The sequence below is a fragment of the Mauremys reevesii genome, linkage group 3 (assembly GCF_016161935.1).
Source record: "Mauremys reevesii isolate NIE-2019 linkage group 3, ASM1616193v1, whole genome shotgun sequence".
NCBI lineage: Eukaryota > Metazoa > Chordata > Testudines > Geoemydidae > Mauremys > Mauremys reevesii.
In genome coordinates, this window is record NC_052625.1 from 131,504,110 (window position 1) to 131,648,288 (window position 144,179).

Genomic DNA, 144,179 nt, shown 5'->3' on the forward strand with positions numbered 1-144,179 from the left:
TTTTAGCGAGAGAAAGCAGTTATTGCAAAGCATGTATTATGCAAACACCTAAGCAACACAAATGGCGTTACAAGCACTCTTGAGATGAATAAAAAGAAAGCAGCATTTATAATGGCTTTTAATTTATTGGAGCAGTAGAGTTAGAGTTAAACCAAAAATATTCTTGGAAATAAACCTCATCACTTTGCTTTTCTGTGGCTTAGGATGCCTTTGGATTGCTGCATCTCCTAACATCATCCTAATAACATCACCAGAAAGCTCCATGACATATCCATAGTCTTGGTTTATTAAAGTGTGCCCCCATCCCTAGAGAGGTCCATTATACAAGAGTGACAAGAAGATTGCCCTTCTTCAGGACTGACACCATAGGCATAATAGTTTGGTCCAAGACATGGTTCTATTTGAACAAAGGAGATGCTGTCACACTCCTAATGCTATACAAGATACTGGAGGAAGGGCTGATGGAGGCAAGAGGAGTGTCTTGCTCTGCTTGCCTCCTACTTTACTCGGATCTTAAGCGGCAGCGTAGACCAGGATAGGTCAAACCATCTGGGTGACAACACAGGCTAGTAATTCCTTGTTGTTTGTTTGATCTGTTGTTAGCCTCAATCTAACCTCATTCTAAAGTATCTCAATTTTAGTCGCAGTCAGTATGTCTGTATACAACTGCAGCATTGAACCCTGGTTTTCTGTCCAACTAATGTTTTCTCTCTCTTGTTTCCAAATGGATATGTTTGGGTCTGACTCCAGGGGCAGGGACTGACCTACCAACTGAATAACATTCCCACTCCCTCCAATCACTTACACAGTGTCATTACAGTTTTACTCAGAGGTGGAGTAGGGGTTGGGCTGGAGATGAATTGTAAGAAGTAGAATATCTAGTTTAATTATATTCCTCATGTATTGGGTGTTTCTCTGATTCTTTATATTTCAGATCTTCATTGCCACATGCCTCATTCTGAGGCAGATCCCTGACCAAAAACATTTAAGTTTTGCTCTGCTTGTCCTTTTTCTCCTTTTCTGGTTTCTCACTATAGCTCTTTTTAAGTTATTTGTTGTCCTCTCCTCATCCCCTATAACTTCTCACAGGGAATCAGGTTTGTATCACTTGTGTATTTGTGACTTGCTTTTCTAGCAAATGGACTCTGGTAACTTGTGACCTATAAATCCTGGTGTCCAGACATGGTCAGGCTGAGCAGCATCTCTGGAACCAGTGGGCATTTTCAGGTATGTCTACACTTAAGCTGGAGATGAGCTTCCCAGCCTGGGTAGAAAGACTTGAACTAGTGGGGCTTGAGCTAGCATGATAAAATAGCAATGTGGACATTCCAACTCTGACAGAGTCTTGGTATAGCCACCTGAGCTCAGGCACAGGGGATCTGGTGGGCTTGAGAACCCAGGCTGTCCCTCAAGCTGCAACTATTTTTAGTATGCTAGCTTGAACCCAGCTAACTCAAGTCTGTCTACCCAGCTGGGAGGCTCATTCCGAGCTGCACTGTAGAAATGTCCATCTTGTCCCTGTCTGACCTTAGCCTAAAGTTGGACTCTATGTCATGAGCATGCATGTTGCTTCTGCAGTGCTAAGCAGACAAAACTGCTGCTAGGAAAATATCTTTGTCTTTGGATGCCACGTGATCTAAAGGGCAATGTAGGACAGCTTGTAGTGTAGTATCCAGTGATGCAACCTTTAGGACTGAGAGTAGAGAATTCAGCAAGGGACAGAAAGACAAAAGGACAGTGTGCCATCTCCCTGGAGCAAAAATACAAGATGTAACTGCAAGATTGGACAGGATTATGTCTGGCAGGTCTCCACTAGGGATGATACACATGACACAGAATCACGTGGAACTATACAGATTATAGAAGAATTTAGGGATCTTAGAAGGGAGTTGAAGAAGAAAGTCCAACTGATATTCTTGGAGATCCTTCTGGTCTTATGAGTGAGAGAAGGGAGAAAATAGAGGTGAACTCATGGCTGTGCAACTGGTGTAAAGATGACAGTCTTGGTTTTGTGGAACATTCGGCCACATTCCAGGGGTCAGGGGTCTGTATGAATAGAATGGCTTGCATCTCACAGGTGGGGAAGGGAGGACTAATTGTCTCAGTTGGAGACCCACTGGAGCAATCAGGAGGGTATTAAACTAACAATAGTGTTAGAGGCAAATGCAGTACAAACTCAAACTAGATAGGTTCAGTTTATTTGCAACCCATGTGAGTGACAAGAAGAAGAGAAGAAAATTTTCAATTGATTATATCCCAGTGCTAGGAGACTGGGTAACTGATGAACTACTTTACAGTCCATCAGTAACTAATAAGTAAACAATATCTACTAGTGATAAATATTTTTAAACCAGCAGGCCTGAACAACTTGCACCCAAGAATCTGGAAAGAGTTGGCTGAGGAGCAATCTTGCCAGCTGATAATTTTTTACCTTTGAATACTGAGGGAAATGCCAGAAGACAGGAACAGGACCAATGTTGTGCCAATATTCAAAAAGGACAAGCAGGATGCTCTGGGTAGCTATAGACCAGTTAGTCTGATATCAATTCTGAGCAAAATAATGGAAAAACTGAGATGAGAATCAACTGATAAAGAATTAAAGTATAGGAATATAATTAATGCCAATCAACACATTTTTATGGAAAATAAATCTTTTAAAACAAACCTGATTTCAATCTTTGATGAGGTTACAAGTTTGGTTGAAAAGAGTATTTGCATACATGTTGTTAGACTTTTGTAAGGCATTTGACTTCGTAACACACAACATTCTGATTAAAAAGTTAGCACTATACAATACCAATAAAGCACATGTCAAATGGATAGATCTCAAAAAGTAGTTTTGAATGGGAATCACCATCCTATAAGGATACATCAGCAGCAATTGATACTAGGTACAATGTTGTTCAACATTTTTATCAGTGATTTGGAAGTAAATACAAAATCACTCCTGATAAAAATGTGTTTTAATGGAGCTAAATGCAAAGTTATAGATCTAGGAAAAAGGAATGCATGCCAGGCCTACCAATTGAGGGGCTGTATCCTGGAAAGCAGAGACTCTGAAAAGGATTTGGACACCCAACTCAACAAGAACTCCCAATGGGAGGTCATGGCAAAAATGGGTAATGTGATCCTTGTATCATGACCAGGACAAGGGATGGTAGACCTAGTGGTTGGAGCAGGAGCTGGGAGTCAGGCCGAGTCAGGTCAGAGTCTGAGATAGGCCAGAGGGCAGACCGAGGTTTAAGTGTCAGGAGGCTGGCAGGGTCAGGTTACTGGGAGGACAGAGTCTGAGACAAGTCAGCAGGCAAGCCATGAGTCAGGTGTCAGGAGGCAGCCAGAATCAAGTTACTGGGAGGTCAGAGTCTGAGACAGACCAGTGGGCAAACTGTGAGTCAAGTACCAGGAGGCAGGCAAGGTCAGGTTACCAGGAGATTGGGATCAGATGCCAGGTTACAGACAGCAATCAAAGAGCAAAGTTGAGGCCAGACCTGGGTTGGAAGTCCTAGTCTGGTGTCTATCACAAGAAGGGCCTGGAGCAGAGGCAGGCAGGCAGTCTGTGTTGTTGCTCAGACAGCTCCCCTTCATGGCTTCCTGGTTTAAGTACTAGTAACGGCCAATCAGTGGGCTATGAGGGGCTGCTACCCAGGTCCTACTAGGCGGTCCTTCCTGCCAAGCCCAACCTTACAGGGTCCTCCTGTGGGAGCCTAATCTAAGCCTCTAGTGGTGATGTGGAGGTGTCAGCAGCTCAGAACCATCATGTTTCCAGGCTCCAGACCTGAAGTTTCTTACACTTTGGTTGTATAACCAGTGGAGTAGGGAATAAAAGTGTCTATGTTTGTGTGTGGGGGGGCGTAATTTTACTTCTGTATATGGCATTAGTGAAACCAATACTGGAATACTGTACACCGTTGTGGTGCTCACATTTTAGAAAGGATATCAACAAATTGAACAGGTTGCTGAAGAGAACCATGAAAATTATTTGAAGGTTGGAGAAATGTCTTACAGTGAGTGACTTAAAAAGCTCAATCTCTTTAGTTTACCAAAAAGAAGATTGAGAGATGACTTGAATACAGTGTATAAGTATCTTTGTGGGGAGAAAATACCATTAAAAGCTCAGTAAGAAAGGCTTAACAAAACCCAAAGCTGAAAGTTGTTGTCAGATAAATTCAAATTAGAAATTAGGCACAAAATTTTAACAGGGAGCGTGATTAATCTTTGGAAGAAACTACCAATGGCACTGGTGGAGTTTCAATCTCTTGATCTCTTTCAATCAAGACTGGTGGATACCTTTCTGGAAGACAAGCTTTAGCCAAAACACAAGTAATCCTTTGGTCAAACACAAGTTACTGGGCTCAGTACAGAGGTAACTGGATGACATTTAATGGCCTGTGATCTACAGGAGGTAAGACTAGACTGATTGCTCCTTTCTGGCCTTAAACCCTATGAATCTATGAATGAATGTATGAAGCCAGGTGCATCACTCTGGAACATCCTTTCCAGGGTTCAATTCCAGCTACTCCCCCTAAATACTCCGTACAAGCAGACACAATTCACTTGAGTTCTATTTTCAATCTCCTTTGAAAATGAGAACAAATTTCACTTGTGCTTATTAATGTTTATTCAATGTCTATACTAAATTATTCTTTGAGGCAGGGACCACTTCTAAAGTTTTATTCAGTACTGCATGTTGCTGATGGTAAATAAACAATATTAAAATAAAATTTAAAGGACAACTCATGTCATTATATACTTGGTGAAATCAGAGACTAGCTGTGGGCACTAGTTATCCAAATTTGTATCCCAATTGGCCAGTCGAGCTTTTTAGAATGATGTTGCACCAGTGTGAACCAATTCCAGTTGATATCTAGTGACTTCTATTGGGAGTAGGCAAAGCCATGTTTCAAGAAGGAAAATATTTTATTTTCATGGTTAAAATTACTTTGATTTTTTATTATTTGTATAGCAGGATCATGTAGGAGTCCTGGTCATGGACCTAAACCCCATTGTGCTAGGTGCTGTACAAACACAGAACAAAAGGGTGGTTTCTACCCCAAGACACATGCATTCTAAATAAAACTTTGTAATCTAAATTAGAGCTGGTCAAAGTTTTTCTCATTGAAATGATTGTCTGACAAAATATGCTCCCCTCCTTTCTGGCAAATGCCCCCTTTTTTTTTCATTGCTGCCCATCTGGAAAGCTGTTGTCAGTTTCACTTTATGCCTATGAAATTGACACAAGCTGCCTCAGCAGCCCTTTAGGAAAGAGAACCCCAAGGTTCTGCCTCCCCACCAGTTCTGGGAGTCTGAAAGGCAGAGAGCCAGGGCACTCTGCCTTCACTGCAACTCTGGGAGATGGAGAGGCACAGGCAGCCCCATCTTGCAGGCTGCCCTGAAGTCAGGGACCTAGGGCTTCCAGCATCTTTGTCATGGAGCTGGGAGTATGAAAGTTCTGTGAGCCCTGACTCCAACCAAGGCTTGGCTCCTGGCTTTACCGTAGGGAGCCTGGAAGCCCAGAGAACCCCCGCTTGAGCTGAGGCACTCAGAGCTTCCAAGCTGGGAGTCTAGAATTCCTAGGATGTACTCCCAGGGTCAGCAGCTGCCAGGCAGCCCCATCATGAGAACTACACCAAGCCAGCACCCCAGAGCTTCCAAGCTTCTGGGCATTCTACCTCCCCACCTCCCCTATAGCTCTGTTGACAAGAATGTCAATTTCAGTCAACAGCCATCAGGGTCCCAGGGAGCAGATTTCATTTCAGAAAGACCAAGTCTTGTAGATGGGGGGAAACAGTAGATATGGTATATCTTGACTTTAGTAAGGCTTTTGATACTGTCTTGCATGACCTCATAAACAAACTAGGGCAATATAGCTTCGATGGAGCTACTACAAGGTAGGCGCATAACTGGTTGGAGAACTGTACCCAGAGAGCAGTTATCAGTGATTCACAGTCAAGCTGGAAGGACATATTGAGTGGGGACTCACAGGAATCGGTCCTGGATCCATTTCTGTTCAATATCTTCATGAATGATTTAGATAATGGCACAGAAAGTATACTTAGAAAGTTTTCAGACAATACCAAGCTGGGAGTGGTTGCAAGCCCTGTGGAAGACAGGATTAAAATTCAAAATAACCTGGACAAACTGGAGAAGTGGTCTGAAATAAACAGGATGGAATTCAATAAGGACAAATGCAAAGTACTTCACTTAGGAAGAAACGATCAATTGCACACATACAAAATGGGAAATGACTGTCTAGGAAGGAATATTGTGGAAAGAGATCTGGGGGTTATAGTTGATCACAAGCTAAATATGAGTCAACAGCAAACATCATTCTGGGATGTTTTAGTAGAAGCGTGGACACGAGAAGTATTTCTTCCATTCTACTTCATACTGATGAGGCTGAAGTATTGTGTCCAGTCCTGGGCGTCACATTTCAGAAAAGATGTAGACAAATTGGAGAAAGTCCAGAGGAGAGCAACAAAAATGATTAAAGGTCTAGCAAACGTGACCTATGAAGAAATATTGAAAAAAATTGTGTTTGTTTTCTTTGGTAAGAGAAGACTGAGGGGGGACATAACAATTTTCAAGTACATAAAAGGTTGTTAAAAGGAGTGTGAAAAAAAAATTCTTATTAACCTTTGACAACAGGACAAGAAACAATGGGCTTAAATTGCAGTAGGGAGGTTTAGGTTGGACATTAGGATAAACTTCCTAACTGTCGAGGTAGTTAAACACTGGAATAAATTGCTTAGGGAGGTTGTGGAATCTCTGTCATTGGACATTTTTAAGAACAGGTTAGACAAACACTGTCAGGAATTGTCTAGTTATTGTGTAGTCCTGCCTTCAGTGCAGGGGACTGAATTAGATGACCTTTTGAGGTCCCTTCCAGTCCTACACTTCTTTTGATTCTATGTATTTTGGAATGAACATTTTTCAGAGTTTCTGATTCATGGGAAATTTGAAAAAAATATGGATTCATTTTAGTTTGGAACAAAACCAAATTTTCAAAATGTGATATTTCTCAGGAACCAGAAATCTTACCTATGGCCAGCTCTAATCTAAGTAAGACTCTCTGCATAAATCTGGTGAAATCATTGTAAATATAACACTTTCTATTGTGTATCTCATCCTCTTAGCTCAGTCACACATAATAGCATATTTCCTTACCAGACATTTTCATAACTCAGTGGGGGCATTCAAACAGGTTGAAATTAAATGGTAAAAGATCATGAGATTTACTATTCTTCTGTCCTCATCTGCCTTCATTCCTGAAGCAGGAATTAAAATAAAAAGTTTACAACTACGTGTTGCTAGACATCGTGTAGGAAAGATTGCATTCACAGTAATTATTTTTGTGGTGGATCTACCTCTTCCACTAGAACACTTCTGTTTTTATTAGCTGAGAATTGTATTAAATACTCAGTGTTTTGACTTGTTTTTCCTTTTAAAATAAGTAAAACATTTGGCAAGCTTACTGAACTGTTAATACAGCATGCCTTGAGGGAACAGGAGGCAGTTGTCAATGGTTGACTGAGCTGAAATGCTCAAAAATAATGACAGATAACGTATACAGTTATGGCTGAAAGTGCATGTCAGCTTAGAGTTATCTGCAGTGGCAAAGAAAACAATGTTACCAGCATCCATAGCTCTTAGTAAAGCAGAAGGGACAAAGAGCATTTTTGCCAGCCAAATCTTTAACAACAAAATCTTTCCAAAGCCATGAAGCAGATCCAATGTTTTTGCCCTGTGGGTTTCTGCTGAACTATGAAAAGTGAGGTAGGTCCTGTATTTTTTCTGTTACAAGTCTCCTGTGAGGTGGAAAGGAAGGAGAACCTGATGGTTTTTATTCTGTTACTTGGGGTTTTTCTTTTTCTTTAAAGTAGTGGCTTTCGACTTTCACCTACACTGCATGCAATGTATCTAAAATGCTATACTGGGGATTCCTACTGATTCCTAGTCCTATCCTTAATAATCACAAAATCTACTTTCCAATACTGGGCCCACTGACTTAAGCAAAAGTCTCATGGAGACTGTACTGCAGTATTGGGCCCATGGATATTAGCACATGGACCGAAGGGGAGGAGGAAAACACTCATTTATTATGATTTAGGGGAGGAATTTGGACTGTGTATAAATAAACCTTTTCCCTTTCTTTTCTAATCCCAGTCATTTTTGCTCTATTTCAGTTGAGTTGCTGACAAATAAATTCATCCTCCTCTTCTTGATGAAAGGTGCACTCAGAACGAAAAGACACAGATGATTTTCTGGACTAGATCAGACCATTGGTCTTACAAGTTCCATCCTGCCTCTTGATATCACCGACAATTTACACTTCAGAAGGTAAAGAAAAGTTCCATAAATACACTTGTGATTAGCCGTAGTAATTACCCAGAGAGGTGAGAGGGCAAATGATGATAGTGACTCTGATATTATTTGTTTATAAATATTCTTGCATGTCATCTCATAGGGTTTTTTTAAACATGCAACTAAATTGAGAATACCTTGAATATGTTTAATTTTCTTCATCTTGACCATAATATGAAGGATATCAAAAGAAAGTCTAAATTGTAGGAAATATTTAAATGGACTCAGCTTCATGCTTTGTAATCTGTCCCCAAAGGGAAAACCTGCCAATTACAAAACATCTTTAATTTCACTTTGTACCATTCCACAGTGTTTGAAGACATTTACCATATGAGCAGCTGCAAGGTCTAAAATCCTCAGAAATGCTAACTGGAAGTTAACATAAAAAAAGACTTTTAGCAACTGAGTTCTCAGGTATTTGAGCAGTGCACATCAGGTCAACACCACGTTTCAGTTGTTAAAAAAAAAAATCTATTATCCTAAACATTGTGAGTGCATTTAAAATTCCTTAAAGTAAAGAATTAGAATTAGTAACACTGGTTGGTATTGAGCATGGTGGAATAGATAGGAGATGATGTTCTTTTGAATGTACATACCTCAAACTTGGCCTGGAACACCATTGCTATTGTAGTCTTGGACTTCTCTTGCCCAGAGATAGTGTGGAGGTTCTGTGATTTTAACAATGGAGACTAAAATGAGACCAGGAAATACATTTTCTGTTATGACCCAAGACTGGATTTGAGCTATGGTGCCCAGAGGGAAAAAGTTAGTGAGCAAGCATGCTATTCTACCCTACTTCTCAATTGCTTTTTGTTTAAACATTAGCCTTAGGTGTATTTAGGAATGTGCTATATGTCGGTTGCGGCCAATTTAGATTTGAAAATAAAAACCTGTTCTAAAATGACAGCACTTGTGTAAAGAGGCTATTTTTAACATGAAAACATAAAAGTTGCATGTATTATTTTAGGTTAAGAGATGAACTGATGGTCAGAGCTATGAATCTACACTTTGGAGTAAAAGACAGCCAAAAAGTTCCAGGTTGTGTATGCACAGCTAGAAAATAAGCAGCTGAGCTGAGGATTTTAATTTCAATTTCCTAGAAACTTTTCCATTTCAATATAAATGGAGAATTTAGGGCTTTCACTGTTCCAGTCTGGCTTATTAACTTAGATGGTTAAAAGCATCATATGAATACGAAGAATAGGATGCTTAGTCATTCATGTAATCATTTTGGTAAATTAATCTGCAGCCACTTAGTCTTTAATAAGTGTTAGATGTTGATATTAAACATGCTTACCCCTAAGTTTTCAAAGCCGTGGGAGCAGGGGCTTTGGTCCATGATTCCCATTGATATGAATAGGAGATGTGTGGCTGAATCCCCAATCTGCTGCTATGAAAATGGAGCAGTACATTGCTAAATTTGTTTATTTTAAAAAACAATCAACTCTGAGCTTTACTGAACTATTACCAGACTGTCATCAGATTTTAACAAGGATGAGGGTGGAATATTTCACACATAAAAATGAATCCTATTCAGAATCTAATCTACATAATTGTTTGAAAATAAAATTGTCTACTCGGAATCATTAAAAATGTACTGTCTCTATTGACATAAATAATAGATGTGCTCTTTTTGAATTAAACCATATGCACATTGAACAGCAAATGTACCATATCATTGCTGTGTTTTTGCATTCATTGGGCAGAAAATATGCTTTGTTTAAAAATATGACTTCAATAAATGTTTTACACAAGGATTAAGAAAATAAATTTGGTAACCATGAGGGCAGTTCTATTTAAAGCAATTTACCACAACCACAAGCTTTGAAGTAATTTGAATGTGTTTTTGATGCACTTTCTTTTCTGTGTTACTTAAATACTGTTTACCCTTTCAATTCCCTAAATTTATGAGAGCATGAATAAACTGGAACTTGTGTTAAGCCTCAGACTTAAAAAAAAAAAAAAGTCACAGTCCCAAAGGAAAATAGCAGAATCTTCCTTTCAAAAAAGTATATCATGTATAGTTTTCTGCAAATTAAGATAGTCACACTGTATTTCCTGATAGATATTTACTTTATGTGCCCAGTCTTTAGAATGACAATAACACATTTTTTTAAATAAACATGTTTATGAAAGGTTTTATAGACAAACTTGAAACCATCTAGCACTAAAAAAGCAATCTCTGAGACTAATGGGGTTGAATGTACATTCTGTTTTATATGGTTCTTGACTGATGTTTCTACAGAAGGGATTTTCTTCAAAGAATTTATCATAACCATAGCCATAAGCATACACACTTACTGCACAGCTGTGTGGTGTGATCTAAGAAATTAGTTTGTACTGTAGAGTGAAATATATGAAAAAATCCCCACAGCTCTGCTGCAGTCTTACAGTCAGCATTACTTAAAAACAGTTTTGTGTGTGGGAAACAGCATAATTTAATAGTAATAGTAATTAAAAAAAAAGAAACCTGCAATCCTATTTCACTTTTATTTATGCAACCTAGAAAATAAAATTGTCTCTTGCAAAAAGGGAAGAATTGTTCAGCACCCGACTGCATCCTGTTTAGCACCTGACATAGTAAATAGAGACACATTACAGACTCCATAAAAAGAGCCTCTGGATTTATAATATGACAGTGAAGATCAGATTACATCAGCAGATCACATACAGGTATAAAACAGGCCTTTAAAAATTCTGTCATTTTACTCCAAGATGAATCTATTATGAGCTGGTACAATATGGCAATTAAATGATTATAAAACAGGTGGCATTCAACAGCACATGAAATGCCATACATCAATCATTCAGGAACAGAAGTCAGCTGAACCATTTAGTTAAAATGTAAGACTGAATATTAATGTTTTAAAGATATGATTTAGAGACCTCTTTTTTCCCCCTCTCAACTTTTTGATAACAAAAGTGGAGAAAATTGAGAGTTGCATTACAGAAGAGTTATTGTGCACAAGATGGTGTTTTATGAAAGTTATTGCAATCCTTGGATGAACCTGTCTCTTTTGGGGCTTTATACCATGATCATTACTGTCAAATTCAACTGAAGGCTTGTTTCAGATAAATAAGCAAAAGTCTGAGGGCCAAATTTGCTATTGGTGTAGTGGAGTTATATCAGCAAAGGACTGGGCCCTGAACATTGTCCAAACAATCTGAACCTCTGAGGGGCGTGAAATTGGTTGGAAAACTAAGATTATTGGTACTTCCTGCTTTTGGGTCATGGCAGAAATAACTAGGAACTCTTTTTCTCCTAGTATTTCAGCTTTTCTTTTGTTCTCAGCAGGAACCAGAAATACAACAAACAAACAAAACACATTTTTAAAAAAGAGTTTGACGGATTCTTTAAATCTCAAAAAAACCCACTACATTTGAAATCCAGGCCATGTCTACACTTACAAGCTTACAGCGGCATAGCTGTACCGATACAGCTGTGCCTCTATAAGAGCGCTTATGTAGCTGTGTTATGCCGACAGGAAAGCGCTCTCCTGTCAACATAATAAAACCAGTTCAATGAGTTGCAGTACCTATGTCTGCGGGAGACCGTCTCTCGTCAACATAGTGCTATGTGCACCAGCACTTGTGCAGGCAAAACTTATGTTGCTCCGGGGTGTGTTTTTTCACACTCCTGAATGACAAAGTTTTGCCAGCATAAGTGCCAGTATAGACATGGCCTTAGGTGAAGGTTTGTTTCAGCTCTTCCTGGTTCACCCCATTGTTAGGTGTGTCTTAGGCTTTGATTCTGCAAATTCTTACACAGATGAATAGCCCATTAAAATGAAGTGTTTCCAGGATGATGGCCTAAAGCAATAACAACTACACTATGTAGACTGTAAGTTACTACTGAAATACAAGAATCCTTCTGTAGCGGGGTGGTTACCCCGCTTCTGCTCTGAAGAGCTTAAAACAGTCCTGGGAGTGGGCTGTGGCACGGGAAAGGGAAAGGCTAGGCTGATTGGAAAGCAGCCACAGCTGTGGCTGGCTTAATAAGGGCCCAGCTGGCCCTTATAAGAGAGCTGGGGCCAGAAACCAAAGAGACTCTGTCTTTAGCTTTGAGAAGGAGGGGCCTGGCTGCAGGGAGCTGAGAGAAGGTACCTGGAGTGGAGCAGGGCTGGGGGAAGGCCAAGGGAGTTGGGGAGCTCTAGCCTGGAAACCCCCCAGGCTGCGGCCTAGTGGAAGGCCAATTAGGTACTGGAGCTGCAGGGGGCAGCCCATGGGTAGGCAGAGGCAGCAGGTCCAACCCCCCCTTTGCCTACAATGAGTGGCTTTTACACTGCAGTCTGCCCCAGTGAGCAGGGGCTAGATGGTGACTGGTAGTAGCCCACAACTGAGGCAAGGTGGGGATAGAGGGTTGGAGGTCCCCCTGGGTGGGGAGACCTGAGATTGTGGGGGTATTGCCAGGCGGCAGCACCCCAAAGTAAGGGGCATTGGGGTCTGGGAGGGACATGGGGAGGCAGTGGCAAGTGGGACACTGGCCTGCAGAGGGCACGCCGGAGGCTGGTGAGCTAATTCCCTGGATGACCAGCAGGAGGCACTGCCGGCTGAGTCTGTACACCTTTACACCTTCTTAAAGGATATATTTTTGATAGGTGTGAATCAAAACTCTGGATCTGTACACGCCAAAACCCTGAGTGAGTAATATTCAGTTTGGATATATTGTTTGGACCCCATCTCTTTTAATTCCATATTTGAGCAACCATTTAAGGGAAGTTTTGTAGTATAATTATCATTCGACATAATAACAAAAGAGCATTAGTATGGTAACAATAATGTCATTACCAAAAATTGTAATATAGTTCCTGTCACCAGCCTCTTTGCACTGCTGCAGTGAATACACTATTTCAGAAAAATAATGGAAATGGTGTGGTGTACAGGGTGTTCAGGACTTCATTTTAGGTGAAATCTGAAAATAGCATGGCTGTTAGTAGCAACCACCAATCCATTGTTATGACAAACAGTCTCAATCTATAATGTCTGACTCCTGGATACATCAGAGAGCAACTCTCTCCTTGTGTGATATTGCACTTGGTTGAGATCAGGGCTTGGTTGAGATCAGTTTTCGTCGCCCCAAGCAGCGCGCTGAATTGCCACTGCGGGCGGCGGGGGCAGTCCATGTGCCCTTAGGGCGGCAGGCGCGTTTCCGCGGCGGCGGCAATTTGGCAGCAGCTTCTATGTTTAGCTGAAGCCACCCCGGACAGTTAAACATAGAAGCTGCCGCGGAATTGCCCTCACCGCGGAAACGCGCCTGCCGCCCTAAGGGCACATGGACTGCCCCCGCCGCCCGCGGTGGCAATTCAGCACGCTGCTTGGGGTCAAAACAACAGGGACTCCCGCCCCTTGCAGAATGCCGCCCCAAGCACCAGCTTGGAATGCTGGTGCCTGGAGCCGGCCCTGGTTGAGATCAAGTCATATCCATTAGTATAAATAGGAAGAGGCTGGAGGCATGATATTCTCAGTTCCAATATAGAACTTACTATTACCTAACTTATCTTCCCCACTGGGTCCCACAAACTCTGTCTGGTGACATGCAGGATCTCAAGCAAGAACCTTTCTCCCGGTTTTCCCCCCACCCCACCCCTCAGGTGCTGAGGGAATTGGAGTGAATGGTCAGAACATCTTGGATTTATGTCTGTCTGTCTCTCTAGAGTCATTTTGACTTCTGTGTCATCTTTGGATCTTTAAGCTTGTTACATTCACTAACTGAACTACACATCACCACTTGGAAATTGGTAGGTATTGTGTCCATTTTAGAGAATATATGTCTTTTGAGGTTTTCCAATACTCTTTCACCCCATCCCCATCTTTAGAGTTGTATTTTTGTGTGTGTGCTGCATCGCTGCACACACAACATCCTATGCTGCTGCTACAAGCGCAGTTCCTCAGCTCATGCTACAGCAGTTTTCATACATCAGTAAGTCATCTCACTTCACCCAGCTGACTGAGAGCACCAACTTCATGGCACAGCAGCCAGTGGCAGCCCATGACCTTAGATTCTCTACTAGTGCTTCTTGAAATCTTCACTGGCTGACCTGCAATTAAAATAAATAAATAAATAAGGATAAACTGCTCGCTATGGCTCCTTGTTAAAGCAAAGGGGGGAAAATAGGCCCTTTAAATTATGCATTTTTTTTCCTTTTTAACTAGGAAAAATTAGCATAGCAAATGCTGTTCCGCAGGGGAACTATTCTTCTTTTTAATAAATATTCTGGGAATAGAGTTACACATTTAGCAGGCTCCAAGTTTCCTCAGTTATAAATCATCAATGTTCCATATGGCACAGACACTATTTGAACTGTGTACCCACTGGAAAAATCTTTATATTGTTTTTCTGAATGCTTTTCCCCTGTCCCCTAAATTTATAAATCACATTGTCAGTTTGGTGAGTTCTATTTATTTTCCAAATGTTCATCTCTTTGGAGTGAGAAAAAACCTGGCCTTGCCTAAAGCTGTATTATTGAAATCATTCCTAGGATTGTGGGAGGGTTGCAGTTATAAATGGCACACCTCCGATTTTGGATGGGCTGTACTGTTATCAAATGTTTCTTTTTTTAAAAATAAATGTATAAAGCATTTGTTGTTTCTACCTAAAAATAATGGCTTTTAATCTGAAGTGTAAGACTCTGATCTTGCAATTGATAGAGTGCTGGTGGATGGCTGGAATCACATGAACCCCTGCTGGGTTATATGCAGGTATGGAAATCCATCTGCTCAGTATCAGTTGCAGGATTAAAGCCTGAAGTTGCTAGGCTACCTGCCTTGTTGCATGCTGAACTGGCGTGTCTGTCACCAGTGACCAGCAATCGGCCCAGGAGGCCCGCCTCCATCGTGACTTGTTACAGTTTCAAACAAGCACCTTCATGATTTCTCCCATGCTGCCCCTCATGCTTGGGAAGTGCTCCATGTAAACATCTGCATAGCTACCACATTATCCTCCTTAAAACTCTTCTTGGCCATGAAACCTATGGAAAACTTGACAGCAGTTAGCTGTTGGTGTACTGAGACCACTCCCTATCACCTATATTGTCTCATGGTTTCCTTATGCCATACCCATCTATTGTCTCTTGTCTTATAGTTAGATTTTAAACTCCTCAGGACAGGGCCCATTTTTTTGTTCTACATTTGTACAGCATCTAGCACAATGGGGAGTCATAACTAGGGCTTCTAGACACTATGGTAACACAAATAACAGCTAATAATAATGCAGCACTCTTTCAGAAGAGGTCCTTCAGGATGGTCCATCAGCAGCGATAGGAAGCCTTTCCAAACTATTTCAGGGCAAAAGATACCTCTGCATTTATTTAGTAGTTTTTTTTTAAACTTCAGTCACTTTTTCTTTATTTAATAAAACACTCACATTGCAGACTAAGTCTTGGCACAATTATCATTTCCTCCTGCCTTGAAATGGATAAATAGATTGAAAAGGTTGATTCCCCTGTAGTTTCTGCAAGCCACTCAGTATGCTTCTCTGAAATGCTGTGCAGCTATCATGGTACAGTATTACTCATACTGGAGGAACTTGTTTATCTTACACTCTGCCGCCTGCTTTTCTTACTGCACCCTCCGCTTTCTGAATGTGTAACTTATACAACCGTATTTCACTTTATAGACTAGCTCCCTTTCTCACACCAGAAATTGGCTCATCGGCCATTCTCACACTTGTCAGCTTTCTCACCCCTTACTCCAATTCTTGGACAACTGGGTTAAAAATTCAACCTATTATCCTAGTTGGAGACTGTTTCAGGGAGGAGGCTGTCAGCTGAAAGTAATGTGGTGATAAAAATGGATGTCCTAGTATGACTATGCATTGAACCCACTGTCTACTGATTCTCTGGTGCACTTGCTCTGCTGTAATCCCCTATTAACATTCAGATCCAGTTCCACACTTCATTCTTTTTTACTGAGAGCCCAAAAAAGAGAATATAGAGAAGATAAAGTATAGAGCACAGATATGGTATACAGAAGATACCAACCCTTGCATCAAAAGAGTTTACAATCTAAGCCTCCGACTGCAAACCTCTTACTCCAGTTGGTGAGTAATTAATTGCATGAGTAGTCCACTGAAATCAATAGGACTACTTGTGTTAGTAACTGCTTACAAAGAGGAGTCAGAGGTTCACAATCTGGTGTTAAACTGACACAAGAAGGACGATGAAAACAATTTGCTCGCAATGGTGAGCAGCAAGTGCCTGATCTGTTCTGTGGTTTTAAAAAAGAAATACAACCCACTCTTCCCCATTCCTCTTGCTTCTGCTATGTGTTCTGGGGCTTTGCCTGCTCTCACAGTCCACAGCTGTAGTGACAGAAATTATTGGTCATTTCTGATTTTTGGATAGCTGAAGGATTCCTGACATTTCCCTTAGGAAATCAGGAGACCAAAGAGACTCATATGTACATGCATGGTGGTGAAACGGTCCCATTTTGATTCACAAACAGGCATCTTGGTCCCTGTAACATCAAGATGGTATCAGGAGAATTGCCATGCGGACGGACATGGCTTAGAAAATAGAAATAGATCTATAGTGCTACAAAAAAGCAGTTTGTAAATAAATTGCATCTCTTAGGGCTAGTCTACACTTACCGTCCGGGTCGACACAGTGAGTTCGACTTCTCGGAGTTCGAACTATCGCGTCTGATCTAGATGCGATAGTTCGAACTCCGGAAGCGCCGCGGTCGACTCCGGTACTCCACCACTGCAAACGGTGGTGGTGGAGTCGACGGGGGAGCCGCGGAGTTCGACCTCGTCTGGATGGGTGAGTAGTTCGAATTAGGGTACTTCGATTTCAGCTACGCTATTCACATAGCTGAATTTGCGTACCCTAATTTGAACCTCCTTTTTAGTGTAGACCAGGCCTTAGGGAAAATAACAAACTGAACTGAAACTCATACGTTGCAAAAGGTAAATAGGCCTGAAGTTGGCAAAGAGGGTATAATCTAAAAATACCATGAACCTTTTACTTTCACACTATCAGAAATTATTAAAAAAAAACTTTAAATAGATTTGTAAGTATTTTTGTTTTATTAATCCCAAAATGCATATGCTCTCCCTGCAGCTTACTAGCAAAAAGACATTGGGCCCCTAGAGCTTGTTTACACAGTGAGTTACTGGGCCAGCGAGTTACTGTGCAGTAACTCACCATGTAGATAAGCCCTCAGCCTGCAAGCTGCTTCAAATGGGAAAACCCCTGCTCTCGTGCAATGCCCCACTGATTTCAGTGGGGCTCTGTGCAGGAATGAGGTTCTACCTTGGCAGAGTTCATTGCCGGATCAATGTTTTGGGCCTCCTCTCAGAAGGAACATAAATCATGGTTCAATATACAAAAAAGAGCTAAACAACAAATTATTGGGAATTTCCCATTCATCTTGTAACCAGCCTCACCACAGGTTGTTGCTGTGCATGTTGTGCACGAATTCCCCCTATATGCTTTGTAGTATGTCCTATATACCACTAACACACACACGTTCTTCCAGAGATCCATGCACTGGGCTCTCCAAGCTTGATCATTTGCTGGGTTCCTGTAAATACCCAGGCATTTTAAGTATGACAGATGATGACTTGACTAGGGCCACCAGCAACTAAAGTGCCCAAGTATCCTTTGGCAAAATGACTTATAAATAGTAAAAAACCAACCCAATAGTTCCAAACTCAGCCAATAGAGGCAGTCTAATTCAGGGATATAAAGGTAACAAAGTCTCAACTGGTGTAGAGGGGCTCCATTCTCCTGCTGAACACTTGCAATCACCCCTATGCCATGCATGGCAGTATGTTGTACTAAGCTATGATTGACACCTTCCAAGAAATAGGTTGTTTTGCTGCCAAGCTCTCAGGCTATCTGCTACTCAGCCTTCCTTCCAGAGCAAGCTCTCAGAAATACCTGTGGCTCCTATTCGCTGGCAGCTTCTGAGTTTGTTTTCCTCTAAATTCAGGATGTTACTTCCTTTTTTTGTACTTGAGCCTAGAGTTTATGGAACCTTGAATTGGCTGGATGTTGAACTGAGTAACGCTATGCCCTCCAGCTCATTGACGGGGAAGCAGTCAGTAATGTGCTAGCAGAGTCATGACAATATCAACAGGAAGCTGCAATGCTGCATTCCTAGCACCAGCTTGTGCTGTGTGAGGAAATCAAATAGCTCTCAGATGCCCCCTCATGTGCCCTAAAATGATGTTTATTACAAAATGTTACTTTTTGTCGTCTATTTCGGAAAAAAATCCAGAATGGTAAAATGACCCTGCTCAGGTAGGAGTGCCCACTGGCTGCCCAGTCTCCTTTCAAAATATAAGGGCAAGAGGAGAAACCAGCTCTGCTATGTATGCCTGTTACTTAGATACTTCTCTCCCTTTTTTACTTGGGTTCCATACATGCTTTCAAAGAAGAATTTTAATAAAATTAGAGTTCTTAACAGTCACTGTCTTTTCTTTCCATCCCACTCCAACCCCCTCCCCCTGCTCTCTCATCTGTGCTGGCTTTCCATCACAGGCAGGGAAATGAAACTTGTGACTTGCCTGGTTGGAGGTGGGAAGGAGAATTGTGGAATAGTGGGTAAGGGTGGAACCGGTAATCAGGAGATGTGCAGTCGTTTGGTCTGACCCAGTACAGCCATTCTTATGAGTCTAATCTTGATTCTAAGGCTGAGTGATTTCTCAGACACTCAGTTTCTGGATCTGTAATATAGAGCCAACAAAATTTATCTTTCTCAAAGCAGTTACTTAAAGGTGAAAGTCTCTGTGCCCCATCATCAACCCCCCAAATGTTGTGATATGAATTTTATATACAATAGCAGTAGGATTACATTGTTTCACATAATCTGACTGATGGTGGTTTTAAAATGCTCTTCAGAGTAGTTAGCTGGCAGTGATTCACAAATAGCTAGAGAAATCATACCTACTGTACACTCTCCGCCTTATATTATAACTTTCCTTCTGAATCAGAGGATAAGCTTTCCTTTTTTAATAAATAGTTTCTCTCGTGGTTAGGAAATTGCTCTCTGCAGAATACCATCACAGCTGCTAGTCTATCTGCAGTTGGATAGAAGTCTGTTCTGTCAGATAAATGGCTAGACCTGAATAGCCCTTTTGTGTTCGGAAACTCTTCTGAGTGGAATATGGAACAGATTTTGAACAGGAAAGGAAAGCATTTCAGGCCAGATGGTTATTCTGATGGAGCCATATTCTGACTGGAGGAAAGAGTAATATTGTGTAGCTTAACAGTTACATCAGCACAAATAAAATAAAATAATAAACAACACAACAGTTATGTTAATGGAGATCATAATTATGCTGGACCCTAGGGAAATATGACAATTTCTACTAATATGTAATGGAAAATTGTTAATGTAGTATGACAAAATTTTCATGCCATTCCAGTGTTTAATTCCTTGAGTGTAGAGAATGGACTAGATTCATATTTTTTAATACAATTCTTTGTGAATCAACATATGTGTACCATGTGCATATATGTTTTTATATATGTGATCTGGGGTTGATTTAATTGGTCTATTTTGTTATGCTCCTCTGTATTTTTTTTCTTTATAAGATGTGTGGTTCTGGATATGTAGAGTCCTGGAGAAGGATTTTCCAATTAAACTGCTTGTTTACTGGTTTAAATTGGTGGTGCTAGAATGGGTTGCCCCCTTCCAACTCAGAGATGGAAATTTGCTTCAAGTCTAAGCACTGAATATTATAGTATGACTAACCTATGACCAAATCTCACCCCTAACTGCATTAGGTGAAGATTCCCAAAGAAGAACCTAAGAAATCTAAATATGTTTTATATATTCAAATTCAGTTAGTATAGAAAAAAGGAAGTAAATGTGAACATAATTACCTGAAAAGGGTCTTGTTACACCATAATCATAAGAAAAATGTGATGTAAAGGGAAATACAAATTGTGTGGTGAATGCATACATGTATTGGGTATAGGGAAGGGATTTGTTTACACATGGTGTTGCCTGATCTATTGATTATGTATGAATTCCCAGTTAATATTCTGTGGTTTGGCGGAGTTCTGCCTCATGACCAGACCCAGAAATATTAAAATTATTACAAGGACCCTGCTGTGCACAGAGACCATTCCATTTAGGAAAGATGTTCTGTCCTTGTAGTGTTTTATTGAGCACAGTTAGCAAAATTATAAACACTTCAACACAGCAAAGAAAGTAAAGATAACATAAAATGAGCGTCTGTGCATCCATATACTCACATCATCCCTTGAGTAAAAACCCAAAGTGTTAGTCATCATCCTCAACATCCTCACTCTCTCCATGGTTGTCATCCAAGCATTTCTCAGGGCATGTAGACCGGGACACAGCTTTTATAATGTTTTACACAGATGCCCACTCTGCCTAATGCATATTTGGTAGGGATTTCAGCCCCTTTTCCTTATCTATATTTCCTCACCCTACTAATGTTGGGGTGCCCTTTTCCCATAGGTTTCTAGGCCTGTAGCTCAAGTTCATTAGCATATGTGCCAATTAGTTATCATGGCATTTTTGTGGTTAGACATCAGCTAATATTCTGAATTTAAAATATCTAAAGATGTAATCAACTGGTATCTTGTAATTACCTGTCAGAAGTTTAGTCAGACTTATTTATCTCAGCATTCTATCTTCTGATAATTTAGCTGCTTATGCTAAGGCTTTTTGGTTCTCTGGGCTTGATTAGTTTAGCTAAGCTATTGTCTTGCAGGCCTTGAGGTTTGTAAGCTCATTGCAATACAGCCTTAATTTATACCTATGCCTTACCTAACAAATACCTATAACTAAAGTCTACAATGTACAGTATGTTTACAAAAGATGTATTTAATTTATCCACCTCTAAGTTAAATCTGTGATCTTGAAGGTAAAGGTGATTTGGAGAAATTCAGCAGAGAACACTAAATGGGATTTACTACTGTAGGATCCATTAAAAACTTAACCTCAGCATCTCTTGTTCCACATCTCAGAACATAAAGGCAACTTCTCATGTTCTTTTTCAGCTACTATTGTGTTTTGAAATTAATGGGAACTTGCCTGAGAAAGGGTTGGATAAAAACTGAATCTGAGGCAAAGGGATAGTAGTGTCTTTCAGTGGTGGATACCGTTTTCAGAATATATGTGTGTCAAGGTTCCTCCCCCACTCTGAACTTTAGGGTACAAATGTGGGGACCTGCATGGACACTTCTAAGCTTAATTACTAGCTTAGATCTGGTAACACTGCCACCATCCAGAAATTTCAGTGTCTGGATCACTTTTTGTCCCCCCAAAACCTTCCCCTCCCTGGGCAGCCTTGAGAGGCTTTTTCACCAAGTTCCTGGTGAACACTTATCCAACCCCTTGGATCTTAACACAAGAAGAATTTAACCAGAAGTTGCCAGAAACAGACAGGAGTGGAGGAACTTCGTCACTGCCCTAAATGCCAGTGGCGTAATGGAAACATGATGATGATGACGAAGCAAGAGAAAAGAGACAGGTATGTTACAAACAAATCAAAACATGCTTTCTGGTGGCTAAAACTTAATTTTAGCAAGTTACAATCTTTCTCTAATCAGATTACTTTCTTAATCAAGTTACCAGCATCCCCAGCCCTCCAGACTAGAGGATCCATTGTTCACAGCATTAGAGGGTGCTGTCCTCTTTGTTCCCCAAGAGATGGATAACTGATATCTTTTTGCACTCCAAAGTCCATTGCCTTTGCCTTAAGAGCCAGGACGACCTTCTTAGGTACAGATTTTGGGGTGTCCTCTGGTGGGCTAAGTTGTTTCCTTCACCACTTGTTAGCTTGATTACTTTGTTTAACTTATGTGTAAATGTTCTTTCATTGTCTATGGTTTACAAAACTTGACCCAGACATGTAAATCCACATTCCTTTGTTTAAGGCAGGCTTGCCTCCAAAACATATTTTGAGAACCTAGTTCCAGCCTAACCTAGGTTTTGAGAACCTAGACCTAACCTGAGTATGAGAGAGAGCCTGAAGGAGCAGCTTAAAGCATGTGGCTGACCCTAGAAGAAACCTGGGGAGAGGTTTTTGTGACAGGAGTGCAGGCTGAAAAGAGAATTGTTTGTGCTCGAAGCAAAAGTTGTTTCCTGCTATTTTTTTCCTTCTCCATTCAGATACACAGGACTTCATACATTCTTTGTAAATAAATTAAATTGCATTAAAGAAATACATGACTACCACCAATTTCTACTCCCAGGTGGGACCCAAACTTTGACTAGCCATTCGAGTAAAAAAGGAGCAACACTAGCATGATGATCTTTCTGCAGAATTTTAGAGCCACTCTGTGGAATTGGATTACAATTCTATCCAGGCTATGGAATTCTATAGGATGTTTTTGTTTTTAAAAAAACCAACAGAGGATATTATTCTGTATGAAATTTGGTGGGCTTTTGAGTAGTTTCTATGAAACCTTATTGCTTTAATCCCTATCGGGCAGCTCCAGGCCCCAGCACGCCAAGCGCGTGCTTGGGGCGGTATGCCACGGAGGGCGCTCTGCCGGTCGCCGGGAGGGCAGCAGGTGGCTCCGGTGGACCTCCTGCAGGCGTGCCTGTGGAGGGTCCGCTGGTCCCACACGGCTTCGGTGCAGAGCGCCCCCCCGCAGCATGCTGCCCTGCTTGGGGCGGCCAAATGTCTAGAGCCGCCCCTGATCCCTATTCAGATCTGTAAGATTTTTTCAATAGGGTTGGTATGTCCTTAATTAACTCTGGATTTGCCATTTCAAAATACAGGGAACTTCAGGATGGCATGATTTATAAAACATTAATGATATCATTAATGATTTATAGTTGATTCAATATTACTTCTAGAAAACATTCTATAAAGCCCATAACCTTGCAGCGTGATCTTCAAAATGGAAAAAAAGGCAATATATAAAATGTAATTGTCAGGAAAAAGTACATTAAGTATTGCCTGGTTTTCCTGGTAGAAGGGTTGTGGTAGTTTTTGAGCCTTCAGGAACTGGAAATAATTATGTGGTCACAATGGTTTTGAATTTGGATAAACTGTAAATTTATTATCATAAGTTAATTTATTAAACACTTTAGCAATTATTTAATGAGCTGACTGAAGAAGAGGGATGAATGCTACTTGCAGAAATTATTAATTACTCCTATGTACATAAAGGATTTGAACCACTATTGACTCTTTCCTGTTCGTGGCAAGGTTTTATATTTTCGTATGCAAATTTCTCTAACTGCACAACTGACATTACAAGCATGAGGCACAAGCATTATATAAATCACAAACAGGAACAGTACATTCCAATTTCTGCATTTAAGTGTCAGGTTTCTCTGTTGTGCTTTGGAGTTGAATGTTTTAACAGTAGTTGGAACTGGTTCATAAGCATATTGTATATGACCATGGCTATGTCTCCGAACAAAATATATTAGAAATGTTCAAAATGTACTTTGTGGGAAGTGGTAAAAATCCAGAATCCATAGTAGAAGGTTTGCTTTTGTTCATTTTGGAGGGGGAGAGACATAGGAATTGCCATTCTGGTTCAGACCAAGGACCCTCTAGCCCATTAACCTGTCTCTGACAGTGACAGGTACAAGCTGTTTCAAAGGGAAGTTGAAGAAACCCTGTAATAGCTAGTTATGAAATAATCTGCCCACAGGGAAAGTTTCTTATGAGGTTGGCTTATGTCCAGAAGCATCCCTTCCAAAACTGCATGAATATTCATTCTTGGTTATTTTTTAGTTCTTCCTGTTGTCATGCTGTGACAGGGTTAGGCTGCCCCTTAAGGATAGCAAAGCCTATGAGTTAGTCCACCCTTATCCCATAATTGTGGCCCTTTTAAGGGTTCCAGAGGTCTGATATAGGCAAGGATTTGGGAAATGGGAGATCCAGGTAGGGAGGAAGTGCTCCCAGGGCTAATTAGTACTTAAGGTAATGAAACTCATTATTTTTCCCTTAAGAGCCCAGGATTAGGAGCCCTGCAGCATAGGCAAGACAAGGCTCCTCTCTCACCCAACCAGCTGGGGAAGGGAACTGGCATCTATGTTGCTTTCTCGCTCAGGCCTTGGCTACACTGGCGCTTTACAACGCTGCAACTTTCTTGCTCAGGGGTGTGAAAAAACACCCCCCTGAGCGCAGCAAGTTACAGCGCTGTAAAGCGCCAGTGTAAACAGTGCCCCAATGCTGGGAGCGTGGCTCCCAGCACTGTAAGCTAATTCCCACGGGGAGGTGGAGTACCTGTAGCGCTGGGAGAGCTCTCTCCCAGCGTTGGCGCCGCGACCACACTCGCACTTCAAAGTGCTGCCGCGGGAGTGCTCCTGAAGCAGCGCTGTACAGCTGCAAGTGTAGCCATACCCTCAGAGTGAGTATATACAAGAATGGAAGGTCGGCCTTCTGAATTCTCCAAGCCTCACAATGAAAAGGCTGACTGGCCCTTTTCCCCCCTGCTGGAGGAGAAACTGGCTGAGGGCCTGCAGCTGGCCTGTGTGAGAACCCAGCTCTGGGATGAAGCTGGAAGAATTTCTTCCTGAAGGAGACCGAGTAACTGTTCAAGGTGCAGGCTGGTTCCAGGAGAAGGAGCTGAGGACTCCTGACCTAAGGGGAGAGAGAGAATTCCATGGAGCCCAACCCAACAGTCAGAAAGGTTGGGAGTGGATTTGAAGAAGCTCCTCAGTAGCTGGCTGAGAAGGAGCCACATAAGGCAACTGAACCATGGAGCGGGAGCAACAGTCTCTGCAGTCCAACAAGAGGTGCTGAGCAACAAGGAATGGAAGGAGGAGCCTAGGGAGGTGGCAAGAGTTCGGAAGGAGCAGTCCTTAATTGCCTAATACAGGATCCCTGGACTGGAACCCAAAGGAGAGAATGGGCCTCAGTTCCCCGACCTCCCTGCAACACCGCATGAGCATTAGGACTGAGAGATACAAATACTGACAAAATCTCCAAAGGGGACTGAGGGCTTGACATAAAGGCCAATAGCCTTTGAGACTTGTCTTGTTTGGATTTTTCTATTACCCCGAAAGGGGAATGGGTTGGGAAGGTGACCTGCTTAGAGGGTTGGGACACAGAAGCCACATACCACAATAAGACTAGAATGCCAAACAACAGGGGATGCTAAGATGGAAAAATCCCTCCAGTGCTGTGCCGTGCCCTTGCATGAGGAGTTGCTCAAGTAGTGAGTATGGACCACGACAAATTCAACATTCTTGCTTTCCATATAAATGTTTGATTCTTATTTTGAATCTTGTTATACTCCTGATGTCAATACAGTAGCAATGAGTTCCACAGTCAAATTGTATATTGTGTGAAAAAGCATTTCCTTTTATCAGTTTTAATTTGCTGCCTTTCAGTTTTATTGAATGAACCTTTTTTCTTGTGTTATGTAAAAGGATGAATAGAAGCACTCAGCCTACTGTCTCTGGACCCTTTGTCATTTTGTGTATTTTTTTAATCATGTCTGCTTTATAGGGTAAACAGTCCTAACTTTTTCAGTCACTATTCATATGGAAGCTTTTCCATACCCTTAGTCACTCACATTGCTGTCTCTGAACACATTCTTCTGCTATATTCTTCTTGAGATATGGTAACCAGGAAAAGGGATATACTAGTTATCTCTGACTCTCATTAGTGAAAAACTAGTGAATTACATGTTTTCACATGAATCAACAGACTGAAGGAGAGCTTTACCTGTGTGACAGTGTTCTGTCAGAGCTAGGATAATAAGTAGATTTCAGACTACATATCTTATCCTTCCCCAAATAAACTCTAGCAATTATGCTCTGAGTATATATTGTGCATTTACTAAGCTTAAAGGCACATCTATAAGAGAGGCAAACTGCTCGTGTGATCATATATGATTTGTGGTCCTGCAGAGTGCAAAACAGTTAAATAAAACAATGGATATAGGGTACGGCTGAACACTGCTCTTGGAACTACTGGGGAAAAATATATGCTTTTGCTGAAAATGGAATACAGTCTAATCAACCGATTAGCATTGCGTGCCAGTGTCAAATAGAATCTTAAAAGGAAGGCTTGTATTGTTGAAATGAAAACACTGTTTTTTTCTGATTTATATTTCAGTAGCTCCAAAAATGAAGTAGGTGCTTTCCAAACAGAGGAAGACAGACCCTTCTTCAAAGACAGTTCAGTGTGTGGCCCCAATCCTGCAATGACTTACACACATAACTTTGTACCCTGTGAGGAAAGGATGCTTTAAGTCAGTCTGCTTTGTTTCAGTAGACATCTGCATAAGAGTTCATTCCTTACATTTACTAATTAACTCCATGTCAGTTTCAGCACTTTTTCTTTTTTTTTTTGGTTTATGCCTATGAACCTAATTTTTCCATGGTTATAAGGTTATTGAAATATTAAGTATGAGCAGAGGAGAAGGGATACAAGGAGGTTATATTAAACTGAAATCCATTGGCCATTTAAATAATTTATGCTTTGTTGAAATATTAAAATTGTTACATAGTTACACTTGATTTAGCAGAGACCGGTAACATTTATTAAAATTTTTGAGATTATTTATATATATTTATATTTATGTGGAACACTTAGTTGAACCAGATCTAGTTGAAAACTACTATTCGTTACAATGTCAGTAATGCAGAAACAGGTTAATGACTAGTTAATACTGCTAAATGGAAATTCTGTCATAGCTAGCTTATCACTTTTTTTTTCAGGATGATCTGTCTTTATGGTAAACACGAGGCTGAAGTTTTCTATACAGAATTTTGCAAAATGTTTTGTATTTATCCAGGTTAGTTTACAGCGTGCCTGTGTGGATCATTGGCAGCAGGGATCAAACCCTGACTTCTGAATCCTTATATGTGGTTTAGCCGCTCTCTAGTTTGATGTTAGCTTGATTAGGCAATCAAGGTTAGTATGGTCAGAGCTGCTGGCAAGACAGGTTTGGTGGGGAGCCGCAGACCCAGCCCGCATGGACAAGGTTAGGAAGAAAGCAAATAGGGAGGTCACCCAGACGTTCCTGGAGACAGGAGGTTTGGGGATACAGTGCAGGGATGTGCATTACAATTTGCCTGAATTTTTCAGGGATGATGGTGTACGTTTGTCAGGTGCTGACATATGGCTATGGAATGCGAGGGTATGGATTCTGCAGGAGTTGTGACACCAGGCGGTGAAGAGTGACCAACCTGGTCGCTGGGTGCTCCCTGGAGGCAGTTTCCAATGCAGTTAAAAGGATAAAATGAATAGTTCCCAAAGATAAGACCTAGTATTTGGTGATGGGTCATGGGATCATGGGATAGGGTGAGACCTTGTGGCTTTTGCTGGTTGAGGACAGACCTTCTGTCCCTCACAGGCCAAGGTCCCCATCCTTCTGAAACTTCTGTCCTCTTTGCAGGATGAGGGTGCTGGGACTGAGAGAGAGCTGAGTCCTGGAGATAGGCTGAGGAGAGCCTACCCAGAGTGATGGCTTATGTGGTTAATGCTACGGAGGGTGAAGGCTGCTAAGTGCTGCTGTTTCTGGAGCTCTGATGTCAGCTGCACCTGTAGAGAGTGCAGCTTACTGATTCAGCAGACCTTGATGATGTTCATAAAGAAAGACCATAGGCTCGATTCTTTGGTGAAGGTGCTCGGCCAGGCCTATTGTCAGCAAGGCATGGTATTGGCGTCCTGTCCAGCAGATCACAGGGACACTAACACATGTATGCCCGTGACAAGGTAAAGGCTCAGTCAACATAACAGGATGCTGTCTCCTCGGCCAATAAAAAGATGGCCTCTCCTATGACTTCTCCTTTTGTACATTGATACAAACAAGTTACATATTACATTACAGATGTTGTTAGTCACCACCCTTTTACCTGCTAGTTCACACAAAACATTCTCATCTATTACCCTATCATTGAACTCATAACTCATATCTGGAGCTGGTCTAATATTTTTCACAAAACAATTTTTGCTTGGAATGCAGTTTCGTTGAAATAAAAAGTTTTGCAAAAACATGCTGATCTTGATTACATTTTCAATGGGAAAATGAATTGTATAGATATAAAAATGTCTAATTTCATTTTGTTTTAAATTTAATATTTTAAATTACATTTTGACATTGCTGAAATTAAACAATGTGATGGGTCCAAATAGAATTTTTACATAACTTCTGTTCTATGAAAAAAAGTGAAATTTCTTCTTTTTGTTCTAATTCATCATGAAAATGATTTTCAGAATGTTGGAATTTCCTGTGGAATGGAAATTCCATTTTCCAACCAACTCTGCACATAAGCATGCCTCACAGCCAGCATGGCCAGTTCAATTTTCTCCATCTGACAGGATAAACTTTAGCTTTTCAGTTTGATATCCCTACATTTTTTAATCATAATGCATTTCATAATAAAATGGAAAAAAATGTCTTAACTATGATAATTTGCCCCTGAGTTTATTTAGCCCAAGATATGGTTATTATCTCAAACAGAAAGCAACCCCAAGTTATCAAATATTTTTATAACAGAAGACAATAGTTTTCTAATGCACACATTCATGGTGATTGTAATTGCTTGAAGCTATTCAAATCAACAAGATGAACAATGAAATTTCTCAGTTTGCTTAGTTAGCATTTTGTGATGTCCATTCCCAGAGCCCCAAATGGATTTAGATTAGAATACAAGCAAGGGAAGCTTGCTTGCTAAGGAGAAGTTGTGGCTAAATGAAGAATTCTCTCTCCTCAGCAAGACAGTTTCATTGGCCTTTATCTACTCTATTAACTTCTTGATCCTTCTTTTTCAGGAGCTTTTAAATATATGACCTTTTTCTTTTGGGAGCTAAGTTTTTCTTTTGTTTATTGCACAAGTAATGTAACTCTTATTACTGAAAACTCACTGTTACTTTAAATTCCACATTTAGAACTCTGTTTATAGCAAACACCTGGTGTTCCATATTTTCTGCATCAAATCATGTTGGCATCTCAGCAGCCCTGGGGGTGAGCAGTTCTTACAGTGTATAAAACAGTTATAATGTGATGACACCTACATCTGAATGTTGTCTGGCATTTTTATATGGAGTCATTTGGCACATCTGTTTGACCATTGAGACCTGTATATGTATCAACAAAGAGGAACAAAAAGAAAGGTGTTAGAGCTAGAAATAATTAGCATGTACAAACAGGTGGTCTAATGTCACAGCAAGATCTCATGGTAGAGGAGATGTAAGACAATGGAATGAGAGTAGCACTAACGTGAATATGCAGCATTTTAGTACTTAAATCAGTTATACTCAGATGTCTTGGAGGCATGTGTAGACACTTCACACAATATTAGCCTTAAACCTCCAATCCATTTTCAAAATGAATTTAGGCATTTAAGGTCCAGGTATTTAAAAGTATGTTGGTGCCTAAAGATGCCAGCATTTTTGCCTAGTGGGATTTTCAAAAGTGCCTAAATTCCATTGAAATCAGTGGGACTTAAGTGCCTTTGAAAACCTCACTAGCATCCTACCTGCATCTGTGCACACCTAAATACTTTTAAATATCTGGACCTTAAATGCTTATAGGATTCTTAAGTGCTTAAATCTCACTGAAATTTAGTACAGTCTAAGCCCCAGATCCTCAAAAGTATTTAGGTGCTTAACTCCTAAATCAACCCAATTAATTTCAGTCGGAGTAAGTTGCCTAAATACCTTTGAGAATGTGGGCCTTAAGTACTACATACCTTCAACTAAGTAGCCAAAAGTTCAGCTTCTTTTTAGAAACAAATCTTACTCCTTTGGTCTAGAAATTGGATAGGAAATCTCCCTCTCAATTCTTGTATTTACTGGTTCCAGTCAAGTAAAAAATACTTTCTTCTTCTCCTTATCCCATCTATTGGGCTTCGCCTCTCTTGTTCTTTATCTGCTAGTGTTCTTGTCAAGTGTCTTCTCCACGCTGACCCCAACCTTCTTCATGTTCTCTTTAGCATCTCAAACCATCTTTTTTCTAGGTCTTCCTCATGATCTCTGTCCCATGTCTGCTAGCTCTTGTAGTCTCTGGTCAACATATTCTAAATCTTGTCATCTCACATGACCCAGATGGTTCAGTTGATACTCCCTCGGGCTTTCCATGATGGGGATTACCTGCATCATGGCTCATATTCAGAGGGGTAGCCGTGTTAGTCTGGATCTGTAAAAGTAGCAAAGAATCCTGTGGCACCTTATAGACTAACAGACGTTTTGGAGCATGAGCTTTCGTGGGTGAATACCCACTTCGTCAGATGCAAGTGACGAAGTGGGTATTCACCCACGAAAGCTCATGCTCCAAAACGTCTGTTAGTCTATAAGGTGCCACAGGATTCTTTGCTACTCTTATGGCTCATATTGTTTCATTGTATAGTCTTTCAGCTCTCCTCTTAGTTAGCATCTACCTGAGCATTCTCATTGTAACATTGTGATATAGTTGTTCATCTCTAGCTTCCACACTGGCCACCATTCCAACCCATACTCCATGGCTGGCCCAATCATGATAATATACACTTTGCTCCTTAGTTTACTTGGCATAATTCTTATGTCAACTCCTTCTACTTACACTAAGTGCTCTTTATGTGGATCCCTAACATCTGCATCCTCATTCTGATCATGGTTTAACATTGAACTGAGGTATTTAAATTGTTGCATGGACTTTAATGCAATACCATCTGTTTTTGTTGGCTTCTCATTGTCCTTAGCAATGAAGCATCACATGTATTCTGTCTTTTGTCAGGTGACTTGTAAGCCATTTACTTCTAATGCAGCCCTCCATCGTTCTAGATCCCTTTCCAATTTGTATTTATCTTTATAGAATTATAGAATTGTAGGACAGGAAGAGGCCATCTAATCCAGTCCCCTGCACTCATGCAGCAACATAATGTCATCAGCCAAAAGCATTGCTTCCAGGAGCTGCTTCCCTAGCCTTCTGCATCCAGGTGTCCATTACAGTTGTTGGGCATTTTTCCACTATGGAAAATTAAGCTGAGAAAGTTAGTTATCACCACCACTCCCTCATGATTTAATGCCTGACTCTTAGCTTCTACAACTTTGCTTTTCACCATTTTCTTTATCAGCTTGTAATCCTCATAACTTTCCACCATTCTTACTGTCTGCTTTCTCTTAAATCTTACATCCTTCCTCTTCTTTACAGTTTCTTACACATCACTGGACCACCATAACGTCTCTTTGCCATGAAACGTCCCTCCTTTTATTTGACCTCAGGCAGCTTGTGCATACCAAATACTGCAATAATGATAATTCATATCTTGCTTTTATAAAGTGCTTTAAACTGTGAGATTATTAGGGCTGTTACCAACCCCCCCATCCCCTCCACACACACATTTCCCCCCTCACACACACAAATTGCCATTACCATGTTTCTTGTGAAATGAGAGTTTAAGCTGCTGGACAGACTTGAAAATTCTTAAATGTATATGTTTCAATCAAAATAGAATTGATGTTTTACCTGGTCTTCCTTATGGCAGAGTGTTCTCACTGTCGTGTATTTCCTTTGAAGCCTCTCTTTCTGTTCACAAGTCCTCTCACTGAGTCCAGATTTCAGCACTCCTTTTCCTTATCCCAGTACTGCTGCTCATTTCAACTATGCTGACAGTTTAAAAATACAAAAAGTCTGGTCCCATTACTCAGAAAATCTGGAGCAGTTCAAATAGTTTCCTCATGCACAATTAGCAGCTGCCATTTCCAAATCTCAGTCTCATGAGGATGATTCAGTGCTATCATAGAAACATGCACACAGATTCCCCATATTCATGTACACAACTATCTTTCTTCCTGGTTATACATCTTTATCCATTTTTCTTTATCCGAGTTGAAATATTTAAACCAGTGGACAGGCTCACCAGCCAGAGAAGGTTAAAATGAAGCTCAAAGCAAAGTCCCTTTCCTGGGGCCTTGTATATTGCCAAATAAAAGATCCAAACAGAGAACAAAGCAACTCAAATACCATCTGTTGCCCTTCAGGTTCTTGTCTCAGCCTTCATCGGTCCCATATTGAGCTCAGACTACCCCTTCTATAGTTCCTAAATGTCATCACCTGGTTCCTCAGTCATGTGATTTCTGGATTTTTAGGGTATGTCTACTCTGCAAATTAAAGTACAATTGTAGTACGAGTAGGTATAATGTTTAATCTAGTTAGCAAGGATAACAATAACAGTGAAAACGTGGAGGAACCTACCTTGGTGCAGGCTAGCAACCAGAGTGTAGATCTAGGATCCTCGATGGGCTTGTACACCATGCTGAGCCTGTGCCACTATGTTCACTAATATTTTTACTTGAGAGAGCTAGATTAAAGTTAGTGCGGCTATGCCTAGCTGCATTAATTACATTTTAATTTGTTGTGTTGATGACCTTTCCGTCCTTCCTCAAGAAAACTACATTTCCCAGAATCCCTGTTCTTAAAAGGCCATAACAGGCTCACTGAGATGCTTGGACATGCCAGAAGGCCCAGGGCTCTGTTGAAAGTATTCAATCACTAAAAAGTATAGGAAACATTCTTTTAACTGGAGTGAAAAGAAACTGCATCTTCAGAACAAAAAGGTCCTTAACATTCACACCATGAGAAACATTTCATCTAGAAGTCTTGCTTCAGTTGTTTTCAAAACTGTTAAGCCTACAATAGTGTCCTTTGATAGATAGTGTCAGAAAATGACAACTAATTACTATTGTCAACCACGTAGCTTCCACTAAAGAACGCAAACACTATTGCCAACACTTTTACAATATGTCAGATAACATGTAAGGCAGAATGTATCATTTATGGGCAAACCTTCCCAGAAAGGAGACAAATCAGAAACTATATTTTTAGGTGATGCTTTTCGTTTGTCTACTTTTTCTTGCAACTGAAACTCCTCTCTTGGACTGCTGATTTTCATGAAAATATAGACCTCATCCCACTAAACTTGCTCCATAGATTACTCATACAGTATGTTTTAAAACATACAGCTATCTACAGCTATCACTGCTAGAACAACAATGTTATTCTTACTGGATATTCCAACTGTTGATTATTATCTAATTAGAAGAAAAGGTGGAAAGGAGAGAAGAGGCCAGGTTAAATGTTAAGTGCAAACATTCTTTTTGCTAATAGTGTGATCTGAAAGCAAAATAAATCTGAAGGCTTGGGTTCCAGGCTAAAATGTGGGGTATGCTATTAAACCCCTGGATCCTGATTTTTATAATCTCCTTGTAGCAGCTGCCATTCAGTCTTTCAAATCACACACATCTTTGATGTCAGACTATTGTTCCATTAAAGTGCAGCTCACTGCTTCTTTCAACTCAATCTCTTTTAATCTTGCAAATCAAATAAAGCTCAGTAATGCAGATAATATGTCAAAAATATCCTTACCTCATTGACATTCCCAGTAGTCTACTCTTGAAATCATTTCTCAGCTAAGTTCTGATATGTTCTGCAAACCATGAAAACATCATTGAGAAGTGCTTAGTGCACATCAATAAAGGGGAAAAGATAGCCAACAGGTATCATAATGATAGTTGACTGCAGGGTTTTTGTGCAGTGGAATTTAGATGTGCATAAAAATAAAATCAGATTTCATGTGCATGCTATTATTTCTAAATACCACTTCTTTATGAAAAATAATATCAGACTGTATTTCTAGTGAAGTATCAGTGAGCAGAATAATAATTGGGATAGTATAAGCAAATGGCTTCTGCAGAGTTTTATGAAATGTAGTCAGTTATGAAATTTATCTTCTGTAGTAAATATTTTCATGTCTTTGGAAGTTTGAAGATGTAAAATATGTAACCACAATGTACATTTTATGTATATTTCATGTGTGTATGCTTTTTTAATGTGTCTCTATAAAGAAATATGCAGCTAGAAGGTACATTACAGCTTCTAGCCCCATATAAACACATCTGAGTTTAATGGCCCAGGAAGACAGTGAACAATCTGAGGAACAATCCTATAATGGGGATCTTAGAAAATGCCCATACTTGTGCCACAAAATGTTCATAGCCAACCTCAACATGTATGTGAGAAGATCACAGTTCAACAGGAATATCCCTGGTTTTTTCCATCAGGGCATTCAACTGGACAAATATCTGCAAATCTTAATACTAAAACAAGTTATCTGTTAAGAATAACAACATAAGTAAGGGTGCTAGAGGTGTTGTTCCTGTTGCTCTGTTCCATACACTCAGAGCTTTTTGACTGCACAGGGCATAATATTTCTAGTATCCTCATCTAGGTCAGCACGCACCCCCTAGCATGTGGCTGTGGCTTTACACCATTACGGCCACAACCCAGCCTATTGTTTTGGCTGAGACGTAAGTGTTCTGCATTTCTGAGCTTTTTTTTAAAAAAACAAAAAAAAACAAAAAACAAAAACAAACAAAAAACAGAGTTATAGCAACTGGAGAGGGAAACAACATGATAAATCATCTACTCTATCTGTCTGCCAGCACAGGATTACTAGCTACAGTATATTCTCAAGTGTTTAGTCCTGCCTAATCTATTGTTGACTTCAACTTCTATTATTTGCTTTGGGAAACTATTCACTAGTCTTGTCTGGCTCATTGATAGAAAACTTTTCTTGATACTGTCTGGGATTTGCAAAGGCGCCTCAGGGACATAGACAATTGAACATTCTAGCCTCCCTGTAGAATCCCAACCATTAAGCCTACATTTTCTCCAAATACTTCTTAAAATATCTGTGTACACATTAATAAATCACTTTCATCAGACCTCTGTGGAATTTATTGCTTTTGAGATTACTTTGTCTTTAGCCTATTTTGGCTCCTCAGAATTATAGCGTAGTAGCAGGCTGTAACTAACCCTTGGTAACAATTCTTGTTACTGTAGGACTAAAACCTGAGAAAATAAACACACACATATAAATATAAATCTTGAAGGATGAAATCTTAACCTTTCCTAGCAAAGAAATTAGAGCAGACACAGTGTTTCTATTTCATTCAGCTACTGGTAAGTAATCTGTTTAAAATGATAAATATACACTCAGTATCCAGCTATCCATCATTTCGTGGCAGATACTGCAGTAAAATATACCTTGGAAAGTGCCACCGAAGAGCAAAAGCAGGAGTGATGGGAAGTTTAGCTCAATGGTAGTAAATCACTTGGAAATTTTCTCTGGTGGTGTTGCAGATTCTGTGGTGCACATACGCACTAAGGCTATGTCTACACTACTGCGGTAAGTCGACCTAAGCTACGCAACTCCAGCCACGTTATTCATGTAGCTGGAGTCGAGATAGCTTAGGTCGACCTACCGCAGGGTCCACACCACGCTGGGTCAATGGGAGACACTCTTCTGTTGTCGACTTACCTTACTCTTCTCGTTTGGGGTAGAGTAGCGGGATTGACTGGAGAGCGATCTGCTGTCGATTTGGCAGGTCTTCACTAGATCTGCTAAATTGACCCCAGTGCATGAATCTCTGGGGGGTAGTGTAGACATAGCCTCAATGGTTGTTTTTCCCATGCAGTAATTTTAGAAATATCATTTATTATATTTACGCTCCAGCTTATACAGGTATATTCATATTTAAAGTTCTAGTTAAATAAAAATGAATCATGCTAATATTATGAAAAGAAATATTTTGGAAACTTAACATTGTTTTCTCTTTTTAGAAATCACAGCAAGTATTTAGGTTGCTTGAAAAGATTAGGACATTAGAATTTAGCTGATTAAAGGTCAAAGGTACATACTCTGTATATCTGTATAACCAGCTTATTATCTATCTATGCTACTGAAATAGCCTACTACTGCAGTATTTGAGTACCTCACAATATTCAACGTACAGTGAAACCCCACTATAATGCGATGTTTGGGGTCCAAAAAATTCCATCACGATAAATGCGGGGTCGCGGTATTAGCAGGGTTTCAAGCTGGTCAGTTTAAGTCAGTGGTCCCCAACGTGGTGCATTGATGTGCACCGCCTAGTGCCCAGCAGAGGAGAGAAGCCGCGGCCCCGTGCCTGCCAGGGACAGAGAACTCTAGGTCTGCGGGCGCCGGTGCTCTCTGTCCCCAGCAGGCACTAAAGATTTAGTGCTGGGCACTAAAGATTAAAATTATTCAATTATTGATACAGTAAAAGAATTAAAAAAACAAATTAATTGAATAAATCTACATGATCAGTAAAGCCTAAGAAATCAGCACCTGCTGTAAGTATTCATTACAAGTTATTTATTCAGGTCTACTAATGAATTAATGTTTAAAGACTAAAAGATGGCAGTTAAATCAAGAAGCACTTTTTGGAACATATATTGTCAAATGTGGAAATATTTGGAACAAAGTGAGATGTGCCATAAGCAGGTGCAATTGCTTGATTTGCTTACATCAATGGTAAATTGGATCCATTGTTCCAATTCTCATTGATTTAGTTTAGGCTGTATTGATTAAACCTTGTGATTTGGTATAGTTGTAATTAGTTGTCTTTTTAACCCGGAATATATTTACTAATTTGCAGACATTGACTCATTCAATTAGTGGTCTACTTTGTGAAACTAATTGCTGATTAAATAAACAAGACTATTGCCTGTGCATGTTGCAAACATATAATCAAAGGTCATTGAGTCAACCTGCATCTTGCAAAATGAAGTCTTGGAAAGGGCCTGTGACAATCACAGTCTCTGTGTCCAGTGGAGCAGAAGGACTACCACACATCACCTCCAAGAGATTGGGAGGTGTGGGAGGCTTGCAGAGTGGGCGGGGTCCATCCTTAACACTGGTATAGCCTGAGCACTTCCTTTATGCAATGAGGTACCCAGAGCTACTAAAGGCTGTGCCTAATAGATACAGTTTAGCTCTAAGAATGTAATGCTACCAAATACAGTTCAAGTATTCCTGACCAATTCTTTCTTGGTTAAACATGTTAGCTGTTCTTTGCTGTGTCCACAGGCTACTTGGTATGTTAGTATTTCAGTGACGCCATACAGAGATTGCCTGTAACTGAAATACTGCAGTATTTCATTGTCATAGATTTTTAAGGCCAGAAGAGAATCTACTCTGATCTGTTGAATAACACAGGCCAGAATCTTCACTCAGCAATTCTTGCATCAAACCCAGTCCTATTGGGTTGAATTAGAGCATATATTTTGGGAAGATGTTTAATCTCAATTTAAAGATATCAAGTGACAGACCGAGCACTTTTCTTGGTAAATTGTACCAATGGTTAATTACTTCCACTATTCACAAAATGTGCACCTCATTTCCAGTTTGAATTTGCTTAAGTTCAATTTCCAGCCTTTGGAGCTTATCTTTGAGTTTAGCCACTATGACCACAAGGGACTGCTGTCCAGGATATAGTTCTCCATCATGCAAGTGTGACCTGCTTACTGTGTTGTTAGATGTGTGGCCTTGGCTTTAGCATTGAGACAAGAACAGTTTCCAGTGAGAACTGCTCCCCCCCATACACTCTTGAAATGCCCTCATTTGGTGATGATTCCCAATTAACAATTACATGTTGAGATCTAGCAGTTATCCAGTTTTAATCCGTTTAATATGGATTATGTTTGTCAATGCTAATTCTTTAATCAGATTGTCCGAATGTCTCTACACATAAAATAGAGAACACTTGTCATACCTAACTGTGACCTAGGTAGAGGAGGAACTTTGTCACATAACATACAGTACCACTTTTTGCTAGTAGTTGGTAAATGTTGACTTTTTAAATAGTAACCACAGTTACCATGTCCACGGGGGAAATGCCAGAAGAGTAATTTTTTTTCTCTTTCATTGGGTGTTAGGTGGGCAAAACAGAAGCAGTTAACTTTGGAGGCTGTGTGTGTCAGTCTGAATTGTTGGCTGTAAATTTCAAATGTCATTGTGTTTGTTTAATTGCTTTGATGAAAGCCCCAAATACTTCCCACTAAAACTGGGAGAATTCCCAAACAGTATGAAACTTATTTTTGCAGTCTAGACTAAAATTCTAAGGAATCCGACGAAGTGGGTATTCACCCATGAAAGCTCATGCTGCAAAATGTCTGTTAGTCTATAAGGTGCCACAGGATTCTTTGCTGCTTTTACAGATCCAGACTAACATGGCTACCCCTCTGATACTTAAGGAATCTTAGATAGCTCTGGTTTTCTTTTTTGTTTTGAACCCAAATTACAGTGGATATGCAAATACATTGTGTCTGTAACTAATCAAATTTATTGTAGTAATAGAAAATGGTTTGGGAATTTATGGTAATCAATGTCAATATGTGTGTGTGTCTCAGCAAGTGGAACAGTTATCAAGTGCATTTCATGGTTCAAACCACCTGTGTGGAGTGTATGCAAGTAGGCACTACAGGTGATGGTTTGCCCATAGTATTCCCTTTTATTTAGATGGGAAATAGCTGTACTGCAGAGGGTCGCCTCTCTATAATCTCTGGATTACAGAGATTTCAAGCATTTGTCAATGTGGGATTGCAGCTAAGTACCCAAAAGGCATAAATTGGAAGCAATTTTAGATTGCTATGGGATGACAGAAAATTTAATGTAACTACTATATTGGAAGCTTTCTGTGAAGGTCTGAATAAACTCAGATCCCATACACTTTTCTGACTACAGAAAACCAGAATTTGCAATGTGAAAATCTAGACTGACTTGTCTAGGTTTGGCCATTCTAAATTTCCATAGGAACTGCAAAATCTCACCCAAACATCACATCTGTTGAGTGTGTGCCTCAGAAGAATCAATTCCTTTGGTGTACTGGATAAATTGCACTGTAGTTGAAACAAACTAGATCTTCTGTCATGTTTAGATGCACCATTTTTTAAACAAATGTTCTCCTGCATAAGGGGCACAGATCAGTTTCAAATAAATTGCTGATGTATTTCAGATAAATGGAATTGGAGTGGGATTGCACATACTTTGGCTCTTCACTATTCTCTGATGCATTGTGGCCCATGAATTATAAAGAAATGTCAACAGTTATAACAATCTCATTGAATATATATCTACAGAGGCATGTAGGTTAACCCTCTATGTGGTAATGGCAAATATAATAATGATGTAAGAATCATGACTTTGCCTTGTTTTAGTTCGGTGGCAATCAATCTCAACTACAACTTTGTTTTATGCATTTAGGAGCAAACTGCTATAAGGCCGCACTATGCAAAGAGAAGCTGGATGCTATAAAGAGGATAAGCATCTCCTCCATGAGCCCTACTCCTTGCAAACTCCTTATGTGCAGTAAGGAAGAGGGATAGGGATGGAAAAGATGTAGGCCAGGCTAGAAAACCCATTGCTGGGCAGATTTTTTCCATCCTGTCCCCACAGGGAGAAGCTGTTTAAGGGCTCAAAGAATATTTTAGCCACCAAGCTAAAGTACAGTTTGTGGAGCGGCTGTACAGCCAGGGTAGGGCAGGAATAATATGTAACCCACCAGTGAGCGTGTGTTAGAAGTCTCTCTCTGTGCTTATCCACAAAGGATATGAGTTACTATAGACCGCAGCTACAAAACATTGGCTCTTTAGCTCATGTAGCAGCTTGTGGTTTTTTTGGCTCTGGAGATCCTTGGTTCTATCCCCAGCATGCTAGGCAAGAGGGAGGCCCTCACACCTGCTCACCCACCAACCTCATCTATCTGCTCACTGATCACATTCTAGGTAGTGGCTTTTTCCTTAGAGCCAGATCCTGAAATTGTTACCCAGCTTTTACTCAGGTAAGCTCTCATAGAAGCTTGATTAAAGGTAGAGTAGAGCTGGTTGAAATTTTTTGACTGAAATTTTCCTGCCAGAAAATATGTTTTCATCAAAACAATTATTATTAGAACATAAGAGCTGCCATACTGAGTCAGACCATGAGCCATCTTACTCAGTGTCCTGTATCCAACAGTGGCCTGTACCAGAGCTTCAGGGAGAAAGTACAGTCCTGCTTCTGTCTCCGTCTACAAGCCATGCAGATACCTTGTGCTGGTTCAACACCATGTGCAGTTTATTTATAATTGAGTTTCACCACCTTCACAGCATACCTAGCACCTTTACAAACAGGGGAGAGCAATCTCTTTCACTGCCTGCTTTCCCTCTTTTCACTGCCTTCCTGTGCCTATTTATGGGCTCTGGCTAATAACATAATTAGCCTTTCTGCCCTGACCCACCCATAAACAGGGCTGGCTCCAGGGTTTTTGCCACTTCAAGCGGCGAAAAAGAAAAGCCGCGATCGGCAGTAGCTCCACTGCACCGCTTTCTTCTTCAGCGGCAATTTGGTGGGAGGTCCTTCCTTCCGAGAGGGACTGAGGGACCAGCCACCGAATTGCCGCCGAAGAGGCCGACGTGCCGCCCCTTCCCCTTGGCTGCCCCAAGCACCTGCTTGCTGAACAGCCTGGAGCCGGCCCTGCCCATAATTAGGCACAGGTCTGCCTCGTCTGCTCCAATCTGCTATGCCTGCTATGCCTGATTGGAGCTGCTGTGAACAGAGTGTTGACTCAGAGTTTCATACCTAGCACTCTGCACACACTTCCCCCCTTATATAACGGCAAGGTTCTTCTTTCTGCGTGCTCTCTCTTCCTTACCAGAGGGGCCACCCTGTGGGAACCTCTCTATATCTCCAGGGAAATCATCTGGGTTTCCCTTGTGGGTTTGCTCATTCCTCATCCACTCATGTGTGGGGAGAGGACACCCCCATAGCTCTGTAGCTATGTGACTTGCAAACTTTGCCATGTCATTGTTCTCTTCCTTTTCCAGATCATTTATGAATACATTTTATTCATGGAACAGCACAGGATCCACTATGGATTGTTGGGAGACCCCATTGTTCATCTCTCTCCATTGTGAAAACTGACTCTTTATTCCTACCATTTGTTTCCTATCTTTCAACCTGTTAATGATCCATGAGAGGACCTCCCTCTTATTCCATGGCTACTTCATTTCTGCAAGAGCCTTTGGTGTGGGACCTTATTATGGGTTTTCTGAAAACCCAAGTATACTATATAATCACTGGATCACCCTTATCCACATACTTTTTGACTCACTCAACAAATGCTAATAGATTGTTGAGGCTTGAACTTCCCTTTACAAAAGCTATGTTGACTCTTCCCCAACAAATTGTGTTCATCTATGTGTCTGAGAATTCTGTTCTTTACTATAGTTTTTACCAGTTTGCCCAGTATTGAAGTTAAGCTCAGTGGCTTGTAATTGTTAGTGTCTCCTCTGGTGTCCTCCTAAAAATAGGCATTACATTAGCTAACTTCCAGATACCTGGTACAGAGGCTGATTTCAGTGATAGGTTACATACTACAGTTAGAAGTTCTGCAATTTCTTATCTGAGTTCCTTCAGAACTCTTGGGTGAATACTATCTGGTCCTGGGTGGCAACCTTTGGCATGCGGCACACGGTTCGCCGCTCCAGGCCAATGGGGGTGGCGGGAAGCAGCACGGGCTGAGGAATGTTCTGACCACCGCTTCCTGCCACCCCCATTGGCCTGGAGCAGTGAACCGCGGCCAGTGGAAGATGCGACGGCCGGAACCTGCGGGCGCAGCATGTAAACAAACCGGTCTGTCCCGTCAGGATGCTTACCCTGGAGGGCCGTGTGCCAAAGTTTGCCGATCCCTGGTTTAATATATCAATTTGTTTGAAAACCTCTTCTATTGAGATCAGTTTGTGACAGATTTGTCACCCAAAAAAGAATAGCTCTGATGTGGGTCTCTCCCCCATATCCTCAGCAATGAAGACAGATGCAAGGACTCAATTATTTCTGCAATGGCCTTTAACACCTTTTCTCATCTGGTGGCCTCACTGCCTGTTTGGCAGGCTTCCTGCCTCTGATGTACTTAAAAACGTCGTTTCTCAAATTCTTTCTGGACCTGCCTTATTATATTTTTACCATTTACATGCTGGAATTTGTGCTCTTTTCTATTTTCCTCACTAGGATTTGACTTCCAAATTCTAAACTATGTCTTTCTGCTTCTAATGGCTTGTATTACTCTGCTGTTTAGCTATGGTGATATTCTTTTGGTTCTCCTACTTCCTTTTCTGTTGTGGTAGTAGTATTTTGCAGGAAAATATTTTCAATTTAAATTTTTGACTGGAAAATTTCAATCTAAATGAATTTTTTTTTATTTAGAAACTTTGTGCAAAAGTTTGAAAAAAATAAAATGAAAGTTTTCAGTCAAAAATTTTTGTAGAACAACAACTTTTTTTTTAGACAGAATAGGACCCTCCAGATCTGTCTGTTAGTAAATATAGAGGATAAGAATTAGTTTTAATCAGCACTTCTTAGTGTGTCACCTTACTTACACCAGTAAAATATCATGACGTACTGGAAATGTTATGCCTAGGTGCATTATTTTCAAGAAGTAAATGGAATCAAAACAAACTACAGTAATTAAGATTACAAGAGAAGATGGTAGTGATTCCTATATTTACGTTGCCTAATACTTTCCATACTTTGAGGATTTCTCACACCTGCATTGTTAGCAGCAGACCTTTGTTATTTGGCAGGAGGATAGCCCTCTGGCTAAAGAAGTGCCTTTTATTTGTCCCATTAAATTTAATTCAGCTTTTAGTGAGATATAAACAGTAAAAGTCACCATTTCCCTTCTCTCACTTGCATTCCTCAGAAAATTTGGCAGCCTGACAAAATAATAACTAAACAAAACCATTCTAAAGCTGGGCTTATGCCACCAAAGCAGCAGGAGTACACACTACATTGGGAACAGATGGAAGTTTCTGGGACATGTGTGGCAGGGACTTTGTGGGGAAGAGAGCCTGACTAACTTTCCCCTGGACCCAGCACATATCCTCAGTGGTCTACGCCCTTCTCTGGGGCACCACATTGGGCAGGAAACCACCGCCTCCTGGTAATATGGGCGGGGGGAGAGAGTGCGAGATGGGTCAGGTTCCCCACAACAACTACTCCTCTAGACTACCACATACCCCAGGATGTCCCCCCAACTCTTGCTTTGGGCACAGGGAGAAAAATCTGGACCAGGTTGGACTCATCTAGACTGCTCCCCAGTCCCAGAACCTGGACCCAGAGGTTCATCCCCAATCTGGGAAAACATACTTCTGCTCCTATCCAAAGTAGATAGACATGTAGCTTAAGTGCTGAAGGTTTAGGGTTTAAACTCTGTTGATACTGTATGATGGGGGAATTTTTTACAGTTGCACTCAGGGGAATCTGTCCTATCTGATTCCTTTAAAAAAAAAACACAAACTAGGAAATTACCTACAAAATACTTACATTAAAAGAATGATATTTTGGTGTAGAGTCAAACACTAGAAAACTAGGAATTGCCACATTTACAGAAATCTTATTTAAACCTCCTGGTGCATATGCATTAAAAATTGTCTAATTACATAATCATATACTATTTTTTCCATTTCATGCATGGGATGGATGTATAAGGAAAAAGAATGAAGGTGGCATGTGCTTTCTTTGGAAACCAAATAAGCTACTTTTAACATTCTTTTCCCATATATCTGGTCATTTTATAAATAATTTTATTTTTACACCTTAAATTTCAATGTGACATGACATTTTGGCAACTAAATGGAGTTTGCCAAGTCTTGTTTTCTCTGCTTCTCCTCATCTAAATAGTTTCACACATGTTGGATTCTTCATAAATAAATAAATTCTGCCATAACGATTTGACACATGTGTACGAGTTTGTGTCATGTCCCGGTGGCTGAAGGAAGAAGAATGCTCTCAAGAGTTTATTGATGCTTTCACTGAAGAAAGTAAAGATGAATGGGATGTCATCAAGGCTGACACTGAAAGTGGCTAGAAGATGAATAGAAGAAAGTTCACTGTTCAATCTATTATTTTCCATTGTTTCTCTGCACAATGTAATTAATGTAATCCTATTAATGTAATTTATTTAGCATTTAATCTTAACCCTTAAAACGTTCAATAGGAATTGTGAAAAGACTACTTGAGATCCTATGACTACAATTAATAGATTCTCCAGGAGATCATCCATCTATCTCAGCCTATTGCAAGGTGAAAGACTCTTCACCACTGATTGTTATTATATACAAAGTTTGAGATGATCTTTGAAAGAAGATATGATTGGGTGCCTTCGCTAACAGAGAGAAACACTTGTTACAAGACTGGTTTGGAATGAACCTGATTCTGCAAACTCCCAACTACCCAACAGGGGTAGTTAAAGAGTCTCAGAGGAAAATTTCTGATTTTTTGATGGAATGGTTAATTATTCTTTGTTGGTTAACACAACTGTTCTAGAGCATGTTCTGATTCAATATAATTCTTTTTACTGATGATAAAGCCCTCTGTAAGTATATTAATGTTCAAAGTAGAGTTTTGAGGGGATAGGATGTGGGAGGGGAAAACATATGTATTGTGTTGCACATCTTATAATCGAGGCCAGAAGGGAGTAGCATGATCATCTGTCTGATCTCCTGCAAAACACAAGCCAAACATTTTTACCCTGTAATTCCTGCATTGAGCCCCCAAATGTGTGGTTGAATTAAGCTCCTTGGGCTTTTAGCACAAGGATTAGGGGGTCCTCAGCAGAACCACTATACAAATAATAATACATAATAAATCTTAACCCTAATAAAATCAATGGCAAAATTCCCACTAACTCCAACAGGGCCAGGATTTCACTCCATATCTTTTACAAAGATATCTAGTGTAGATTATTTCCAATATGAGGTTTTCTAAGTTCAACTTCCAGCTGTTGGATCTTGTTCTCTCTTTGTTTGCTAGACTGAAGAGCCCGTAAGTACCAGGCACTTCTCCCTATGGAGGCAACCTTCTCTTTGACAAGCTAAATAGGTTGAGCTCCATAAGGCTCTTATTCTATGGTTTTCCGAGCCATTCAGGTAGCTCTTCTGATCCCTGTCCAATTTTTCAACAGCTTTTAAAAGAGTGGACATCAGAACTGGACAGTGTGGGCTTTTTGTCTCATGCTATCAGGTTTCTCCACATTGAAAGCTGATCTAGCCAATGCAGTTCCGGAAGGATCCTCAGGAGTTTCTCTTTGATGCTTCCAGTAATAGGGAGATCTGGGAAGCAGCCTCACTCCAAGCCACCTTTGAAGCATTGGTCGAGAGGAGACAATTGTGTGGTGAAGAGGTAACAGTCTTGTCAGCAAGGCCAAGCACTTCTTCATACTACTTAGAAAATCAACACCACAGCGTGTCAGTTTTCAAGGGGGCAAAAGGGAAACACGCACATAAAACCTAATCAAATATTGTAAGTGTGGAGATCACAGCTCATATGTGTTTGAAGTCTGTGATTTTTTTTTTGTATTTATTATTTAAATTGATTAAATGTGGTTCAAGTATTTACTGTTATGGCTTAAAAATCAAGTGGATAAGTCTTCAAAAATATGCTTCAGTGTTACCTGCCTAAAAGTGATGTGCACGACAGATCAGGCACTCATTAGCATTTTTAGCAGTTTAAGAGCATAAAACCAAATACCAAAATATGGTAAAGGGAAGCCTAAAACCTTTTGAGGATTTACAATAAATGGGAACACAAAAATAAGTGACTAGTCAGAGGGCATGGTCATTTATTTAAGCATTCAAGTGTAGTACATATTCAACATAATTAGACACTTAATTGAACAGCAAAATTTTGTTGATGTATTAGCATGTATAAGTAGTAATGTTTTATTTACAAGTGCTCTGCAGTTCTTTGTTTTTAACTTCCCTCAAATCAAATTATTCAGTCTATCTGACTTTTAAAATACCTGTACTTTTTTTTGTTTTTAAATGTTCTTAATTAAGATGTTTTACAATGTTATAAAAGATAGCTGCAAAACAAACACAAAACAAAACACATTTCATTAAAATCTAACAAATAATTAGTAAGCATAGTTATAACAGCAAGAATAATAAACAATACCAGATGCACTAAAAAGAGTTTATTGAGACAATAGCTATCTTATTCACAGAGAACCCCAAATTCAAGTTATATCTCACAAACCAAACCTGGACTATGTAAATCCTAACTATCTCATATGGTTTCCTTACATCTTTTTAAAAATCAATCCTGCTCATAATACTTACTTGCTTCAGGTTTGTGAGGCTTCATCCCTTAGTAGCCAGTTGTAAAGTTCTTGGAGAGGCTGAAATGAAGGATGCTATAAAAGTTAAATAACATTTCTTAATATATTAGTAATAGAGTATTTAGTCAAATGCTTCAGTGTTTAATTCTGCCAGAGAAGCACGTGTTTTGGGAATATAGGCTTGGCAATTTATAGTGTACGAGGAGGTAAAAAGGAATTTGGAGAGAAAATATGCACAAGTGGCTTCAATAATTTCCCTAGTATTAATTTAGTCTTCAATTATCAGAGGGGTAGCCATGTTAGTCTGGATCTGTAAAAGCAGCAAAGAGTCCTGTGGCACCTTATAGACTAACAGACGTACTGGAGCATGAGCTTTTGTGGGTGAATACCCACATGCATCCAACGAAGTGAGTATTCACCCACGAAAGCTCGTGCTCCAATATGTCTCTTAGTCTATAAGGTGCCACAGGACTCTTTGCTGCTTTTAGTCTTCAATCTCTCTCCTATGTAGATGATGTGGAGTGACATTTGCACACCCCTTCAATGCAGCAGCACCACTGATGTACTGCATCCTGGAGGGCCTGGCACTGACCAATGGATGGGTTCCACTCGAATGCTTTAAAGTACCCTTATGAAATTATTCCTGTTTATCTTTGGGCAAAAGTTCATGCTTAATCTCAGTTTACTCAGGACCCAATTCAGCAAAGCACCAAAGCACATGCTTAATTTTAAACATGCACATCATCCTATTGACAGCACAGTGAAGCATGTGCATATGTGATTTGTTTAATGGTGCCCCCAGTGCTTAATGTCTATTTGTGAATGTATTCCAAATGAAATGGCAAATTTAGTTCTTAACACCAGTAGTTTACTGGCATGTGTCTACATCTAGTATCATGGTATCAGTAGTGACTCTATAGTGACATCCATTTTGAGTAACTTTGATGCCCTTATTTAAGGGTTCATGATAGTATTGAGGAGTCAGGTTTTAAAGGTGTATGTTCTGTTTTCAGAGGCAAGGAGAGAGACCCATTACCAGCTCTACTGTGTCCTTCACTGTTGTTTTTGTTGTGTGGGTGTGTGGTCTTCTGTGAACTGACATGTTGTGGATATATGGCTTCGTACTCAAAATAAATTGGATGTGATGTCTCCATTGTGGAACATTGCTTGACTGGTACCTCCTGGCTTATTTGTGCTGCTGACTAAGCTTACCTAGCTGGAATATGTGGAGTTCTTGTAATTCACAGCCCCTCAACCACAGTAAATTAACACCCTGTTGGGGGCACTCAGCATTCAGAGCACAACTGCAAACATGTGAAAAATTTCTGGGTTCTCAAACAAGTTCTGATATTGATAGATGTATGCAAGAGGCCTCTCACGCTTGTGCAAGCTTTTGAAAATTTCAGAACTACCTTATGGTATTATATTTTTACCTCTTTTAGTATGACTGTGGAAGGAAAGGTGCATTTTAGGAAAATGTACAACATTCTGTAATGAAAAGATCAGAGAAAACATTCAATAACTCTTTATTGAAGTACAACTCAATATAACAAAGCATAGCAGAATCAGGCCCGCTGTACGTGTGAATGCTCCAACATTTCTTAAATGTATTTTAGAGATGAATTTTGGGGTCCCTATTTTCTTTCCATTCAAAACCAACTGATTCAGCATTCTTCCTCTTGAAATATTTTATTTTTTGTAGACATAGTCTCATTGTTCATTATTCTGAAATGTTTGATTGCTTTTTCTGTAGTGTTCAGGTGACATACATAACTTGCTGTTATGTCAGTTGCTCGGGGAAGCATTGACCATTGTCCAAGAGAGCACCTCCATTCCATGATCTTCCAAATACCTCCCTTAGGAAACCTGTTGCCTCGGTATCCAGAGAAAAACTTCACCTAGCTTCCTTTTGTGGGGCTTCTTCAAAGCACAAAGAAGATGTGTTTGCAGCTTCATCTTTCTGTTCTGAGCACAGCACTATGTTTTCTTTTGAAAAAATATTGACAGTCTGACCATTTTTCTTTAAAAAAAAAAACCAGCCTGGTTGCACAATCCAACTGATCATCTACTAAATTCCCTTTTAAATCAGCTTGCAGGAATTTTTGTTTCCAATTTGAGGATCCTTTTACTAAACTGTCTGAAAACACACCAGCTTAAACATTTCAAAGACAACCCTTAGCACTGTAAGCATTCAGGTCTCAAAAGTAACACCCTTTGTGAGACTATGATGAAGGTTTACGCTGTAATATTTTCATCTAGAGAGACTTTGTGTGCATGTGCGTATTTCTGTCTCTTTTGGCTCCTTAGCAGCTTTTGTGTTTTAACTAGAGGTTCTGATGGTCACATTCTAACCCAAATGGGATCAGTAAGGTCAAGAAAATATCTCTTGAAAAGTAGTTTGTCCTTGTTTCCTTGCACTGGTTATCAAGTTTCCAGTAAAATCGAACTACAGGTAGAACTTTTACTGACTTAGTTTCTGTTGAACTTTGTAGCACAAAAACTCCGTGGGTGCCTGCTTTCCACAAACGACTCTTCAGTTCTTGTTGGGTTTTTATGACCATGTTATTTTCAAACCGGTGGAATTATGTTAGTACAGACATAATTAATCATAAAATGCTTAAGTAACAATGAATGTGAATTTATTCCTGAGCTTACAAGATGGAAAATGATTTAGAAATATATTAAGTAATACAAATTAAGATTTAAAGGAATTGCAAAGCTAGTGCATCCCAAAGTAAACAATGGTTCGGAGGAATGTTTTTCATTATAATTGCTTAGATTTTTGCCATGTATAATAATATGTTGCCTTTGTCCAAAAATTAGCATTGTATATTGTCTGAACATTTCTATTTATGATATTGCTAAAAAGAGATTTGTCCATCATTTCTCATGATTCAAGTGGATTTGTCTTAATGCCAACATTTATTTACAAACAGGGCTGGTATATAGGGCTCTTATACAATTAGATGGGAAACCTACCAACTGATAAAATCCAGTTATGGATTAAGAAACATTAATTTCAAGAGTTTAAAGTACTAAAGGACTATTTTCTTTGGGCCCCCCCCGCCCCCGCTTTTTTCCCCCCCCTGAAAAGTATTCGGTCTCTTTTTTACCCAGCAGAGGAAAACCTAGCATGATAGTGATACGAGATAAGCAAACATGTCAGCTAAAAGAATCATCTCAGGCTGTTCAACAATATGTCGTGTAGGACAGCTGTACAGCCAGTGTTATGAAAGTGGGGTTTAAACTTAATCCGGAAGTGTCAAATTGCTGCATCTTCTGTAGGACCCTATGCAGTTCTACGCTTCCTATTGACATACTTAGAATTTCCCTCCCATGGAGACAGGAGCTAGCTTTAGAGGCTGAGACAGGAGATGCAGCCAGGACAAGCTGTAGCAATATCACTACTGTGTTTACTTTATATAATTTATGAATAAATTATCCTGAATCTGCCAAAGCCATCATTGATTTAGTACAGTCATGGAGTGAAGGAGAGATTATAGGTTTGGCAGCGTATGGTCAGTGCATACGCACTGTACAGATAGTGATAGACCCAGGCCAGTTGGGAACAGCAAAGTAGCCTTATTGGTAGCCAGGAAGTGTAACCAGCAGAGTAGTTTAGGGGAGATGTACTGGCCACTGGATAAGCAGTTTTCTGTTCCCTGAGTGACCAGAGCAGGGGCTGCTCCAGGCTAATGAGAACACCTGATTCCAATTAACCTGCTAAGAGTCAGGTGAGGCTGTTAAGCACCTGACTCTAATTAAGGCCCCTCTGATGCTATAAAAGGGTTCATTTCAGTCAGGCCAAAGGGAGCCAGAGGAGAGGAAGTGCGTGCGAGGAACTGGGAGCAAGAGGCATACAAGAAGCTGAGAATGAGTAGGTATACTGCTGGAGGACTGAGGAGTACAAACGTTATCAGACATCAGGAGGAAGGTCTGGTGGTGAGGATAAAGAAGGTGTTGGGAGGAGGCCATGGGGAAGTAGCCCAGGGAGTTGTAGCTGTCACGCAACTGTACCAGGAGGCACTCTAGACAGCTGTAGTTCACAGGGCCCTGGGCTGGAACCCAGAGTAGAAGATGGGCCCAGGTTCCCCCCAAACCTCCCAACTCCTGGTCAAACACAGGAGGAATTGACCTGGACTGTGGCTTCTACCCTAGGGGAGGTCTTTGGGCCTCAACCCACAGGGTGAATCTGTGAGGCGAGCAAATCTGCCAATAAGCGCAGGACCCACCAAGGTAGAGGAGGAACTTTGTCACAAGATCTACTGAGCTGAAACCCCATGTGGCAGAAGCAAGAAGCAGTGAGCTGTATTTGGGGCACCTTTCCATAGCCTGGAGTAGTTGCTATGGACTACCAGTTAAACCAGCTGTTTGGGATTGAGGATTTTGTGTTCAAGGCTCACTATTTTTCATGTGGAGCAAAGTCCTGTATTCTCTGTTCTACAGAGTTGTGTTATTCTCAATTTTTTTTTCAAATCCTTCTTGCTAAATAGGACTAAATGAGTCTATTTAGAACCTGCCAGTGTTTCTCACCAAATGACAGGAGAGTAATGACATGAACCTCAAAAGGTCTACAAAGGGAGACCTTTGAAAATATACCCCTTTAGACTTTCATTTCAGCCAGACATGATAACAGAAGAGAGTCTTCCCACATTGATCATCTGAAGAAAGGAATAGAGATGGGTAGTCTTCAGTGAATCAATGATAGAGCAACTTTACTGTGTCTTTAAAATACAGATAGGAGATAGGAGTCAGGTTTCAGAGTAGCAGCAGTGTTAGTCTGTATCTGCAAAAAGAACAGGAGTACTTGTGGCACCTTAGAGACTAACAAATTTGTTTCAGCATAAGCTTTCGTGGGCTACAGCTCACTTCTTCAGATGCATAGAATGGAACACACAGAAGATATTTAGGAATGTACACATTAGACAAGATCATGGGGGTAAAAATAGACCCTATTAATTAAATGGATAGGAGTCAGATGAACCTTTATTTAAAAGAATAATAAACATATTTGAAGTGAGAAAGTCATGCTAGAAAGACCTACCAGATGTTAAATGTGTTTTTGAAGGCCCTCATGAGCAAAAATGAGGATGATGCTTGACACATCTAGGAAAGACTACTGTAGAATGAATTTATATCATTGTAGTCTGGTTCTATAGTAAGAGCTTTAAGACTGCAAAACTTCCCTTAGTAATTATTCATTCACGGGTGTTATTTTGAAGTATTATTGGTGCTGAAATAGTACATAAAGCTTTGCAAACAGTATGAGACCGAGGCTCTGTCAATTAGACTTAACACTGTAATCATAAATGACAAAGTATTGGTGAGCTTCCTCTGGATTTAAAAAAGAATGTCTTTTTTGGTTTATTAGGTACTTTGTTTAGCAAATTGCAGATGGCTGTCCTTCCTAGAAGGATTTACAGAGAATAACTGACAAAATATATCAGGAGAGCAGAAAATTCAGACTGAAGATCAGCATGCAGAAGACAAAAATTATGGCAATTGAAGGACAAGAGAAAAAGGTAAAGGTCAAACTCAGAGACAAAGAACTAGAACAAGTAGAAAAACATGTGTACCTTGGAGGACTAGTATCAAAGAATGGGAATTGTGAAGATGACATGAAAAGAGGAATCAGACTAGCCATTACTGCATTTGCAAAACTCTGCAAGGCTAAAGACATTTTGATTTTTTAAAATAATTAGTGAATATGAGACAACTGTCTTACCAATATTGCTACATGTGTCAGAATACTGGAGTATGAGGAAAGCTGATAAACAAAAGATTTTGACTGCAGAACTGAACTGGCTGAGGAAATACTGAAAGTTTCAAGACTGTTGAAAATAAAAACTGAAGAGATAAGATAATGGCTAGGGCAAAAAATAACGCTGTTACACAAAATTAAATAAAGAAAACTGCCATCCTTTGGACACATGTCAAGAATTGACCCAGAAAATATACCATACATGGAGATAAATACAGGAATGGTAACAGGAAGACCAAGGTTGCACTGGATAGACACGGTGAAGAATAATATAGAATAAAAAGGTTTAAAGATGAATGAAGCCATAAAGCTAGTGCAAGATAGAAAGTGGTTGAAAGACTTTATTCAAACCCATTGTCACTATTGAGCTGATGGATGGAAATGAAAGAAGTAGTATCCTCAAGGCTGTTGATCCTATCGTTCTTCACTGGATATTTATTTTCTGGATATCTCTTCTGATTTCACTTACTTTTTGCACTTAAGTCAGACAATATAAAGAAGAGCCCACGGTTTTGATGTCAGAGGCTTCTTGGACACAAGCTAAGAGTTCAGCTACTCTGAGTCTTTCTGGTAAGGAAGACTAACATTAGAAATGGACAGTTAGTAATTGCCACCCTTTTAAAATGACAGGAAATTTCCTCACTAGTCAAGCAAATATTTATAATTTTAATTATATAAGGCAAAATAAATCTCAGTTTGGTTTTGTGGGGCTATGCCAATTTGCACCTGTTGATGATGTGGGGCCAGGATTTTTTAATGCATTATTTAATATCTGAGCACTAATGGCTTCTTAAGGAATTTTAAAAATAGTGCTAAATCTTGCTTTTTAGGTGCACGTGGTAAGTATGCATTATCTCCAACTTCAATGAGAGCAGTGCATGTATATTTTTGGGAAGCATTTGTTCTAAAAAAAGAGAGAAGTCTGTGTATTTGAATTACATTTTGCTACATTGAGGGACGAGTTTTGCTGTCAAGAACTTTCATTAGAATACCATCATTTGTAAAACTGCCAAATATTTCTATTTTAACTACAAAAATCCTGAGGAGCAATAACTGTATGCAGAAGCAGTTCTGTGGTTACGGTAATATAATTCTGTACAAACTTGTGTGCCTTTTCTCTGTAGATAGTGATCCACTTTTGGCCTCTGCCTAGTAGTTACCGTGTGGCTCATGATTGCTCTTCACTGCCAAGTTACCTATCAGTCTTTGAAAGTGCCAGCTGAATCATTGATAACATAGTTATTTATAGTCCTTGTAACATACAGCAATCCTCCCTAAAGAAATGTGGACAAAGCTTTTAATCTATCAGTTTTCTACACCTAGTATTTATTTAGAATGTATCATATTCATAAAGCTCATTTCTGACTTGGGGTGTTTTCATGGGCCAGGCTTTTGTTTACACAATTCTAGATATTTCTTTTGTTTACTTGAGGGTTTTTTTAAGCAAATTTAGTGCTCATGAAGCATGTGTTAATTGCACTGGACTAAGACTACAAAAGGGAAGCAGAATTCAGGCAGGCACTGCAAATATCTGTATACACTTTTAATCTCTCCCAGTGAAAGTTTAATCTTGATTTACACAAGAGTGGACCACAGAATAAAGTCAATTTAAGCTTTTATCTTAAGCACAGACATGCCTGACTTCTGTTACAGGAAAAACACTAGTGGCTTGAAACACAGTGATCTTGGCTTTAGTCACTTTGAAGCTTTCCCTGGGGAAAAAAAATCTGGCTATTTGCATGGAACACCTCAGAAACTTTAGAAGGCTTACTTATTCATTAAATCCCCATCACATATACACATTTAATAGGAATTTTTGTGGCTAATCTCAGCTCTGCAGACTTAGCCCTTCCCTTGCTGCAGCTATAATTTATATGCAATTATAATTTGACAACCTTCGCCTAACATTGTGCTCCTGTCCTCTATGGAAGTTTAATATATTCTGCTGCATGTGCTTGTAACACTACATTAGTCTTTTGGACAATAGGTGTGCATGACTTCTTTCAAATATCCTTACATGTATACAAATGACGTGCTAGCACAGCCAGATCTCCCATCTCGAGCCCCCATCTTTAGTTCAAAATTGTTAACTGTCATAGGGACACACACCTCCTCCAGGTTACTGTGCTCAATTTTCAAAGAATTTGTGCCTCTATATTGGTAGTTGTAGGTGTGCATTGCAGACAAGATGGGCTGATCCGGAGAGTAGATTGACTTCAGGTACGAAAAGAGGCTTTGCTAGATCTACACCAACTCCATGCTAGATTTTGGGAATCACTGTAAGACTGTGAGGTAGATGTAATTAGTAAATAGATAGTATGTGCATTTTATTTGATTACTATTTTACTATTTTCTGAAGCCCCTCCCTAGAAATGGATCATAGCAGATGATCTCAAATGCACAAATAGAAATTTCTTTGCTTGCATTGGCTATTTGAAATTATATGCCAGGAATGTAAGGGAGATGTTTGTGACTGTTGGGTTAATCACCTTAAAGAGGTACTAAGGAAGTTTTGCAATTGTCTCCAATATTTATTTTTTGGTGATTTTTCCCCCCTATCTTTTCCAGTTCCATATATACATTTAAAGGGTCATGTGAGAGCTGTGTCATATAGCCTGGGACTATCAGGAGGTTGCTAGTGTATATGACCTATATATAAAATACAGCATTACCTAAATCTGTGTCTCCTTGGCATATTGAATGTGAAGCCATTGACTATTACTAAGACTACAAGACTCTTTAATATTTGTAATGTGAAGCTAGTAGAAATGCTAGAGCAGGGCTGGCCTTATCATAAGGTGAACTGAGGCGGCAGCCTCAGGTGCCAGACTGTGGGGGGAGGCGGGGCGCCACTAGGACTCAGAGTGTAGAAAATTGTTTCTGCTGCTGGTGCATATGTATTCTCTCTGCTCTAGATGCACAGAGATGGTGGAGTGCTGTGCTGGAGGAAGGAGGGCACAAGAGACATAGCAGGCAGGAGAAAAGGTGAGAGGGAATAACAGAAAGCAGCAGGAGCTGCAGGGAGAGAGAGGAGGAGGAGCTTCTTATGTACCTCTCTAGCATCCCCAGGAGCCTGGACTGATTAACACCAGCTTCTCAGGGAGCTTCCTGTTTTCCGCTGCTTCCCTGAACCCACTTGAGGAGAACAGGCAATCAACTGAAGTAGTAGGAGCCAGTTAGGCCCTTAAGACACTGATATCTTCCCTCATTCAGGCCCTGCTACCAGCCCGCTTATTTGTCCCCTTCAACTGCGTGTTGAGAACCACTATAGCTGGCACAGAACAGCAGTCATGAGTGAAAGAAAAAAATGCCACTTTGGGGCAGCATTCAGAAAAAGAAAAAGCCAAGGAAGCTTTTCTATCTAAGCAGGAAGGAGCTGTCCTGAGATACATAGACACAAATGTTCACGGTGAGCCTTCCGGCCCCAGTGAAGATGTGAGTGGCGAAGAGATGCCTGATCTTCCAGTTAGTCAGAGTGCAGGTGATCTGGCAGCTACTGCAGCATCCATATCTCTATCTCAAATGGATGTAACCATGCACATTCCTGAAGAAAAGTGTAGATCAGAGAAGAGTGTGGTGGAGCCGCAAGAAACAGCTGCTGCTGAGTTTAGTTCCTTAAGTCTAGATGATCCAAGACTGTGTACCCACTTAAGCAGTAGCCTGAGGGACTTCATTGTACTGCATGGGCCACAGCAAGTGAAAAACTTCATGTTCCCCAAAGACAATTAAAATAGAAGTCTCCATCCAACACATTACTGGTGTGAAATCCCCAATGGTGGCAAAGTGGAGAGGCCATGGCTTATGTATTTAAACACCCAGAATGCTGCATACTGTTTTTGTTGCAAACTTCTCCAGTCTGATGTTCCAGTCACATTGGGTTCCACAGGAACAAAGGACTGGAAAAATCTGGCTAGAAATCTGGCATGCCATGAGAAGGCAGCAAATCACCAGAGAGCACTCCATAGGTGGAAAGAGCTTGAGATGAGACTAAGGTTAAAGGCCACCACAGATCATCAGCACCAAGAGAAGATTACATCAGAGTCTCTTTACTGGCAAAATGTTCTGAAAAGGTTCATTGCCATTGTGAGAATGCTTGCTACCCAAAACCTAGCACTGCATAGCACTTCAGATCAGCTGTACGTGCCAAACAATGGAAACTTCCTTAAAATTGTGTTGCTGATGGCTGAGTTTGATGCTGTACTCCAGGAGCATCTAAGAGTCACCACCCAAGAAATGTACACACACCTCTACCTTGAAAAAACAATTCAAAATGAGATCATACAGTTACTGGGAGCAAAAGTCAAACAGAAGATTGTGGAAGATCTGAAGTCAGCAAGATATTACTCTGTTATTGTGAACTGCACACCTGACATCAGCCATATGGAACAAATGACTTTAAGGGTTCATTTTGTAACAGAACCTAGTGAAAATGTCCCTGCAATGGTGACTGTCCGAGAGCATTTTCTAGAATTTATTGACATTGATGATACCACAGGAGCTGGTATGACAAATGTGCTTCTTTAAAACCTGGAAGATATGGGAATTGTGATAGCTGACATGAGAGGTCAAGGCTACAATAATGGTGCCAACATGAGAGGAAAGAACAGAGGAGTGCAGACATGGACCTGAGAGTTAAACCCTAAAGCTTTTTTTGTCCCACGCAGTTCTCATCCATTGAACTTGGTGGTCAGTGATGCATCATCAGCTTCTAGTGAGGCTGCTGAATTTTTTAATGTAATTCAAAGCATCTATGTATTTTTCTCTGCATCAACTCATCGATGGTAAATTTTGAAGCAACATCTGGGAACATCCTCCCTGACACTGAAACCACTGAGTGCCACACGATGGGAAAGTTGAGTGGAGGTGATAAAGCCTATCAAAGACCAAAATGGGAAGATAGATGATGCCATACTTGCCATTATGGAGGATAATGCTATGACAGGAACTGTTCGTGGGAGAACAGTGGCAGAGGGAAATGGAATCACCAGAAACATACATAATTTCAAATTTCTGTGTGGCTTAGTGTTGTGGCATGACACACTGTTTGAAATAAATGTTGTAAGCAAGAGACTCCAAGGTGTCGACCTTGATATATCTGGAGCAATGGAACAACTGGACAAAGCAAAGTCATACCTACAGTCTTACCAGTCAGATGAGGGATTTCAAAACATTCTGAAGAGTGCACAGAAGTTGGCAGAGGAACTTCACACTGAAGCTATTTTCCCACCCATTCAAGAATACAAGAGTCACTGAAGAAGAAGATATTTTGATTACGAGATAATCCCATAAGAGACCTCAAACAACAATTCAAAGTTGAATTCTTTAACCGGGTGCTAGATTGTGCAATACAGTCAGCTGAGGAATGTTTCATGCAGCTTAAGGAACACAGCAGTATATTTGGGATGTTGTATGATATTCCAAAACTCACTCACTATACTTGAAGAAAATCTACACCAGCAATGCAGGGCACTAGAGACAGTTTTGATACTTGATGACATGCTCAATATTGATGCGAGTGATTTAGGTGATGAACTGAAAGCCCTTTCAAGATACATTTCAGCAGGATCAACTCCAAAGGCTGTTCTGGAATATATGTGCACAAATAAGATGACCACCCTCTTTCCAAATGCTTTTGTTGCTCTGCACATACTTCTAACACTTCCTGTAACAGTTGCCAGTGGAGAATGCAGCTTCTCCAAGCTGAAGTTAATAAAAATACATCTACACTCCACAATGACACAGGAGAGGCTGGTCGGCCTTGCAACCATCTCAATAGGGCATGAGTTGGCCCAGACTGTGGACCTTCAGGAAGCAGTTCAAATCTTTGCAACCAAGAAGGCATGGAAAGCACCACTTTAATTATCCAAACAGATAAATATGCCAGTATTTATTATGCAGACAAGAAAAGTTACATTTGCTATTCAGGTGTTTGAAAGTTAAGTGTTACTTAAAATTTTTGAACAAGGCATTTTAAGTTGTTAGTTCTCCTTTATTGGGATAGGTAGCAGAGCAGTACCATGAGAGGAGTAGAACAGGAAGAAGGCAGAATTGAGACCTTTCAAAGTTTTGGCCCAAGCGAGGGGGCATCGAGGCGTCATTTGAGCTTCCCGCCTCAGGTGCTAAAATGTTGTGGGCCGGCCCTGTGCTAGAGTGGTGGAGTGACCAAGTGACTTATGCACAGCCTAGTGCTTTTTAAGAGTTTCTAAAGCACCTGTCACCTGTGCAGGTGAAGACCACACATGGCAGTTCAGTAGAATTGCTTGAGGAATAAAACACTATTGAAGAGGAATAAGTGGGCAGAATATGACCTGTAGTGTGATGCAACATGCTTCCCTCATCTAGGGACACGTGTACTAGTGATCTGGGGTGCACTGACAATGCCCTCGAACTGCGGGCCTGTCAGGGTTCCTTCCTCACTCTGAACTCTAGGGACCCACATGAAAGCTCCCTAAGCTTATTTCTACCAGCTTAGGTTAAAACCTGGTACGCTGCCACCACCAAGTGATTTAACAAGAAACAGGGAAAGGACCACTTTGAGTTCCTCTTCCCCCAGAATATCCCCCCAAGCCTTTACACCCCCTTTCCTGGGGAGGCTTGAGAATAATATCCTAACCAATTGGCTACAATGCGATCAAAGACCCAAAACCCTGGGTCTTTGGACAGTGGAAAAATCAGTCAGGTTCTTAAAAGAAGGATTTTATTAAGAAGAAAATATAAAAATCATCTCTGTAAAATCAGGATGGAAATAACTTTACAGGGCAATCAGATTCAAAGAGCCCAGAGGAACTCCCTCTAGCCTTAGTTTCAAAGTTATAACAAAACAGGGATACCTCCTTCTAGCAAAGGTAAAGTTCACAAGCTGAGAAAACAGAGATAAATTAATACGCCTTGCCTGGCTGTTACTTACAAGTTTGAAATGTGAGAGTTGTTCAGAAAGATTTGGAGAACATGGATTGATGTCCGGTCCCTCTAAGCCCTGGTCTACACACAGCCCCTAATTCGAACTAGGGTACGCGAATTCAGCTACGTGAATAACGTAGCTGAATTCGAACTACCCTAGTTCGAATAACTTACCCATCCAGACGCCGCGGAAGCGAACGCCGCGGCTCCAAGGTCGACTCCGGCAACTCCTCCTGCCGCGGTGGAGTACCGGAGTTCGAACTAGCGCTTCCGGGGTTCGAACTATCGCGTCTAGATCAGACGCGATAGTTCGAACTCCGAGAAGTCGAACTCGCCGCGTCGACCCGGATGGTAAGTATAGACGTGGCATTAGTCCCAAGAGCAAACACCATCAAAAGAAAAAGCACAAACAAAAGCCCCCTCCCCCCTCAAGATTTGAAAGTATCTTGTCCCCTTATTGGTCCTTTGGGTCATGTGTCAGCCAGGTTTCCTGAGCTTCTTAACCCTTTATAAGTAAAAGGATTTTGGTGCCTCTGGCCAGGAGGGATTTTTATAGTATTGTATACAGGAGGGTTGTTACCCTTCCCTTTGTAGATATGACAGGGCCATACTCCCTTGGAGCTGTGGTGAACTGGCAGGTACAGCACCCAGACCACACACTAAGCAATCTTTTGATTGCTACATAGGAAATATGGCCATGCTGATTTATTGGGAGAGGGAGGAGAAGAGGGTCCTGTGACCTCTTGCTCCTGTGATGAGAGAGATTTTTGGACATGCTTTTACATAAAACTCCCCCCCCCCCACCCCATCCCCATACACACAGTATAGTAGATACAACATGTTAAAAAGAGGATGCATTGAATTTAGGCCTGTCTTTCACAAGAAACAGGAATTGTTTAAAAATATGTGGTTCCTGGCTGGAAAGTCCACTGTTTATAATTTCCAGGAGAAATAACAGATGCGATGAACAACTTTTGGGCTGGCAAGAAAGTGGTTCTTAATGTGCCAGCCGTACGTTTCCAAAAAGCTAGCTGCTGTTTAAGACATATTTTTGTGTTATGTTTCAATAGTGAAATCAGTAACTTTTATTGCCCCCAAGCTTCTTAAAGAAAAATTAAAAGTTTAAAGCAGCCTTAGGGGACTAGGATTGAAAGCCATGGTTGGTGGGCACGCGCACACACACACACATATATACAAAAATAGGGAAGAATTTTTTTTTTTTAAATAGCTCCTGCCTGCTGGCTGGCCATCCTTTACTAGAGCATTGCATTTGCAACTTACACTCTTCCTTTTTAATTAAAATTTTTAATATAGAGCAATAAAACTCTTGCTCAAACTTTATAGAACAAAATGTCTGTGGACTGTGACAAGGTGCTGCTCAGTGCTTGCAGCAGACAGGAAGTGAGAGTCTGAGAGTTAATTCACAAGGAAGGGTCATGACCTCACCTTCAGTTGCAAATGCTTCTGGGCCAAAAAAAATCTATACAGCACCCAGCTGGGCACAGCTTGGGGGAGGGAGGGGAAGTTGTCAGATTGCTGGATACACCCTCCTTGATTCTGTGACCAACCTGGCCCTGGGTGCAGACTAGAGGTGCTCAAGACCTACTCTAACATTCTCCAATTGGTTACAATCCCCGAGAGGGAGCATCTACCAGCTGAACATAGCTGGTGTGGATGATATTTTGGCTGTGTCGTCTTCCCATCCCTTCTGCCCCCTCTATTAGGAGCTGCAGAAAGGGTGTATTAGGAACCTGCTATACCAGGTTGCTGGAGACTCCTACATCCTAGGGGAATCCCCTGCTAGGGGCTGCAACCAGTTTCTGCTCCTTTTTTGCCATCTGAGCCGCACCAGGACAGAGGAGTGGGGCACAGAATCTGGCCTGTTATCTCGCTTTGAAGTCTTGCTCCACTTGTGCAGTGTTTAAAAATTCTGAGTTAATGTTAAAACTGAAACTGAAAATCTGGGCCAGCTAATACTGTAGGTCACTAGATATTCTGGATGAACTACTTGTGATTTTTTCTAATGTAACTAATCCAAGCCACTGCTTAAATTAACTAAATAGGAACCAAGCCTTTCTCAAGGCCTTATTGCATTTGATTCAAATTAAAATTGATTTAATTTTTGTTACTTATTGTTTTCTTATCATTTTCCATCAGGAATTGAAATTAAAATGCTGAAATAATGCAAACAGTACTAAAAACTTATACATTGGGATTAGAAAAAGTATCATGTGATATCAGTTTTGGAATGTTTACTTTTTTTTGTTGTTGTGTACATTCATACTCTGACCGATTTACACCCTACAGACAACTTACTGTACTATTTTCACTACTACTGCAATGGGTTTTTGTTGGGACTTTAAAGTAAGAAAATTCAATCATTTATCAATGGCAGACCCAGCATTCCTAGGAGATCGTTTTATATCCAGCTGGAGAAAGTGGTAGGAGATGCCCTGAGGAGTTAGACTAGCAGGTGAGGAAAATTTTTGGAGGTTAGAGTCCATGTACTAATTTCAAACAAAATAATACTTTGCACTTAGAGAGCACTGTTCATCCAAGGCTCTCAAATGGCTTTCCTAATATGAATTAAGTTTTACATGCCTGTTTGGTATGCAAGTTCCACTGTTATGAGATTTACACAGATATAGCAAGGCCAGATTCTAGTGCCTTTTTTTTAAGCCCAATAACTGGACCATTAAGCTGGACCAGAAGTGGTCCACTGAAATCAATGGTGGACTCAGCATAAGTAACCCACTCTTCACATTTATCATTTTATTCACAGGGCCCAAATCTCATCTAACACTAGTGTAAATCCATTGATTTCAATGACATTATTCATGATTTACATCAGTGTGAAGGGAGAATCAGGTCCACACCATTTTTAATTTGAAGTTCAGGCTTAAGTCATACCATAAGGATTTTTTTCCCCATAGTTACTATCTCAGGAGTCTGAAAACTCTGTCCCACTTTATCTTAGCCAATCTATTTAACCATTCTTTTCTTTGGAGAGAGTTGGTGTAGGCTCAAAGGGGGCGCCGAGCCATGTTTCTCTGCATGCTTCCAACCATGTGAGACCTGATTCTGTCTCACTTATACTGGTGTAAATCAGGAGTAATTGAAGTCCATGAAGCTTCACAGGTATGAAAACAATGTGAGATCAGAATGAGGCTTTGTGTTTATAGTCTATGCATACCTTTGTTCTCTAAGGTTAGTAGGTACTCATTTTATCTGCAAATCATGTGAATCATTAGCCACTGCTTTAGTTGAATAAGCTTTGTTAGTGTCTTTATACAATCAAGTGTGACATCCGTCCAAAGTAGTCCTTGATTCTGTCATTACTGATTTTGAATAGTATCATGTAGCCTGTCTTCAAGACCACTACTAAAATCACAGTGGCAGATTTCAGCAAAGATGTATCGACTTAGCCACACTTGCTGCTGACTTTCCCAATGACTGATTAAAATGACTGCTAAGGTGTGCTGATAGTAATGACTTCTGATTACAGTGACTTTCCATAAGCTGTATCAAATGAACATGAAACTGATGGGCCTGTTTACCAGGTACTGCATGACTATTACAGATCTAAATGATGTAATCTCTTGGACAATGAGTGAAATTGAATTTCCCTTTCCATTTGTTTAAAACAAAAATTGCTTAAAATAGCTTACTTGTTATCCCACAATCAACTATACTCCTTTGGTTCAGTATTTAATATAAATCCCTTTTGTATGGCATTGTGCTACTTTCAAATTCAATTTGTGAATACTTAACTGCTTTCCTCCCCTTATTACTAGTAGGTAACTTCTCAGTAAGAAAGCAGCTGTTCCTTGCAACTTGTTATTTCAGTGTATCATACCGTCCGCCTTGGAGACAACTGTTTGCAAAAGATAAAGTGTGGGAGCACAAACATTGAAGTCACTGAATCCCCAGTGTTGCAACATTCTATTTTTCCTCCCTCTATTTTTAGATATTTCTAATGCATTTTAAAGAAAGTTTGATATGCAAACAGGAAATGGAAAAGGCAGAATTCTAAACGATACTGCCAAGGATTTGGATAAGTCGTAGTGTGGCTATAAAGGGACTTGAACACTGTACTTAAAAGGCTTCATTTTCCTAGTGTGAGTGGATAGTCGTATGTTGTAGCATTTAGAATATGCGCTGTGAAATTGTTTTAGGCTGTGAAAGATTACTCATTCTTGGAGATTATTTTCTGGCACTATGATTTATAAGTAATATTTTTTTGTGATTAATTTTTCTAGTGGTATATTTTTGCACCGCTATCCAATAGTGAATGGTCCGTCAACCATAAAAATATGTGCTGAGGTAAAACTTGGAATATACATTATGTGCATACATATGTATATTTATGCGCGCACACAAACATTGGTATTCTCTGAAGAAGATTTGGATTGATTCAGTTAATCTTAATTTATAGGAGTGCAACAAACTGGACGATTTTAAACCTTCAGATGCTTATCTTTTCTATCTGAGGATCAGTTGTCAATCTCTAATGGGTACTTGGCACTTTTGATATGTTTTTTAAATGCCATCTTGTGCTCTTCTGAATCGCATCACATATAAAAGGTGTGAGTAAGTCAAGGACCCAGAGAATGTAAAGCATGTAAGAGATTTATCATATGTTGAATAAAATGCATACTCTAAACCTCTACCCAGTTAGGAATCTTCTTGGGAGGGGAGGAAGGAGACACAGATGGGGTTATGATAATTTTCCACAATGTTCATTTAACTTGGTGATGGCTTCTCTCAGGACAACATAATGAAAAGATAAGAAATTAATGATCCATGAATTCAAGAGAAACCAGATAGGGGTAATCTTTCAATCTGTCAAAATTAATTAATATTAAAACAAATTTACTAGAGAACATCTCTCAGCTAGAGAGGGGAGGGGCAAAACCATATTAGAACAGCCCTTAACTTTGGAAAAGTTCAGATCTGGACAGGAACCCATCCTTTCATATCAATTTTATCTCTGCTTTCAGAATCTAGATAGCTTTCACTTGTACTCAGTGGTGTTTTTTAAAAGGACAGCAATCACAATGGTTATTATGTAAAAATACGTATATCTTTTCCTTGGATGTATTGAGAGTCACAACTGCCCATTTTAGTCACAAAAATACATTTTCATTGCTTTTTTATTCCTGTTATCCTTGGAAAGCCAGTGCAACTAACTCTTCACTGCAGTGTTAACTAACTCGAATCCTGTCCACACACACAACCCCTTAATTGAAGCATGGTGTTTTAAGCTTGAGTTGGCTGGCCTGTCACAGTTTGATTTAGTACATTTCATCAGCGGCTAAAACAATCACTCTGTATTACCTAAGTGTTGTTATAATGTGCTTGCTTTCACTCTAGAAGCCTCTGAAGTTAGTCTGTCTTGTGTGTAGACAACCCTGAAAGAGCATCATCTGGATTCTGTGTCTGCTCTTCATCATCAACAGAATTGATCACTAAGTTCCAAACCTGTGTGCCTCCACTGAAAGCAACGGAATTGCACAGGTGTCACTAAGTGGTTAATTTTGCCTGCAAAACCTGTATTACTGATGGTGATTGCGAGAGATATGGCAATTTTCTGCAATATCCTTGAAAGACCTTATGGTATTAAGTTTATGTATTATTGTGGGCTAGGATTCTATGTAACTTCTTTATTGAGAAGGTGTGACAAATATCAAAACTCCATGCAGTATCTCTGGAGACCATTGTTTTAAATGAATGGTTTATGTATGATTGTGTGCTAATCTGTGAGGGAGGGCTACCACATCTCCTACAGGAACTAAAAACAGTGGGTGATGATTAACACAAATCAATCAGGTAATCTCACTGAGAGGTACCATCACCTGGGTAGGTTTGCACATGCTAGCTCAAACTAGATTCCCCAGAAACCTATAGACCAATAAAAAACTTTTGGACAAATGGCCTGAGTTTAAACTGACTCAGGACCTTCTTTCTGATCTAGCAAAGGGACAGAGCCCTTCTGTCTGGGAGCCCCAATCTTTGTGAAGGATTGGAAGGACTGACATCTGCCAGAGCCTGAGGCTGGAGCTGGAGTGACATCTGGTAAGTTTTTTAGTACATACACTTCTACCTCAATATAACGTGACTCGATATAACATGAATTCAGATATAACACGGTAATGCAGTGCTCCAGGGGGAGGGGAGGGGAGGCTGTGTACTCCAATGGATCAAAACAAGTTCAATATAACGTGGTTTCACCTATAACGTGGTAAGATTTTTTGGCTCCCGAGGACAGCGTTATATCTAGGTAGAGGTGTACTTAGGTGTTTTTATTGTCTTTAATAAATTTTTGTGTAATACTTTCACCATAAGAATAAATGTGCTTGCTTAGACAGAGGTATGTGGTAACTTGTGACAGCTACTAATTACAGCTGTTCATAGCCTCAGAGAGAATGCAAAGCGCACATGCTGGTTTGTTTAGGCACTCTGGCTTGCTGGGAATATCACAGTGTAAGATCAGGAACTGTGCAGCCTAGAAAAAATACCTGTTAGAAGAGGGAGAGACACAGGGATATACCAAAGAGAGGTGATGGCTAACAATCTGGGAGCTTATAGGAGTGCCCTTGAGGGACCCTGGAGGGGGAATAAGATGCAGTTGCCCTAAACTGTGATACTGATGAATGAAAATAACACCCAGCTTGACTCTCAGATCACAGGTTGAATTTTCAGGGCTAGAAGTTAGCTTGCTATAAGCACCCTGATGAAGAGCAGCTGGCTGGTAATGATTGTAGGAAGAGGGAAGCATTTAGAAAAATGAGCTTCCTTACATCCCCATTTTATTGTTGGCAACTGTCCACAGATTAAGTTGATCGATGGTCTTAGGATCCTCAGTGGTACTAAGTGCCACTACAAGTGAAATCTACAATTGCAAAAAACACCCATTTCCAGCTGCATTTGGCCAGAAGAACATACCACATCCTATATAATCAGACCTGGGCCTGATGATCCAGGCATTTTTGGCATTCAGGCTTGATTACTGCTCCTCACATCCAGAAATGAAACTGTCAGAGAGAGCCCCAAATGATACAAAATACAGAAACTTGTGTGCTTTGTAGCATAGATCATCTCAAACTCACACATATAATTTTCTTCAATTAATGACTATAGTCATTAATATTCAAAGTCAACCATGACTTCTGTCATAAACAGATAGTTAAGGGTTAATGCCTCTTTTACCTGTAAAGGGTTAAGAAGTTCATCTAGCCTAGCTGACACCTGACCAGAGGAACCAATGAGGGAACAAGATGTTTCAAAAGGAAGGAGGGAAGTTTTCCTTTGTTTAGAGTTTCAGTTTCAGCCGGAGTGGAAAAGATCAAGGAACCAGCCTCTTATCAGAGTAGTAAGTTTTAGAAAGGGATAAATAGGTTTATGTTTATTTTCTTTGTAACTTGTCTTGGTACCATTAAAGGGATTATCAAATTTGGGTATTCTTGTGTGTATTAAGATTTTTGCCCAGGGGAACATCCTCTGTGTTTTGAATCTGTTGTCTGTGAGAGTATCTGGTATGCTAATCTCTCCCAGAGAGTTTTCTTTTACCTTTCTTTTCTTTAATTAAAAGCCTTCTTTTAAAATACCTGATTGATTTTTTCCTTGTTTTAAGATCCAAGGGGTTTGGATCTGTGCTCACCAGGAAATTGGTGAGGTCTCTCAAGGCTACCCAGGGAAGAAAAGTAGTGCTTGGGGGTGGTGGCAGCGATACCAGATCTAAGCTGATAATTAAGCTTAGAAGTGTCCATGCAGGTCCCCACATCTGTACTCTAAAGTTCAGAGTGGGGAAGGAACCTTGACAACTTCCCTCAGCAGATGTGTTCTACTGGAGCAATGAAACTGTCAACTGATAGAGAAAGTCAGTAGACAGAGCTTTCTCATGGTGCTTGATTCATATGTACAACAGTGTGGTAAAGAGTAGTGTAAAGATGCCTTAAATTACACTCATTTTGAGGCCCTATTACACTATCATCAGTGCTTCTATATTGTGATGCCAACTTTTCCCAACCTAGCACTAAAAAATTCCCAAATCCAGTGAAAAATTTCCAGATAAAGTTTTTTACAGTGCTTCTATATCCTGGGAAATTTCCCCAAACCTGGGGATTTGTGAGTAAAATGTTTCAACTTGGGAAAATGGGAATTTTCATTCAAACATTTTACTCACAAATTCCCAGATTTTGGGAAATTTCCCAGGATATACAAGCACTGACTATCATGGAGGTGTGAAGTTGCCTGTGTATAAATGAGAATCAGACTCCAGCTGGACCTCCTCACTCTCGCAAAAGATAAGAATGACTCTGGACCTGACCACTTTCAAAACTAAATGCAAAATTCACTCTTTGACTTACCTTCCCCGCAATAAATTATACACATGCGTGCGCACACAAATGACAGCACCCACACCCTGTCTCACTTCCCCCCCCCCACCAACCCACAAACTGGCTTTCAGTGAGACTTGGGCTCCTAAATCACTTGTGGTTTTGAAAATTTTACTCATTCAGGACAAAGTCCAATAAACGCTCTCCCTACTTTATTTTGTATTATTTTTTTACAGATTTTACATATGAGGAGACTGGGGACCAATAAGATTAAGGGACTTGCTCAAGTTCATCCAGGATCATCTGGGGAAGAATTCCCTTGGGTTTTGACCCAATTCCCCTTCCCTAACCATTCTATCACTTACCAGTAAAAGGCAAATTATAAAAAACTGAAGACTGACTTCCAACCTTGCTTTGCTGACCTCAGTTCTACAAGTTTTTATCGTCTTTTTTTTTTAAGAGTCAGTTCATTCTTGCGTTGTAAATTAGCAATGTTTTTACTTCTTCTCCCATCATGGCCTAATGTAACACCATTATTTATGCTGGAAGTTGCACTCTTCATAATCATCCCCTCTTCAGTGGAAGTCATTAGGGCTACATTGTAAAATTTTACCTTGATTACAAACATACATTTTCCATGCTGTTAATATAAAATAAATGTCATGTATTTTTACTTGCATTTCTAGCCAAAGTAGTTGTTATTAAGGAGCCATTAAGAAAACCTGAATCCAAGATCATTATTCATTCAACAGTCAAAAAAAAAAAAGGCATCTGTGCGTTAGATGCTATTAACACATGCAGAATGCCAGATATAATGATCCCATTAAATCAGACTTGATTAATAGTTCAGGAAGACTGAATTTGTTATTTCTAAAAGTGCTGTTTATATTATTATTCTCTTACATTATTTTTGGAAATATTGGTCCAGTCAAGAAGAGCCTAAAGGCCAGTGAATTGCAGATGCATAGTATTCCATTGATTTCTCCTCTGGGCACTGCTGCTTCAACCCAGATAGATAAAAAAGGTCATTACAGAGAAGACCAGATTCCCCCCAAGTAGCACACTCAGTAATAAACTTTACCATCCCATCTCAGTTGATTTTTCTGGGTCCTTAAAAATTCCTCACAAATGTTAACAGGCGCCCCCTAGTCCCAGCAGGCTGCCAAGGAATGCATTGAATCAGGGCACCCATTTTTGTGCAATGATAGTAGATGAGGCTACAGACCTTTTCTTAACCAGCCATACACTTCCTCCTTGAACCCAGCGGACTTTCCTATCTTGGTCCTGAGCCTAGATTTCTATTGGTTAAGAACCTACAAGAATCAGAGCTTAGGTCTGTTCCAGGATGTTTGGTTTCTCCATGCTCCTGTATAATTCTCCAACTTGCTGCTGCTTTTATGATGAAAGATAGCATTTTCAATAGCATGTCAGTTCCAGTCAGTGAAATCCAGGTCCCAGGGAAGTCAATGGCAAAAACCCCATTGATTTCAGTGGGCCAGGATTTTACCCATTGACTTTCAAAGTAACCTAGATTTTTAAGTGTCAGGTGCTTTTGAAACCCCCAAAGTCTCTATGATTATGAGGAAGTAGAAGATTTGCCCTTTCCAAGGTTTTCATTCAGATACCCTCCCATTCCTTGGGTGTCATGAGGGTCTTCACTGAACCACAATAGACAGTAAACCTTCCTAAAGCACTCTGACATATGGCACCACTCTAGACTCTCACAGGAAAGGGTCCCATTGAAGCCAATGGGACTTCTACCTGCCTAAGCAATACAAGACTGCATCCATAAGTATTACATGCAGCTTTTAAATGGGATTGACACCACTTCTGAAGGAGTGTAGTTTGATTTTTTAAGGTTGTAATGAATATTTTATTTTATTTTTAATATTAGCAGGGAGCTGAACAGCAAATGGAAATACGGTGCTTATCATCAGGGTAGAATGGTACAGAGGGGACACATGTTCATCTTCTACTAGACACTTGAAGCTCTTTATTATGTAAGACTGCCACCAGGCTGTCACCAAAGAGTTGGGTTTGGGGTTTTATTGCCACAAAGGCTGGTATTGTCTAACAGCCAAAAAATGTTACACTATATATTAAGATTCCATTTATAAATGAAAAGAATGAGGAGTACCTGTGGCACCTTAGAGACTAGAGGTCTAGTTTGCAAATTAATTCCAATTCTGCAGTTTCTCGTTGGAGTCGAGTGCTCATCATCATCTTCAGTTTTTGCAGAGAAGTGTCTGCAGCTACTGCCCTGCATCTATTGTGTTTCCTCCCTCCTGTCTCAGTCCGTGCTGCCTTGTAGAGTATGAGACTACATTAACAACAGCGTATTAACCCTTGAGGGCTCAGCCAAGAGCTAGTTTGTTATTGGGGGAGAGATAAGTCAGTGGTTTGAGCGTGGGTATGCTAAACCTAGGGTTGTGAGTTCAATCCTTGAGGGCCACTTAGGGATCTGGGGCAAAATTAGTACTTGGTCCTGCTAGTGAAGGCAGGGGCTGGACTCAATGACCTTTCGGGGTCCCCTTCCAGCTCTATGAGATAGGTTTATCTCCATATTAAATCATTTAGCAGCAAAGAATTCCCTGGGAAATATTCCACCACCTCAACCAAGCTTTACAATCATTCATTGTTGTATACAATATTAAACTGTTTGTTTAAAATTGTTTAAAACTTATACTCTATATGTATATAATGTCTTTTGTCTGGTGGAAAAAAAATTCCCTGGAACCTAACCCCACCTATTTACATTAATTCTTATGGGGAAATTGGATTCACTTAACATCATTTTGCATAAAGTTGCATTTTCAGGAACATAACTACAATATTAAGTTAGGAGTTACTGTACTTTTAAACTCTGATGCCAGGACAATGCAGTTTATTTGGTAATTACGGTGGACATCATTTTCTTCTTCTTCTTCTTCTTCTAGCAGTGGATAGAATTGCAGTTTGTGGGTAAATTACAATTGCTCTGTATTATTTTCTTTGTATGTCAAAAGCCCACTTTATATTTTCTTTTAAGTTTAAACAACCCATAACAAAATCTCTTCACACCTGAGAGAATTTCAACCCTATATATTTACAAATAAATGCAGATAGATCTAAAGATATCATCAGCATTTATTACATTTTAGTTTGACTTCCAAATGTAGAAATTGCAAATAGTTTAATGAACTTTACATGTTTGTATCATCTTCTGAAAATATTTCTTTTCTTGGCTTTTCCTGCGGTTTGTTGTTTCCATGAAACCAGCCACTGCTAAGAACGGAAGTAAGCTTTAAAAAAAAGAGAGAGAGTTTATATGGACTGTGGCTGGACAGTCTCGTCAAGGGAGAAGATTGACTGTTTCAGGAGGCAGCACACTTCTGACTGTTTTAAGTACAAGTCCTTCAGGAGAAGTCTTAGTTTTGCTCACTGAACCACAAAATTAAAGTACCATGGAAGAAATCCAGACATGCAACAATGCCAAAATATGTATCACACTATACTGAAAGGCTTCAAAATTACTGTATTTACACAAGGGAATTACAGACAGAATAAATGAAAATTTTACGGTCTAAGAAAGGAAACACAATTTTAGTTAACTAGCACTTTTCTACTGCTCTAAAGCTTTTAATGGGCGCAGAGGGAATTTGCACTCAGTGAAGTAGATCAGTGAAATGATAATTTGTCTTTGAATGGAGTACTTTTATCCCATTAATTTCTGCCATTATAGTGTGAGATAAGATGTAAGCCAATGACTAACTGAAAATTAAGGTCCAAAAAAAGAGGCAACAAAACAAAAGAATAGCTTATGCCATATTATGCAAAATGTAAGATAAAATTAATTTTTACTCAACCTTTTATTGTAGCCACCTTTAACCTCGATTTTTGTGCACTTCATCATATCAGTTTCCACTACATTAAAATATCTTCGCTTTACTCATCAGATCTCTTTTTCTTAGGCATATTTGATTACAGTCCTTTTGTTACACTTGAGAAAGAAAAAAGTGAGTGTAGTGGAGATATGCTAGAGGTGAACACATGGATGTGAAAGCATGGCTGCTTGAAGTACTGCAAAACTTCAGTGTATTGCTGAAATAGCATAAGTTAATACTTCAGGTTGTGTAATTCACAACATTAACCTGACATTGCATGTTATGTATCGCTCTGTATTTCACATAAGTATAATCACTGAATATTTTGAAAGTATTTTTGATGGCAATACATAGGAAAAAAATAGAAGCAGTAGAACACAGCTACTCTGATTTTAAAGCTTGGGTCTATAGTTTTTAGATGTATAATATCATGTCATGTGGCTGAGCTAGAAATCACATCCCATAAAGGTGGTGCAATAGTGGGTTTAGTGAAATCAGTAGAAAGGTGAAAGTCTTTTCTCCTTGGCACAGCACTTACCTGCCTGGGTTCTTCAGACTGAGCGTGGGCAGAATGTATTTTACATGTTAATATATTTCAGTGTCATGCTTTTAAAATTAAAAACTCAAAGTTTGTAAAACAATTTCCCTTTTAATTGTTTTTGCAATATTAGGCGCTGATCCTGCAAAGATTTACACTCATACTTTGTACTTATGAATAGCCCCACTGACTTCAGTGGGACTACTTACATGTGTAAACTAAGCATTTGCAAAAGTCTTTGCAGCATCGTGGCCTTCTGTTCAACAGAATGATTATGAGCTGGTTATATATCTTGCAGTTGTGACTCTTACTAGCTGTATTTTTCAATATTTACATTTTAATTAAAAAGGTCACTAATTGACTCACTTGGAACTGAAATTTGGAATGGAAATTGGAGTTATTAATGGCACTGAACATTTTTTAAAAATTCTTCATTTTTTTAAAATAAAAAATGAAATTTGCTTCAACACTGAGAACGCTTCCAATATGTTTTTCATATACATTTGTTTGAGTAATATTTTTTGGTTTGGTTTTTTCACAAGAATATTCACAGAAAGCAAAGGTATCACAAATACTTGCATGAGCAACCACACACCACAAGCTATGAACAGCAAGTAGCTGAAGTGAACATTTCATGAAGGACCCATAGCCCAGTATTGTTTTCATATACTGTTTGGTTGCCATCATGAATAATGAAAACACTTGTAAATATCAAATTTTCTTCACAAAACTATCCATTCAGAAAAAGAGATCAAATATGTTATCTGATAAATGTATCTAACAGTTCAGCCAGCTTTACCAATCACGTGCCCCAAATGTAAGCAGAGTCAGGATGAGCTCTACTCTGACATCTGGTGGTGAATTGCATAGGCACACCCACCCCACCTAGCATGAACCCACAGCAGCCCAAAATAGTCACTTTGGCAGCGGTGGGATCCCCAGTTTCTCTGTTGTTGGGGCAGGAGGAATAAAGTGTTTTTACCCTGATTATGTGAAACAAGGACAATGAAACTGTTTTATGACAGAGGGTCTCACCATCAACTAAGTAGCACTTGCTACAAAGGGGCATGGGTTCCAAAACCCAATGAAGAGAGAGAGGTTGGGGACAGGTATGTATACCTGATGGTATGGGCCCTGTGGGCCTGGAACACCATTTGCACCACCTCCTCCTCTCTCCACTGTTGAATAGCAGAGCTAATTTTGATTCTATTAAGAGTCTAGTTACAGGTTGCTGTGCTGAGTTCACTTTGGGTCAATGGTGCACCAGCACTGGGCTCCCCTACTACAAGCAGAAATCACTAAAGAGCTAAAATTACTGAGCTGAGATCACTGAATACTGTGTTAGGAGAATCCTGAAGATATATAGCTAAGTGGCTGGCAGAGCGGAGCAGTTTGTGGGATGGTTGGAGCAGCCCATGGAACAGTGAGCGGAGTGGAGCTGAGCAGTTTGCGTGGACGGCTGGAGGAGCAGAACGGAGTGGCTGGTAGAGCGGAGTTCATGGTGAAGGCTGCAGCAGAACCCCATGGAGAGGCAGTCTGCCTCGGACCACGTAAGGTGCCCCTGAACACCCCATGAGCCCCATTCTCCCCTCCATTTCCACCCAGGCTGGGGTGGGGTGGAGTAAAACTCTGCAGATGAACTCTGGGGCTGCACTGGCCAGGGACAGAGACTTTTGGGTTGCTGGACTCAAGAGACTTTTGGGACTTTGGGGTGATCTTTTGGGTAGTTGGACTTAAGACCCAGAGAGGAAAAGGATACTGCCAAACTTACTTGGGGGTGTGTCTTTTGCTCATGGTTTGTGTTATGAATCCTGTTTGTGGTGTTTCCCCAACATAATGCCGCATTGTTTCCCTCCTTTATTAAAAGGATTTTGCTACATTCAGACTCCGTGCTTGCGAGAGGGGAAGTATTGCCTTCTAGAGGTGCCCGGGGTGGTGGTATGTAATTGTCCCAGGTCACTGGGTGGGGGCTTGAGCCGGTTTTGCATTACGTTATTGAAACGGAACCCCTAGATACTGAACCCGGCCCTTGTTGCTGCCAACTCAGAGGGGCAGAAGGATTACACAAATAAAGAATAGTCACATATAGTCAAAGTGAGCAAGCACCATCTCCTCTTTGACACTGCGAGTTCTATGCGGGTCCGGGGATTCATGAGTGGATTTTACAACTGGGTTACTTTGCATTGTTCACTCTCTCACTCAGTGGAGAATGCTCAACAGAAACCAGAGACTGTATTAACTTCCCTGCAGAGTCCCTGAGTCAGAAAAGCTTCATAACATAGGTTAACATTTAAGCATAAGCTTAACTTCAAACACATGCATAAATGTTTTCCGGGGTCAGGATATAAGTTGGGGTCTCAGGATTAGATTCTGGCTGGGAGTGCCTGGCAGCATAGTTTCTGAAATCATGTTGCAATGAAGCTGGAGCAGTGTCACAAAAGGCTGATGTGGAGACAGAGTGCTGCTGTGGGGATGGCCTTTTTCTCCTGGGGGAGCACCAAGATCCCCAAAGTTTGTGGATCTCCCCTTTTTTCCATATGGGAAACCCCACCATCCTGAGGGGAAATTTCAGAGCAAACTTCTCTCATAGGGAATTTTCACATAAATCTACTTTCTGATCCATGTTGCTGTTATTTTCCATAGAGCAGAAACCAGAACACTGGTTTTGTTTCTGAAGTGAATCCATTCCATCCAGTTGGAATCAGCTTTAAACTGTTTCTGCAGCATCTTGTGGGGGAAGGGAGGAAGTCAGTATGAGTGTTAAACTTTTGGAAGAGTTGTTTAGTTAATGCATTGGATTGCAGTGAATGTTTCCAGAATACCTTCTGGAAACTTCTGATATTATATGATGAGATGAGAAATGTATCTTTCTTTTTTACAGCAGTAAAATCCTTAGCAGTGTAAAGCCAAATTCAGAAATCTTCTTAGAGGGGTTTTCAAACACTGGGCAATCTGTCATGTCACTGGGTTGTAATATACACAATATTAGCCTATTTTTGATTCCAACATATCAGGCAATTTTAGTGTTAGTGTAAACCTATAATTAAAAATATTTTAAAAGTGCACTTCTGATAAAAACAGCACCTGAAGTCAAGCTCCTTTTTCAGTGAGAAAAGAACATTAGCCTTATTGAGTACTTTGCAGTGGATTTCAAAGAACTTTACAAGTTATCCAACTATTAGGTCAATTTTTCTATTCATAGTTAGTTGGCTGGATCAAAGGAAAACCAAGAAGTAGAGGAGGTTTTAGGTTGCAGAAATTTTGAGTGGCACACTGAAAAAAATAGTGTGACATTTGTCTATTTCTGAATGAGGACATTCTATTAAAAATGGCTGTTCTTGTAAAAATGTCCTTATAAGAAACTGAGTTGCTTTTTGGATTTAAGGAGTAGGGCTGTATGAAATTGACATTTTAAAATTACTGAAAAGTTTCATAAATCATTTTGGACAAACTTATACCTGCAAGATTTTACCTGTTTTATAAGGTCTCAACCCACCATGCCACCTAAGCATGTGAATAATCCTATGGGCTTAAGCACATGCTTAGAAGCCCTGATTCAGGAAATCACTTAAGGATATGCTGAAATTTAAAGTTAAACATGTGCTGTGCTTAAACTCCCTTCCTGATTAGAGATACCAAATCAAAGCCCACCTGCTTTGCTAAACTAGGACCCAGATGTGTTTTTGTGGAGAAGAATTTCTCTTGTATCAGAAGTGTAAACTTGCAACTTTTCTGGGTTTGAAACTATACAACCCCAGCAATGTACCAGAACTCCATGTCTACACAGGAGCTCCTACCATTGCTACCACACTGGAAATTAACTGGTGATAGCAATGGCGGGAAACTTTGTCAGAAAAGCTGATTGAAGCCACCACTGAGGGAGGTGGTCAGATAATTGATGCACTGGTAGGGAAGATTGTGCACTGAGAAGCTGATTCAGGAAAGTATCCCTATTCAGGACAGCATTACAGAATGTGCCGTCCTGAATCGGGACAGTCTGTTCAGGTGTACTAGGTGTTTGCTGCTCCCTGCCAGAGGCCCTAACATCTTGGTGCACACAACTCTCAGAAGTTGTGTTTTGAAGGGAAGAGCAGTGAGTTCAGACTTCCAGAGGTTGCCTAGCAAGGCCTCCCATGATCAACTGCTGGCAAAACCAGCAAGACTTGGTCCTCCGTGCCTAGCAGGACCAGGGGCAGGTGGAGGTCACAATCAGGGCAGGACAGATAAAAATGGCTGACTGCTTCTACTAAGTGCTAGCTCTGAGTGAAGCCAGGGCAGGGGAAGAATGTTCTGCCTGCCATAACCTAAGCAGCCTGGCCCAGTCAGATCCTAACCTTGACAGTATTTTCCTTGTATCTCTGAAAAACTATTATTTGTTATGGACTGTAATCCCCAGATGGCTTTGAGTTCAACCGTCATTTGTTAATTACCATGGGGCACCTGGCTCAGGTGAGCATTTGACACATAGATTTAAGCATATGCTCAAGTCAAGTACTTTCCTGAATCAGAGCCTTAAAGAGGAGAGAACTGGCTAAATAAAGGAAGCAATTAGCTTTTAAGTGAAGAATATTAGAGTTATACGGGGGCATGGTTGAGAAGGACTTGAAAGAAGAGTGATTTTGGAGTTGCTAGAAAAAATGGACTGTGAAACCAATAAAATCTTTAATAATGGAGATGTGTGTGGGGGGGATTCCACGAAGGAAGAAGATGGAGTATTTATTTAGCAAATAAAAAGTAACAATACTTGCACTGATTTAAAATGCTTGCAACAGTAGTAGATGAAATTGGGAGTAAACTGGTGCAAGTAAACACAAAGCAGAGAGAGAGAGAGAGAGAGGAAACAAATTAAAATCAATGGGTGATTCCCATTTTTAAACTTGGTTCCCATTGTATGTATATATTATCTATAAACATAATACTAAAGAACAGGAGTCATTCAGAAAAAAATAACAGTAAGGTTAAAATTAATCCTAACACTTATAATAATGAGTACATTTTATTCACTGCACTTTCTTTGGGATGCAGAAGAAAAACATTTAATAGATTAAGTAAAAAGTTTGTAGCAAGACTATGTTACAGCAAACAACATGATCTTCTCTCTAACATTTTATAAAGTATAATCAAGAAAGACATTTTAACTGTGCCTCTGTGTGTTTTAACACAAAAGAAAAGTAAAAGAACTAATTGGTGGATTAATATATTATTTTTTTTCTTTTGAAAAGATAATTCTGTCACATTCACATGACTAGAAAGTAAAACAAAGTAATATAAATAAAATATTTTTTTGAGTTGGGAGGTTAAGTTATCATTTATACTGTCAGGACCAGAGATTTCTTTAATGTATAAGCCAACTTTCTCTTTGTCCATCATGCTCTATCTAAAAACCCCTGTTAAGAGTCACTCCCCTACTTAAATCTCGCTTTGTATCCAATGGTGCAAGTAGAATTCCTTTCTTAATGGTACGCCACCCCACATTCTCCCCCGTCCCTCTCCATGATCCAACCTACATTACCTGGTGGAGGGAGCTCTCTCCTCCTCCTGCGGTGCCAAACCACAGGGCTCTCCAGAACTGCAGTGGCAAAAGGAGCAGAACGTGGGGCTACTGGGCGGCCCCACGCCAGCAGCTCCTCTGGTGTGGCTGTACCACCCTCACCCCCAGCCCTGTCCTCCTGGGGGTCTGCTGTACAGATCCTATGCAGGACTCAGGAAACACAGCTGCATGGAAGGGCTGTGGGGGGACAGGGACTGGGGGCAGTGCAGCCGCACTGGAGAAGCTGCCGGCATGGGGTCGCCCAGCAGCCCCACGTTCTGCTGCTCCTGTGTCTTTCTGGTACTGGGTGCCGGCTATAAATGTGCTTACTGGTGCAGCACACCCTACCGTACCACTCTACATGCTCCACTGTTTGTATCTATTGTGGCTTATTTTTTACAAGCATGCATATAATCCTGTATCTCTGGTCAATTCCTCTCTTATTTGTCAAAGTTGTCTTTGTTACTATCATTCTTCTCTTGTTTTGGCCCATTAGGTTGTTAATATAATGGATCATATAAAAATGGAAACATTACAGGGTACCAGAAATACCATCAAGCGTATAGAAGAGCAAAACAAAACCTTGAGTGCTGATAATGAATATATTATATTGGATTGTTTATTTTATTTTTTGCAAAAAGGGCTTTCTTTTTTATAAACTTAATAAATTGATTTCAAGTCTTTAACATGAAGTTGAGTCAATTTAATTTAAAAACTAATTATTCTATATTATAGTTTTGTATCAACTTGTCCAGTGACAATGACTAACAGATTATAGCATGTTGTTCAAATCACGACTCTTCTTTACCCAAAAATAATATTTACATAAATATAACATAAAATATATCAATATTTTATGTATACAGCACCTCTCCTCCTGAAGGTTTTAAAGTGCTTTAGAAAGTTAATATTGTACAATGGAAATGCACCTTGCCTTGGTTGGTATGTGTATGGGAGAGTGGAAGAAGGAGAGAAGAGAGGTGGTAACTGTTTAACTGTGCACTGCTATAGTAATGGGTGAAATTTTATGGACAAATAATTTTTTGATGAAAAATTCAGTTATGGTTTGCCTGAAACTATTCACAAATTTGACATTAATAATTCTGGGCATTTAAAAAGTGGCCGGAGGAGAAGGAGGTGGTTGTGTAGCTGTGGCCACCACTGCCCCTTACCTCTCTCCTTACAACTTTTAGCCCAGTGACGATGGCACTTTACTGAGATGTGGTTGGAGACCTAGGTTGAATCCCTACTCTGGAACAGACCCAAAACAGACTTTTTCAATTCCCCCAAAATTCCAACAGATTTCAGATTTGATTCCATTGGAACCAAAACCACTTTTCTATTTCTTATTCAGAACTGCTACCGAACCAAAAAATCAGTTATTTGCCCACCTCTACACAGTAGCACTAATTCCACAATGCCAAGGAAAAATGCGGTGTGTTTTCAGGTTGTATGGCTGTTCTCATTGGAACAGTACATCCACAGCAATGTGATCAGTTCATTCAGGTTATAAATATTAAAACCAAGATTTGAAGTAGGCAGCAGACACAATGATAGTTATGATAGTTTCCTGTCCAGCTGGAATGTTTGTTTTATTTCTGATATATTCCCCATTGCGTCTGGAACAGAAATTTGGAGCAGACACCCGAGCCTGTTGTATTTACTGATGATACATATACTTTAGTCCTGGAACTAGCTTTGAATGAACAGTTTAGACAGCATGTTCAGACATACTGACAAGAACCCAAATATAGTGAGTTAGGTTAGAAAAAGGGTTATTTCTGTGGTGTAGTGAAGCCTGTCATCTGATTTCAGCAGTACTCTGTAAAGCGCCAGCCTAGAGCAAGATGGAGTGAATTGTGCATCTTTGCCTTATGGAGCAGCCTGCTTTGTCCCTCTATTTTTGGGACAGAGGGGTAGCCGGGTTAGTCTGGATCTGTAAAAGCAGCAAAGAGTCCTGTGGCACCTTATAGACTAACAGAGGTATTGGAGCATGAGCTTTTTTGGTTTCCCATTGGAGGAGGAATTGGTAACACAAAGTCAGGATATGTTCTAGGGTAAACACTCTACACGAGTGTTTTCTGTAAACAGAGGAGGTCACAAAAAAGCATAAACTCTCTCTGGCAGAAATCTCTGCTAAGGCATCTCTGCTCTGTCTCCAACAGCATCTCTCTGTTTTTTCCCCGCTTCTGCTTTACTCTCCTCCATTTTCCTGCCTCAGCCCCTTGGGCTTTATCCATGAAAACCTGTTAATGCAAAACTGTGCATGTTGGACTGTATGGTCTTGAAAGGTGTCATGGCCCACTAACCCTCCTTTTGTGCAACAACTCTCCAACACAAAAGGACTCCAGAAAAGGTTTGACTACCCATCCAGATATAGGGAAGTGTTTTAACTCACACAATCCCTTTAATGACTGTATGGGTGCAGTTACTGCATGAGATTAGTACAGCCTGAGGGTTTATACGCTGATGACTCAAAAGGTGCATGATGTTAGCACCTTTGCCATAACAGTTTGTGTCACCAGGCTGTGGCATTTGGGAAGAATCCGTCACACCTGGACACCCCATTGGCATCTACCAGATTTCCCAGATGTAACAGAAATTAAAATATTGCTCATAGTGTCATGAATCAACTTTCAGCAGGAGATTTTTATTCTTTGTAGGGTATATGTATGAAATAATAATGCATTTGCTTCTTCTTTTCTATATATATATATATAGAGAGAGAGAGAGAGAGAGAGAGAGAGAGAGAGAGAGAGGTTGGAAGCTAGTCCCAGAATATGGGAGTTCATAGAAATCCATTTGACAGAATGTAGCTTAAGTTAAGTAAGTATAATTTGATTTCTGTTCTACATTGGTTTTTATATTGCCCCCATCACCATAGTATCTGAATGTTATTTACACAGCAGTCTCCTGGACAAAATCATATGGTTCCATTCATAAGCATTAACTCTTTGAATGGATTCTGGCTCTTTTTGCTGAGCATCAGCAACCTCCAGTCCTAATGCCCTTGCCAGGCAGCTACTTTTCTGGTTGTTTCTGATAATTTCAGAGCAATTCTGAGCTAGGCTAGCAGAGCAAGCAAGGTGGGCTGTTTTCTCCCCTCACACTGGTTTTACACTACTAAGATACGTCTACACTACCTGCCGGATTGGTGGGTACTGATTGATCTATCGGGGATCGATTTATCACGCGTAGTGTAGACACGATAAATCAATCCCCGATCGCTCTCCCATTGACTGCTGAACTCCAGCTCAGCGAGAGGCAGAAACAAAGTCGACAGGGGAGCGGCAGCCGTCGATCCCGTGCCGCAAGGATGCAAAGTAAGTAATTTTAATTTGATCCAAGATATGTTAACTTCAGCTACGCTATTCTTGTAGCTGAAGTTGCGTATCTTAGATCAACCCCCCATACACAGAGCAGGCCTATGTCTGCATTGACTTGGAGTTACTCCTGGTTTAAGCAAGAGGAAAATCCTGCCAAAAACTTCTTCTATCTTCTTGCTTTATATCTAGGCTTGGCAAGATTCAATTGAAGTCGATAGATGTTGGTAAATGTCGATTTCAGCAGATACACTGAAATTAACAAAAATATACTGGTCAGCAGGAGTACAGCCTCCCCCCTTGTGCCTACAGAGATCAGGTGTCATCAGTCACGTGGCAGTGCAAGAAGCCTCACTGTCACCAACCCGCTCCCTCATTTCCACGATGGCAGTGGAGTTGCAGAGGGCTACCTGTGCTGCCACAGGTTTGGTGACACCTGATCCCTGCAGGTACAAGATGTGGGAACAGCTGTGATCCTGGCAGGGCAGAGCAGAAACCATCAGCCAGGGCTGAGAAGAGGAAGATGAGCCTCTGTTCATGGGACAGGCCAACCTGCTGCTGAATGCCTGAGACTGAGCCATTTAGCAGCAAGGTAGCCTTTCCTGTGCCCAGGGGATCATCCTCTTCCTCACAGTCCTGGGTAGCATCTCTGCTCTGTCAGGCCAGGACAACAGTCTCCCTTGCACCTTGTATCCTGGTGTCTTGAGCCCGTCGGCTCCCTGCAGCCCTGCTGTCAGCACTGCCCTAACCCTAACTCCAACCTTACCCCCTACTTAGTTTCCCACAACTGCAAAAAATAAAATAATTAAAATTAAGTATATCTTAAAAATAAATAGTCGATATTAGAAAAATATAAAAATTGAATTCTGCCAAGCCTATTTATATCTCACTGCTGAATTGCTCACATGAAGAAAATTATATGTTAAGCATATTGACATAATACGTAAAATCAATGGAATACCATTCAATTTTCACTCCACAAATATATACAGTAGTCTACAGTAATAAAATATTGATCAAACTCTTGAGAAACACCCTTAGTTCTTGGGGATTTTTTTTATGATGATAGTTTACATTCCTACTTCAAAATATGCCACTTCAATAAGGATACTCTTAAGAGTTTTCAGATGTAACAAACAACATCTTTACATTTCAAAGTTTCTCTTTTTATAGATCATTTAAAATATCCTCATTTTGATGAGACAAGGTGGGTGAGGTAATATCTTTTACTGACCAACTTCTGTTAGTTAGACAGACAAATTTTCAAGCTATACAGAGCTCTTCTTTAGGTCGGAGAAAGGTTGGAGACTGGGAATGTCACAGCTAGAAACAAGATTGAACAGATTCTTTTATGCTAACCTAAGTGATTATCACATATTCTAAAGGATCATTCAAGGTACAGTAGCTTGTTAAAACCCGTGTAGTAATAGGACAAAAAGGGGGATTGGTGTTACAAATGATTGTTGTAATAAGCCATAAATCAAGTTTATTTATTACAACCATGATTTTTAGTGTCTAGCAAAGTTATAAGCAAAGTTTTGGTTTTCACCAAGATGGCTGGTGGTGATTGGATGTCTAATGTAGTGAGTGCCAGTGAAAATGAGGTAGGATCAGAAGAGGTTAAAATAGGGGAAGAACAAGTTAAAAATTACTTTGACAAATTAGATGTCTTCAAGTCACTAGGGCCTGATGAAATGCATCCTAGAATACTCAAGGAGCTGACTGAGGAGATATCGGAGACATTAGCAATTATCTTTGAGAAGTCATGGAAGATGGGAGAAATTTCAGAAGACTGGAAAAGGGCAAATATAGTTCCCATCTATAAAAAGGGAAATAAGGACAATTCAGGGAATTCCAGAGCAGTCAGCTTAACTTCTGTACCCGGAAAGATAATGGAGAAAATAATTCAGCAATCAATTTGCAAACATCTAGAAGTTAATAAGGTAAATAAGTAACAGTCAGCATGGATTTGTCAAAAACAAATCATGTCAAACCAACAGCTCTCTTTGACAGGGTAACAAGCCATTTGGATAGCAGGGAAGCGGTAGAGATGGTATATCTTGACTTTAGTAAAGTTTTTTATACTATCTCGCATGACCGTCTCATAAATAAACTAGGGAAATGCAACCTAGATGGAGCTACTATAAGGTGGGTGCAAACCTGGTTGGAAAACCATTCCCAGAGAGTAGTTATAGGTGGTTCACAGTCACGCTGGAAGGGCATAACAAGTGGGGTCCTGCAGGGCTCAGTTCTGGGTCCAGTTCTGTTCAATATCTTCGCCAATAATTTAGATAATGGCATAGAGAGTACACTTATAAAGTTTGCAGATGATGCCAAGCTGGGAGGGGTTGCAAGTGCTTTGGAGGATATGATTAAAATTCAAAATGATCTGGACAAATGGAAAAAATGGTCTGAAGTAAATAGGATGACATTCAATAAGGACGAATGCAAAGTACTCCACTTAAGAAGGAACAATCAGTTGCACACATACAAAATGGGAAATGACTGACTAGGAAGGAGTACTGCAGAAAGGGATCTGGGGGGGCTATAGTGGACCACAGCTAAATATGAGTTACAGTGTAATGCTGTTGCAAAAAAAGTGAAGATAATTTTGGGATGTATTAACAGGAGTGTTGTAATTCTTCCGCTCTGATTAGGCCGGCCTCAACTGGAATATGTGTCCAGTTCTGGGCAATTTCAGAAAGGATGTAGACAAATTGGAGAGTCCAGAGAAGAGCAACAAAAATGATTAAAGGTCTAGAAAACCTATGAGGGAAGATTGAAAAAATTGGGTTTGTTTAGTCTGGAAAAGAGAAGAGTGAGAGGGGACATAACAGTTTTCAAGTATGTAAAAGGTTGTTACAAGGAGGAGGAAGAAAAATTGTTGTTCTTAATCTCTGAGGATAGGACAAGAAGCAATGGGCTTAAATTTCAGCAAGAGAGGTATAGGCTGGATACAGGGGGCGGCTCCAGGCCTCAGCATGCCAAGCGCGTGCTTGGGGCGGCATGCCGCCGGGGGTGCTCTGCCGGTTGGCGGGAGGGCGGCAGGCGGCTCCGGTGGACCTCCCGCAGGTGTCCCTGCAGAGGGTCCACTGGTCCCGCGGCTCCGGTGGAGCATCCGCAGGCACCGGAGCCGCGGGACCAGTGGACCCTCCGCAGGCATGTCTGCGGGAGGTCCACCGGAGCCGTGGGACCGGTGACCAGCAGAGCGCCCCCCGCGACATGCCGCCGTGCTTGGGGCAGCGAAATGGCTAGAGCCACCCCTAGTTGTTCATTAGGAAAAACTTCCTAACTGTCATGGTGGTTAAGCACTGGAATAAATTGCCTAGGGAGGTTGTAGAACCTCCATCATTGGAGACTTTTGAGAGCAGGTTAGACAAACACCTGTCAGGAATGGTCTAGAAAATTAATCCTGCCACAAGTGCGGGGGACTGGACTAGATGAGCTCTCGAGGTTCCTTCCGGTTCTCTGATTCTCTGATTCTATAAATTTAAGCTCCCAGGCTCGTCTTTTGAAGGTGTTGTGAGGTTGAGGACTGATAGGTCAGCTATAGAGTGTTCACTTTGTGAAAAGTGTTCACCCACAAGCAATAGGGTTTTTTTATCTTTTATCATTTTCCTGTGTGAGTTCATGGGAAAGTGTAGTGATTGTTTTGTTTCACCCACATAGTTGTTGTTGCAGCATTTAGTGCACTGGATGAGGTACTGTGAAGTGCTGAGAGCCTAAAGAGGAAATGCTCTGAGATTCCTTCTCATTGCCTCTCAGAATCAGGCCCTAAATCCTGAATAACTGATAACTAAGAGGGGTTAAGCACTGTGAGCATTGAACCACAGTTGCAGGCTGTCGCGATCCGATACATAGTTATGGCTCTGTATGGCCAATTGTCGGTCCACGGCCATCTTGTCCTGCTAAAAGGACAAGGCAGCCTCCATCTTGGACCAGGTTCTTGTTGTATAGGAGAGGGCAGAGACTCAATCCTGCCCAGCAACACTGGCTGTGTATGCTCTCCTGTGTTTTTGTTTTTTTCTCTCTCCTGCTGGGCCATCTAAAGGTCAGGCTAGTTCTGTGTGTGAAGGCCTGATTCTGCCCGGCAACCTGTTTTTTTGGGGGCGGTCGTCTGGAGGTCAGGTTAACTCTGCCCAGCGACTCACTTTCCCACTCTTTTTGGACCCAGTCATCTAAGGGTCAGGCTTGTTTACTTGTCAACTCCAGTGTGCCGTGTGCAAATCCTTCCGACGTGGGGTGGCAACAGCTCGAAGCCTGAAGGGAGGAGGGACCAGGGAGCCAATCAGATGTTGACACGAGTGAGTGAGACCCTTTCTATAAAACTAGGTTTCCCCCCAAAATCTGTGTGGAGCATCCGCGTGTTAGCTGAAGGACCTGATCACTCGTTCGGCCAGGGTCTCCTCACGGTAAAGTGCACTCGTGTCATATCGTTTGGATTCGTTGTCGTTTGGACCCGATCCCTGTCAGCTCGTCATGCTTCTGGTGTCTGTTCTGCTGGTCAGCTGCGCCTGGAGTGCGGTATTTGCTTTTTAATATCTGACAGTTAGCTTCTTTAGCCTCTTATTTTTTCCCCTCCCTAACTTGGTATCAAATATCTACTCAGGATATCAGGATTGTATTAGTGAGCTCAGAATTGCACAATTGCTTAGCTAGCTTGTATAATTGTTTTAGTTGTTAATTGAATTGTTAATTGCAAACTGTTTTATGTGTGTGAATCACTGCTCTGTCTTTGTCTGGAGTGAATGAATCTGGGAGCTGTCTCCACCTGGGGATTAGCTGACCAAGGAGTTCCTGTCCCCGCGGTCTGAATGAGTGGAATCTGCCCAGCTGCAGCCGCACCACACTCTGGGTTACCCTTAGTGTGAAAGCAAGGCTGGCTGAGGCAGTGGCCCGTGGGTCTCTTTCTCTGTGTTGCACCGGGCACCGCTCTGACGAACCCGATTCCCATCTTGTGTGATTGGTGTGTCTGCCTATTTGGTGTGGTGAGCAGTATAAAGTGTATTATTACTGTGTTTTGGTGTATTATTACTGTGTATTGTACTGTGTACTCTATTGTACTTTTGATACCATCCCAGCCAAAGTTGCCTACTCCCCCGGCCCAAGTTGTAATTATCCTCTAAATAAACGCAGCCACATGGCTTTTCACTGTTATTCTGGTCCTGCCTGTTTTTCCTCACTCAATACCAAGCTTTAACGAATCGCAATCTATTTCAGACACAGGCGAGGAATTGTTCAGGACAGGTCCAAGGTTGAAGATATGAAACTGAGGAAAGGAAAGTTTTGGATTGAATGTTTGGAGGAAACATTTGCTGAGATGAGCTCCATTATTCTTCAGAATTATTACCCTATGGAAATGATGGGAGCTTCATCCCATGTGTCACTTAAACTTAAAAGACATTGATCAGCACTTCACTGACAGCTAGTATAGATGTAATACTCTATATAATACAGTTAATTGGAAATACAGCATTTTATAGGAACTGCATGAGTATCACTTAGTTAAAAAAAGAGTGGACAGCTATATCCTTTTTAAAAACAAGTCATTAAAATCATAAATAGAAAGGAATTTATTATGTACTAACAAGCCTTCACATTTGTGCATTTTTCAAAATGTCGGTTGCTAAGTGTGAGACTTTACACCAATCCCTCAACTTGGTGTGTATGGGCCAATCACTGTGCCTGCATGGATCTCCATTGATTTCAGCAGGACTCCATGCAGGCTCAGCAGTCCCCCTGCATTGCAGGACTGGGGCTTCAGTAGTATATGCTATGTAAGACTTTGTAGAAGCTTAGTTCAAAGGCTGTTCTCTTTCGAGATTGCGTGGTGGTGTTTAATCATTACAGCTCAGTGATAGCACTATTTTGCATAAGGGTAGAGTATATATATGAAAGCTATTCCACAACAGCCTAAAAACTTACTTATTTCATTTTTAGTTAATACTTTTTAAGGAGTCTGTTTATTTGACAGTTTATACCCACTTTTTTATTACTTTCTCTCCATGCAACAAGTTTTCCCGATTCCTCAGAGTGAAGATTACCGACTCTGTGTCATCTACACACTAAAGTTGCCTGCTGTCACTTTTTCTTCAGACTTCATGAAAATACAGTAGAAGTTATGTAGAGGTCAGACAGTGCAGAGTTGGCCGTAAAGTCTAAAAATACTAAACATTTCATTAAGCTTATTTTTAGGAGGCAACAACAAAAGAGTCTTGGTGATCTTAAATGCTGAATTGTGCTAGAGGCAAAGAAATTATAGAACTCCCTCACCCTTTCTTTTTCTTTCCTCATTGACTATTTTCTAGAAGGTAATGAAAGATTAGAACTCTATTCAGCCTGCTTTTTATGAACAGATTTATTAGCAGGCAGATGAGTGGTCATAAAAAACTAGAAGGAACATAAAAGTATTTACTTTGCAAATTTGGCCAGAAAAGTTTCTGAATAGATTAAGTCTTAAAGCAGCGGTGGCAGTTCAACAAAATACAGGTCAGCAACCAATCGTATTGGGGACAATGTACTGGAAAATTATGTAAACTGTGTGATCACAGCTTACTCCTACTGCTCAAATGAGATGGGTGCGCAGAGGTGGGTAAGCCCAACCCATATTTCAAAGCTGTAACTAGGCATTTTAGTGCCACCTACTGGGCTTTTACATAATTTTTCTGCACATTTTTCCATCCCCCGCAGCTTTGCACCCTGGGCTGCTGTCCTGCTTCTCCCACCCTGGTTATGGCCCTGCCACAGTTGCTAAAAAAGGGGGTAAATACCAGGTGGATGGGGAGCATGCTAAGTCAAAATACGAAATGTTTTTGTTGAGTTTTAAACAGCAATGTGCTATGTACAGCAAGAGATTTTTAATTATATTCATTTGTATGACTTCTCCAATTGAGTAATTGGCCAGCAACTCAAGTTTTCCATGTAATGTGCATGGGAGTTTGGGGCAGAAGTCTTCATCAGCCATAAAGAAAGTTAAAGATTTAGAGGAACCTAGCTTTTATCAATAGAAAAAATTCTGTAGGTCGTTCCCATTGCCATATGTGAATGCACTCATAAAAATTCATGGGCATTTAAACTCCTCCTAGAAGTAGGCCCATAACAATGACTGGATGCAACTAGTCTGAGTGAAAAAGTCAGTTTATAATCCATGTAGAATATTACCAGAGTGAGTCAGCATACAAATGTTCAGGATGGAGTACTGTGTTCTCAAAGTATCTGATTAAGTCAGTTAAAGATTTTGTCTCAGATTTTCATAAATTCGTGTATCTAAAAGTTCATGTATCCAAAAATAACCAGGTTACACAACCTCCACACTGTTACAAGATTCAGGGCCTTAATTTTTAAGGCTAACAAGAGCACTGACAAGATTATAAGGAGGAAAATAATATAAACTTAAAAGTACATGCAGTAATTGATAGTGTTCTAATACTGAGCCAATAGGGAAATGTGTGTGTGTGTGTATCTATCTATCTAAATCTATATCATCTATATCTATATCTATATATACTCTAAACACAGAGAAATGTATATGTACGTTTCAGACAGATATGATGCTGGTACATTGTTTAAATATGGAGTTTTCCTATGTAGTTTATTTTAACTAGAACTTTTTCATTTCTTTAGATGACATTCTGTCATAAAATATGACCTTCCCTCTAACTTTCCAGCACTGCAAATTGACATTACAGTTTGTCTCCAATCACGTAACAGGTATTAATACTTCTGTAGGATTGAAGTGTGCATGTGGTGTGTTGGGAGGGAAAGACCAACAACTTAAAAGCTCAGTAAATGGATTAGAAAAAGCTTTGAAATGTTTGATTTTTAAAATATACCCGAAGGACCCAGAGACATCATTTGTTTAGATCAGTTATTTAGAAACAATGGATCAAGGTCATTCCTTGTGTAATTTATTTGGAGAATGGCTAAAGGAGATTTGGGTGGCTCAAGGGACTGGGAATAGGCTATTGACCTTTTCTTCTTCAAATCATAAGGCCTGTCTAGACAGGGACACTCAGGAAAATTAATTTGATTAACTACAGGTGTAAATCTAAAGTGGATTCGTTAAACTGAATTAAATCTTGTGTGTACACTCTTATTTAGAATTAAAGTGGATTAAAGTATGTTTACTCTGCAAAAAAAAAAAAACCCTGCCACAGAGAGACTCAGAGCCTGGGTCTACAGGCTCGGGCTCATGCTACGATGCTAAAAATAACCATGTAGATGTTTTGGCTTGGGCTGGAGCGTGGACTCTGAAACCCTACCCTCACACACCCCAGGCTTCAGCGTGCATTCCCGTCCGAGCCAGAACGTTTACTGTAGAGAAAGCCTGAGTCTGTCGACTTTTTTGCGGTGTAAATGGCCCCAGCAACTAAAGAGAGTGCAGGTGAGGATTGTACCCTCTCTCTTTTCCTGTGAAACTTCTGTTTCCTAAGCACAAACACAATCTGCCTGTTACATTTAAAATGAAACACCTGTGTTGCCTACAGATTTAGCTGTACAGTGGTAAATGTTTGCCTCCAGCAAGATTTCAGGTTGGGTTATGTTTCTTGAAGACATTGTTTCCTTCCAAATCAATGGGAGTAGTAATGATAAGTCACATTAAAATGCTATCATGATGCCTCATTACCAGCTAACATCACCATTAGTACAGTATTATACAGTAGGTATACATGATTCTACTCATCTGTCTGCCAAACCTGACACATAGCAATTAAATGTGATATTGCATAGAATAATTTGAGAGACGATTGGATTGGGTAATAGGGGAAAAGAAAAGTCACAGAACAAATATAAGGGATAACTTTTTCTCTTACCACTTTCCTTTTATATCTTCTCTACTTGTGTATGTTTATTTTGTTGTTTTCTGTTTTAGGCTCCAGCAGGATGCTGACTATAGATGTGTAGAGCTGGTTGAATTATGTTCCTCAAATTAATTTGATTAAATTTATTTTAAAATGGCATTAAAATTATTCAGTGAATACTTGTTTCCACCCAGATTCAATAGAGTTGGTCAAATAATTTACAAATATATATGAGAAATATTTTTTCTTCAGGTTAAAAGAAAGGCTTAATATTTTTTTTAAATGAAATATTCAGCGAATAATTTTTTTTACTCAGCTGGAGAACAAGACAATATCTGACCTGACACCATGCAGTCAAGATTCACGCAGTCAACAATCAACGCTGTTTTGATTACCAAATATTTATGATATGCATGGATACCTAGGTGAGAAGCAGAATTATATGTCTTACAGCAAGGAGTTTGCATCTCATAGGAAAGGGAATTATTCTCTAAAACATTTTTATCTTTTTTATTTCCCTCCTTAACTCAGATGCCCTATTTCTACCTACTGAATCTAATTTTTTTCTGCATCATCACATGTTCCTTGGGCCATGAAAGAGGCATCATCATCCCTGTCTATACTGGGTCACTTTTTGCATGTTCTCTGCATTGTTAAATCACATAAGTGTTTCCTCTATATGTATCATTCGATGAAGCGATTATTTTGGTCGGCCCCTCTTATGTATTCCTCCAACTGCCCAATGGCATACTTGCCCCAACAGATGGTCTGGCTTCATTTTCAACACCTGTTCCAGATATTTCCATCTTTTTTATCTGGATAACTTTGGAAATAATTGATTTTTGAGCTCTCTGATGAATTTTGCCATTTGTTATAATTTCATTCCATTTGATTCCAAGTATTTTCCTGAGGCATTTGGTCTCATAGGCATTTAGATGACTGTACCTTTGGTGGATTTCCAGCTTTCATATCCATATGTGAGACTGGAAATAACACTTGAGTTGAAGATTTATAGTTTGGTCTTTGAGTTGTAGATTTGAAGCAATCAAATCTTGTTTAAGCTGGCGAATACATCTGCCACCATAATCTTGGCCTCTTTTCTTGATCCTCGATTTTTCTTCTAATTTCATGGGCCACATCCCCAGCTAGTCAGGAGATCTACGTCAGTTTATATCAGCTGAGGATCTGGGTCATATATCTTCTATGTTTGCAGTTGTGCATTTCAACACCTCAACAGCATTTACCATGTTCATCATGTTCCTCTATGTTCTCTCACTTTGATTATTGCAACTCCATGAACTATGGGCTCTCCAAGTCTCAGCTCTTTCAGCACTGGAGACAGAAGTGGGAATGGTCAGACATTGGCTTTACCCGAAGAAGATAGAAAAGAGTAAGGAGGGAACTTATTGTGTTGAAGGTATCTGGAGATCCTATAGTGAAGAATGTATCCTGCCCTTGGCCCAGTTCAAATTTTCTTTTTTAGTCTCCTTGTTATCACTCAAATGTTAAAAAGCTGCTATATCTACCTAAAGACAGTGAAGTACTGCAGGAAATAATCTTTTTAGGTGATAAAAGCCAGTGTGTCAAGTACAAAGATGATACAAGTTAAGCAATACCATAGTTACTGCAAATAACCCACATCATTTTAATCTAAAATACAACACAATTTCTGAAAATAACTAAATTTGCAATGTCTTGGTATGAAGTGTGATTGTTAAATGTATTTAGAATGTGTTTAAAATATGTTAGTAAATATATTGAAGTATTATGCAAATGAAAACACTTTATTATAGTTGTGCCTTTTCACATGCTATTAAATTACTGTAATCAGGGTTTCCATTACAATTGTTTCCATTACTATTTTCAGTCTATAATTCATCAGTACAAATTCACTTTGGGTAAAACTTGGCATACAAATACTAATCCTCAGTGAATAATGTTTTTTTTCAGTGGCTGCTTCCATTGAGTTATACAATTCTCAAAGTTAGCAATTTCAGATATTTATATACACTTTCACAAAATGTATTTTCCAAAATGAACTTTTGTTTACCACATTTAGCTCCTGCCTGCACCTCATCTTTAACCTGTGATATGTTTGTTGATTCTCCTTGAAGCATTTTTATTATCCACTGAACGTTGTATGTGTCATATCCTCAGCTGGTGTAGGCTAATGTCTTCATTGGAGCTACACCAACTTATATTAGGTAAGGATCTGGTGTTATGTATTTTGCAATGGAGTCTGAGGTGCTTTGTGAAAATTCTTATATAAAAAAGGTGTTGCAATCACAACTAATGTGACAATAAGGAAAGTGAGTTTTGTTTTTTAACTAATTGATCTACTAATTCTTTTCACTTCTAAGATATCCATCCCATTTAATGTCTAGGCACCATTGTGGGGGTGGAATGAGGGGGAGATCAGACCCACTTCTGGGTACCTTTTGGGTTGGGACCCCCACTGTTACACTGTGAAATTTCAGATGTAAACAGCTGAAAACATGAAATTGACCAATTTTAAAACCCTCCGGCCCTGAAATTGATCAAAATGGACCTGAATTTGGTAGGACCCTACTTATGTGTTGCTGATACTGGAGTGTAGGGTAGATGTTGCTGTAGTGTTGTTTAGTGGTTAGAACAGAGACTTTATTTTAACTCTTGCCCAGGGTTTGAGAACCTTAGAGTTCTAACTTCTGTTCTAATACACTAATCCCATCTATACAGTAGTCTCTGTAATACACCTTCTACAGTAATCCCTGGAGCTCAACATGCCAAGGTTTCCTTACAGATTGTTGAAAGGTCTATGGAGAACAATTATTCCTCCAAGCTGAGGGTCAGATTTTAAAGGCACAGATTGTTGTTATCAGGAGTCAGCAACCCGTAAATTATTAAAGTGACAAGTGCAACCATGTTTCCATTAAAAACTTGACATTTATCTGTCTCCCTTCCACTCTAACTTTTTTTTGAATTCATAGTGTCATGTGAAGCTGGAGAGAGAGGGGGAGAAGGTGGGTGGGGTTGTTTTTAATCTTTTTGAGGTGAATTGCCCACCTAGATTTTTAGATCAGGTTTGTTGTGAAGAGTGCTAGTACTGTACTTTGCCACTTCCAAAGAATCACATTGTTAATTTGAAGGTTATTTTAGCAGACTCTTTCAGTTTGCTCATCAGTAGTGTTGTTGATTTCATATGGAAAGAATCTACTAAAGCAAATGGAAATATATGGTATTACTAATAGTGCTAATAGGGAAATGAGGTCTTTCCTTTATCATATAGGATGTGTCCTCACTACAAATAAAGGTGTGTTCTTAAGACATATTAGCAAACATTATGTAAAATCCTAGTAAAAATAAGCCAGTTTGTTGTTTTCACATCTGTTGACTGATTGAGCTAAAGACTGAGGGAGTTTGGGGCTTACCTTGACTTGCTAACTCATGGTAAAAGTACAACTGCCTTGACTTCACTAGAATTGTACCTTATGTTAGTGAACAGGAGTTAAGAACACATCTTTTTTCATAGTGAAGACAAAGCCATAATGTATAGATGTGTTGAATTGGGTTGGTGCTCTCAGATATATATTGTCCAACATCTTCTAGAAATGTAATTTCTGCACAGGGAAATCCCTTGAGTTCATACAAAAAGGAGACTGGACCTTAACAGGGCATTAGCATGGTTAGATGGCTTTGCCTATATACTGCTGCAATGACCTCTTTCTCAGATGACACTAGGGACTGAACTGGGGACCTCCAGAACTGAAAGCATGAGTCCCTACAGCTTGAGATAAAAAGCAGGGCTCTGTAATGAGGAGTTTTAACAGACTCATGCTCAGTGGATCAGGCACAGCAGAAGACACATCCCACAATAATACATGGTTTACACTGTCACTTATTGTAGCTTACCATTACTGTTGACCAATGGATCCTAAACTTGTTTCAAAGCAGGACCCAAATTGCTACACTCACCACAAAACAAAATTACCACCCACTATTTTTTTATGAAACAGCATGAAAATATTTATAGGCCACATACAGTGATCCTAAGTGGAGCACCATAACCAGGAAGGAAATGTTTTTGAAACAATAATGTTGTCTTTATTCCTATCTTTTTTTCCGGGTCCATCACTCACCCTATTTTTATATATATGTATCATCTACATCCCTTTTTTTAGCTCTTCTGTGTGTTGTATTTCCATTCTTTTTCTTTTCCATGCTTGTTTGTTTAGATTCAGAAGAGAGTTGTAATGGCTCCTATGGTGAAGTGATTTACCTGCACCAACTGCATTAAGCGAAACTGAGAAGGGAGCACCTAGTCAATGAGCTTTTACTCTGATTTATACTATAGTTTTTCCTCTGCCAGAGCAGTGTGAAGGGGCCTTCATATAAATGAGAATCAGGTCCAAAAAGCTGTTTTAAAGCTAAATTCTAAAATGCTTCAGGAGATTATAGTCAGTTCTCTCTTACTGATTTTCATTTTTCACACATGTTCCCACTGTTCTTGTGTTGATTGTGACCCTGAGGGTTATTTTTGATTATAGGTTGTGCTTTGCAAAAGTTTCTTTTATGGTCTTAGGAACATTGCAAGATTGGGTCCAGCCATGTCCTAGTCAGGCACTGACATTTTAATGCATTTTTAATAACATCCAGGCTTAGCCAGTGCAACTTGTTATGTATTAGTCCAGAAGAATACTTGCAGCAACTTTTTATTTATCTATTTACAGATCAGCAGTTACATTGCTAATCTGTTTAGGACCTAATCCTGACAAGACTTGGACATGTGAATAACTTTGGCCATGTATGTGTTCTTGTTATTTTCAGTGGAAATACTCAGGGTGTATAAAGCTACTCATGTGCAGGAGTGTTTGCAGACTGAATTTACCTAGCTATAAAGAGAGTTGAATGATGCTGAGCCAGTTTGTTTACCTGCCACATTCGCAGGTTTGGCCATCACAGCTCCCACTGGCCACGGTTCACCTGTCCAGGCCAATGAGGGTGGCGGAAAGTGGTGGCCAGCACATCCCTTGGTCCATGCCACTTCCTGCAGCCCCCACTGGCCTGGAGCGGCGAACCACGGCCAGTGGGAGTCGCGATCGGCCGAACCTGTGGATGCGGCAGGTAAACAAACTGGCCCGGCCACATGCCAAAGGTTGCCGATCCCTGCTCTAAACCACCCTTTCACACCAGCATGTTCATTATGCTCTCATTTAGCATACAAGCTCTCATCCCAGGAGAAAATTCAGTTTCATATATTATTTGTGACTTTAGTTTAATATTGCATGAGGGTTTTGTGCTCTAGCACAAATGAGAGTGGACACTATTTATGGGTGAAAATAAGGTTTAACACTCTGTATGGTCCTCCATGCTGATTATTACCTTGTTTATAGCCCTGGATGCACTCAAGGGTGTACAGAGTAAAAAAGGAGCAGGACATGGAGGGAGACCTGGGTTTAATCACAATTTGCATTAGTCTAATGAGATGCTTCCCCATGTGTTTCTTATCTTAGAACTTACTTAGGAAGGCCTGGTGGCCACATGGTGAAAGCTCAATTAATACAGGAGAGGGCATTCTTCTCCTTGTCCTGCTTATTGCCTCTTACCTGTACAGGATTAGAAGCCTTTTATCAATGGTCCAGGTGTCAAAAGAGCCATTAATGTCACTTTCTTTGCTCAAATCATCTTCTGTAGCATGAGCCTCTTAATATTATTGCGTGCAGTTCATCCTGTGTGAATGAAGATTATATTTTTCCTGTTATGTAGCTTGATTGAGAGGAAAAATGAGGATATCGTGACAAAGATGAATAACTTAAAGTCCTTCCCATCCACGCTGCTGATTTCTGTTAGGTGTTCAAAACTAATTTCTTCCCCAGCGGGTGATTTCCAGTTGAAAACATTCCTGTTGACCTCGGTCTTTAGTTCCTGTTTAAACTGTTTGCATGCCTTTTTTCTCCTAAATTCATAAGTCTAAGTTCCTCCCCAGAGGGTATTCACAGTTTCTTCAAAGCCTTCATTTCTTATCTGCTGGCTGAGAGATTCTTTGACAACACTCACACTTTCTGTTTTGCACGTCTCCCCAGTCAGTCAAAGAAGAGGAGGTGGTTCTGGTTAGAGCTGCACTGAACTAGCTGATTCTAATTAGGGGAGCTTAGAAAAACACTCCATTTCAGGCTGCTGCTTTCGTTTCAGATCGTTTATCCAATATCTAAATTGGAAGCAGCAGGTATCTGATCTGAAAATAAATTGTTTTTCCTTACATCTCAACCTTTGTGTTGTGGTATTGTTTCCTCTCTCTCTGTCTGATTTAAAGGGAATAGCAGCAGCAAATTCTGTTTTGAAATTTTAAAGGGCAGTCTCTACGTTTCACAGAGGGCTTTCAAGCATTTTTTGGGTCATTGTATCCTAAAATGTGCATATGATCAAACTGCTTATTAATTACTTTGAAACTTGTTTTCATAATAATGCCACCAGCATTACAGATACAGCGGGAAATTCTGGCCTAATTGAAGTCAAAGCCAAACTCTTACTGACAACAGTGGGCGGAAGATCTTATCTACAGTACTTTGTGCCTAGATTCTACTACTGGCTATTTCTCTTTATAAAATTTTAATAACAGCCTATGGAACCAGTCTAGTGGCTTAGTGATAATGCTTTCTGGTACCAAGAGAGAGTTCTGGGATTCTGGGTTCAAGTCTTACATCAAGTCCTACATCTCTAATAATGTACATTTGGGGATTTTAAGCATCCATATGGCAGTGGTAGGGGGTTTAAGTTATTCAGCTGCTTTATCCTAAATAGCATTTATAACACTTAGATGAATGTGTTTAAACATTTTGCTCAGAACAGAGCAAACATGTATGCAGAAAGAGGCCTAAAGACTACAACCATATTGAAGTGAACACAAGGTACCACTTGAAGGCAATACAGAGGATCCCCTTTAAAAGTTAATTTGAGTTAAGGAGATATTCTAGATTTCAGAGATACTCCTATACTTAACATGGGGAACACAGCCTGAACCAGTAGTATCTCTAGAATCTGAACAAACATTTTAAGTAGGTAGTGGCAGCAGGTAAAAGGAGCTGTTGGGGACATAATCATAGCATCTTTCCATCATGCAACTTTTGGTTACCTTCTAGAACAAAGTTGATACTGACTTCAGTGAAGCTAGAATGGTTTACACTAGCTGAGGGTTTATCCTTAGAACTTTGTCCTTGAATGAGGACCAAGATAAAGACTGTGTTTCCCCCAATAGAACAAGAGTGGGTGGCCTCTGTCAACAATTATTATTATTACTGAAACCAGATATCATGAAGGGGAGTGGAAACTGTGCTTCCCTGGCATTTGTTGTTCCTGTAGGAAATGCCCAGAAACTTCCATTGCTGTACTTTGCCTCCAGAGGGGTGGGAGGTTCTAGTAGTATAGAACTAAGACCCTGGAGTTTAAAAAACTGTGGTGTGATGAGTTGCCAGAGGGATAACTATGATGTAAGCAATTTATGCTTTTTTTTTCATTGTGCACTTGGACATCTGCTGTATATGACAAATTTTTGCATTTGTGCTTTTGTGGCAGGTGATTGCTAAAGAGTTTCTGGTGACACTTTAAAATAAGTGCCCCATCATTATGAATTCATTTGGTATCCATTATAATAATGTTAATCATGATACCCTTATGTGGTGTTATTGTTGATGTAATTTCTGTTAAAAATCCTCCATTTCTTGTCTCAATTTAGTCAAGTATATTTGTCCAAGTGTATTTGGAAGCATTCCAATCTCTTTGATGAATTTAATAGAAAAAGATTTTGTAAGTAGGTAGTAGTGTTTAGGGATGAACAAAGCTGCCCTTCAGCCAGTTTAATTTAGATTTCTCTTATTTGGTTGAGGTTTGGCAGTTTGGTTTTGTGTAATGTCCCTTCTGTCTTCTACTTATGTTTAAATTTAATTAGGTTCAGGCTTATTAGGCTCAGAAAGGGACCGTCACATTTAACATAAACACATAACATTTCAGCTCTTTGCTGCTTTAGTGGAAAAGCCAGAAAGCTTTTCTCAGTAATGGAAAAGCAAAATTTGCATTTTATAATCTACATTTGCCAGCCCTGCAACTCCATTCTAAGCACACAGAAAACTGAGAGGCTCAATCCCAAAGAATATTTTAAGACATGCATGTAAAAGCATCACATGCATGTAAAAGCATTACTTCAGCATGTTCCTCTCCTCTTGTGAAACTTCCAAGAAGACTAACCCTCTTCTATACTATTTTACACTATGAGGGCTCTGTGCATTGTGGTATTTTGTTTACAAAATTACACACTAATACACAGCCTATATTGTTTGCTGATCATTAAGGCTATGATTTTGTCACAGAGGTTGTGGAAGTCACGGCATCCATGAATTCCAAAGACCTCCATGACTTCAGCACTGGTGGCTGGGAGCTGCAGAGTCCCGCCACATTCCACAGTGGCAGGGAGCTGTGAGGTACCCCCGGTGCCTTAGGCAGTGGGCCTCCAAGCTCCGAGCTGCCATGGATAGCAGAGGTACCACGCAGCTCCCAGCAGCCACAGGCACAGGGGGTACTCCACAGCTTCTAGCTGCTATGGACGACAGGGGGACCCCCTCAGCTCCCCAGCAGGGCAGGGAGACCCTGGCGGCTCTCCACATAAGCGGGGCTGGGGGGGGCAGAGGGACCCTGGTGGCTCCCCGCCAACATGGTGGGGCAGGGGGACCCTGGTGGCTCCCATCCTCCGCAGGGTGATCCCCAAACTCCTGGCCACCGCAGGTGCAGGGAGACCCTGGAGCTCTGAGCCCTCACAGGTGGTAGGGCTCCCAGGCACCCTGCAGCTGCCCAGCCCCTTCCAATTTTATCATGGATATTTTTAGTAAAAGTCAGGGATGGGTCACGGGCTTCTGTGAATTTTTCTTTATTGCCTGTGACCTGTCTGTGACTTACTAAAAATATCCATGACAAAACTTTAGCCTTACTGATCATATAATGTTCATAGATTCCAAAGCCAGAAGGGTCCATTGTGATCATTTAGTCTGACCTCCTGTATAACACAGGTCATAGAACTTCCCCAAGATAATTCCTAGCACACATCTTTTAGAAAAAAACATCCAATCTTGATTTAAAACTTGTCAGTGATAGAAAATCCACCGTGATCGTTGGTAAATTGTTTAATTGGTTATTATTATGGCTTGATTCCCAGTCTGAATTTGTCTAGCTTCAATTTCCAGCCATCGTGTTATACCTTTCTCTGCTAGATTGAAGCACCTGTTTTCAAGTACATGTTCCCTATGTAGGTACTTATAGACTGTAATCAAGTCACCCCTTAACCTTCTTTGTTTTGTTAAATAAGACTGAGCTCTTTGAGTCTATCACTATGATGAAGGTTTTCTAATCCTTTAATCATTCTTGTGGCTCTTCTATGAACCCTCTCTGATTTGTCAACATCCTTCTTGACTTGTGGACACTAGAACTGGACACAGTATTCCAGCAGCAGTCACAGCAGTGCCAAATAGAAAGGTAAAATATCCTCTCTAGTCCTACCCATATCGGCATGCATCCGATGAAGTGGGTATTCACCCACAAAAGCTGTTAGTCTATAAGGTGCAACAGGACTCTTTGCTGCATTTGTTGATTATGGTTTTTTTGGGCATCTAGTGAAGTGTTCTTAAACAATTCTCAATTTCACATTTTCTGATTCAATTTTTCATCGCAGATGATTTAGCTCATAGTTGTTTTATACTGTTTTGGACCTTATTCTGTTTGAACATTATGAATGTCATCAACTCACGATCATGTACCTAAGCTACCATGCATGTTTAGTTCCGTGATCAGTTCCTCTCTATCTGTCAAGATGAGTTCTAATATGGAATTCTGCCAGATTGGATGCAATACCTTTTGAGTTTGGAAATTTTCATCTATAATATTTAGATATTCCAGCCAGATACAGGCAGATAAATTTGGAGAAAAAGAAAAGGACAAGCTGTAGAAATGGAACTTCATATCTTACACATTAAGGTTTGTGACAAGGTAGCTGTACCCATGGAAACATATAGTAAAATTAGACTTGGCCACAGAACATAAGAACAAAAGAATGGCCTTACTGGGTAAGACTAATGGTCCATCTAGCTTGGTATCCTGTCTTCCAAAAGTGGCCAATGACAAGTACTTCAGAGAGAATGAATAGAACAGGCAATCGCTGAGTGTTGTCCTCTCCCAGGGACACTTAGAGCATGGTGTTGCATCTCTGACCATCCTGGTAATAGCCATTGATGGACTTATCCTCCATGAACTTATTTGAACCCCGTTATAGTTTTGGCATTCACAACATTCCCTGGCAATGAGTTCCACAGGTTCTCTGTGCATTGTGTGAAGTACTTCCTTTTGATTGTTTTAAACCTGCTGCCTATTAACTTCATTGGTTGATTTCTAGTTCTTCTGTTATGTGAAAGAGTAAATAACATTTCCTTATTCACTTTCTCCACACCACTCAAGATTTTATAGACTTTTATTATAGCCCCGTTTAGTCATCTCTTTAAGTCCCAGTCTTTTTAATCTCTCCCCATATGGAAGCTGTTCCATACCCCTAATCATTTTTGTTGTCCTTCTCTGTACCTTTTCTAATTCTAATATATCTTTTTTGAGATGAGGTGACCAGATCTACATGCAGTATGCCAGATGTGGGTGTATCATGGGTTTCCATGGAGGCATTATGATATTTTCTTATTTTATTATCTATCCATTTCCTAATGGTTCCTAATATTCTGTTAGCTTTTTTGACTGCTGCTGCATATTGAGTGGATTTTTCAGAGAATTATGCACAATGACTCCAAGATCTCTTTCTTGTGTGGTTACAGCACTTTCTATTTATTGTTGGGATTGTGTTTCCCAGTGCACACTACTTTGCATTTATCAGCATTGAATTTCATCTGCCATTTTGTTGCCCCATCACCCAGTTTTGTGAGATCTCTTTGTAACTCTTTGCAGTCTGCTTTGGACTTCACTATCTTGAATAATTTTGTATTGTCTGCAAATTTTGCCACTCTACTGTTTACACTTTTTTCCAAATCATTTATGAATATATTGAATAGTACTGGTACCAGTGCAGATCCCTTGGTTCTACTTACCTCTCTCCATTTTGAAAACTGACCATTTAGTCCTGTCCTTTGTTTCCTTTTAGCCAGTTACTAATCCATGAGAGGACCTTCCCTCTTATCCCATGACTGCCTACTTTAAGAGCCTTTGGTGAGGAACCTTGTCAAAAGGTTTCTGAAAGTGTGAGTACATTATATGCACGGGATCACCTTTTTCACATGTTTGTTGACTCCCTCCAAGAAATCTAATAGATTTGTGTAGTATGATTTCCCTTTATAAACGCCATGTTGACTCTTCACCAACAAATTCTGTTCATCTATGTGTCCGATAATTCTATCCTTTACTATAGTTTCAACCAGTTTGCCTGGTATTGAAGTTAAACTTATCGGATTGTAATTACCAGGATGACCTCTGGAGGCTTTTTAAAAAATTGGTGTCACATTAGCTATCCTCCAGTCATCTGGCACAGAACTGATTTAAAAGAAAGGTTGCATACCACAGTTAGTAATTCTGAAATTTCATATTTAAGTTCCTTCAGGACTCTTGGGTGAATTCCATCTGGTCCTGGTGACTTATTACTCTTTAACGTATCAATTTGTTCCAAAACCTCTTCTAAGGACACCTCAATTAGGGACAGTTCCTCAGATTTGTCACTTAAAAAAGAATGGCTCAGGTGTGGGAATCTCTCTCAGATCCTCTGCTGTGAAGACTGATGCAGCGAATTCATTTTTCTCTGCAATGGCCTTATTTCCTTTGAGTGCTCCTTTATCACCTCTATCATCCAGTGGTCCTACTGGTTGTTTAGCAGGCTTCCTGCTTCTGATGAATTTAAAAAAAAATCTGTTACTTTTTGAGTCTTTGGCTAGTTGCTTTTCAAATTCTTTTTTGGCCTGCTTGGCAAAGTTTATGCTCCTTTCTATTTTCCTCAGTACAATTTAACTTCCACTTTTTAAAGGATGCTTTCTGGTTTTTTAACCACTTCTTTTACTTTGTTATTTAGCCATGGTAGCACTTTTTTTTGGTCCTCTTATTATGGTTGGGGTTTTTTTGTTTTTTAATTTGGGGGTAAACATTTGATGTGAGCTTCTATTATGGCATTTTAGAAAATTTTCCATGAAGCTTGTAGGCATTTCACTTTTGGGACTGTCCCTTTCAATTTCTGTTTAACTAACTTCCTCATTTTTGTGTAGTTCCCATTTCTGAAGTTAAATGCTACAGTGATGGGCTTCTTTGGTGTCCCCCCACCACAGTAGCATTTAACTTCAGAAATGGAAGGATGTTAAAGTGAATTATATTATGGTTGCTATTATCAAGTGGTTCATCAATATTCACCTCTTGGACTAGATCCTGTGCTCCACTTAGGACTAAATCAAGAATTGTGTCATAGAATCATAGAAGATTAGAGTTGGAAGAAACCTCAGGCAGTCATCTAGTCCAACCCCCGCTCAAAGCAGGACCAACCCCAACTAAATGAAGAAACTTTATCTCTGCCTCCTGTTCTGGAGGTGAAATGTACCCAGATAATATGGGGATAGTTGAAATCCCCCATTATTATTGAGTTTTCTAGAGATGGCACTATATTTAAAAATAAATATATTGCACTCAAGCACTCTAACCGCTTATCACAGGAACACATTTGATAACTTTTTATGATTAAATAGAGTCTGCTATTCTGTTTCTGTGCTCTCGTTGAGGCATACAATGTCATCATACACTTAAGCACCTCATGCTGAAAATGTAAATATAGTTGTCCATCACAAGTGATGAATTCCATTGATTTTTTTCATGTATCTCTTTGAGAATTTAGCCTGATATGGAGCTGTGGTTTTTTTGCAGTTGCTCTGATGGAATTAGAAGCAGGGGCGGCTCCAGACCCCAGCATGCCAAGTGCGTGCTTGGGGCGGCATGCCGCGGGGGGCGCTCTGCCAGTCGCCGGAAGGGCGGCAGGAGGCTCCGGTGGACCTCCCGCAGACGTGCCTGCGGGGGGTCCGCTGGTCCCACGGCTCCAGTGGACCGAGGTCCACCAGAGCCGCCTGCCGCCCTCCCGGCGACTGGCAGAGCGCCCCCCGCAGCATGCTGCCCTGCTTGGGGCGGCGAAATTTCTAGAGCCACCCCTGATTAGAAGAAGCTAAAATGAGGTTATACAAGAACAGCAACGGTAAAAATAACAGGTTATCATGTCTGCAGTCACACCTTTGAGGGCCTAATCCTGCAGACACTTAGAGCTGATAGGGAAAAAAATCAGTTTTTCTTTCATTGAAAAGCAGAATTGTTAAAAAATATCAAATGAACAAACCCTTTTATTTCATCTGAAATCTTCCACAGAACATATATTGCATTTTTCTATTTCTCCATTGGAAAGGGAGGAAAATAGGAGCAAATAAGGGAAAAAAATCTGAAAATTGAAAATTTTTAGATAACCCAGAAAATTTCACTAAGATGAAAATCTTCCAGAAAGTTGTTCATTTAAGTTTAAAACACTTTTCAATATTTTTTATGATAAAAACAATTTCCCCTAGCTCAAGTTAAATGTGTGTTAGTTTACTCACATTAGTAATCCCTCCCTTTGATTTACGCAGGGCTATTCACACAAGAAAAGTTATACCCATGCATACGTGGTCCTAGGGTTAAACCTTATATTGGGAAGGAGAGCTTGGCTATATTGGCAGTGTAACTGTTAGCGATACTTCTGCCTTCACACACATCTATACCTGAGATTGTCTGACGCAATAAAGTCTTGAACTAATTTTGAGATATGGCCTCTGGAAATAGACTATCTGTTTAAGAGTATATTATGTTTTGATTTTCATCTTTTGTGTGTTGCTCAAAATCAGTGCTGGCAATGGCATTGCAGCCTAAGGCTGGAGAGGAGCAGCAGGAAATGGAGAGGCAGGAGTTCAGCATTATTTTTCTTCTGGATGTCTGTTGGCAGTGCCTCAGTTAGCCAATGTTTGTACTCCCTCAAACCAGTGCCTGAAGGCCTCACAGTACGAAGCTGCAGTAGAGCAGCAGGAATGCAAGAGTTTAACTTTATTTGATTTGATTACTTACTTGTTGTTTATGAGGCAGCACAGGTTGTATGGGCCCTGGAAGGGACCACCCAGGCTAGTCAGTCTTGGCAGTGGGATATACTTATTTAAAAAGTTTTAAGTCAATATTTGACCAAATAAAAATAATAAAAGTAATTTACTTCCAGTACTACAAGGAGCTGGTTCTAGGCTACCAAAATCAATAGAAATTTGCAATGGACTTCAAAGGAAGCAGGATTGGGCCCTAAAATTATATATGTCTATCATTTTCATCATTCAGGCATCAGAAAGCACAATGAATAAGTTAGAATATTATTGTTTATTTTACATTATTCCCAAATGCTAGATAGAAAAAGATAGACTTTTGAGTGGGAGGGGCTGGATCTCTGGGTTGAAACTGGAGAGAAACAAATTCAAAGGTCATAAAGTTGAAATGTCACAAAGGTTGTAGCATTAATACTTCAGCTCCTAGTTCTAAGACCAAGGGGCAGACTGTGATCTCCTTACTCATGTTGAATAAAACCTTACATCACTCGTAATCTCACTGAAGTCAGAACAATGTAAATGTAACTCCAAACGAGAAGAGTGATGGTCTTGTGGTTAATGAGGTGAACTGGGACTCAGAAAATCTGGGTTTAATCCCTAGTTCTCCTACAGAATTTTTGTGTAACCTTGGACAATGTACTTAATCTATCTGTGCCTCGGTTTCCCTTCAGTAAATACTTATTTTCTCCCATTCTTTGTCTGCCTTGTCTATTTAGATTATAAACTCTTCAGGCAGGAATTGTCTTGTACTATGTGTATGTATAATTCCCAGCACAAGGAGGCCCCAATCTCAACAGCATCATATGCACTGCTGTAATGTTAATGATAATATGAATGATAAGAAGACTGGCACCTGCTGATGTTTAAGAATTAAAAAGTGCAGCAAGAGAGCAGATCCGTTACATATGAAGGAGAAATCAACACTATGTTATAATGATTTATAGGCCAAAGGAGCAATATAAAGTCAATACATTGCTTAACAGGGATTCAATGAACTGATTACCAACTAGCACTGATATACTGTGATTGCCTACCTTAGGCCATGGTAGGCACATTCTGAACCATCTGCAAATATTGGAGAGCCTTAGCAATGATGCCAGCAGAGTTCCAGTAATCAAACACAGAAACTACAAAACACCATTTCCATATCAGACTGCAGTGAATGGTTTTGCAATCTATTGGTAACAATAATACTAGACAGCAGCTAGTATTTTAAAAAATGCATCTCAGGCTGCCAAATTGAATCAACAATACCAATATTAATACTTTTCACTGATATAGCATGTTATATCTGTCATACTTTAGGGCAGGGGTTCCCAGCCTTGGTTTGTGGCTAGTTCAGGGTAAGTCCCTGGTGGGCCACGAGACGCTTTGTCTACCTGACTCGTGGCCCACCAGGGACTTACCCTTACACTGCTCCCAATGGGAGCTGCGAGAAGCAGTGGCCTGGTCCGTGCATGAATCTGTCAGACACTCTTTTATGTTGTTCAGGCCACTGATTTTGTCCTTGCATAATAGATGATCAGCAGACAAAGGTTCTCTCCTCAGGGCAAAGCTTCAAAAGGCTCAGATCTTATATCTCATTTTTTCAGAATTAATCTTCACTTACTTTCACACATACAGTTCATCAAAGTGTGATGAGAGAAGTAAGAATATCTTGATGGGATCAGCTAAAGAAGTAAACTAAATCTCTGTTTAACAATGTTGTCCGATCAGGCCACATCCTGAAATCTGCACAAAGCCCAAGCAAATGGGCTTGCACAGGAATTTCAGTGGGTTCTGGGAGGAGGGACAGAATTATCCTTCCATGCCAGACCACTGAATAGCAGAAAAATTATGTCATAACAGCCTGCAATCCATATGCTCCCCCTCCATAAAATGACTGTGGTCAGATTAATCTGCATACTTGCTGTGTACCTGCCAGCAAGCCCCTGACCCATTGGGAGCAGTGTAGAGAAAGCTACCATAAAACAGTGCTCCATGGAAAAGTGGGTATGATGGCTTCCTGCTTGACTCCTTCATTGCTAGTATCCCTCGCGTGCCATATCTACTACCTCGGATGCCTCCCAAAACCTTTCATCAGGATGAACAGTTTGGCTGACAATGTCTGATAAGAGATTTGCAGAAAATGATGAATATGGGACCTAAAATGGAGGGTAAAGGAGAATAAGACTTGCCTAATTAAATGGGATGGAAATTAGAAAAGCATTTGATCCAAATAGCAAACTAGCAGCATTTGGATTACAAAGATTAGAACTTGGGATGGGTGAATTGCTTCAGGGAAAAAAAAATGTACCTCCACTGCTCTGCTAAGCCTTTGCTCAGGTTTAGAACTAAATTTGAAGTGAAGCATTTCTGAGGTTGTGAAATGTTCATGTACATGCTTTTCAACTTGTGACTTGGATCAGAAGTGGAATTGTCAAAACAAACAAGCACCAGAGAAGTTCTCGTCCACTAAATGTTTTTAACCCAATTTTTCAGACGTAAGAAGTTTGGACAGTTGTGATAGGCATGCAGAGTTTTGGATGCTTCTCCTGTTCAGACTCTGAAATGTTTGAGGTATATGAGTCAATAATTAAAACTAGGATAAGTTAAATACAAAATGTCTGAGGGCAGTTAAAAGAAGCCAATGGCCATCAGCAACAATAATGGCAACTGATCTAATATATTTAAACAGACGTGGCAGCAGAATCATCTAGACAAGGACAGTAGCTCAGGGCTAAGACAAATCAGCAGTACTCATAAAATGATGAATAACATATGGTCTTTCAGATGCTCTGACACAACTCTTTCAACCACTTTCACTGGGAAAGAACAATTGGGAACAGTGGAGAATAATAAGGAAATTTCTCTTTAGCAAAAACGACTCTCAGAGATGACAAGGTTTTGCTGTCCTCGAGATTTACAGCCCCAAAGAGTGACATTCAAGGCTAAATAGTGATACTTTCCAGGTGGTGTGTTAGGTCAGTGATTAAGGGAAGGACTCTCGTCTTTGGTCCTTGATGACATACAATAGTCCAGGATTTTAACCCAACCAGCACTTAATGGTTTGTTTTAAAATGTACAATGTTTAATGTTGCATATGAAACACTTAAATGTCCTAATTCATACTAAAGTCTAGGGCATGTGAGAATTCTATATGCAGTAGAAATCAGTGGATTTTAATAAAAACAATTATTAGCAGGTTGGAACCAAAACCTGGATGGTTGGAGATCCCTGAGGACATGAATTTGTCCAGTGTGGTTTAAATTTTGAACAGTATCTTGCAGAATCTGCAAACTTTCAGTCGAGGCCTGCTCTTTTTTTGGGAGAACTATCTTTTGGAGTTCTCACACACACAACTCTCCCCAACCCCGCATAGTTTCATCTTTCCTCTTGTACCTGTATAGAATGCAGGTGTGTAGTTTCCATGGTTACCCCAATGCACTAGCTTTGAAAGCAGCTTTCCAAACTCTAATCCCTATGCCTGAAGCCCTGAATGTTTTGTTGTCTCTTGCAGCTCCTGTGTAAAAATATTTTAAATCTTTTTATATTTACTCAAAATAAGTGAGATAAGCTTAGGAATATCAAATTTATTTGGGCATAAGCTTTTGTGAGCTAAAACCCACTTCATCAGCTGCATGGAGTGGAAAAAAACAGTAGGCAGTGTGGCAGAGCTCTGACCTTGCTCCTGTGGGTCCTGCACTTCTAGGCGGTTTATGCTTAGCCTCAGTGACTCACTGTGACCCTCCACATAGCCCTTCTCTCTCTAGGGCCAGGGTTACAGTCTACTGAGCCCTTTTCATCATAGGCTGCAAGGAGGTTGGTGAGAGAACTCCCACAGTCTCTGTTCAGCCTCCTGTCCTGACAGGGGCCTGACTTCCCCTTCCAGGAGCTGTTCCTGTAGTGGTGGGTTGGGGGGGGAACCCAGGCCCGCCCTCTACTCCGGGTTCCAGCCCAGGGACCCTAATGGTAGCAGTTGTTGGCAGCCAACCTTTCACTGCCAGAGTTGCTACATTTCCCTGGGCCACTTCCCCACAGATCTCCTGCTTCTCCCTTCTTCACCCTTACCTTAGGGCTCCTTTAACGATGTTTTAGGGTGTCTTCAGTAACCAGCCCTTCAGCTTCCTCTCCTCTGGCTCCCTGGCTCCTCTGCCTGACTGGAGTGAGCCCTTTTTATAGTAACAGCAGGGCCTTAATTAGAGTCAGGTGGTCACATTAACTGAATGGCCTCACCTGATTCTTTACAGGTTAATTAGAGTCAGGTGTTCTCATTAGCCTGGAGCAGCCCCTGTTCTGGTCAGTCAGGGAACAGAAAACTGTTAATCCAGTGGCCAGTATATCTGCCTTCAGCTATTCTGCTGTACCCAACTGGCCTGAGTCTATCACAGCAGGTATATATAGACAGTACATGAAAAGATGGGAGTTGCCTTACCAAGTAGGGGGTCAGTGCTAAAAAGACAATTCAATTAAAGTGGAAGTAGGCTATTCTCAACAGTACAATACCAAGGGAAGAAAATCACTTTTGTATTGGTAATGAGGCCAATGTAAACAGGGTGGCCCATTTCAAACAATTGACAAGAAGGTGTGAGTAACAGTTGGGGGAAATTAGTATGGGGAAATTTAGTTTTTGTAGTGACCCATCCACTCCCAGTCTTTATTCAGGCCTAACTGATAGTGTCCAGTTTTCAGATTAATTCCAGTTCTGCAGTTTCTTGTTGGAGTCTATTTTTGAAGGTTTTTTGTTGAAGAATTGCCACTTTTAAGTCTGTTATTGAGTGTCCAAGGAGGTTGAAGTGTTCTCCTACTAGTTTTTGAATGTTATAATTCTTGACATCTGCTTTGTGTCCATTTATTCTTTTGCATAGAGACTGTCCAGTTTGACCAATGTACATGGCAGAGGGGCATTGCTGGCACATGATGTGATATATGCCAATAGTTATAACATTCAAATAATTATAACATAGGCTCCTTTAAACACGAGTTCAAAACTCTAAACCAAAAACCCCTGAATTTTGGCTGTTTGGATCCAGAAGTCTGACTGTGAACTTGTTCTGCTGATTTTGGATCCAGGCCAAATTCCACCTGTGAGATGAATCTGTTTCAGATTGAGCATGACCTCCAAGTTGCTGAGAATAGCTTGTGAAATTGTGGATCATAAAAGAGTTCTATGCCATGTGGACAGCAGTATTTTGCAGACAGAAGTGGCCTAGGGAATAAGCAGGATAGAATGGATCTCATAGCCTGGCTCAACCCAATCAGTTGAAGGATCTGATGGGAGGAATAGCATTCTAGAGCCTGAAAGGGAGAACATGGTTTTCTGGGCTGAGAGTGGGAAAGAGAGTACATTGGATGGAGTGAGTACTTCCATGGAGAGAGGCAGACAGAGAAGCATTTTATAACTCCATGCTCTGCACCCATAAGGTGATCTTCAAATGACCTAGATTAAAAGTAAAACAGCAGGATGATCTCCATTCTGTACAGTGTACTCATACAGAACCATGGGCACCAGTTTTGTATAATTTTTGGTGGTGCCCAGAATGGGTCCAAGCAGAGTCATCCTGTCCATAGGACTAAACGGGGAAACTGCCCTGGGCCCCCCACTTTGGAGGTCCCCACACTTCAGGGGGACGCGGGGGCCAGGGTGGCCTGGGGTGTTAGCGGGGAGCCTGGTGCCGGCTCCAAGCATCACTCGGGGGAGGGGTCGGAAGCCGGAAAGAGGCGGGGTGGGGAAAGGGGTGGAATGGTGGTGGAGGCAGGGCAGGTCAGGGGCATGAAGAAGTGGGGCAGGGCAGGGGGAATCTTGCTGCTGCTGGTGCCAGGCCCCCCACTAGCCTGCCAGGCCACCCTGGACCCTGTGTTCCCTTGAAGAGCGGGGCTCCCCAAAGTGCAGAGCTGGGGCGGTTGCCTAGGTCTGTCCTATGGATGGGATGGCTCTGAAAATATAAGCCCAAACATTGGTGGAGCCGGGCCCACATTTGTGAATATTGGTGGAGCATGGGCCCATACGACTTGCCACCTACGTACAGAACATAATGCCTACCCTATTCTACATTCATAAGCTTTTACTGAGTGTAAAACATTTCTTATTCTGAATCTGTTTTATCACTATTCATACAGAATTACATGCAAAACAACTACACTAAAATAACGGTGTTAAAGTTGAAAAATCAAGCCCTTTGTATGGATGCTGTAGTGGCCATACAGTAGCTGCATTGATTCTTTGGGGAGTGGGAATATAGGGATTCTCCTCCATCCCCATTCATTCCCTTCAGAGAACACTTTTGCAAAGGCCATGCTGGGCGAGCAGAGCAGGCCAAAAGAAGGCAATATCTCCTTTCCAGAAGCAAATTAGGTTAATCTTTAAAATATGCCTTTGGGTTTCTAAAAATGGAGCCTGGATTTCTTCAACTTCTGTAGTTCATAAATTTATAATATTGTGGGGGGGAATTGTTATTATTATTTCATTTTGGTAATGTGAAATTTGTATTGAAAAGCAAAAATCAATAAAAAGCTTTAAATGCTTTGGGTATCATAACCTGTTTCTAAGAACTATGAATTGTATGGCATATTTATTGTCCTCCAAATACTTCCTGGTTTTGTAAAAGTATAAACATGCCACTGGTGAGATTTTTCTTATTGCTAATAAATAATAAAGCACTGATCACCTGATTTTATGTGTAAGGAGAAACAATTACTTTGACTGCCTGTTTTTTAAAGTCAGTGAGCCATATTTGGTCTTAGTTACTCTGGTTTACACCAGTGTAACTCCATTGACTTCAGTGGAATTACTCTGAATTCATTCCCATATAACTAAGAGCAGACATGTCCCTTCTGTCATCAGAAGGTATTTTTGCAAAAACTTATTCATAATAAGCAATTCAGTCCTTTTTGTACTGTGTATATGATGGTATTAAAAACAGAAGTTATGACTATCCTACAACTCAGATTGACATACTAGCGGTAAAGCTAGTTTTATTCATTAACTTTCCTTCTGCCAAGGTAGTGAGAAGCATAAAAAACTGCTCTAACAAAATTCCTATGATTTTTACATTATTCAAATATTATCCAACATGGAGAACTACAGTGATTAACTGTGGAAAAATTAAGAGACCTATTACTTGTCTTGGGAAGGACAGACATACTGTTAAGTTGACAAAAACCACATAAAGATACTAAATGTGGCTCTAATTAGTTTTATTCACGACTCTAGTCTCTCTGCAGTTAGATCTTTTGATGCCAACCTGCTTCCACCTAACATGAATAATGAGAATGGTTAGTGGATAATATTTCATACTGCCACATTCCCATGGAAGCGGCTTCCACTTGTATGCATGGTTCCAGTGACTACACTTTGATGAAGTGGTAAAAAGAAAAACACATACCTATCTAATTTCTAGATACACAAAATCGTGGAGCTTGGCAATATATCAGCATGTGCAAAATTACTCTTTGCCAATACAGTGAATCAGTTTATTATATCAGACTATGCTTATTTAATGCCTGTCATCCACAGGCGCTTAGGGTGCTTTACAAATAATAGCTAATCAGCAATAAAGTGATATTGCAGGATATAAGTTTGACACAGGTTCCATTAAACAGCCAGACTAAGTTTCCAACTTAGATTTAAAAAAACAAAACAAAACAGAAATAGTCTAAGCTCTGTATGCTGCAAATGGAAAGAATTCTGCAAAGGACATAGTAGCTAATGGCTCTCATACCATAAAATTATTAAGAGAACTCAGGAAAACCAACAGATTTGCTTTGGCAGTTTTTAGTAGTTGGCTGGGAACATAAAATTGGTAAATATCTTAGACAGAAGCCTGTAGGGCTTTCTGGATTGCAAAAGAGGCTTTAAAATCAGTACATTAGTTAATCAGCAACCAGTTAATATATCAATATTAACTGACCCCTTTTCACAAGGAACTTGACAACTGTAGTTTGCATCACCTGAAGTTTATGCATGACCTTACTGACTGAGCGAGGCAGCGAGTTGTTGCAATAATCAAATCTTGAGGTGTCAAAAGTGAGGAAACCCATGTCAATGTCTGAATAAGACACAATGGCTATAATGTAGGATGAGGTCTTGAGTGAGACTAAAGTGCAGCAATACATTTCTCAAAATGAAAGGATTTCTCTAGATCATCCTGCATTCTTTTTGTGGTTTTGATATTATATATCAGGCTTTACCACCAGAAGTGCGATAGGTGCTTTTCAGAACAAATCTATGGCTCCTGCACCCAAGAATATACAATCTAATTTTAGACATAAATTAGAGTTCTACAAAAAGCAGAAGTAACAAAGAGTAGAGAGAGGATGACGTGAAGAAAGATAAGGGTGACAGAAATAAAATCACATTGTTATTCTGATTAGACATATGCACATCCAGATGGCTTAGTTAAAAGGAAGTTCATGTTTGTTAATGATGTATTGATTGAGTCTTGGTGATTATCACAGAAGAACTGCACCTTAACAAGGGTTTGAACGAATAGAGTAATGAGTTGGCTGAGCTGGAAAAGTTAAGGTATTGCATACTTTAGAGATGGCATGAAAAAAACGGTGCAGAAAGAGCAGTGGGAGAAGCATGTTGTAGAGACAAACTAATTGCTCCCACAGAGAACAATAGGTAAAGAAAAGTGAGCTTAAGAGAGGCCGGGGTGAAAAAGGACAGGAACTACTGCAATAAAATCACATGGTTTCCTCGCTGCGTGTGTAGATAGTTGGCTTAGTTAAAAATTTTGGGGTTTTTTTTGTTTTTTTTAATAACGGCTTGGTATTGATTCACTTCCTGAAGACATTCCAAGAAGTGCATCTTTCCTAAGAAGGGGTTTGAATGAAGGAGTCAGGTGAATCAGGATAGGCAAGGGGTCCAAGGCATAGGCCTTGGCTTGATAAAAGGCACAGACGTGGTTGTGAGAGAAGACAAAGTAATTTATCTTGAAGAGACTATAAATTAAAGAAAAGAGTTAGTGTATAAGACCACGCAACATTTCTGTCTTCTCTCATTTGCCTGTAAAGATTGGATTAAATGTCTCTAACTGTGCTAATACCAGTGAAGCCTCAGCATAAATATCAAAACATATACAACATAACTGGTAACCCTGACAAATATTTCTCTAGATAAGCAAATTAAAAACGAACTAAGAAGCTTAGGACTGAAGATTGAACCATACTTTACATTAGACTGGAACAGGATCGTAAGGAATGTCTGAGATTTTCAGTGGGAGCTGATTTCAATGGAAATTAGAAGCCTAAATTCTATTGACAATCTGGCCCTAGTTGCTCAACTGTCATTGTTTTCATCGGGATTTGGTCACTTTAACTCCCTAGGTGTCTCTGAAAACCCCAACCATGACTATTGACTGAGAGATGTAAAATGCAGAAAAATTAAGGGACAAATAAGTCAGCACAGAACCCAGAAAACTTATAGTTCTACATATACATTGCTTGCCAGACTCAAAATAAAAACAGATCTATCTAAAAGCTGAATCCACAAATGCAATGAGAACTAAATTATACCTGTCCCTGAGGTGGAGGAAAGGATTGAGAAAGGCCTTTCCCCCAGCACTTGCACAAAGAGGTAGCCATAATTTGGGCATACAATGGTAGGAAGAACAATGGAGGAGGCTTGCCAGCACTGCCTTGCAGCCTTCCACACTGCACACATTGCACCACATTGCGCTGGTTGGGCTCCAGTGAGGATTTGCCTCTAAGGAAGGGCAGCAGATGGCTTTGGGAATTCTGAAGAGGTAAAGCATTTTTAATCTGCTGATAGGCTGGAGAGGATGTTCTGAACTGGTGCATTCCCTCCCCCCCGCCCCTCAGCTGCTCTGGCCAGATTTGCTCTTCAGTCAGTATTGACCACTTTTGGGGGAGCAGTAATTTGCAGTTGTCTTGCATCACAGTGAGACTGCAGGCAGACTCTAGAATACCACGGATTCTTTACTGTGACTTCCTTTCGAAATTAGCTAATTATCAATTACATCTGTGTGTTAAATAAGGGTTTCCTTCCATGGGGTCCTACTTTTCTCACTACCTTCGTAATGGTGGAACTGTGGCACCTCACTTATTTAGTGGATCTCACAAACAGAGGATTATGATTTTCACTGTAGTGTCAAACAGCAGCAGAAGCTGGGACAAGTGAAAAAAGTATTCAACAACTATTAATAATTGCAAAGGTAAAACAGAAAATATTGGTACCACCAGCATGCACACCCACTTCTCAATGATCACCAACTTGACTTCTCTTTGAGATGGATGGAATCCCTGCAGCAGCTTTAGAATCTTGAAATATTTCATTTTTATTTGATTCAACTTCTCTGTGCAGTCATAAAACATATTTCAGCCAAATGCTATGCTTGAGCAGCCAGCCCTCACTTCTTCCTCATGCTCAGATGATGGCATAGCTCTCTTCTCCCCATTATTTTGTCCATTCAGCAGGTCTCAGAGTGATTCAACTGTATACTCTGCAGTAGGCTAGGGCAAACTTTTTGGCCCGAGGGCCACATTGGGGTTGCAAAACTGTATGGAGGGCCGCGTAGGGAAGGCTGTGCCTCCCCAAACAGCCTGGCCCCCGCCCCCTATCCACCCTCTCCCACTTCCCACCCCTGACTGCCCCTCTCAGAAACCCTGACCCATCCAAGCCCCCCTCCTTGTCCCCTAACCATCCTGGGACCCGTCCACCCCTAACCACTCCTGGGACCCCACCCCCTATCCAACTCCCTTGCTCCTAGTCCCCCCTGACTGCTCTGACCTCTGTCCACACCCCCGGCCCCTGACAACCCCACCCCCAGGACTCCCATGCTTATCCAAAACCCCCCATCCCCTGACCGCCCCCAGAACCTCCGCCCCATCCAACTGCCCCCTGTCACCTGACTGTCCCCCAGGACCCTCCATTCCTTATTCAATCCCCCGGCCCCCTTACATGATCAGAGCAGCATGTCTGACAGCCGCGCTGCCCAGCTAGAGCCAGACACGCCACCGCACTGCTCAGCAGGAGCGTGCAACCCCACCGGCTAGAGCGCTGCCCACGCAGGGTAAGGGGAACAGCGGGGGAGCTCATGGGCCGGGCAGGACAGTCCTGCGGGCCGGATGTGGCCGGCGGGCTGTAGTTTCCCCACCTCTGGCCTAGGGTCAGCCCTAGCATTGTAAGGACAGAATTTGGAGCTTTTCAATGTGATGAAACTGTCTATGTGGTGTATCAGACCTCTCAGAACTTAAATAGTGACCATTATGTATGTTTTGATCAGCAAGGATTTTTTTCATATAATTCAATTTGCCATTTAGCACAGAAGTTTGTAAACAGTTATTAATACCATTTAAAGTTGGACCTGGCCTCAGACAGTAGATCCTAAACACAAACACACTTCCCCAGCCCAGTGAACTTCAGGGAAGTTCAGATTTGTATAAAAACTCTATAACTCCCTGGTTTGGGCCAATCTCAAATATCACGGAGTATCATCATATGTATACATCTACCTAATATATTATCATCTACTATTCTTACATTGGTACCTATCACCACAGAATTTGAGCATGTGCCATATATTTGAAAAGGCACAACAATAATACATATAGTTCACTTGGTATTGAATTGCAAGTAGCTCTGGTGAATGTTAGTCTATTTTGAATTTTGGAAATAACATATCCATTGGTAAATAAACTATTGTTTTTAAAGTGTCTAGGCAGTATTTATTTTACCTGATCAGATCGTTCTTTCAGTTATGCATGCTTGGCAGCTCAGAAACTGATGTGCTATAATGTTAGGTAGGTTGAATAACCAAGTGAGATGCATATATAAATATATTAATATAGGGCATGCCAGTCCCTCAGTGTGCATAGTCACAACTAGCCACAGTAAATTGTGATGTTCCTCACAGAACACAAGGGAAGCAGAAATTTCAACTTGTGCTAGGACACTATGGGGTAAAAATTTCACACTTGAGCTGACAAGTGTGAAAACAACCCCCGCTCAATTCCCCCCTCCCCCATCTCACCCATGCCAGACACCTATTTTGTGGTGTTGTGAGGCTTGAGCTGGCTACCAATTCTAAGTAAGTCTCTTTCAATAGTGGGTTAAAGAGAGATAGACTAAGTGAAAGGATGGTTAAATTTAAAAAGTCAGAATTACCCAAAGGTTACCACTTAGTACTATCTAGGACACCATAATTATTCCCTTTACTTAGAATAAGAAATAATTGGAGTAATGATTAGTATGGTTCGCAAATAGTTTTTACTGGCTACTTCTACATGTGTTTATCTTGATGAATTTGAGACATGCTCATGTACCCAATGTCCATTATACTGCAGCATTAAACCCTGTCCCAAAGAAAGGAAAAGAAACAATTTGGTGTGATGGTGGGTGAGATGTAGATTTTAGTTAGAATAGTCCATGACTTTGCTCAAATGCAGAGAGGAGAAGAGGAAAAGTCAGCCAGAAGGATCTAGAAACACCCAGAAGTAGGGTGTGGCATTACTAGACATGCTCAGTAGCTGTCTCTGAGGTTATTTAGAAAGTTTTCATTGTGGGTAATCCACCTGGTAGTTCACACCCTAGTTATCCTCTGAGAGCAGAGACAATCAGCGGTCAAGGTAGGGAAAAGTTATAAATATAGGCGTTAAAGACAGGAACCAAATCCTGCAAAAAAAACCAGTGCCAACTCTGTCCACATATCTATTCAAGGGACACCATCATAGAACCTAACCACATCAGCAATACCAACAGGGGCTCATTCATCTGCACATCTACCAATGTGATATATGCCATCATGTGCCAGCAATGCCCCTCTGCCATGTACATTGGCCAAACTGGACAGTCTCTATGCAAAAGAATAGATGGACACAAATCGATATCAGGAATGCATCCGACGAAGTGTGTATTCACCCACGAAAGCTCATGCCCCAATACGTCTGTTAGTCTATAAGGTGCCAGAGGACTCTCTGCTGCTTTTACAGATCCAGACTAACACGGCTACCCTCTGATACTTGATCAGGAATCGTAACATTCAAAAACCAGTAGGAGAACAATTCAATCTCCCAGGACACTCAATAACAGATTCAAAAGTGGCAATTCTTCAACAAAAAAACTTCAGAAACAGACTCCAACGTGAAACTGCAGAACTGGAATTAATTTGCAAACTGGACACCATCAGATTAGGCCTGAATAAAGACTGGGAGTGGTTGGGTCATTACAAAACCTAAACCTTCCTGCATAGGTCATGTTTTCTAGATTTATAATCTTTTTTTTTTTGCTCTTCTCTGGACTTTTTCCAATTTATCCACATCTTGCCTGAAATGTGGTGCCCAGAACTGGATACGATACTCCAGTTGAGGCCTAATCAGCATGGGTTAGAGCAGAAGAATTACTTCTCGTGTCTTGCTTAAAACACTCCTGCTAATACATCCCAGAATGATGTTTGCTTTTTTTTTTCCCAATAGTGTTACACTGTTCACTCATATTTACCTTGTGATCCATTATGGCCCCCAGATCCCTTTCTGCAGTACTCCTTCCTAGGCAGTCATTTCCCATTTTGTTTGTGTGCAATTGATTGTTCCTTCCTAAATGGAGTACTTTGCATTTATCCTTATTGGATTTCATCCTATTTACTTCAGACCATTTCTCCCATTTGTCCAGATCATTTTTAATTTTAATCCTATCCTCCAAAGCACTTGCAACCCCTCCCAGCTTGGTATCATCAGCAAACTTTATAAGTGTACACTTTATGCCATTATCTAAATAATTGATGAAGATATTAAACAGAACCGGACCCAGAACTGATCCGCGTGGGACCCCACCCGTTATGCCCTTCCAGCTTGACTGTGAACCACTGATAACTACTCTCTGGGAATGGTTTTCCAACCAGTTTTGCAAAACAACAAAAAATAAATACATTGTATTTCAATCCAAAGGTTTGATTTCATAACTAGACAGACATATTCTGAATTCTGATTCACTGGTATAAAAGCAGAGTACAAATTATCAGACAATTCAGATACTTTCAGTATCACCAGATCTAATTTATTTTATATTATAGATAAAAACTAATTATAAGAACATCTTGTTTAGTGAAGGTTGCAGAGTTAACAACAGCAATACAATTATGGGCACAAGATAAAACCATGGAAAGAATATGATATAGATACAAGAGTTCCTCTGAATAGAGAAACAAGGGATGCAGATGAAAACAAATTACACACTGGTATTTTAACAGATGGCTTAACTCAATGTGGTGAAAAACCAGAAAGAGTTGATGGTTCCCTGGCTATATAACTGACCTTTTCTATGAATGTGATGAATGGAAGTGCCGTGTTTATTATAAGAGTCTCTCCTGAGGCTAGTCCTCTTCTCCATCATCAGTACATCCTAATCCTTAACAATCCACCTGTCCAGTGACAGGGCATTTGGACTGCACCATTTAGTGGTTATAGGCCATTCAGCTACAGCAATAAAAGTCTTTTCTGTGCTTGTGATTTATTCTTAGGTGAATTATGATCTATACCTAAAATAGCTAAATGGGTTTTTGGTAAAGTTTGTTCACCAATAATTAGTTCAAATTGTTGGAGAGTTCTGCTATATATTGTTCTAAATGAGTATGCTCAGCTGTCTTCCTTCCAGCACTGCTTATTTCACACTCTGCATGTTTTATTTGATCTGCTCTTCTTGAGGTCAGTCTTGTGCAAAATCTGATATTAGGTGATGAAGTGCATAGTGGAGATTGAGCTATGTACTTGTATTTTATGCACATCAGTCAGAACAGAACCAGCTCATGCATGTTATAGTTTCTAGCCCATGCCATATTGCCAAGAGTATATTCTTACTGACCTGGTATTTGAGAAGAAGTGCATATAAATGAGTAATTGGCTCTTATATTATTCTTGATATTAAGAAAGAAAAGTCATATGAGGCCTGATTTTCAGTAATGCTGACCATATATTTGGAGTCCCTAGAAGCTGGGGTTACTCAACACGTCTGCATAACATTTCTTTTTAGCAATCTCAAATATCTTTCCTTATTTTTTTTAAGAATATTTGTCAATTTCTGCAAATACTGAAATATTGCTAAATGCTAACGTTTTTACTGACTCTGCATCAGTTCCAATAACATTATTTCATGTGTACATGCTAGTTATCTAATTGAAGAACTTTTTTAGGCCATATTAATCAGGTTTTTAATATTTTTTATTTCTGAAATTGTGTACAACAAGAAGCACATAACATAAACTACATGCACACAAACATTTCTGTTCACATCTTGTAATTCTTGTTAAGTTTTCTAACACTTCTATATGGTTTATATTTCAACTGACTTCAATGGGCTTTGCATCAGGCCTTGTTTGACTAGATGCCAGAAAGTATGTCAAGTGAGAAATACTATAACGCTAACACAAAAATAGACCTAGATCCTGGTGTAACATCCCAGGGTACAGTTCAGAATAATGAGCATCTTTGTCACCCCTGCCCTGCAACCTTGTGTGCCTTACAGTGCCTAGCTGATGTAGCTCCCACTTGAGCTGCTCACAAACAGCCTTCCAGCATGCAAGCATGACCCTGAGTGTCTGTGTGTAACTGCAGCCTTCCAGCCACACTTGGGTTACACTCTGGCTCTTGCCAGCCTTAGTTATGCTTCAGGGTGACCCCAACACACCCCCAGTCCCAGACTTCCTACCAGAAATGTATGTCCTGTATTGCCCTCCCTTTAATCCGTTATTCCTTAAAGGGAATAATATGCCATCTTATCTCAAATAGTTATTGAGACAGTTCAATTTAAACACACTGGATTAGATAAAACAAGTTTATTAACTACAAGAGATTGATTTTAAGTAAGTACAAGTAATGAGGCATAAAGTCAGAAATGGTTACAAGAAAAATAAAGATAAGACACCTGTTAATACCCAACTTAACAAACTATATCAGATTCAAGCAAAGTTCCTCACCACATGCTTTCACAGCAGTCTTACTGACCAAACCTTGCAGGTCCAGACCCCTCCCCCAGAGTCCAATGCTTTCTTCCCTTTTCTCTTCAGGTGCAGTGAATGAGATAGGCAGGGCAAGAAAGAGGGGCACCGTTAGGTGTTTATTTCTCCTTTTTAATAGTTTAATTCCCTCTCTTGAAAAACATTTCTATCTGGGCACTAGGCAACAAAGAGTCTATATGGAAGGAAGTTCCCTGCTGGTTTTTTTCTCACCTGCTTAAGTTTTCTTTGTTTCCCTTCCTGCTTGATGACTCTGTTCACTGGTTAAATGAAAATTAAGCAGAGCACACATTCCTTTGTTTAGGACAGACCTGTTTGCCAATCTCTCTTTGGGCAGGGCTGTGAGGTCTTGGAACATGTTAATAACATCAGACTGGGAAATCTTATAACTTTACATACAATATTGCCACACATATTTTATCAGGACAATACTGAGTAGCAAATTATGAGTTTTCAGATGATACCTTACAAGACGTGCCTTGTACAAAATTATTACAATAATGTGTAGGGTGTGGATACAGGGGACTATTTTGTCACACTAGCATAGGGCCTCAAGCCCCAATCCAGCTAAATCTGTAAGCATGGGCTTAACTTTAAGCATGAGAATAGACCCACTGACTTACATACATGAGTAATCCCAGTTGAAGTTAAATTGCATTAAAGCACTTGCTGAATTCATGCCAAAAGCATCAGTTCAAGCAGCTAGGTCAGTAGCTTGGCATGGATGTTCAGGATGATTATTTTTCTGTTACGCTTATAATCATTGTGAACACAAACTGTATGCTTGCAAACCAGCAGAATTTATAAACTAGTAAGGCCCAATTATTTCACTTGAAGGAGTTTACAAACTCCATCACAAAGTTCCTCAAGGGAAAAAAAAAACTGAAGTGAATCGGTCTATCTACCTGAACATCACATGAAGGTTATAAACTTAAAAATCAACACTCAGAAATTGGAAAAAAAATTCTCATTAACATTAATTCAGACAATCTGCATATATTGTGTGTTGTCTTTTGTATTCCCATGTTGCTCTTTAGATATATACATTAAAATAGCAGCATTCAATGCACACCAAGAAAGATCCACAATGTGCAACATTATTGTGTTTGTTATTTTGAGATCTTTAACATTTCATTTTTTGGCTTTCAGACAGAGCTGGGTGTGACGGGGTGTACCAGGCCCTTTGAGGGCCCCTGCTAGAGGCCTGGTGGTCCTACTACACCTCACCCCAGAAAAAGAGCAGTGAAGGTGGGTCCTTCGGGCCTGCCTAGAAAGGCTGCAGGAAAGCAGCCTATCAGAGCCCAGTAGGCTCAGTTAAAAAGAGCTGCAGGGCCTAAGCAACTCAGTTGCTGGCAGGGACCAGAGGAGCAAAGAAGTTGCTGGAGCTCAAGGGAGAATTTGGAGGTTGCTTCCCGTGACACTGGTATTCCGTGAGGAAGAAATTCATCCCTGAGGTAAAGGTACAAAATGTATTTTTCAGGGCTCTGAAACTATTTGAAAATTTAGGTAGAATTTGGCAAATAGTTTTGGCCAAAAAAAAAATAAAATAAATAAATTAGATCTGGAAACTTGTTAGATTTGGAAACCGTAATGGCACTTTGTTTAGACATTTGGGTATTTTTTTTGGAAAAGTGTGAACACCTTAAAAAAAAACCTGAAAATCATTTTTTTTTCAGGCTGAACAAAACATTTCATTCTACTCAAAATTATTTTTCTGCTTTTTTGTTTTACTATGAAGAAAAGAATAAATCTATTTCAGTTTGAAATGAATCTTTTTTATTTTTGATTCAGCTCTCAAACCTAAAAAAATCCATTATGCATGTCTCTCTGTTCTAAAGCATTGAAATACATAATATAAATTACATATAAATGTGTATGCATTTATACATAAATATATATAACAATACTTAGTTGTACATTTACACATACAAACATATATCCAATAACTGATGTCACCGACTTTTGACATATGTGACAGTCTAACCATCTGAAGCTGCATACCTGAGAGGTGTTAAATCATAGAAATGTAGGTCTGGAAGAGGCTTTGAGAAGTAATCTAATCCACCACACCATGTTGAAGCAGGACCAGCTATACCTGGTCAACCCTGAAACGTGATTGTCCAACCTCTTGTTCAAAAACCTCCAGTAATGGGGTTTCAACAGCCTCCCTTGGAAGCCTATTCCAGTGCGTACCTACTCTCACAGTTAAGAAGGTTTTTTTCTTAATATCTAACCTAAATGTCCCTTGCTGTAGATTAAGCACATTAGTTCTTGTCCTACCTTCAGTGGATATAGAGAGCCCTTGATTTCTGTCTTTTGTAACAGCCCTTAACCTATTATCAAGTCCCCCCTCAGTCGTCTTTTTCTCAAGGCTAATCATGTCTGTTTTTTTTTTAATTTTCTTCATAGATCAGGTTTTCAAAACCTTTTCTCATTTTTGTTGCTGTATTCTGGATTCTCTCGAATTTGTCCACATCTTTCCTAAAGTATGGCACCTAGAAATGGCCATCATATTCCAACTGAGGTCTCATCAGTACTGAGTACAGTGAGACAATTACCTGTCTGGTCTTACATACGACACTTCTGGTTATGCACCCCAGACTTATATTAGGCTTTTTTGCAACTGCATCACATTGTTGACTCGTATTCAATTTGTGATCCACTATAATTCCCAGATCCATTTCAGCAGTGCTACAACTGAGCCAGTTATTTCTCATTTCATAGTTGTGTGTTTGATTTTTCCTTCCTAAGGGTAGTACTTTACCTTTAATGAATTTCAATTTGTTGATTTCAGACCAGTTCTTCAATTTATCTAGGTCATTTTGAATTATAATCCTGTCCTCTAAAGTGCTTGCAACCCCTCCCAATGTAGTGTCATCCATAGATTTTATAAGCATACTCTCTGCTCCATTATCCAAGTCATTCATGAATATTTTGATTAGCACTGCACCCAGGGCCGACCCCTGTCCGACCTCACTGGATACACTCTCCCAGTTTGAATGCAACCATTGATAACTAACTACTCTTTGAGTATTATCTTTCAACCAGTTGTCCACCCACTTCATAGTAATTTCATCGAGCATCAATTAATGCTTTGAAAACCTCTGATGAAAATGCTCTTAAACGTACAAGTTGTTGTTGTTTTATTAGTGCAAAAGCTCAGGCTAGATTCCCTTTTCTATTCATTTGTGAAGTAGTCTAGTCCCCCCATGCCGTATGTTTTTGGCGATATGATGCTCATCTGCCATAGGGAGCATTCCACATAAAGAAAAGCATTCATAGACAGATGGCTGACTCTGGACTGTTGCTGACCAATATTAGTAAAGAGATGTTGTTCCTAATCAGAACAGACACTGGTATCTTTCTCATGTAAATTATTACTTCTAACTAGCACTTCCCAAGTCATTACAATCCAATGTTGGATTCCCTGTGAGAATATGGAGTTGCTAAGCAACATGATTGGTCAGCTAGTTCTCTCTAAGTGAGAGCTGACTTTAAAACAAGATTTCTATAATATTTTCTGAAATGCAAAATATTTTAAAAATTGATTCCATATTTAATGTGAGGTTTCCTTTGAACTGAAGAAAATAAGAGTCATTTAAAAAAAATTGGAATTCCAGACCAAAAGTTCTTATTGGGACAAAGTTTCCACTGCAGCTGTCCATGCACAAGCACCAGAGGTCATTAATTAGCATGTTGTTAGGATCTAAGGGATTTTAATGGTATAACTGGAAGGTTGCCCACATGTCCCTAGAAAATTATAAGCAGAGATTCTCTAGCTAAAACTGATAACCAGATGGATAAGTATGAAGCTAATGTTATTTCTTCTGGGGCCAGAATGTCAAAGTGAATATTTAATTAGGGGTTTTTTCATTTTTTTTTAAAGCAATTTGCATGAACCACACAGAGCAAAAATAAAGTATCAGTTTAAAAATTCAACTGAAAAATCCCAAGTATAAAAGTCATTTAAATTTTTATTAGAAAAACAGGGTGAAGAACTAAAGCTTCATTTTTATCGGAGATGAGTAAATAAAGTCCTTAAGTCATTGTTTGCAGGCTGGAATACTACAGAGTTTGACTTACATTAGAATCAGCCTGAGCCTTAAAGCTCAGGTCAAGATCCAAACTTTCAGGATCTCTAGCTCCAGGGTTTGGTTCAACTGAACAAAGAGACAAGGATCAGTTACAGAGAGGCTGAGTCTGATTTCTGATCAATTTCACACTGTAGCAACTTCAGTATATAGACTTATTTCTGATTTACCCCCATCTTAAATGGGTCAGAATTAGGCCCAGATTTTGGATCCAGATCAGGATCTGAAATTCCCACAAATTCAAGGATATTCAGATCTATGGTTCTGGTTCAGATCCGTATCTCGTAGTTATACAATGAACTGCATATCAAGGTATCTGAAAGCATGTCAATAAATTGTAAATAATGGTTATGCAGTGACCATGTAGCCAACCCCAACACCCAAGGTGTGTTCAACAGCAGCTCAGATACACAGCACTGGATATCAGAGCTTGCTTGCTTGATAGATGGAATACTGGCAAGGACATTGGGATTAACGTTACTGCAGTACTACTGGGGGGTCTTAAGTTCCATCTGTCTAGCCAGACAAGCAGATGTGGCTGAGCCAACAAGACTTCCCTTTAAAATCTCATTTAGAGAACAGCTGCTACAACAGTGCAGCGCCCTGGCAGTGAGCACGCTTAGTCAAAATTTGTATGATTTAACAAAAAGAAAGTCACACCTTCAGAAACAATTCTGTTAGAAGTTATGATCAGCCATATAATATCTACCAAACAAATCAAGTTAGAGAAGTGAGGGTTATTTAAACTGGCAAATTCGGAATACACAATAAGGTCAATATTTCCTTGGACCATGTGCAGGCTATGAACTATAGAAGGTCAGTCAGATTTTTCCTAATTGCATCTCATTAAAGTGGCTCTGCAGAGGTTAATTACTAGCAGTGATAATGTATCTATCCTATCTAACCCCTCAGTTGTCTATTACTCCCTATCTAACAATGCTGTGGTTATGGAGTGGTTAACATACCTGAAGAAACCCTTCTTGTTACTCCTAACATCTCCGGCTAGCTGCAACTCCAAGTGTGATTTGGCCTTCCTAATTTCACTCCTGCATGCCTGAGCAATACTTTTATACTCCTCCCTGGTTATTTGTCCAATCTTCCACTTCTTGTAAGCTGTTTTTTTGTGTTTAAGACGAGCAAGGATTTTCACTGATCAAAGCTCTCTTCCAGCTATCACTAATCTTGAGAGAATGACACTTATAATAAACAAAACAGATCTCAGAAAAGATCTTTGAACCAAGTGAGAGAGAATGAAAACTTGGGGGTAAATATAGATTTTTTTTGTCATTTATGGATAATAGGCAAAACTGAAATAAGAAACAACAATTAAAATACAAAGTTTGCCATTTAGCTGGTTTTTTTGGTACTTGTACTTTACTGCTGTTAGTCTGTGCACCTGACAGTTCATAAATGGTTCACTAATGAAGACTAGCATACCAATTATGATGACTAGAACAAATTACAGAAGATGCATTTTAACTGTGCTAATTGGAAAAAAAGCTTGTTCTTTCTTTCTTTCTTTCCACTACTATGGAGAATTTCATCAAAGTTTTACCAATTAAGTGTGCTTCTGGAGTTAGGGAAAATTTCTTCATTCAGATTTACATGATGATTCTTTACTGCCCTTATGAGTTTTGAACACACATCAGCATCAATGGAAACTTAACACAAATAAGATAATAATACAAGAGTCAAGAATGGCCACACAGAGCAGAATTTTGCCATGCTCTTATATGCTGTCTTGTGATCAATGAGAGAATTTCTCTTCTCCTGTAACAAGAGTGTGGCAGAGTGCATGGAGGAAGGAGGTGGAATTATTGATTAGTTTTTACCATTTAAACAAAACAGTTCTCTCAGAACCACATAACTAACTAAGCCAGATTGGGGAAGGAAGTGCTGGTTTAGTCCAAAAGGACAAAACCAAAAATAACCCCTGAACAAGCAAAACCATCAACAACAACCCCTACCTTTTCTCTCAGAAGTGTTTTTGGGAACCCCCGGAATAAGTCACCTGTGGCAGGGATGATTAGACAATATCTGAACAGGTGGTGAAATCCACCAGTGATGGAGAAATCACTCTAACCCAGCCTCCCTTTTTGATGATACAGTTTTAATGAAGAGCTCTAGGGCATTCTTTTCAATTCATATCTGATTACATGAGAATGAGACTTGTGTGTACTAGAGCTTTAGTGCAATATGCAGAGATTTGTGGGAGGAGGGATTTACAAAATGTGGGTCCTCAGTGCAAGGTAAAATGACATACCCTCTCTTGCCCTTCTCCATATAACCTCCCCTCACCTCCATGGGCAAAAGCTAGATAGGAAAACAGAATAGTAATATGCAGTGGGACATTTCCCCCCTGGCTTCCATCAGCCTAAAGGAAGCTGCTGGGTCCTTCCCCTATTTCCTTTTCCATAAGCCAAGCTAGGCTGCTAACCACCATCAGAGCTAAAACTCCATCTATCTTAAAATAATTGGCATAATTTTTTCTGTGAAAGGGATTTCTTGTATAAAATGGACCTACCATCTTTCACAGCTCCTGACATAAGGAAGAAGTGAGAAAAAGGTAAGCTCAAACAAGCCAGAAATAACTTATGGTAAGAGACTGATAAGATGATAAATACTGGGCCAGAGCATATCCTCTCTGTCCAATCTTCTCACTCCTAGGGTACGTCCAGACTACCCGCCGTATCGGCGGGTAGCGATCGATTTATCGGGGATCGATATATCGCGTCTCATCTAGACGCGATATATCGATCCCCGAACGTGCTCCCGGTCAACTCCAGAACTCCACTGGAGCGAGCGGCGGTAGTGGAGTCGACAGGGGAGCTGCGGACATCGATCCCATGCCGTGAGGACGGGAGGTAAGTCGAAATAAGATACACAACTTCAGCTACGGGAATACCATAGCTGAAGTCGAAGTATCTTACATCGACACCCCCTCCTTAGTGTAGATCAGGCTCTAGAATGGTAAAGAAGGGATAGAGGGAGTAAAGAAAGTTAGAGAAACAAAACCGTTATTCAGAGTTTCTGGGACAGGGGCCCTTCAGTCAGAGAAGCAACCAGCATTTCCAGAGAATGTCCTTTCTCCCCACATACATTTGCGTAAGTTTTTTGCTATGACCATTAGGTAAATTAAAAATTGCCTTGTTTCTTCTATTTCTGCTTGTACTTTCAAGGATATTCCCAGTAGTAATGTATTGTAAACATCTAGGGACAAATTCTCAGCTGGTATAAATTGTCACAACTCCACTGACTTCATTTACATCAGCTGTCGGTCTGCCCTCTACTTTCCAATACACCACAGTTAGCAGGATGCAGATAGCAATACTGTATGAAAGTCCATAGGCAAATATTTTCTTTAGGACCAAAGTTCCCTTCCAAAGCTACAGCATCTCATGAGCAAACACCATTAGCTTATGGCAAAATGTAGTGAGTTCCCCTGTCTAATATGTGTGGCAGTTTCATGATTCACTACTTCACTATAGATTCAGTTGGGTTTTAGTTCCTATTAATCATTTGATAGCACTTGAATCAGTCACTGGCAGTAGGACCTTGTAAGCTCTTTGAGTCAGGAAGCTGTCTACTACTTTGGGTTTTCACTGCGTCTAGCAAATGGGGCCCTGTTCTTGGTTGGTCCCTATGCATTATTGTAATGAACATGAGTAATTTGTTTACAACAAATCCTTCAATAAGGAAGAAAGGACAAATTGCACATTTCTTATAACCATTTCAGAAAATACCTAGCACACATTAATATAAAATAAAATGTAAGAAAACGACTGATGTTAAAGTGTGGCTTTTGGACCTTAGATTAAAGTGTTCCTGTGTTAAAACAGTATCCTCACCTGATGAAAATTGTCTACAAAGAGGATGTAGGTGGTAAAGAGACTGATAGCCTTATTCACAACATTTCAATCTCCCTGTCAAATATAGTTTAAAAAATAACATGACAGTGTTTTTGACACAAATTGCTGCCAGACTATACATTTGTAGTTGCTATTACTGAATAGAAACCAGGCATTATGATCTGAAATGCATTTCATTCAAGTGTGTCTGAGGCACTTAGGTTGGAAAATAAATGAAATATTTTATATAAGAGATCTGATTAATATGAGCTATTTCTGGGGTTGAATTTATAAGTGTGTGAGAAATTGCTCCTTGGCATTCCTAATCTTTTTTGTTGTCTAACAGTCATGGAGTACCAAGTGCCATGAACAGCATTTTAAAATTAAAGCTAACTTGTTTGTTAGCCAGTATGTTTGAGCAACATTTGTGTTTACAGTGACACAGCCTGTGCTCTGTATCTTCTCAATTCAGTCTCTATAAATAGCAGATTATGGAGGAACTCAAGTGAACCCATAAACCTAGTAATAATTAATGTTTGTGCGAGTACCTTCTTCTGGTATATATGTCACATTTTTCTGATGGCAATATAAAATCCTCTATGTAGTATGGATCCATGGTGTTCCCTTCCATCCAAGACTAGAGCTGGGTGAATCTTCCAGGAAGAGGTCAGTGAGGGGACTGGAGGTCCCAGAAGACTGGAGAAGGGCAAACATAGTACTTAGGTCTATAATTCTTTGTTCTTTTTAAAAATATCAGCCTAACTTTGATAACTGGAAAGGTACTGGAACAAATTATTAAACAGTCAGTTTGTAAGCACCTAGAGGATTATAAACAGGATTATAAGTAATAGCCAACATGGATTTGTCAAAAACAAATCATGCCAAACTAACTTAATTTCCTTCTTTGACAGGGTTACTGACCTGATGGACAGAGGGGAAGTAGTAGATACGATATAGCTTTATTTTAGTATGTCTTTTGATACTGTCCCACATGATATTCTCATAAGCAAACTAGGGAAATGTGATCTGGATTAAATTACAATAAAGGGGTGCAAACCTGGTAGAAAGACTGTACTCAAACAGTTATCAATGGTTGACTGTCAAACAGGGATTGTGGGGGGAGGATCTAGTAGGATCCTACTGGTGTCCAGTATTATTCAATATTTTCATTAATTATTTGGATGATGGAGTGGAGAAGATATTAAATTTGCAGACGACATTGAGCTGGGAGGTGTTGTAAGAACTTTGGAGGGCAGAATTGGAATCCAAAATTACTTTGTCAAATTGAAGAATTGGTCTGAAATTAACAAAATGAAATTCAGTAAAAACAAACACAAAATATGGCACCTAGAAAGGAAAAATCAAATCCACAAATACAAATGGAGGAATAACTGGCTAGGCAGTAGTACTACTGTAAAGGTTCTGGGGGTTATAGTGGATCACAAATTGAATATTAGTCAGCTCTATGATGCAGTTACGAAAAAAGCTAATAACATGCTGGCGTATATAAATAGGAGTGTCGTCTGTAAGACCCAAAGGTAATTGTCCTGCTCTACTTGTCACTGATGAGGCCTCAGTATTGTGTCCAGTTTTGGGACTCACACTTTAAGAAAAATATGGACAAATTGGAGAGAATCCAGAGGAGAGCAATACAAATGATGACAGGTTTAGAAAACCTGACCTAGGAGGAAAAGTTAAAAAAAAAAAACTATGAATGTTTAACCTTGAGAAGAGAAGACTGAAGGGGGCAACTGACAACAGTCTTCAAATATGTTAAATGATGTTACAAAGAGGATGGTGATCAATTGTTCCCCATGCTCACCAAAGGTAGGCCAAGAAGTAATGGGCTGAATCTGTAGCAAAGGAGATTTAGATTAGATATTATGAGAAAAAAAAACCTAAGGATAGATAAGCACTGGACTCACTTCCAAGGGAGGTTGTGGAATCCCCTCATTGGAGGTTTTTAAGAACAGGTTAGACAAACACCTGTTAGGGTGGTATACTTAGTCCTGCTTCAGCACAGGCAGCTGGACCAGATTTCAAGGGCCCTTCCAATGCTACATTTCTATTTTTCTATGATTTTATAATATTTCCTTCAATTTTGTAAATAAAGTCACATTTATTGTGTTTACTTTCCATGAATGTGCCAGTAAATCAGTTTACTGGCAAAATAGTCATTAAAAAATCAGCAAATGTTCAGTAAATATTGCAGAATATTTATAGGAAACACATTTTGAATTGGTGCTCACAAGTATTCACACAAGAAACCTGAATCTAACCTCCTCTAGGTCCTAAGCTTTGCCAAGCGGGTGCAGATGCCCACAGTCTAGCAGCTGAGCTTCCCAGTGCAGGAGTCTGGGTCTATTCTATTTCAAAGCACGTAGATCAACTCATGTTAGGGAACTGTTAATGTGCATCAGCAAGGACACTTGGTGTGCGGCAGGCTAGTGCTGGACAGACTCAGATCCCATCCCAGCTTGCTGAAAACTAAATGTTCATCTAGACAATCTTTAAGTGTAACTTCCTTTATTTACCCATACAGACCACTCCTGGAACAGAGATTCAAGCCATCTCTTGCTTCAGGTACCTCATCCCAATACCAATGCCCAGTTCCCAGAGACCAATTCTGCCTTGAGAATTGCCTCCAATCTGAGATCAAGATACAAAGCAAATGTTCCTCTAGTTGGCACAACTCATTTTACACATAGTATTGAATAACCACAACTAACAACCACACAGGGCATGTCTTCCTACGACTGAATAGTTGCTCATACATTAAGAGTACGTCTACACCTCAGAAAAAGTCTCATGGCAGTGAATCTCAGAACCCAGGTCAACTGACCCAGGGTTGCTGGGCTCATGCTTCAGGGCTAAAAATAGCAGTGTAAGCATTCAAACTCAGGCAGGAGCTTGGGCTGTGAAACCCGGAGAGAGAAGAGGGTCTTGCTGCTGCAGGTGTTTTTTGTTTGTTTGTTTGGGGCTTTTTGCAGTGCAGACATACCATAAGTAACAAACTTGGAAGACTATATGTAACAGCACTACCTGGTGACATCTGCGATAACAACTGTAAATACTTAAATGTCTGCATCATTTTTCTCACAGGAGAAGTCCCAGTGCAGGATTCATGTGAGTAAAGTTACACATATGCTTAAGTGTTTCCAGGCCCAGGACCAAACCAAAAACAGAAACAAACTATTTGGCTTGAGTTCAAATGGTAAATATCACACATAACAAAATATTCACCCAACAGCTACAGACCAAAGGTCTGATCTTTACCTGAGTAAGTAGTTTTATTTGCCGAGCAGTCCAAATATGACTCATGCAAATAAATTTAGTCATCCTGTTTATATTTGTGCAGAATCAGACCTCCCAAAATAGTCACTGAATAATTATGGTAATTGATATATTCAAGAAAATTGCAATGAGTTTGACAATTTGTGAACAGAAAAAGATCAAAATCCACCCAATACACTATTTTTCTATGAACTATTTGCCCACCTCTACTGGGATCCTAGAACAAAGAACCATAAATGTTATTCAGTAGGAATTAGCATGCAGTGTTCTGCATGAAGGATTTTCTATAGTGTAAAGCTTTTTCCTTTCATAACTAGCTTGTCTGCAGTTGTAAGGATTTGTTCAGTGAAATAAATTCCCATGTGAATTTTGTTACCATTTTGCTATTTTGTAAAATTTCAAAAAATGGTTTAAAGATAATTGCATTCTTCAGGGCTTGAAAAATCCAGTGACCATTGGAGAGTAGGGAATTTTTCCCAAAGAAATTGAGGTATTTAAGCCATCATTATTTTCTGTGAAATGTAAGCCCTCAGAAAAGAAAAGAAAGTTACACATATACGGTTGCAAAAATAACCTCCAAAATATGTCTGATGGCAACACCGTCTTCCTAAGTCTGAGGCCATACACTGATTCGGATGCCACAATGCAGCTGAGTGCAATTGACACGACCATTTCAGAATCCTCTGGGAAGCAATCAATTTGACAATAATCCTGTTAGTTTTACTTTGCTGCTTGCTTTGGAGAAGTTATGAGCAGTAGCAGGGCCAGGCTCTGGAATCATTCACAGGAAGAAAGAACCAAAATCAATAATACTCTGCATACTCACCAGTAGCAGCCAGGAAGCTGGGGGTCAGATAGAATAGTACAGTCTACTCCACTACTTTGGTCCTTTCTCCACCTTCCTGGTGACCCACATAGCCAGAAGGTGGAGAAAGGGCCAAAGCAATGGGGTTTCACCTCCCTTGCCAGGTGGTTCTGTGGTGGGAGGGAAAGATCTTCCACCAACCAACAGAGACCTACAATCATCATGCCTATAAACATCTACCGGCTGAGAAAATGATGGAGCCCCTCTCAGTCACTCAGACCAGTCAGTTTTGACACAGACCACTCAATAGATTTAGACATCCAGACCATCTCTAAATCTTGCTACTGCTGCTGCCGCCATAGGGTTACACAGGTACCTATGTTTTGGAAATGTTACTCTTGCAGCCTTTTGGTGGCTGATGGTGTAACAGACTTAATACACTCTTACAAGCTATTATCTTCCTGCAAATAGAACTGTTATTTTAGGTAATATAGCAAGGAAAAGTGATCTCTCGGAAGTGCAAAAGAAATAGCTACTACTTTGTGCTGGCTTCATGGCCAAGAAAATAATTTTGCAACACTGGAAGCCAGACAAATCACCTAGAATTGAAGATTGGTACAATATGTGGGCCGGAGTGAAACAGCTTCTCTGTAGAAGATAGATTTGTAGAGACTCAATAAACAGCAAGATTTGGACATTGCTGTTGAGATATATACTCAATGTGTAGCTCTTCTCTGAACAGTAATTCAAACTGACATCGTGGGTGCTCTAAGCCAAATGTGATCAATTTATGAATAAAAAGATAGTTTTGCTAACTCTTAGCCCTGGAAACTCCACTTGGAATCTGAAAATCAAGTTTTTGTTTGTTTTTGTTTTTCCTCTGGCTTGTATATTATCACCACTCAAATCAGAATCTGCAGGCAAAATTGTGCCCGTATAATAGACTTGTTTTCTACAGGTCTGCAGGGGTATAACTGAGGGTTCAGTCCTGAAAGCTACACAGTGTTCCCAGCCTTGCATTGTGGCTGCTCAGAACTTCACAGGATTGGGCCTTTAGTTAACAATTCTGGAGTCAATTACCCCCTCTGTTCTGGATCCTTCATGCCACCAAAGCTTTATAAGAACTCAAGAGGTCAGCAGAGAGTTCCCTGTCACTGGAGCAGATTAGGACCATAGTGAGAAGCAGCCCTGCACTTCCCCACACCTTGCAAGCCCTGGAGTAGGGGGTAGATCAGGGAGTACAAAGGGGTGTCCATAATGCTAATTGCTACATGAAATCTGGACTAATGTTCAGTCCTTAAGCAGCCCTGGGAAGGCTGTGCTAAATTTGAGCAGCTTTCAATGCTACCTCAAATTATGCCATTGGCTTTTTCAGCCCCTGTAGCAATCCAGAACAAGGAGGGAGAAACGGCGTATTTCTCTGCACCTCTTCTTGGGCTGGGCCTTGTGTGCCTCCCAGAATATGTATTTGTGATGTGCAAGAAGGAATAGACCCCCCTTTCTGCCATAGCTGTATTGTCTCTGCAGAGCTAACAGAGGTCAATAACAGTCAAAATTTTGTGTTACTGAAAACATTAGATATGACTTTAAATATACAAAGGAAGTAGACTCGTGAAAAGAACCACTTCAAGGGTTTTTAATATGTATACATGAAAATTCATAGTTACAGCTCTAGTCTCTTTCAGGTGTGCTCTTCAAGAGCTAGTCTATACACTGCCGGTTATAAGGCTAATGCAAGTATTGAAGTAGCTCTTTTTTCATGTTTGTAATCCCTTATCTTTCTCATTTTGTAAATCATTTTCATAAGGACATTTAAGACACACATACCCCAGCGTTCTAAAAGCACTCAAACCTAGTCATGCTTACAAAAGCAAACCACCTTTTAGGCCTATTTTTTCTGTTACTTTATTTATAGTGAATCTTGTATCTGGCCAGATCAGCATAGCTACATTAAAATCAATGGGGTTATACTGATTCACACCAGCTGAGGAACTGGCTCATTATAGTTCATATTTGCTTTGTTGTTATGGGTTACATATAAACTGCACTAATTTCCAAAATTAAACTGTATACTCCTCATAGAGTAAGTGAAGTGCTATATTATTTTACAATGACATCTTGCAATAGCTGAGAGATGTCAAAGTTACTAAGACCTCGATCCTGTACATTATTGAATAAGGGTGCATCTTTGCTCCTGCATGGTTTCCCACTGAAGTCAATTGCAAGAAAGGGGCCTACGTTAATTATATTTTTCTTTTAAGAATTTTCCCTCTTTTAATTTATTTACAGATATGGGGACAGTGAGTGATGCAGATATATGAGTTTGTGTGCTGAGTTTACCTAAGCTAGCATTTTATAGATGCATATATTTAGTCCATATTTTACAGCTACATTGGGGAAGATTTTCAAAAGCATTAATGGGAGTTCGGAACCCAAATCCCATTGTCATACAGTGGGAGTTAGTAGCCTAACAACACTTAAAATCTCTTCTTATATGCATGGGACTGTATGTATGTTAATAAATCACTTATTGAAACAAGAATATGAAACAAATGATTGTCTACAGGAGCCATTTTCTCTACAGATAGGTTTTACTAAAAAGACAGCATAAAGAAGCAGTGTTATACAATACCATTTTACTTATATAAGTATTTATTTATTAAACCTCAGCATAAAAAAATCACATCTGTAGAAGCCAGTTTCATAGTCCTGAACATTTCAAAAAAGGGAAGGTAAACTATAAATGAGCACCAATTAGCATAATGATTGAGGTGAACGAATTTCAAGACATTTTGATTCTGATGTATTTTATCTCAACTGTTTAGAGTTTGGAAATAATCATTAAAAAACAATGACAAGTTATAGAAATACATAGTTATTTTTTACATTGCATTCAGAGAGACACTGTCTTTGCCTACATAAGAGCTCCTAAATTTCACACACACAATCAGAAAGAACCTTTTTCATACTTCCAGAAATGTACATTAATCAAATGCAGGAAACAGGAAAAGAACCCAACCCCTAAATCAAGTAAACCAATTAGAAAATAATGGAGGTGGATGTGAAGGAAAATGTCCTGAAAGAAAGCTGAGTATTTTGTAACTGAAAAGGCAAAGGTATAGAATGGAGATAGACAAAGGAGGAAAAAAAATAAAGAATGGAATTGACTAGAGTATATGATTGCTTGTAAGAAAAACAGTAAATTTACATGAGAGTAACCTAAAAAACAACAGAACCAAAGGAGTTTATATAAAACACACAATCATCTTTGCAATTAATTTTGCATTTCATTTGTTTCCCTCAAGTGTAGCCCTAGCTCACTCTAGGGGAAAGAAAGAAGCTCATTAGAATTAGTATACTATTTATATTCTTCATGCTTTTTAGCTTAGAACTGCCCCAAGCTGAGTTAATTTCTTTGTTATGAATATTTAGATTATTCTACAGAATAAAAGTTACATTTTATTACAATACTTCCTTCAAACATAAGGTAGTTATAACATTTCTTCATGCACACACTTTTGTTTTATAGTAGGCACTTCAAAAAGCTCCTGTTATAAAGTACTTTTTTATATACTGCAGATCATCAGCAAAATAATATTCACTTTAAGTATACCTGCATTTGTACCAATGCTGTTTATATAGAATATGCAACAATATCTATATATGGACAAAGTCCAGCATGCGGTGCTTTGAATTATTGAAATGCTCCACTTTTCTCTATTTTATCTCGCCTTATTCCATTTCTACTACAGACATTAAAATTAGCAGCTTTTTCCTATTGCTTTGATTCTGCATGGCTTTTTTTTTACCCAATTTTATATTCTATGTGAAATACGAAATCTTGGTGCTTTTCTGACAGACTGTGTATAAGGAAGCTGTACAGCCAAGAGTAGTTGACCTGGTAGTAGAAATTGCACACTGAAATAAAAGAACTGCTGGGTGAAGTCTTTGATCCATAGCAGGATGCTGTACAATGATCAATTGCCTGTCCAGATCTGCTCCGCATTTATTATTTTTATGGAAATGCCTTGTCCCGGCTACTCCTAGGTATTCTCCGCCTCATTCTGCCTCCACCCTTCAGAGCTCTAGACACTTCTCTGAGGTTTGGTAAAATAAATGGAAACACAAACAGTGGCCTTTTGCAAGATTTTATTTTAGTCAGACAGCAGTTGGAAATCAAAGCCATTTCTGCAAACCTGTATTAGAAAATGCTGATTGCAGTGAGCTTAATGGAAGTGCCCTACTTTCTGGAGTCATTTGTTTTGATGAGAGCCTGAGTGTAAATTCTGTGCAGAACATAGACAGCTATTATGCAGTTAATTATGCACAAAGTAAACATGTACAATTGCAAACAGCAAAATGCCACCTAATAATGGATAACCTGAGATTTATGGGATGCATGCCCAATCTGTAAAGGCCTCCACTCATGAATCTAAAATGAATGGAACATTACCTAAATGATACAGAATGAAGGATTTAACACATCACTCTACCCTTATTGCTACTTATTTCCTGTCAGCACATTTTTCATTTTGCTTTCATTTATTATACATAAACACTATGCAAATGATTTGGTCATATTTAAAAACATATGGCCTGTGCTTATGATTACTGGTTAGGCATTTTGCTACCAATTACTTGTTAAAGCAATCACTTTTTTAATTATAGTGGTCAGAAGATAATGACTGTGCCTTCATTTACTTGTAGCCTAACTGCAGCGAAATTAGCATTAATATACATACCCTAGAAAAAGATGGTGCATCCTTTTCACACATACTTGTTAATCTACAATTTCTTACTGGACACATTTAGTTCAAATATCTCTTTATAATTACGCCTGTTTCAAGTTTTTCTGCCATTGGCTTTTCAAGAGTCAGTCATTTAGTAGAGCTGTGACTGTAACAAAAGACATGAAAGGGTGTGTATGGTCAATATTGATTAGCTCTCATTATTTCCATTGTTCCTCACCTGCAAGGAGAGCGGTGAGTCAAAAATTCATGACTAATTGCAAAGCAGCAAGGAACTCTTCTGCATTGCAAGACCGGTTTGTCAGTAATGGCAGCTGTTATCATTGTTGTTGTTTTTTTTTTTTTTTAGATTTCCAAGGTATCACTTTCTTTTGAGGGAAAAAAAAACCACAAGCACAGGAAACCAAATTTTGCACCTGTATCATACCAGTGAGCTTACCCGGATGGGAAGTTGGTGGGAGGACAGCCTAAATGTACAACGAGGTTGCCGGGTCTGTATTGTTCTAATTGCATGTTACTGTTCTTGTTCTGATCCATTTTGTCTTTCTATTTGCTTTGTTGGTAATGGGAGACTGCTAAAATAGTCTTCTGAGTTGATTTTATTGTATTGTACATTTTATTTGGAGTACCGTTAAAAATGAAAGCAGAAAAGTGTGTATGAGGATGACCAGACAAAGGCCCTCATACAGTGCAGAGAGGAATAAGTTGGCATAACACAGGAGGAAGGGTCCTTCAGATACCTGGAGGGATGGCTAGATGGAGACAATGCTCATCATCATAATATGAGAGACTGTGATAGAATGTGAGTAGCCTATGGCTGACTCACCACTCTGGACACTTGGTAAGCGTCTCCACATGGGACAAATTAGGGAGATAATTAGTTAAGAATTGAATGATTAACCAATTAACAAGGTAGCACAGGTCATCAACTAAAAGAGAGAAAAGAAGAGGGAAAGGGATAGGTTAGAAGGAAGGGCTACAGACCTTCAAGATCTCAGGGAGGTGAGATCTCTGACCCTGTCCCTAGGAAGACTGTAAGAACCTTGAACTGTGGGGAATTTGTTCTGTTATATTCATGCTATGAATAAAGCACTTGATGCTGAACTGCTACAAGTTCTGTGTGAGGACTGTTTGGAGCAAGGACTCCAGGGGTGAGGAAAACCCACCCTGTGACACAGACACGCTGCCACTAGTTCCTAACCTCATCAATACAAGCAGGGCACTGCTGTACATGGGGAAAGGGTGTATGGTGTGAAAAACAGGAGGAGAAGTTAGGAAACATCTACTCTGTGCAGCATGTCCCCTTTCCAAATACATGTAATTCCCATCAGGGACAAGCTGCATACATTAATAACACTGCTTTGAGCAGGATTAAATTTCCCTATGTGCTCTGTGACTCCCTTCAAATAGGTTACATAAGGAAATTCACCAGAGATGGTGCAAATGGAAACACTGCAACACACTCAGCCATGCTGATGGTATAGCAGGGGGAAGAGCCTGCACAGAGACTCAGCACATACCTGCAAAAGGGCTGAAATTAACAAGGTTTGGGCTGTCCATGGATCCTAGGCCTTAAATATGTTATGTTGGCTACGATCTCTTCCCCTTTTGGCAAAGGGAACAATACTGTGCCACTGCAACTTCCCAGAAGCTATGAATCTTTTTGGGGTAGGTGTTTCCTTTATGCATGCTTTTACATAGGACAACATTTGACCCTAAACTGTTACTTCTAAAATTAGTAGTTAAGGATGTATAGATTCCAAGGCAAGACAGGGCCATTTTGATCATCTAGCCCAGTGATTCTCAACCAGAGGTACATGTACCTCCAGAAGACCTCTGCGTAATCCCAGGGGTACAACAACTCATCTACATATTTGCCTAGTTTTGCAACAGGCTATGTGAAAAGCATTAGCGACGTCAGTACAAACTAAAATTTATTACAATGACTTGTTTATACTGTTCTATATACTATATACTGAAATGTAAGTAAAATATTTATATTCCAATTGATTTATATTATAATTATATAGTAAAAATGAGAAAGTAAAACATTTTTCAGTATTAGTGTGCAGTGACACTGTCTGATTTTGCAGCAGGCAGTTTTTAAGTGAGGGGAAACTTGGGGTACACAAGATGAATTAGACTCCTGAAAGGGGTACAGTAGTCTAGAAAGGTTGAGATCCATTGATCTAGCCTGACAATGACACAGGGAATAGAACTTCCCTGAAATATAGTGGGATATTATACACTATGACAATGAAGTGGGGTGGAGAACTGGTGGACATTTTAAAAAATAAAAGCAAGGAATTAGTAATCCATATCTCCTGTACAATGAAGGACAGAGAATACAAACTTGTTCTGCACTGCATCCTTCTTTTCTACATCCTTAATTACACTGAACCTTTCTTTTCTTGCAATTGTTTTACTAAAGCTATCTTGCCATGTTTCTTAATGACTTCCTTTTCTGCTATATTTGGAGGGAGAAAAAAATGCCACTTTCATCTGTTGTAGAAAGCTTCCATTTTGTCACTTACTTCTCTGTAATTAAAACTAACAATTCTGTTGTCCTTTAGAACATTTTCCCCTTGACAAAGCATTTTGTTTCTCCCCTCCCCCATTAACAAGTTTATCTGTGATTATTATTCCTTTCTCTTGATCCACATGGCCCCAGGTTGTTTCTTCAGTGTGATTGTAGGAGCTGTGTGAATTTCTTTCATAATATAGGATCAATAGCACACTGTGTGAATTAGGTAAGCCTTGGAAAACACCTTCACAGTGACAATCTTGATTGTGTGTGTTCAGCTATGAAAATATGCAGAGCTTTGCTTGCAAAGAATGAACCCCAACTAGATCTAAACCCTAGAGCTATGCAGAAACCTTTGTAGTGGAAACCAGGGATTTAGGGTTATTGATGATTTTATTAAAAGGAAACCAGCTCACTTAGTTTGCTTTCACCTTTTTAATGTACTGATTTGGCAGTGTGCAAGCCCACTTTGCACACCTGTAAATGACAGCGCACAGGCCGAGGCAGTGGAAAATCAGGCCTTGATTTTCTAAGGGAAGAGCTGCGAGAAGCAGTGTAGTCAATGGGGCTAAGATTAAAATCAGAGCGATGGAGATACAAAGACAGCAGGAGGCACAGCTGCAGCATCCTCCTCAGGCTCCATGGACCCTGTGACTCTAATGGAGTGTGTGCAGCTGCAGCAATTACTGCCATACAACCATTTGGGGGTGAAGGTGACTGCAGATAGCCTCAAGCCTACAAACAAGTTTCCTCTGTTAATTGAGAACATAGAAATAGGAGAGAAGAGAAGCTAGTAGGTGTAAATCAGTATCACTGCCACATAATAGCAGCATCTTTCTCCAGCTCGACCAATGACTATACAGCATCAGCAAAAGCTATTAGGTTCTGTGCCTGAAGGGCACATGGTGCCTCTTGAGAATGGTAAAGAAAAGAGCCTAGTTTCACCTTTAGGTCACCAGTTTGAAACCAACCTAGACTGGAAGTGACTGAAGGCCATGCCAGCTAATAGCCTATATGAAATAAATTAATAGTCTCCCAACGCTTCTTAGTTGGACAATAGCCAATATCATAAAAACTCTCCTCTTGCCTGTAGAAGTGGTATTTTGCATAGCACAGCATGTAAGGGGCAGGGCCAGGGCTGACTGGGTGAGAGGCAAGGCTGTAGGATGCACTGAAAAAGAGGTGTAGGGGGCAGAGACTCCTCCAGCCATGAGACTGGAACAGCCTCTGTTAAGGAGATAAGGAGTCATGCGGCCAGGGCCGGCTTTAAGCCAATTCCCCTGATTCCCCGGAATTGGGCCCCGCGCCTTAGGCATCTTTTAAATTTTTTTTTTTTTTTTTTTACTCACGGGGGGTCCGCTCCGGGTCTTCGGTGGCATTTCAGTGGGGAGAGGTCCGCTCTGGTCTTCGGCATTTCAGCGGTGGTGGGTCCTTTGGTGCCACGGAAGACCCGGAGTGGACCCCTGCCACCGAAGCCAGGCCGCCGGGTATTCAAATCTGGCCCCGCCCTTCATAAAGCTGGCCCTGCATGCGGCAGCCTGAGGACAGATTCTCCCCTCCTCTTAACCTCCCACTCATCTGTTCAGCACCAGTTGAGCATTCTGGGTGCTGGACTCTGGATTTGAGCCTTGGCATGTGAATGAACATTTCATTTCTTTGTTTTTAACTCTTGCTTGTTTCACCAACTATCATGGATTGTATTGCACTTAACATGTTTTGCAGCTATGGGATAAACTCACAAGGGTCTAAGTTTAAAGATAATTAGAGTTTGGAATCTTTTTCATGTGTGAATATCTTGTCTCACAAAACATTTCAAATTTCAACCCGAAACAAAAAGTAGCACCTTTATTTAATGAAAATATTCAGACGACATCGGAAAGCTGTTGCTATTATCATATTCCATGTATCCCTTAGCACTTATTGTGTTCTGAGTATCATTTCGCAGTGTAAAAATAAATAAAACTAGGGGGGGAAACCTAGCAGTGAATTTCTTTTACAACCTTTAAATTTTAAAACCTTGTTGTAGCCATTCCTACTCAAACTCATACAAGCTGAATCCCTATCTCAAAGACAGATAACTTTAATGTTGTGCTTTTTTGTTTCTCATGTAGCTTTAGTTTTGTATCTTTTTTCATTTAAGTATCTTTATTTTCGTAAACAGTTTATCCCTTTTATTTTGTTTCTTTTCATTTATCTCTACTTTTAAAGCATTGTCTATTACATGCAGTTTCATTTTGTTCTTTCTCTTGTTTAATTTGACATGTATCTGGTTTTTACCTTTGTTCTATTTCCATTGCTCTTTGTTCATTTTTAGAGGAGTGTATTTTAGTTTTTCAGCTGGTTTAATTGTCCAGTTTTACCTGCCCCCATTCTTTTCTTTTACCTTTCATTTCAGAACTACATCTGTCTCTTTTTTCATTACTTTATATTCTTAAGTATACCTTCTTTGCAGTACAGATCTTAAATGTGTTCTGCCTTCTTTCTTAGTTGAGTTAGCTGCCTCTCCTGTTGGTGCCATTTGTTTGTAGACAGATACATTTTTTATCATCTCATTTTAAAGTTTATTTTATACAGGCTCAAATCCCTTGTATTAAATAAGATAGGAGTCCAGAGAACCATGCAAATAATGAACAAAACAAATTTCATTCACAGTTAAAAATATTAGGGGAAGCTACTTTCAAAAGTCAGAGGGGTAGCCGTGTTAGTCTGGATCTGTAAAAAGCAACCAAGAGTCCTGTGGCACCTTATAGACTAACAGATATATTGGAGCATAAGCTTTCGTGGGTGAATACCCACTTTGTCAGAGGCCGTGGGTATTCACCCACGAAAGCTTATGCTCCAAAACATCTGTTAGTCTATAAGGTGCCACAGGACTCTTGGTTGCTTTCTACTTTCAGAAGGCAGATTTTTTTAAAGCGTGATGCAAAATGGAAAATTACTTTCAAGTATTTTAAAGGAGCTTCATTCTGAAAGCCATAAGATTTCAACTGTTGCCTCCCGTCCCATCTTTGAAGTTTTTTGGCTCTTGTGTATGCATTTATCGATCAGTAATGGCTAAGGCCTTGTCTATACTACAAAAGCTTACTGTATGAACACGGTTGTGAACGCAAATTAACTGGAATGATGTTGAGCAAGACTTAGCAGTGAGTGTAGAGTGGGACAAATCAGGCTCCACATCATGGAAGCTAACCATGATCAGATCCTGGGATCATCAATCAAGTAAAAACTCCTTTAGTGTTCACAGCCCTGAGAGAAAGACTTAATAAATTGCTCAGATGCAGTGTTCAGCTTTCTTGATAGCTGATCTTTGTTAGATGGTGGATATTTAGGCATGGGTTTAACTGTTTGTGTTCTAGGTTATATAATCCATAAAATCAGTTTCAGATCCCATTCTATCCTAATATCTACTTAATAAATAAAGTGGAGCAGATTGTAGGATCTGGTCCTGTATTTGCAGTGAAGCAAAGTAAATAACTACTAATTTCTCACAAGAGGGCAGATGTAACCACTGACATTTTATTACCATGTCTCCATCTTATCCTGCCAACTTCTGTTATTGCTGCTTAACAAAATTAATAAAATAAAACACTCTCGGCCAGTTCCTGCTTTCAGTTACTCCCATGTAAACCTGGAGTAATTCCACTGAAGTCACTGAGAGTAGAATTTGGCCTCCTATGAATACAAATGGAAAATTACCTATCTGCAGAGTAATCCTGTGGATAATTTTTTTTAAAAGAATCCTTATTTAGCTCACATTTATAATGTATGCAGCATAGCAAATAAAGCAGCACACTTTACAGCATAGACTGGATATCCAATCAAACAAAACAAAAACACTTAGAAAATTTTTCAGGCTTCAGGCAGCCTTTTAAAGTCATCAAGGTTTGGGCTTAGGATACATAAAAGATGGCCTAAAGCTCCTGGACAAGGATTGCATTCCTCTGGCACAAGCAAAAGTCCATAGCAAAGGGAAAGTTTGTCTGTGTAGGACAGAGAAGTTTTTGGGAGCTGGTCCAAGACTGTGGAACCAACCAGGACCACCCAGATGGGAGGGGGGGCAAGTGGGGCAATCCCTGGCCCGGCAGTGGTCCGGGTCTTCGGCGGTGGGGGGCCCTTCAGTGCTGCTGAAGTCACGAAGTGACTGAAGAGCCCACCCCCCGCCAAAATGCCCCGTGAGTCCTGGCCCAATGGTGGTCCAGGTCTTCGGCAGCATTTCGGTGGCGGGGGGGCCTTCAGTCATTCCGGGGCTTTGGCGGCATTTTGGCGGTGGAAGACCCTTCAGTGCTGCTGAAGACGCAGAGCGACTGAAGGGCCCCCCGCCGCCAAAATGCTGCCGAAGACTCGGACTGCCGCCGGGTGAGTACAAGCGCCGCAGCTCCCCCGCTTTGCCCCAGGCTCCCTGAATCCTCTGGGCGGCCCTGGAACCAACGCTCACCAAACCTACACACTACCAAAACCCGCACCACCTTCCATTTCAAATGCAGGGTGTGCGCCGTTGATCTGGCTTGGGGAAAGACAGAGAGAAAGAATCACATGTGATCGATGCTGTATGGCAAGATAGTCACTTCACTTATTGTTGAAACACATTCAGATACTACAGTGATTGCACAGGATTAAAAACTTGAAGAGAAGAGAATAAGGATTAGTTGTTTACATCTTCTTCTTTGTAAAATCGGAATGATCCACTTCTTCCATGATGTTTTCGGAATGATTATGGTGAGCTTGTGGGGGTACTCCGGAGTAACCTAAGTATGTATCATATAAAATTGAGTCATGGCAAGTCACCATCTGAGGACTTTACTTGAATGTTGTATCTGTCCCTCTGTCTTTTAACATTCTGTTTTGTCTCTTAAGTGTGTAAGGTCAGGAGGACACACCCACGCAGATATACACATATTGCCCATATATGTGGTAATGATCTCTATATGATGAATTGGATAGGAATGTGATTAAAAAACGCTAGATGAGCTTCTTCATAGCTTCTACTGCAGTCCCAGTGCTGTATAAGCTAAACCCTAACAGACAGCAGTGAGGTTTGGCTGTGGAGCCACCAGCTATTCCTCCACTGTACCCAAACATCCTTCAGCTACCCTGGGTGAAGCCCCAGGGAACATATTTCTATAGGGTGCAGAAGATGCAGATCTGCTTGAGTGAGCTCTTTCACCCTGCCTCTGATTTGTGCAATGGAACCACATTGACTCAGTTTGGAGTGGGGGAGCAAGATTTGCCTCCCTTTTGAAAAGGAAACTATCAATGCCCAGCAAAGTGAGAGCCCATTAGGAGATATGGATACCATTGCATCTACTATATAGCTGTAAAGGTTTTCTCATTACCTAAGGACAATAAATTCCTAGTCCAAGAGAAGGGTTCTGTGGACATGGATATGACTTTGTTCATTATGAATCATTAGGAAATCAGTATTATGATATAACTGTAGAGTAGAAGAGAAAGTTTGGTGCAAAGGAATTGATATTGTTCACCAGGTTGGTTGGGAAGAACAGAAGTGTATACTGAAT

At 40.1% G+C, this 144,179-nt stretch overlaps 1 long non-coding RNA gene across 2 annotated transcripts; it reads left to right on the forward strand.

The window, feature by feature from the left end:
* Positions 1-21,692: 21,692 nt before the first annotated feature.
* Positions 21,693-71,985, forward strand: LOC120401806. Of its 2 annotated transcripts, none has more exons than XR_005596750.1 (3): positions 21,693-21,814; positions 64,837-64,937; positions 70,460-71,985. It is a non-coding gene; the product is annotated as an uncharacterized LOC120401806 (long non-coding RNA). The 2 variants fall into 2 exon arrangements; XR_005596751.1 differs by lacking the exon at positions 70,460-71,985 and adding an exon at positions 67,438-67,903.
* The last annotated feature ends 72,194 nt before the right edge of the window (positions 71,986-144,179 follow it).